Source organism: Primulina tabacum, chromosome 4, assembly GCF_025594145.1.
Source record: "Primulina tabacum isolate GXHZ01 chromosome 4, ASM2559414v2, whole genome shotgun sequence".
Lineage (NCBI taxonomy): Eukaryota > Viridiplantae > Streptophyta > Magnoliopsida > Lamiales > Gesneriaceae > Primulina > Primulina tabacum.
This window is the reverse complement of record NC_134553.1, coordinates 48,093,809-48,237,987: the sequence shown is the minus strand read 5'-3', so window position 1 is coordinate 48,237,987 and position 144,179 is coordinate 48,093,809. Positions and strand designations below refer to the sequence as shown.

At 36.4% G+C, this 144,179-nt stretch overlaps 11 protein-coding genes, 2 long non-coding RNA genes and 3 pseudogenes across 16 annotated transcripts; 8 read left to right on the top strand and 8 right to left on the bottom strand.

The window, feature by feature from the left end:
• Positions 1-705: 705 nt before the first annotated feature.
• Positions 706-8,612, top strand: LOC142543605 (uncharacterized protein At4g17910-like). The gene is given in 17 exon segments (XM_075650962.1): positions 706-861; positions 950-1,013; positions 1,096-1,144; positions 1,499-1,614; positions 3,219-3,292; positions 3,397-3,466; positions 3,554-3,643; positions 3,934-4,007; positions 4,663-4,750; positions 5,780-5,906; positions 5,979-6,056; positions 6,059-6,082; positions 7,014-7,140; positions 7,230-7,281; positions 7,409-7,453; positions 7,948-8,046; positions 8,256-8,612. Coding segments are annotated over 17 exon segments (1,368 nt in total). The 5' UTR covers positions 706-823; the 3' UTR covers positions 8,409-8,612.
• Positions 8,613-19,872: 11,260 nt separating this feature from the next.
• Positions 19,873-20,715, top strand: LOC142542084 (protein PAL OF QUIRKY-like). Its single transcript, XM_075648525.1, has one exon. It carries the CDS (start codon positions 19,873-19,875, stop codon positions 20,713-20,715), a length of 843 nt encoding a protein of 280 aa, XP_075504640.1.
• Positions 20,715-22,242, top strand: LOC142543604 (uncharacterized). Its single transcript, XM_075650961.1, has 2 exons — positions 20,715-21,067; positions 21,192-22,242. The coding sequence occupies exons 1-2, from the start codon at positions 20,787-20,789 to the stop codon at positions 21,943-21,945; spliced, it is 1,035 nt and encodes a 344-aa protein (XP_075507076.1). The 5' UTR covers positions 20,715-20,786; the 3' UTR covers positions 21,946-22,242.
• A 10,183-nt stretch (positions 22,243-32,425) lies between these two features.
• Positions 32,426-41,524, bottom strand: LOC142543603 (elongator complex protein 2). The gene is made up of 10 exons (XM_075650960.1): positions 41,264-41,524; positions 41,075-41,162; positions 39,950-40,035; positions 38,389-38,542; positions 36,315-36,475; positions 35,561-36,220; positions 35,018-35,339; positions 33,808-34,025; positions 33,109-33,286; positions 32,426-32,993 (listed from the first exon to the last, which is right to left on the bottom strand). Exons 1-10 carry the CDS (start codon positions 41,411-41,413, stop codon positions 32,497-32,499), a joined length of 2,514 nt encoding a protein of 837 aa, XP_075507075.1. The 5' UTR covers positions 41,414-41,524; the 3' UTR covers positions 32,426-32,496.
• Positions 41,525-43,931: 2,407 nt separating this feature from the next.
• On the top strand, positions 43,932-49,103 carry LOC142543602 (uncharacterized). Its single transcript, XM_075650959.1, has 10 exons — positions 43,932-44,326; positions 44,554-44,631; positions 45,149-45,811; positions 45,951-46,053; positions 47,159-47,259; positions 47,359-47,533; positions 47,991-48,161; positions 48,247-48,347; positions 48,437-48,648; positions 48,754-49,103. Exons 1-9 carry the CDS (start codon positions 44,006-44,008, stop codon positions 48,509-48,511), a joined length of 1,788 nt encoding a protein of 595 aa, XP_075507074.1. The 5' UTR covers positions 43,932-44,005; the 3' UTR covers positions 48,512-48,648; positions 48,754-49,103.
• Positions 49,104-51,656: 2,553 nt separating this feature from the next.
• Positions 51,657-78,564, top strand: LOC142542083 (auxin-responsive protein IAA32-like; annotated as a pseudogene).
• On the bottom strand, positions 61,906-63,547 carry LOC142543601 (uncharacterized). Its single transcript, XR_012819801.1, has 3 exons — positions 63,100-63,547; positions 62,246-62,790; positions 61,906-62,174 (listed from the first exon to the last, which is right to left on the bottom strand). It is a non-coding gene; the product is annotated as an uncharacterized LOC142543601 (long non-coding RNA).
• Positions 78,565-81,910: 3,346 nt separating the features above from the next.
• LOC142543599 (receptor protein kinase-like protein ZAR1) lies at positions 81,911-84,655 on the bottom strand. The gene is made up of 2 exons (XM_075650953.1): positions 82,732-84,655; positions 81,911-82,616 (listed from the first exon to the last, which is right to left on the bottom strand). The coding sequence occupies exons 1-2, from the start codon at positions 84,203-84,205 to the stop codon at positions 81,943-81,945; spliced, it is 2,148 nt and encodes a 715-aa protein (XP_075507068.1). The 5' UTR covers positions 84,206-84,655; the 3' UTR covers positions 81,911-81,942.
• Positions 84,656-88,177: 3,522 nt separating this feature from the next.
• Positions 88,178-94,886, top strand: LOC142543600 (uncharacterized). Of its 4 annotated transcripts, XM_075650954.1 has the most exons (12): positions 88,178-88,417; positions 88,501-88,599; positions 88,739-88,823; positions 89,405-89,474; positions 90,916-90,976; positions 91,067-91,120; positions 91,770-91,926; positions 92,007-92,097; positions 92,556-92,665; positions 93,243-93,349; positions 94,337-94,447; positions 94,538-94,886. In XM_075650954.1, the coding sequence occupies exons 1-12, from the start codon at positions 88,328-88,330 to the stop codon at positions 94,655-94,657; spliced, it is 1,155 nt and encodes a 384-aa protein (XP_075507069.1). In that variant the 5' UTR covers positions 88,178-88,327; the 3' UTR covers positions 94,658-94,886. The 4 variants fall into 4 exon arrangements, with proteins under 4 accessions (XP_075507069.1, XP_075507070.1, XP_075507072.1 ...); XM_075650955.1 differs by lacking the exons at positions 94,337-94,447; positions 94,538-94,886 and adding an exon at positions 94,107-94,319; XM_075650957.1 differs by lacking the exon at positions 88,178-88,417 and having other exon boundaries at positions 88,746-88,823.
• A 7,546-nt stretch (positions 94,887-102,432) lies between these two features.
• On the bottom strand, positions 102,433-105,969 carry LOC142542082 (reticulon-like protein B14; annotated as a pseudogene).
• On the bottom strand, positions 105,461-107,732 carry LOC142543598 (pentatricopeptide repeat-containing protein At2g21090-like). Its single transcript, XM_075650952.1, has one exon. The coding sequence runs from the start codon at positions 107,670-107,672 to the stop codon at positions 106,125-106,127; it is 1,548 nt and encodes a 515-aa protein (XP_075507067.1). The 5' UTR covers positions 107,673-107,732; the 3' UTR covers positions 105,461-106,124.
• A 1,071-nt stretch (positions 107,733-108,803) lies between these two features.
• LOC142543595 (uncharacterized) lies at positions 108,804-112,210 on the bottom strand. Its single transcript, XM_075650951.1, has 3 exons — positions 112,004-112,210; positions 111,676-111,881; positions 108,804-109,276 (listed from the first exon to the last, which is right to left on the bottom strand). The coding sequence occupies exons 1-3, from the start codon at positions 112,094-112,096 to the stop codon at positions 108,970-108,972; spliced, it is 606 nt and encodes a 201-aa protein (XP_075507066.1). The 5' UTR covers positions 112,097-112,210; the 3' UTR covers positions 108,804-108,969.
• On the top strand, positions 110,153-111,116 carry LOC142543596 (uncharacterized). The gene is made up of 2 exons (XR_012819800.1): positions 110,153-110,258; positions 110,290-111,116. It is a non-coding gene; the product is annotated as an uncharacterized LOC142543596 (long non-coding RNA).
• A 5,106-nt stretch (positions 112,211-117,316) lies between the features above and the next one.
• Positions 117,317-121,641, bottom strand: LOC142543594 (uncharacterized). The gene is made up of 6 exons (XM_075650950.1): positions 121,032-121,641; positions 120,109-120,320; positions 118,877-119,171; positions 118,715-118,800; positions 118,539-118,630; positions 117,317-117,985 (listed from the first exon to the last, which is right to left on the bottom strand). The coding sequence occupies exons 1-6, from the start codon at positions 121,296-121,298 to the stop codon at positions 117,753-117,755; spliced, it is 1,185 nt and encodes a 394-aa protein (XP_075507065.1). The 5' UTR covers positions 121,299-121,641; the 3' UTR covers positions 117,317-117,752.
• A 4,427-nt stretch (positions 121,642-126,068) lies between these two features.
• On the bottom strand, positions 126,069-131,234 carry LOC142543593 (nicotinamide adenine dinucleotide transporter 1, chloroplastic-like). The gene is made up of 9 exons (XM_075650949.1): positions 130,779-131,234; positions 130,612-130,707; positions 129,140-129,246; positions 128,221-128,269; positions 127,947-128,059; positions 127,419-127,513; positions 127,126-127,214; positions 126,947-127,041; positions 126,069-126,785 (listed from the first exon to the last, which is right to left on the bottom strand). The coding sequence occupies exons 1-9, from the start codon at positions 130,843-130,845 to the stop codon at positions 126,384-126,386; spliced, it is 1,113 nt and encodes a 370-aa protein (XP_075507064.1). The 5' UTR covers positions 130,846-131,234; the 3' UTR covers positions 126,069-126,383.
• A 1,440-nt stretch (positions 131,235-132,674) lies between these two features.
• On the top strand, positions 132,675-138,499 carry LOC142542081 (pollen receptor-like kinase 4; annotated as a pseudogene).
• Positions 138,500-144,179: the final 5,680 nt, after the last annotated feature.

The window sequence follows — 144,179 nt, the reverse complement described above, 5'->3', positions numbered from 1 at the left end:
TGAACTTTTTTGGGACTGTTATTAATGTATACATATATTATTTAAATCAATTAGTCACGATTATCAATAAAGAATAAACTCAAAATAATAATATTAATAATAATGTATAATAAATTAATAATATTATTGTAATAAATATTTAAAAATAATAAAATAAATAAAATAAATTTAATAATTAGGGTTGAGTACATGTATGATCATACATAAACAATCGATCGAACTGATTTGATTCGAAAATTCGGTTCACTTTTATTTTTCCAAAAAAATTTGGTTCGTTTATTCAGTTTGATTTCAATGATTTTTCTATAAGAAATCAATCAAACCAAATAAATTGAGTTTCTCTATACAATTTTTTTTAAAAAAATCGATATTATATTATATTTTAAAATAAATATTATAATTTTTATTTATTTTTACACACTTTGGTTATTTCAGATACTAATGAAACAACGATTTTAATTTCGTTCTGTTAATTTAGTTTTTGACAAAAAAATTGATTGGTTAGTATGTTATTATTATTATTATTATTTTATATTCATTTTTTTTATCATTGTTAATTTATTATTGAATATGTATTTCTTATTATTTTTATTAGTAATAATAACATAGTTTTAAGACAATTTTTTTATATTAATTATTATTATTATTCATTTTTTATTTAAATTATTAAAAAGTTAAAAATAACAAAATGTATTTCTACCAACTAAGAATGATGAAAATTACATATGAAAGTTTCACAAATTCAAAGCATATTTAATTGGCTTCTTCAGAATTTTAGATATCGATACGGTTTTGTTGAAAATCCAGAGCTCAATTCGAATGAATGGAGTCCTTCAATCCGAACAAACTTCTCAAGGAGCAGTAAGCACCATCAAATTCTATTAGATTTTACTCAAATTTTTTAAGAAATGTGTACTCTAACATGGTTGAAATGGGAGTTCTGTTTCAGATTTGTTAGTTACCAAACTGGATCCTCCATGCTCGAGATATTCTTCCTCATTACAGCTCTTTCGGTGAGTTGAGTATTACCGCGTAGCCCCTTTTGTTGCCTTCTTTGTTATAATGCATTGATTTATAATCTTATGATTGTGACAGGTTTTGATTCTCATCAGACGCTGCATCGGATTCAATTGCCCGGATTCTGGTTACTAAAACATTTTAGAGAGTCGAGTTATTTGTCTAGTTTGGTTGGAATGCCTATGCTAATGTTAGTGGCAAACCCAGAAATTTTGTTGGGTGGGGTGGGACTGGAGGACAGTGGGATGTTGTATGTGTTTTGGGAGCAAAACATGTAATTAGGAAAAATATTGATAAAATTTGATTTTTCCTATTCGAGATTGTCAGCCCGTGCCCAGTTAATTGTGATTTTAATCACGATAAAATCAACTTCTACCAGACAAGATCAAGAAGTTTTGTGTTGTATTAGTATTATAATCGAATAAGTTTCTGTCGTTTCGGTTAATATTATTTAGTTGATTATGGTGTATTATCTCTTCAGGCTCTGTTAAGAAAGATGATGATGGTGGAGCTAATGGCAAGAATTTGAAAGCTTACATTATGGCCTTGATTGTTGATTATATCTGCATTGTTGTTCCTTACATTTTATTATCGACTGTGAGTATCCTTAATTCTCAGAATTCAGATTCTGTTTTTATTCAGTATAGTGATTAGTCTTATTTTGGTGAATGATCGGGTGTGTTTGTAGTGTGTGTGTGGGGTGGCGGCGGCATTTGTGGTTCATTTGTACTCTTTTTATTTCTATATTTATTCAAACAGTTGTTTCTCGAATGCTGATCTTAGATTCGTTATCACTAGTAAACAATTTGTTATCTAAAAGTACAGAAATAAATAAACTCAACCTAAAGTTTTCTTTGCTCAGAATTTGGCCAGAAATTCTAAATCTGAAGTTTTAGTTATCTATATGCTAGGAAAGCCAAACCAAGTCCATAATTATGAACTCTTGTGCTTTTGTATTCAATGAAGAGAAGTATTTTACTAGAACTATTACCTTATTCCAGTTTTGCACTTTTGCCACACAAGCCCTTGTGTTACTCAAATTTTAGCTTTTCAAGCACACGGGAATTATTTATTGTGTATGATTGAGGTTCCCTTCAGTTGCTATCTGTTCGAAAACAATTGCCTCTGTCTCAAAGGTGCTTAATGGGGCCCTTGCATTGTGATGCAGTATGTCATCAAATCAGTCAATCTAAAACATAGGCCAACACAATTTGAATACCGATATTAGGGATCCTGTTAATTTTTGTTTTTAGTTCATTTGAACTTGACTAAGCTTCTAAACTAGGGATGTGAATTAGACCTCGGAAGTCTGGTAATTCTGGGAGCAACTTCTCGATCGATTAAAAAATATTGTACTATACAGTCCTACAAATTTGTACTCTTATTTATCTGACAATATACATATATTGAAACTTTATCTCGTGAATACATTTTTTAGTCAATCACGTAAACAAGTCACAGAATTTCAAGTTGAATTTCCATTAGTGAGTTATTTTTAGGTGATATATTTTTAAAAAAGTTCTCTCTCAGTCAACTAGGACATGGTTCAATTTGACCCGATTTTGAACTGGACGAGTTTATGAAAGGGGAACCAGGCATACTGAATCAGGCTGCAATTTTACAAGTTTATTTCTTGCTCACCTCGTCCATTTGCACCCTTGGAATCTAAAATTTCATCTTCACAAGTTCTCCTACTAAAGTAACTTTACTTATTGGCTGTGAAGAGAATGTCTTTTATTCAAGGCACTCAGTTGAGCTGCATAACTATATGAATGGGCAGGAATTCAGCATATAATTATTAAAGGTGCAATTGTGCAAACTGCAAAGTGCATTAAGATGTTTAGTTGCCGGGTAGCCTAGGTGCTAGGCGAGGTTCACACTCTCGAATCTATGAAGTATGAATTAAAATTTATTATATAGTATATAATATATAAAATAGAAGTTATTTGGCTCTAATAAAATAAATCAATATACAAATAAGTTTTAATTGGTCGCATGTTCTGGGACTTGAGGCTGGGCACACACATTTACAGTTTCATGGTTCACCGTAATTAGTATGACGTCTAGTGTGTTTTTTGAATTATGTGGTATGAATGGTGTTTATAAAAGAAGTAGAATAAGAGTTCAATGGCATTTTTCTCCATAAAACCATGTAATTTTTGTGCTAATTCTAGTTGATCAATATTATTAGCCTCTGACAGGTTTTGGCACAGTGGATTTATGGAAACACTTTCTTAATATTTTTTCTTCTGCTTTTCATGATAGCACATAAGAGGTAAACAAATAAGATACAAAGATTTTTATATTTTTTTTTCAGCTTTCAGTTGAGAAGCTTGAAAGACTCCAGTCTGCAAATTGTAGTTTTAACTTTGAAAATAGATCTTCATTCTTGCAGGTAGCTGACATGGACTCAATTAGGTTTAATATCTCATCCTATAGGGTTTCTGTGGTATGTGTTTGGATGGACAGACTACCGATTTTTCTTGTCTGAAATAGATTTCATTGAAACTTTGTGATTTAAGCACTCTTGATGCAGATGATCATTACTTGCCTCTGTATTCTGGCTGTTGATTTCAAAATATTTCCCAGAAGATATGCTAAAGCAGAATTTTATGGCACTAGCTTGGTAAGATTTAAAGAGAATATGAATCTATTTGTTATATTCACTCATATGCCTTTTGCTCTATGTGCTACCTGCTATCGTTTTGATATGTTTTTTAAACTAGACTTTTCTCTTTGATGGACACTCTGGAGCAATCTAATAAATTCTAAACTGATCAAGTTCGATTTGAAAATTAAAATTAATTAGGTTAATTAAGGAGTCTTATCTAGCAACAGTTGGAAATCCAATTATCATGTGTTAATTTTTTGTGATATAGCAAGTGAACTAATTATTCATCTCCGTTCCCATACCAGATGGATCTTGGTGTAGGCTCGTTTGTAGTGGCAAATTCCTTGGTCTCACGGCATGCACGTGGCATCTCTAATGTGTATGCCTTCATTTTCTGTATTCATTTTTTCAGTTGTCTACTTATAGAGCTTTCTCATTCTATAGCATATAGCTTTGGTCTTTTGATATGTTTTCTCCATTTCCTAAAATAGTCGTAATCATAACTTTGTGTTTGAGTTATTTTGCCTTGTTGTTTTTGGCAATTATTATTTTTACATTGAGATTATAATACATTAAGTTATGTCAAATCACTTTTCACAAAAAAAAAAACAAACGCATTGGGCACACACAGTGTGCCTTCAATGTTTTTAGCAATAATACTAGTGCATGAGATTCGTGTATGTCCGGGTCTGGGAAGTGATGCTCCAGAATCTTTCCTTGATCTACAAGTATTGTTTTGGAAAGATATAATATTTGTCTTTGGTGGAAATGAATAGCATAGTGACCTTTATCTGTTCTTGGAGCTGCCACAACATTGCAAGTTACCATAACAAATGGGCAAAATAAGTTACTCCTGTTCAATCCATCCTGCCTATGATTCAGAACAACCTGGCCCCTGTTCTCGGTCATGAATTATTTTAACTTATTTTCTGGCCTTTCTTCAACTCCTGATTTGAGTTACTGGTTACTTATTCTGAGTGTTTGATGTCATGAATTGGGTAATCCTGATTTCTTTCTTGTCCATGTAAATCCAGAGCAATGAAGGCTGCATTTCGTTCAACAAGTCCACTAATTATTTTAGGGTTCGCTCGTCTTTTATCCACATCAAGCGTCAATTATCAGGTGGGATAACAGTCTTCAGCGTCTCTGCTATTATTGATTGTTTGTAAGTTAGCATTTATGCGCGAGCAACCGTGACAGTTGTTTCACGTGCAGACATTGATAATTTAATTTTTTTAAGCTACCATTTGATAGGAAAAAAGCACTCAAGTAATATCCACAAACTGTTGATTTATTTTGATGAATAATGCAAGGTTTTATGCGAAACTAAGGCTCTTAAAATTTTATCCTGACATTGTCAGTATTATGTGAAAATCTTAGTGTGAAACACAAGACATATTAAATAAATATTGTTGGATTGTTAATTTACAGAGATCTTTATACTCACAGAATTAAATTTTTAGTGCTCAAGCTTTCTCGGTTTTTTTTCCCTTCAAGATAAATTTTTATTTGCAGTCTTGCACTGTCCTGCAGCTTGAATTTTTATGTACAAAGAATTCTTATTTCATTTTTGGTTTGAGGAGAAAAGGTGAAATACAAGGACACCGTGCCTCCTTTTGGACAAGAAAGAAAGGGGAAAGTAATAATGGATATTTGTTTGATTGAAACAGGCAGGTTCAAGTCAATTTTGTAATGGTGTTACAAATTTAGGCTTAGTTCCTGAATGAAGTTACGACAGTCTGTTTCGTCACATTATTGTTTTGTGCTCATGATTGCACAGTTCGAATTCATCAATTGAATTGTAATATCTACCTTGTAGATGACAGAGTGCTTGCACTTGTTGTAAGTCTCACATTTTCTATTTTTCTTGCTAATGTCAAACTCTATGTAAACGTGGGGACATCAAATGCTCCTTCAGTAAATGACTTGAATTTACATGTTGCTGGTTCAAAATTGTAACTTAACTAAGATAAATTGCACAATTATTGGAGTGTATCCCTTTCAGCTTAAAAATAGGACATGAAACCTGAAAAATTGTCTTCCTAGTTCTTATTTTATCTAGTCTTTTCTCTTCATATCATGTTTTTTTAATCCCAAGCATGCTTTTGTGTCATTTTCCTATTATTTAGGACGTTGTTCTTCTCCTTCCAGGTACATGTGGGGGAGTATGGCGTCCACTGGAATTTCTTTTTCACCCTAGCTGCTGTGGCTATCCTCTCTTCGGTTGTTAATGTTTCAACAAGTTATTGTGGGATTCTAGGTTCCTTTATCCTTATTGGTGTGTGAGTTTTATTTTGTTACTTGTTATGAATTGTTTATCTATTATGGCTGAACTTTTGTGATATATCAGGTTACCAAACTTTACTGTCGTTTGGGTTGAATGAATATATGCTTTCTGAGGGAAGGGGAGCAGACATCATTAGCCAAAATAAGAAGGAATATTTAGCATATTTGGTGAGAACTCTGTATTTAATTTAAAAATCAAAGTAGATGCCCGATATCTGATGTTCATTGAAGGCACTATATTTCGTGTTTCCTGATATCTTACAATATGAATTTGAGAACGATCTATGTTTAACCATATTAAATTTCTCACTCATTTGGGAATGATGTAAAAAGAGTAGTTATCTAAATCTCTGTAAAGAACATTATAATGTTACTTCTTGTGGGGTCTGTAAAGTGAGTTGCATGCAGACTCTGTTGATATCAACTAACCTGATAGTTTATTTGCTAGCTCGGAAGATGGATGGGACACCAGTTATTTTATCTATGTGGTTTTTAAGTGAAAGTAGTTTATCAAAGTGATTTCATTTAGATTTAGTAGATTCTCTCTATGTTGATCTCATCGGCAGCTTGGCACTTCAGATGGACATATTTAAGGATAGGATAAATTAAGATGGCAACTGATACTTGGACATTACCTTAGAGTTAATAAGTCTTATAAGATTCTGCAGTGACTGTCTAATCATCCACTAAGTCTTAGTGATCTTAGAGACCAAAGTGTAATTTTGTTATGGTCTGTGTCCGTGTTTCTGTTTACCAAGTGTGAAAAGAAAGCTTATTTGGTAATCAAAGAAATGTACTTGGAGAAATGAAGATAATCCAGCTCTGACACCGGGATATAAAACTCTAGGTTTGTCTCATTCATTAAATTATATGAAGAAGTGAAAATATGATCCAGCTATAGCAGCGGGTTGTAAAACTCTAGCTATGTGTAATACCGTAATTCATCACGATTATATGATTGAAGAAGTGGAAATAATTCAGCTGTAAAATTGGAATATTGAACTTAGGTTACCCCTAAAGACACTACTTTGAACATATTTGTGATTTACATGGAATCTTTTGATTCTTGTATTTATTTACATATGCATATTTGCTTCAGGTTATTGGGGCATGTATCTTGTTGGTGTCCAACTAGGAAGTTATCTCTTCTTTGGAGGCAATGCCGGTACTTTAAGATCTATGAAATGGACAAGGGCTAGAGTTTGGGCCCTTTGCCTTTTATTTTGGTATGGAGAATGGGTTGTGGTTTCAGCAAGTGCTTCATTTTTTTATCTTATTCCTTTGGTGGGCTCGGTATTTAATTATGTTCATGCAGGTTACTCAGTTTGCTTCTGGACAAGCATGTTGAAAGAGTTTCTCGTCGGACGGTAAGATACCCCATTCTGGCTTTCTGATACACATACCTCCACAGTAAGAGTCTTTGTTCAAATCAATTCCTATCTTGAAGGGTTTTAAATGTTTCTGACTGGAAAATCTTTTTAAATTTATGCGCAGTGCAACTTAGCATATGTATCTCTTGTGCTGGCTACCAACCTTCAGGTAACCAAATCCATATTTGCTGCAAGAGAGCATGAATTATCTTCTCTGCAAATTAAGACCAAGAACTTTAGCCCTGTTTGCAATGATACCTCATACAAAGAAGATCAACAATTATTATGGTAGTGATCATAACTCAAGAAGTTATGTGTACACAGTTAAACTTCCCGAGGATGTCTTTCTAACGTTGAAACTTTCCAATGTTTCTTTTAGGTATTTGTACTATATTATTATTCTATTCTGGCACTAGAGTCGATTTATGATAGATTTTATCTGTTGTTAGCTTGCACTCTCAATCACGCCATTTCATTTTTGTTCCTGTTTTAAAGTATGACTGTGCAACGTGTTTCCTATTTGATTTAATCCCTGCCAATTTTTGTGATGGCAGTTAGTTGTTTTTAATTGGGAAGAGAGGGTGTCTTTTCAATTTGGCACTCCAAGACTCCTCTATTTTATTTATTTTTTTGGCAATTTTGCTATAAAAATGTAACGTTCAGGTATTAGCCATTCTGATGCTATCAGACTATGTACCTGGAAGTAAAAGTTCAGTTCTTGAAGAAGCATTTAACAAGAATCTACTCGCAACTTTTCTTCTGGTTAGTTGATTACTTTTGTATACTCTGTACAATTTGTTGTTTTGTTTTGCCTCTTATCTCATGATAATTAACATATTCCAGTAGAACTTTTAGGTTATGAGACGTTGGTAACTAGTATAGCAGAAGATGTCACGTCAAGTTTTGCAAAGCATTTGAAACGGTTTTGGTAACTTCGGAGTCTTACATGTGATTTATCTTGGTACGTGCAGGCCAATGTTCTTACCGGGTTGGTGAATTTGTCTATTGATACATTGTCTGTGTCCCCGATCTCAGCTCTGGTAATCTTGTTCGCCTACGCTTTTGTTTTATCTTTTGCTGTTGGATTTGCCGATTTTCTTGGCATAAAGTTCAAGTTTTGGTAGTGAATCATGTGCTAAGTTTGTTGTCGAGAAAAATGTTCCGCCTTGCAATTTTTTCAATCCCATCTCTCAAAAATCTTGTGATCTCGTGTCTCATCTTTGCTAGTTTCAAAATTAGTGTAACCTCCATCATTTATTCATGTATAAACCGAAAACAACTTCAATCGCGATCGAAAAAGGGAAATAATTATACGGGATTCCACTCTATTAGTATTTGATTTTCTCTAGCGATGTTCTTTTCTTCATAACACGAAGTATATTGTAAAATTGAATGTGTTAAAATTTTGTTAAAAATTTGAAATTCAAGTGATAAAATGTATGTCTATGTCTAGATTTATTTATGTTGTTTTAGTATGTTTGTTTTTGAAAATTAGTATTTTTAAAAAATGTTGAGTATAGTAGATTGTTTGATTTAATTTGTTTTCAGGAGAATAAAATATTATTACAAACGAATTTTCAAAATATAAAACATTAATAATAGAGTAGGTCACGGTTTCAATGATCTTTATCTTGAGACGGATCAACTCTACCGATATTCATAATAAAAAGTAATACTATTAGCATAAAAAATAATAATTTTTCATGAATGACACAAATAAGAGATCTGTCTCATAAAATATTACCCATAAAATCGTCTCACAAAAATTTTTGCTTTAATGATATATCAGGGTTCTTTTGGCTGTTAAAAAAGGAAATCACACTACCTACACTTTTCAAGTTTTTAAAATTTCTTTCGAAATATTTTTTTCCATCATCTATGATTTTTTTCGTTCTTATCAAGAGACCCCCCATTTAAAAAAAAAATTAAATTGTGTGAATGGGTCCCAAAGATGAATCATCACTAATTAATATTATTCGTACAAATTTTTTATTTTTTCATTTCACGCTTAATATGTCACAAAGATCTGTCACGATTTATTAGTTTATATGACATTAAAATCGTGATTTGATATGAAATCTCGTACTCGAGATTATGACAGACAAACCTCTGCCCAACAAAAAAGTCATTATTTTGAAAAATGACGTTAATTACTCCAACATATAAAGGTAATCCACCCAAATAATTAGATGATTGAATTTAAGAAATGTATCATGCTGAAATTGGATGATAATTAATTAAGTCTAAAATATATATAAATTTTTTTTATAAAAAAATTTAGTTTAACTAAAATATTCAGGAATCAAATTTGAATGAAATTTGAAAATACGCAAACCCACTTGTTTTCATAAGTAAGACCTCTTCATAATATGACAAATAACTTTATGTCAGCATCGTCTGAGCCACGTTTGGATTTCAAAAACAACATTATCATTTATTAATCTTATCCTAGGAAAAGAACAATTTAGAAAATAAGGCAAAGAAGATGATATTATTTTTAATTATTTTATACTTCATTTGCCTTTTCACATTAGATTCCGTAGGCCATGACGGCAGTCACCATGTCACACTAAACTTCAAACTTTGTATAAATTAAATCCAAGGAAAATAATTAAAAATTTTCAAAATTAATTTTGGTTTATTAAAAAAATTTACTATAAAGTATCTTACAATAATGCAAACAAAAGTAGTTTAAAGTTTGAACTTGAAAATTGTTTGTCATATTCGAGCTTAAAATCGAGTTTCATTAATTAATGAGAAAATATCTTGTAAAACGGTCTCATGGGTCTATAATCGTGAGACAGATAGACATGATTCATAACTATCATGACTAGTAATAGTTTAGACATTAAAAATTAATATTTTTTCATGAGTTGAGTCGGATCGGAGATTTATTTCACAAAATTGATCGGTGAGATTGTCTCATATGAATTTCTGTTTTAATTAATCTTAAAAATTTTGATAGACTTTGTGAGTTGCTAAAGATTGCCTTAGTGTGTTAAATTCTATTCAAACTCAATCAAAATCAACCTCCATTAGAATCAGGACTTTTGAACCCCAATTAAGTTTATTTTAATCAATTAATAGTTGACAAAAACTTGTGTGAGACGGTCTCATAGGTCGTATTTTGTGAGACAGATATCTTATTTGGGTCATCCATGAAAAAGTATTACTTTTTATGCTAAGAGTATTACTTTTTATTGTGAATATCGGTAGAGTTGACACGTCTCACAGATAAAGATTCGTGAGACCGTCTTACAAGATGACTTACTCTTATTAGTTTCAATAAAATGTTCAAACTCCAATTTTATAATATCTTGGAAATAAGACTATTTCAAATATATATAAACTAGTATATCATATAAATAGTCACAAGAAACCCTTAAATATACTAGATTAAATTTAAATAATCAATATTAACAATTTTGGTGTTTTTGTGAAGTCTACTATAAATATCTCTATAATTTCAAATTTTCAGCACTTTCATTCTCTTTAATTTTCTCTTTTCAATTTTTCCTTCTGTACAAATTATTAAATACTTAATATAAATATATATTTCTATATCTATATCATTTCCTTTTATTTAAAATTAAATTAATTATTTTCCACTAAATATTATTTTATACACACAATTATTATCTTTACACAACGCGTGTACATTTTATTAAGCACATACTCATGCATGCCCATTAGTGGATCTCTCATTTTGGGCAATTCATTGAGATAATCATTTATTTGTCAACCACTCGAATTGTTCAATAATCCCACTTGGCGACTTAAAATAAGATATAATGCTTATTATATGTATTAAATTGGCTTAGTAGATGCACATTTCGTGGCGATATCGACAAGAAAATTTGACGAAAATATGTGAGATAATTTATAATTTATTAGGATTCTATTTATATAATATAAATCTAGCAAACGCCAAGTAAAATTTTGACCACGTAGACTTTGTTTTCTAGATCGATTATAATTATTACAACAACAATAAATCGAGAGTAAGTTCTTGTGAGACAGTCTCACGATTTTTTATCTGTGAGACGGGTAAATCTTACCGATATTCACAATAAAAAGTAATACTTTTAGCATAAAAAGTAATATTTTTTCATGGATGACCCAAATAAGATATCCGTCTCACAAAATACGACCTGTGAGACCGTCTCACACAAGGTTTTATCATAAATTGATGGGATGTGAATTTGGAAATCATGAAACCAAGATCATCAAACAACTAAATATATTTGACAATTAATTATTCTAAACGAGCGAACTCAAACATATTTTGGTGCTATCTCAATGGTTTTGTATCGGTGAAATATTTTATGGTTATGTTTGAATTGATTGGATTTGATATGATGAGTTTTAGATCAATTGATTTCAAATTTGTGATGGTTTGAGTGAAAGAGTGGGAGTGTATTTATGAAGGAAAGATGAAGAAAGGCTTCTCATTTCTGTCACTCAAACCATCACAAATATGTTAAAATACTTCCTCAAATTAAAATTTTCCTTTCAAATCAAATTCATCATCCAATCGTAAATATTTCAAAATACACAAAAACTCTCGTGAGACGATTTCACGAGATAATTTTGTGAGACAACAAAAATATTATTTTTTATTGTAAATATGAGTAGAGTTGACTCGGATCGTGTGACAATCTCAAAAAGATCTAATCTTCAAAAATTAAAAATATATTATAAGAATATAAGAAGACTCTAGATATTTTGTTTTATAAGATTAAATTGGATTTGAATAAATAAATTAACCCAAAAAAATTCTCTATCGAATAAATAAGATTTGCTAATTTTACTCCAACCAGAAACCAGTGGGTGAATACTCCATATTTCTGCCTAATTAGCCGCCTGACGGCAATTGACCAAATGCAGCGCACACATTCCCTGTCGGTAATGTATTTGCTAAACCAATTTCCACTATTTCCAATATATTGTTTATTCAATTTCTTTTTCGTATTTTATTTTATCTCAGTATATAATATTCACATGTATAATGTAAAATGTATTTTTTTTTCAAAAAATATTTATTAAATTTAGAATAAATTGATGGCTTGGATTGATTCCAGCCGCACCAATTATGAACCAGATATGATAGCCATAGGAATCCAATTAGATTCACCCCATCGAACAAACCTGTGATCTAAAGACATGAAATTATTTGTCATGTGAGCTATAATTACTCAATTCATTATATGCCGTAATTTATGCGAAAGGAACGATTCAAATATATATAGCATTTTTTAGTGTATGTATTATTTAAGAAACTAGAGTTGCATTATTATCTATGATATAATTTTATATAATAATAATATCTAGTCGATTGAGTAATTTTTATAATTAATGAGATGTTATATACTAAAAATCCATTGACCATCTGTCGGTCCCACATAAAAAAACAGGCATGACATTTGTATCTAGACCTGGCCATGGACCGGTTTTAGGGTGGGTTTGCGCGTGGCGGGTTATGGTCAAGAAAATCTTGACCCTTAACGTAAAATCGTCCTACGGTCTAGGTTCTGAACTCGATGATCCGGGTTGAGGTTCGGATTGGGGTTCGAATCTCGGTTAATCGCTGGATCCGTGTCAGTCCTTATGTTTTTTTAAAAAATATTATTAATTGTTAATTTAAATTTTAAAGAATAACAAAAATATGTTAGAATTTGTAAAGTTAATAAATGAAAAATAACCAAGAAAGTTAAGGAAAACTTGAAATGATAGAACCGAGGTTCGAAATTCGAACCTTGGACTCAAAGCACGAAAAGGAGCTACCTGAAAAATCCACGCAACGTGGTCCAGGCAAGTGCTGGGGAGGCTAAATTGCCCGACGCACTATTTCACAAACCAGTATTCAAGATATCAAATACAACAAAAAATATATATAAACAAATGCTTGCACTTACATAGTATAACTGTATAGCCAGGGGCGGAGGTACAGTCTCCTGGCCCGGGTGGTCCAAATTTTTTTAAAAAAATTTATATGTAAATTTTTGTATAATTTTGAATAAATTTGATATTAGCCCGGGTAGATTAATTTAAAATATTAAAGAATGTTAGAGTTTAATATTCTAGCCCGGGTAACGCCAGAATCCTAGCTCCGCCACGGTGTATAGCTATATAGTATAACTATATAAGTTGCCAACATATTTTCTTTTATCAAAACCTAGTTCTCTTACATTTACATACTTACCTTTAGGAACGGTGTTGCTCATCAATCATGTTTTCTCCCATCGTTGTTTTGGATGTTTCTTGAGTTTCGTCTTGGGATTCTTCGTCACTTTTAACATCTTGTATCCAGGTAGCGACTTTTGACCAATCATTGAGAAAACATCGAGCTTCCAAATTTTTCGAGTAGAAAATGTGTACTCGAAATACCCGATCGAGTACGCGAAAACCCGATTTGTTTTTTTAATGCAAAAATAGCTGTGAGATCATTTGGAATATCCCAAATTTTGTCATTTTGAAATTTGAAGACTCTTACAACACTCGACATGAATGTTGAAGACTTGAAATCTTTTCTCTCTCTCTCTGGTCAAGCGGGCGGTCGACATACAACTTCTTTGTCATCGGGTTTATCTAACATGAGCTGGACTCACTTATCTGGTTCAAGTCTCATGAAAATGTTTTGATTAATGCTGTTAAAAAAAAAATATAAGTTTATTATTATTATTTTTTTTTGAAAAAAGGACTCCTCGAACCCGATCTTATCGGGTACCCGAGTAGTCGGGTAGTCACAATGACCATCGTTGGTCCCACATAAAAAGGCATGACATTTGTATCTAGACTTGGCCACGGACCGGTTTCGGTCTGGGTTCGCGTCGGACCTGGCGAGTTACGGTCGGGATAATCTTGACCCTCAACGTAGAATCATCCTACGGTCTAGGTTCTGAACCCGATGGTTCGGGTCGGGGTTGGGGTTGGGGTTCGAATCTTGGTTATTCGCTGGATTCGTGTCAGTCCTTATGTTTTTTTTAATTTTTTTTATTAATTATTAATTAAATTTTAAAGAATAACAAAAAATGTTGAAATTTGTAGGATTGATAATTGAAAAATAAGAAAGAAAGTTAAGGAAAACTCGAAATGATAAAACCGAGGTTCGAAGTTCGAACCTGGACTCAGAGCGCGAAAAGGAGCTGCCTGAAAAATCCAAGCAACGTGGTCCAGGCAATTGCTGGGGAGGCTAAATTGCCCGACACACTATTTCATGAACCAGTATTCAAGGTATCAAATACAACAAAAAATATTTATTAAAAATGCTTGCACTTACATAGCATAATTGTATAGCTATATAATATAAATGTATAACTATATAAGTTGCATACGTATTCTCTTTTATCAAAACCCTTATAGTTCTCTTAAATTTACATACTTACCTTTAGGAGCGGTGTTGCTTATCACTCATATCTTCTCCCGTCGTTGTTTTGGATGTTTCTTGAGTTTCTTCTTAGTCATCTTCATCACTTTTAACATCTTGTATCGGAGAACTGGAAGATCACGTCAAATGAATCCCATGAAAAGAACCAGATCGATTGATTCTTGGACTAGAGTTTCTCGAGGAACTCTAACCTTATAAACAACTTGAAAATTGAATGAAATTCATGGAACAAAATTGAATATGGAAGATCCAATTACAACGAGCTCATTCTCGATATATATCCCAGTAGAGATATTATGAACAATATAAAACGTAATATTGTGCTGCTTATATTGATTTAGAGGCTCAAATTTGTACAAAAAAAATATGAGTCTTTACAAAAGAGTTGGAAGAATAATTACCTCAAATTGATGAACGAGATTTCTTTGAACGAATCTTAATCTTATGTAAATGTATTAAGATGACAAAAATATTTATCGCATGTGCTGGACAAACACCTTGATATAAAATAGAAAAACCACCGATTTATTTCCATGATACAAGAGCTGAAATACTTTTAGGAAACAAATTTTTACAAATATTTAAATCATGTATACAATAAAATTAGACTAGAAGATTAGTATTGACAACACCATGTGATCACAAAGTCATAGTCTAGAGACTGAGAGATGCATTTTATAGAAAATTGTCAATCCAATTTCGCAGCAAACGTGGTGATGAAGGAAAATTCTGAACTAAAAGATGAAGGATTCTAGACGATTTGGAGAAACAGTGCTCCAATTGATAGCAGATAAGTACCTCCGACCAGAAGAAATAGAATTCCTCAAGATAACTCTACACCAAAATGAGATAGAGTTTAGATAGAAAGTATCCCTAGAAGATGTCAAGAAAAAATATAAAAGAAAATTAAAATGAAAATCATTTGGCATTGTGAGATAAAAATTCAACCCAAAGTCAGCATTAAAATCAAGGAAGACAAATAGTATGAATGTTTCAGATGTGAGCCTATCCCAATGAACATAATTGATAAAAAAAAAGATATGCAAATTGTTATCAAGGAACATCTGGACCTTGGTTTAATCAAAGCAGTAATTTCACCATATAGCAGTCAATGCTTTCTTATAAGAAATCATGATAAGATAAAAAGAAACAAACCCATATTGATTATTAATTATAAAAAAAATAATAAAATCTTGGAGTTTGATGGATATTTTATATCTAGTAGAGAACATTTGATTAGTTATATGCGCAACGCCAAAATATTATATAAATTTGATTGTAATTCTAGATTTTACCAAATGCAGATGAAAGAAGAAAGTAAGAAATTCACTGATTTCTTCAGTACCACAATGTCATTATAGTTGAGAAGTCTTACCAATGAGATTGGCTAATTAATGCCAGGTATTTCAAAGAAAAATAGATATTATATTTAAAGATTATTTTAAATTTATGTTTGTCTATATTGACGATGTTTTAATATCATCTAAAAATATGGAAGAACATATCAAACACTTAGATATTTTATCTAAACTTTGTAAGAAATAATGACTGGTTTTATCTGAAAATAAAGCAGTCATTGTTACAAGAAAAATTAAATTATTTAAAATATAAATCGATGAGTCGGGAATAATTTTGTAAGAACACATAGTAGAAAATATGCAAAAATTTCCAAACGTGTGAGTAGAAAAGAAATAACTTCAAATATTTTTAGAATTTGTTAATTTTGATGGGATGTTTATTAAGAACCTAGCAAAAGACATAAAAATATTTAGTTCATTATTGAAAAAATATAAAAAATTTATACGGACATAAGTACATACAAAGTGGCTTAGCCAACTAAAAGAAATTTGTAAAAAACTTCAAAAAATAACTATTCCTCTAGATGAAAATGATTTGATATTATACACATATGTCAATGATCATTGATATGTAACAGTTTTAACAAAGCTCACACCAGAAGGAGAACAATTATGCATGTATTGCAGTGGTCTATTCTCAGAAGCAGAAGTCATACGATTTTACATATCAACGAAAAAGAATTTTATATAGTAAAAAAAAGCTTTCGAAAAATGGTCGTTATTTTTACTAGCAAAAAAATTTGCTTTAAAGGTTGATAATAAACAAGTAAAAGCTTTCTTGAAAAATACAATAAAATCTAAACCCAAAATGATAGATTATTAAGGTCGTGAGCTTTATTTCAAAATTATATTTTTGATATTGTGATTATTAAATCTCGTAAAAATATTTTTGAAGATTTTTTTAACAAGAGATGAACATCGGTGATATCAATGTCATCATAAAAATACAGAAACATTTGATGAAACACCTTGAAATGCTTCAAAACGAGTTTAACAAAATTGCCCTAAATGCAGAAGTTGCAGGTAGGCTACAATAAACTGATAAAATAATTGTCTCTGATCGAATTACAGAATGTTTATAGGCTTATACGCAGTTATGGTCGGTAATGCAAATATGTATCCTCCAAGGCATTGAGAAGCCGCTGGTTTCCAAATTGAGAGTTTTCGAGTATATGACTTTATGCATTTAGCAGGGGATTCAAGTACCCCTAGCACAAGCCTTAAGTCGATATCATCTCCAAATGAGTCGGCCAAAACAAAAATTGAGACTCCAGTTCCTTATCTCGAGTTTTTAAGTCAATCTTTCACCTTGAGGATCGACGATGAAGATATCAACCTTAGACCTCATACAGACAAAGGTAAATCTAAGGTTGGTACTCATAAATCTACAATTTCTCCATTTCAGGTATAATAATTGAACTGAAAGAAATTAAAAAAAAGAATAGGAATTAACCCAGCCACAATCCGGGTTGATGTAGCAGAAAAATATCTCAGGGTATGGATGAAACAAAATTCATATCCAAAGAAGGTCGAGATATGATATGAATTCGAGGCTTTTGCCTCAGTTTATACTATATTACCTAGCTTCGAGGAAAATTTTAGGATTATCTAGAGGAGACATTTTGGAGCTATACTTTTTTAGTACAACACCAGAACCAGCCGGAAAAAGCTCACACGAAGCTTTTCATTTATCAAGCCAAGGAGGCCAAATACAAATATTCAAAAATTTATCAAAGATTCTCCAATAGAAGAAATATCCCATGTTACTTCATTAACTAAAGATGACATTTCTATCAGAAGAGCACGAGTCTATGCGTATATCTAACCTGAGATGGACAAAGTAAAGTTTTCATATTTTCATAATTCTGTAAATAGAAATTTCCAATTAAACACAATGACAGAAAAATAACAAGTTTTGCTGAAGACTTATTTGAAAAGAAAAGAAATCTTCTGTGGAATAGCAAGCTGTTGAGGAACATAAAAACTCGACGGAAATTTTGTGACATGGCTCATGTGGGAAGATGATCAGAAAACATCTGCTTAGAATGTTCGAACAAAAAGATTCAGAATTTGGGAAAGGTTTTCGGCCAAGATATGACTAAAAGCATAATACAGAGACAAGTTCAAATGGTAAATGACCACGCAAAAAAATTTCATCTGGGATCATATAAAAGCATAAGATTATCCGACAAAGATAAACAGACATGTGATCCAACACTCCATTAGTGGAGGATGAACCACACTAAAACCACTAACTAGTGGAAGATGGACCACTGTAGCACCTATAAAGATAAGCCACTAACTAGTGGTTAAAGGGACCACCACACAAGATGACGTCGGTCACAACTGGAAAAATAAGTCACTAGATTTGAAGTTCGGGTTTCAAATCCACCAATATTTCTATAAATGCCAAGGGAGAAAGAAGATGAATGCACCATTCAACCTATTCATTTTCTTTCAAATAAACTATAATATTTCACTTTCTAAATTTATGCGTTATATTCCGACTACTATAAGTAGCTAAACAAGTTCACCATCTTCTACAAGAGGTTACTATATAATAATAATTGTCATGTTTGAAAAAAGAACAATACTTATTGTCCATTTGACGTATTTTTTTCAAATTGAACTACTTTACTATACACATTAAGGTAAGAAACGAAACATAGTTGTATTAGGTATTGTTGAAGGAATCTACGTTAGGAACCATATGTTGCGACTATGTGGTTGGACTGTGAAGAACAATCTATAAAATCCAATGGATACAACCCGACGACACTCCGGTCAAAAATGTAAACTGTTCAATTTATTCTACTGGAAGTATGACGAGCATTTATAAAAAAAATATCGATAATATGAAACATGATATATAAGCTAAAAATCTTGTTTAGTTACGTGTTTTTGGGATATATGTCTTTTTAAAAGAGACTCAATGTGTATAACAATATTACGTACCATAACAAATATTCGAAAGAACAGATAGTGAGAATAAAGTTACATTTGGAGATTATGAGTTATTAATAGTCTGTCCTCTATCTAATAAATTATGTTAAATATTAATACAATCTATTATTTAATATTTAATTTTTATATTATTGTAAAATTAATATCTAGGTTTGTATATCATTGGCTGGCATTTGACAAGTATAGAGACACGTCACTGTAGGCACGTATGCATGGTCTTCATTTAATAAAAAATATACATTTTTAAAACATTTGTTATTAAAAAGTTTTATGACACACGTAATGTATAATTAAAAAATAATTTCCTGGATATAAAAGATTCAGTTAATTCAATTTTCTTCGTCAAATTAACTTGAGTAGTACTTGTAATCATTAAAAAAATATTATTATTTTCTTATTTAAAACAAATTCTTACTTCGTTTTCGCTGAATTTAATTGAAATCCAGAAGCTTTTAAAATATTATTCTGTTAAAAAAATGATTACAATAATAAGTTAATGTTAGAATCAATTGTTCATCGATCTTTATAATTTTTAATTTTAGTTTTTTTTTTCAAACACTATTTATAATTCATAAATTTAATTACTTCTTTAAAAGTAAAATCTATTGCAAACAAAAGACCTATTTTAAAAAATTTTGTTTCAAGGAAGAAAAAAATAAACTAAATAAAAAGATTATTATTATATACAAAAGAATATTAGAATTGTCAATTGAGTCATATTTAAATATTATATAATTATTTTGATAAATAGTAAGATGGATTTATAATGAGAAAATTTCCATTAATTTAATAAAATGGGGGAAAAGGTGGAGTACTAAACAAGTATGAATACAAGCCAAAGTCCAACCATTTCTCCCTCAATTCTCCTCTTCCTCTCCCATGGAGGCCACACCACCACTCTCTGCTGCTCCGCCAATCTCAAACCTTACCGGGGCGGCGTTCTATACAGAATCCATCGAATCCTCCCCCCGTTCCCGACATACAGATTCCTGGGAGGCTGAACCTTCGCCAAGTTTGCTACAAAAGCTTCGATTCATGTGTAGCTATGGCGGACACATAATCCCCCGTCCACACGACAAGGTGCTCTGCTACATCGGCGGAGACACCCGGATCATTGTCGTAGACCGTCATACCTCTCTGTCGGACTTTCACCAACGAATATCTAAAACCCTCCTGAAGAACCAGCCGTTTTTGCTCAAGTATCAGCTCCCCAACGAGGACTTGGATGCTTTGATTTCTGTTGCTTCGGATGAAGATTTTGAAATCTTGGTTGAAGAGTATGACCGGCTTAATAACGCCCTTGGTGGTGTGCGATCGAAACCAGATCGCCTTCGCCTTTTCTTGTTTCCGAAATCGGCTTCGAATATCGAACAGCTTCTTGTTGAAAGTGCGTCGGCCAAATCGGAAGATTGGTTTCTTAATGCGCTGAACGGGAAGGCTGCTACTTTATCCGCGGTTGCTTGTGATCGTGGGTTTTCTGAATCTTCTTCTGTGAATTGTCTGCTCGGGCTGGATGATGATTTTGTTGGAAAGAAGGCGGCATCAGGGAAAAGAGCTGAAGCGCAGGTTGAATTTGGTTATATTAATGGTGGAAATGGTAACGGCAACATTGTTAATACCCACGAAGAGCACTCGATTCCAGACTCTCCGATGTTGGAAACGACGTCGTCCTTCGGGTCTGCTTCTGGTTCCCCTTCGGCTAATCTACAGCCGGTAAGGTGATCGGGGAGGAGAATCCGAAAGCGGGAGGGTCGGGAATTGAGGAACAATTCCAGCGTACTGGTGTCGGAGTTATGGCAAGTGTCGGAGTTATGGCAAATGTTAATTTGCCGACGCCGCCCCAAAAGCAGGAAGATGTTGGGGTTTTTGCGGCGGGGACAGCGGTTTCTGGTTTGCCGGCGGCGGCCGGTGTAGAGTATGGAAACAGGGCTGTTTCTGATGATGAGAGATCAGATCACGGTGGATATCGAAAGGCGCGGCAAATTCAGCCGCTGGTACAACCACATCAGATTACTCAATTGCAGCAGAAACAAGGTGGTGCTAGCGACTTTCCTTCTCCAGATTCAATCTCAAGGTACACTCTTGAAATTTTTGATTTAATTTTTTAAAAGATTCTTTGTTTTTTTGTTTGTATTTTTCGATTCATTGTCGTTATTTTGATGTGTGGAAATAACCTGAATTTAATATTAATGTTTAAGTTTGTCTAGTGAGGGAAGTGTCACAATTCCATTGTCTAGGCAGAGGCAAGCTATTTGTCAAGAACCCATTACACAGATTCTACCTTCAAACTATAGGGCTATTGCTATTGCTACACCGATTGATCCGAAAACGGAGCATCAAAGTAACAGCGGGGTTCAGACGCAACCCCAAGTTCAAGACTCTGTTTACTTATCGCCGAACCAACGCGACCAAAACCTTCCTCAGTTGCATCAACCACAACAATATATTCATGGCGGAACTCAACATTTTCCTGCTAATGCTGTGCCAATTGCTTCTTATTACCCTATGTATCCTCCGCAGCAACAACTTCATCCGCACCAAGCTGAGGTCGACCAGCAGTATCCCATTTACTTCATGACTGCTAGGCCACCCCAAGCTTATAACTTACCACTCCAGCAAACAAATTATAGTGAAATGGCGCCTAATCCCGCTTCTAGCCATTCCCAGGCGCCAAGAAATGCTCCTACCACCCAATTGGTCCAGGTTTCTTCTGCTCAGCATCAACCACTGTATGTTGGCTATACTCAAATCCATCATCCATCTCAGTCTAGGGTGGCCGCTCCAGCAGCCAATGCTAATTATACATATGAATTTGCTGATCCGACACGTGCTCAGATATATTATACTCAACCTTTGCCACCTCAGTTGGCTGCTCAATATCAAACCATGGCATCAGGCCCTGCAGCGCTGATGCCTGAATCTTCTGCTCAGTTGGAGAACATAAAGTATTAAGTTACGACTAATGACTTGGCTGCCATGATAGGTGAGCTGAGCTTGATGATATACACAATTTTGAAGCAGTGGGTTTGGTTTGTCTTTGAAGTTATATTACAATGTATCGGTCTGTGTTGGCTTGTGATATGTTATTCTATCAAGTAATAAGAAACTCTGCCCTTTTCTCCTGTCTGTGTTGGCTTGTGATATGTTATTCTATCAAGTAATAAGAAACTCTGCCCTTTTCTCCTGTCTGTGTTGGCTTGTGATATGTTATTCTATCAAGTAATAAGAAACTCTGCCCCTTTTCTCTTCTTCTGCTTGTGTACTTCATATTGGTGTTAAGTGAATATGAGCAATGTTTCATTGACTGTATAAATCCATTTCCGAATTAATATGAAACTATTGGAAAATAATATTTAAAATGTGTGTATTGAATATTTGAATGTTGAATATTTGAATGTTGAAAATAAGAGTTGTAAATATTGAAAATTAGTGTGTGATGATGTAGGTAATGATGTATTTTATTTTTGGATTATTTGTAAAGATTTCCTATAAATAGATCTCTCATTTGTGAAGAAAATCACAATTGAGTAGAGAGAAAAATATTATAAAGTGTGTAGTTTGGTAAACTTTGAGAATTTGAGATTTTTACTTTTTACCATAAATTTTTACTTTTTCACAACACGTTATCAGCACGAAGCTCTAAAAGTCCTACATACTTTTCCAAGCTCCAAACAGAAGAAAAAGGTAACAAAAATAATTATATTTATTTTACTGTTATTTATTTATTGTGTATTTATTTAATATACAATATAATGTTATTATTAGAAATAATAAAAATAAATTTTTCATAAACTTGTTATAAATCCTGGGAGGATGTTAAGACGACATCCCACACTCCCGGTAAGGGATACGACAAGTATAAAAGCCTATAAGATTTTTAAACAAAATAAATTATGACACTCATTATAATATTATGATATGATATACATAATTATTTAAACATGTCTAATATTATATATATCATATTATTACCATAAAATTATACAAATACATACCTTTATTTTTTTGTACCCCAACGGTCATAAATGGTAAAAAACGGCTAGTTTTTGCCCTATAAATATGATCTCACAAACACATTCCATCACTCCAACTTTATCTTCTTCTCTAAAAATTATTCATCATCAAATTTTTCGAAGAAAAAAGAAGATGGCTTTCTCAAGAATATTTTTAATTATTTTGGTTGTCATACTCACGAGTCTTGTATTTATCGGAGAATATCCTCCTCGTGCGTTTTCTTTATTTTTACAAATACTTGTACTTGTTGTTTATCCGTTACTTTGTATTGCAATAATTATTAACTAATAAAATGCATCGTAATTTTTTTTAGTACCACCATGTCAAATTTAACAAAGCTCGAATTTGTTGCGCTCGACATCACGGGAAAGAATTATATGCCATGAACTCTAGATGTAGAAATGCATCTTGAGTCATTGGGTCTAAGCGAGACCATTAAAGAAAATGGTATATGCACGTCACAAGAAAAGGCAAGAGCCATGATATTTTTGCGTCGACATCTCGACGATGGATTGAAATGTGAATATCTGACTGAAAAAAATCTCATGGCTTTGTGGAAGGGATTAAAGAAAGATTCGAACATATAAGAGAAGTTATACTCCCGACCGCCCGGGATGAATGGAATACATTGAGATTCCAAGACTTTAAAAAAGTCAGTGATTACAATTCGGCGATGTATAGAATAATCTCGCAATTAAAATTTTGTGTACATGAGGTCACAGAATCTGAGATGCTTGAAAATACATTTTTCACGTTTCATGCATCAAATATTACTCTACAGCAACAATATAGAGTACGTGGATTCGCGAGATATTCTGAACTCATCGCCTGTCTTCTTGTGGCGGAAAAAAACAACGAGCTATTAATGAGAAATCATCAGTCCCGACCCACTGGATCAACAGCATTTCCAGAAGTAAATGCTGTAAGTAAAAATAAATTTAAACCTGAAAACCAAAATCAAATTCAAAGACAAGGTTTTGGTCGAGGTCGAGGTCGTGGACGTGGACGTGGACGTGGACGTGGAATTGGCCGTGGTCGTGGTCAAGGCCGTGGTTTTGAAAATAATCGAGATAGTTATTTTTATAACTCATCTCAAAAGAACGTCCCAAACCATCCACAGAAAAGGCATCATGAGAATACAAATGTTAATGAGAAACACTCAAAAAGATATGAAAGTTCTTGTTACAGATGTGGTACTCCAGGAAATTGGTCCAAAGTTTGTCGAGCCCCTGAGCACCTTTGTAAACTTTATAAAGAATCATTAAAGGGGAAAGAAAAGGAGACCAACTTCACTGAATGCAGTGACCGTTTGAGTGATTCAACTCATTTTGATGCTGGTGATTTTATGAATGATTTCTCTGGAAATGATCAATATGTTGGTGAGATAGAAATGAACAATATTGATGCTGCAGATTTTCTCAACGATTTCTCTGAAAATGAACAATATAATGGTAGAATATAAATGTACAATAATCTATTTTTCATGTATTCATAGAATAATGTTTTATTGTATAATTATGATTTGTGTTATATTTAAATATATATTGCAAGTAATTTATTTCATTGCATATTTTTTTGAAGTTCAAATATGGAAAATGCTATGAGCAAAGCTGAAGTTTGCATACCCGATAGTGGTACAACGCACACTATCTTCCGAGATAAAAGATATTTCTTGGAACTAAAACCAACAAAAACAACGGTGAATACAATATCAGGTCCTGTAGACTTGATTAAAGGATGTGGTAAAGCACAATTTTTGTTACCTAATGGTACAAAATTTTTGATCAATGATGCTTTATATTCACCACAATCGAAAAGAAATTTGTTGAGTTTTAATGATATATATTCCCATGGGTATGATACTCAAACAATGAATGAAGGGAATGAGAAATATATGTGTCTTATCACATATAAATCAGGAAAGAAATATGTGATTGAAAAACTACCAATGCTCCCTACTGGATTGCATTATACACATATAAGTCCCATTGAATCAAACATGGTAGTTGATAATTCTTCGATATTAACCAATTGGCATGATCGATTGGGACATCCTGGTTCAACAATGATGCGAAGAATTATAGAAAATACACATGGTCATCCACTGAAAGACCAGAAGATCTTTCAGAATAATAAGTTTCAATGTAAAGCATGTTCTCTTGGAAAACTTATTATAAGACCATCACCAGTCAAAATCCAAACTGAATCACCAATGTTTCTTGAACGTATTCAGGGTGATATTTGTGGACCAATCCATCCACCATGTGGACCATTCAGATACTTTATGGTATTGATTGATGCCTCCAGCAGATGGTCACATGTATGTTTATTATCAACTCGAAATGTTGCATTTGCAAGATTACTTGCTCAAATAATAAAATTGAGGAATCAATTTCTCGATTATACAATCAAGAAAATTAGACTTGATAATGCTGGTGAATTTATTTCCCAAACTTTCAATGATTATTGTATGTCTATGGGAATCATTGTTGAGCATCCTGTTGCTCATGTACATACACAGAATGGATTGGCTGAATCATTGATTAAACTCCTGCAAATGATTGCTAGACCAATGATTATGAAAACAAAGCTCCCTATTTCTATATGGGGACATGCAATTTTACACGCTGCTTCATTAATTCGCATCAGACCAAGTGCATATCATAAATACTCCCCATTGCAGCTTGCATTTAGTAAAGAACCAGACATTTCTCATCTGAGAATTTTTGGATGTATGGTGTATGTGCCTATTGCACCACCGCAACGAAAGAAAATGGGACCTCAAAGAAAGGTTGGAATTTATATCGGTTATGATAGTCCATCAATCATTCGATATCTTGAACATCAGACAGGCGACGTGTTCACAGCACGTTTTGCTGATTGTCATTTTAATGAGGAAATCTTCCCAATGTTAGGGGGAGAACAGAAACATACCGAAAAGGAAATTACATGGTATGTATCATCATTGTTACATCTGGATCCAAGAACAAAACAATGTGAAAAAGATGTACAACAAATTGTACACTTGCAAAGAATAGCAAATCAAATACCAGATGCATTTGCAGACACAAAAGGGGTAACTAAATCATATATACATGCTGCAAATGCCCCTGCTCGAATTGAAATTCCAAAGAAACAAATGGAAGATACTCATGATGTCATTAAACGCCTGAAGTGTGGAAGGCCAGTCGGTTCCAAGGATAAAAATCCTCGAAAAAGAAAATTCATAGAGAAACACGATGATCACAAAATAAAGAATGACGTTTCTGAAGAAACACATGATAATCACAAAATAGAGAATGGTGTTCCTGAAAAAACACATGATGATGAAAATGTTCTGTCAGAACCACAAACTGACGAGAATCATGAAATCTCTATCAATTATATTAATACTGGAAAAATATGGAACCGAAAAGATATAGATGAAATTGATGATATATTTTCTTATAATGTGGCAATCGACATCATAAATGATAACGAAGATCATGAACCAAAATCTTTTGGTGAATGTAAAAATCGGCAGGATTGGATAAAATGGAAAGATGTCATCCAGGTTGAATTAAATTCGCTAAATAAACGTAATGTTTTTGGACCTATAGTCCTTACACCTGAAGGTGTAAAACCTGTTGGATACAAATGGGTTTTTATTCGAAAGCGAAATGAGAAAAATGAAATAGTAAGATATAAAGCTCGACTTGTTGCACAAGGTTTTTCTCAAAGGCCTGGAATTGATTATGAAGAAACGTATTCTCCTGTGATGGATGCAATTACGTTTCGGTATTTGATTAGCTTGGCGGTATCTGAAAATTTAGAAATGCGTCTTATGGATGTTGTTACAGCTTACTTATATGGATCACTTGATAGTAATATATATATGAAAATCCCTGAAGGATTTAAGATGCCTGAAGCACAAAGTTCAAAACCCAGGGAATGTTATTCTGTGAAATTACAAAGATCATTATATGGGTTAAAGCAATCAGGTCGAATGTGGTATAATCGACTAAGTGATCACTTGATGAAAAAGGGATATGTAAATAATTCAATATGTCCTTGTGTTTTCATTAAGAAAACAACATCCGGATGCGTAATTATTGCTGTATATGTTGATGATTTAAACATCATTGGAACGAATAAAGAAATTCAAGAAGTTGTGTCATACTTGAAGGAAGAATTTGAAATGAAGGATCTTGGAAAAACTAAGTATTGTCTGGGTTTACAAATTGAACAAAAAGAATGTGGAATGTTTGTTCACCAGACAAATTATACAGAAAAGATCCTTAAACGTTTTAATATGGATAAAGCAAATCCTTTAAGTACTCCAATGGTTGTTAGATCATTAAACATAGAAAAGGATCCATTCCGTCCATGTGAAGATGATGAAGATATTCTTGGTCCAGAAGTACCATATCTAAGTGCCATCGGTGCCCTTATGTACCTTACAAATTGTACAAGGCCTTATATATCTTTTGCCGTGAATCTGTTGGCAAGATTTAGCACATATCCAACAAAGAGACACTGGAACGGAATTAAACATATATTCCGTTATCTACGAGGAACGACAGACTTGGGACTTTTGTATTCAAAAGATGCTAATCCAAGTATAATTGGTTATGCTGATGCTGGATATTTATCTGATCCACACAAGGCACGTTCCCAAACTGGATATGTATTTACTCGTGGAGGCACTGCAATATCTTGGCGTTCTCAGAAACAAACGCTCGTAACAACTTCATCAAATCATGCCGAGATTATTGCACTACATGAAGCAAGTCGTGAATGTGTGTGGTTAAAATCAATGACCCAACATATCCAAATTTCATGTGGATTATCATCTGATGAGAAGCCTGTGATACTATATGAAGATAATGCTGCATGTGTTGCTCAAATGAAAGAAGGATACATAAAAAGCGACAGAACTAAACATATTCCTCCTAAGTTCTTCGCATTCACCAAGGAGCTTGAGAAGAATAGATGTATTGATGTTCGTCACATTCAATCAAGTGAAAACTCATCAGATCTCTTCACAAAGGCACTTCCTACGTCAATATTCAGAAAACACATATATAATATTGGGATGCGCAATCTACGAAATTTGTGAAGAATTGTTCATGTCAACATCAGGGAGAGTTTACGTGACTGCACTCTTTTTCCCTTACTATGGTTTTTATCCCAATGAGTTTTTCCAAGTAAGGTTTTTAACGAGGCAGTATAAAAACACGTAATGAAGACATCATCGTATCATGATCATCATCACAAGGGGGAGTATTGAAAAATAATATTTAAAATATGTGTATTGAATATTTGAATGTTGAATATTTGAATGTTGAAAATAAGAGTTGTAAATATTGAAAATTAGTGTGTGATGATGTAGGTAATGATGTATTTTATTTTTGGATTATTTGTAAAGATTTCCTATAAATAGATCTCTCATTTGTGAAGAAAATCACAATTGAGTAGAGAGAAAAATATTATAAAATGTGTAGTTTGGTAAATTTTGAGAGTTTGAGATTTTTACTTTTTATCATAAATTTTTACTTTTTCACAACAGAAACAGCAAATATTTATATATTTGGAGTAAAATCTTTCTCTGCTGCGCTGTTACTTATATCTTGGTTTTGTTAAATATTTTGGAGAGACCCCGTGGCATTTCATGCATCATGATCCCTTTTGGTTCCGCATTGTTTAAAGATTCTCTCATCAGACGATTAAATTTGAATGATTTATGGACGAAGACAGAACCCCCAGCTGTATTTCGCGATTCGATTCATAAAGCTCCCTTTATATTTACTGAGATCTTTATACCAATCTTCAACTTTTTTCACAAAGGTACATGTCTTCCCTTGTGGACTTTATGTTCTTATCATATTGCACTCATATTTCTCAGTGAAACCACGGATGAATTCGATTCCCTATCGTTTCTCCACAGATTCTTAAATGGAATTCAACTCCTCCAGAAGTAAACTTTATCTACTTTACTCATATTCCAGTATATTAAAGGATTTGATGGCTTTTCGGGATTCATTGTTGACCTCTCTCTCCCTCACTCTTTATGCTACCGCACATTGCATATTCCATCTTGTAATAATTGGTGGTTCGAAAGAAAGCTCAACCTTTATCTTTACACTGCATCTAAAGTTATCGTTACTTTCTTACTTGTCTTCCAATACTTTCTCTATGTTATATTACTCGCCTCGGGTGAAGCAATACACCAGGCGAAATGCACACAATTCATTCCTACTTAATGGAATAGGTTCACTTCCCTTGACTTTTCTCGTCATTTGCAAGGTTTACCTATATATCATAAATCTCTTTAACATGCCACCAAAATTATTTAGATTCTTCTTGTTACACATTAATTAATTTTGGGACGACCCTCTCAGAGTGTCTGAATAGGTGAACATTTGATCAATAGTCTTATCACCATTTTCTCGAATAAGTGTCGCACAGGGTTTGTCTAATATGATTTAAGTTACTAGCGTAGTTTGCAAGTTACTCCGTTAGTCTGAATGTTTACTTAGTGCACACTGAAAATTAGTGATTGCGGATTTCATAGTCTTTAAAAAAATATTTTTTGGCAAATAATATGCATGTTTTAAAATGTGAAGAGTAAATTATTTAATATTTATGTATGACAATAATAAACAACAGCGTAAATCAGTATTATATCTAAAATGTTAATATAAATTAATTTTTTAAATTTGGATTCGTACAAAAATATTGGGATTTATTACAATAATATTGTTTGTCACGAAATTTGCGGGCGTGCCAGGCACGTGTTCGTGCCAAATTTGGCCGAACTTTGGGCTTCATTAATATCAGGCACAACAAATATATTATTATGAATATATTTATATGACAAAAACTTGTGTGAGACGGTCTCACGGATCGTATTTTGTGATACAGATATCTTATTTGGGTCATCCATGAAAAAATATTATTTTTATGCTGAGAATATTATTTTTTATTGTGAATATTGTTAGAGTTAACCCGTATCACAGATAAAGATTTGTGAGATCGTCTCACAAGAGATCTACTTTTGTTATATATATATATATATATATATATAAATCCAATCAATCATGGGAAAAAATAAGGTACACATCATTTCACTAATACTATATTATGCAGCTTTTGTTGGAGAGCTTTTCTCGTATATTTGTCCAAATCTAGTTTGAAAAGAGGGTTAACGGTCACGGTGATGCTGCATTACGCGGGTATTACTTTCTATTAAATTAATCACTGATTCTCATGTGATTCCCAGCGATGTTGCTTTGTTAATTGTTAATTTATGTCCTTGTTTACTTAAATTGACGAGTTAAATATGTATATTTTTTAAAAAAATAATTACTATCGTTAGTATAAGATTATTGAGACATATTTTTTAAGGAGAATAGCTTCTCTAATCAAAATGGGACCAAAATTTTTATTGCTATAGGAATTTTATCATAGCAATTGATTAATCATGGGACTTGAAATTTGTAATTGGGAAAATGGATAGACATAATTGTAAGAACGAATGTTTGTCGTTTTATCAAAAATTATAACTGACGATAACAATGCAATTCTGATATTTTAAATCGTACATCAACTCAAACACCATGTTTCAATTCAGCTGCCCCGACATAGATAATTATTGCATCATAACAATCTCCCTTCCAATATTTTGAACCCTACAACATCTCAAATATTACGCTTCGATTTCTCAAACCAGCATGGACAATTATTGCACTATAACAATAATTCTCTCAATTATTATACTCCTTACAATATATGACAATCAAATATGTGAACTTGATAGTTGTACCAATCGTATGACGAATGCTTGTCAATTTATTTAAAAAAAAAACCATGTCTAATGATAACAATGAAACTATAATATTTTAAACTGTACAACAGTTCAACGATTGTTCTATCCAACATATTATTCTTTTGAAATTGTATTTTAACCATGATTTCCAAGTTATAAAAAAACTAGACCTCTCGCCACCAAGGCTATACTATATAGTATCTGACCATATGAATTATGATGACATACATATGAACAAGCAAAGAAAATACCATTTGCTCAAATACTGCGTGCTGGATTAATGTTGTCATTATACAATTATTATTGTAATAATAAAAAAAATAATTTCATATTATTTAGTGGGCTTGTGCGTACGAGGAATATAGGTACTATTTTTGTGGAAAATGTTTTTTTTATTAATTTATTAGATTTGTTTGTTCTGACAACGAAATTGGTAATCTCTGACTCAGTATTTAAATTGCTGACTCTACCACACCTCACCCCATCTGCCAACGGAGGATCATGTGTATCAAGACTTTGCATTATAAATGATATTGTTTGACATTTTTGATAGAATATATTGTCTCACAAAATTGATCTGTAAAATCGTCTCACGAGAGTTTTCGTGATTTGAAAATAAGTGTGGCTATTATCATTGCACAAGTTTAAGAGAAATTAATATATTTCTTTTTTCTTCAATTTTAAAGTTATGATTAAGGCATGTGCTTATTATTTTTTTTTTTTTGAAATGAAGGCATGTGCTTATTTGTACATATGGACTTTGCTAAGGTAACATTATGGTGATGAGTCATTGCTTACTCAGGTAGTTGCAATTTGGTTTACCGATTTTTAAAATAACGTACTTTCCTGAATCAGAATGTGTGTCATTGTGCTAAATGATATATTTTATACTCGTGCACATGCATAGAATATAAACATTATTTGGAAATAAAAGTTATGTTCGTAAATCAGACATTGTTTGGTGTGCATAATAAAGGGTGATTTATTTTTAATCATTCACTTTATCATGTGTTTGGTGTGTATGATTAAGATTGTGATAGGCTCGTTCAGCCCGCACCTGACCCCCACTGTATGTATTATTATCCTCTTGTTGGTGATTATATAATCATTTTGGGGAGAGAAAGGATGATGTTTGATTAATTTAAATTTTTATTTAATATCTTAAAGTTTAAAATAATTATAAATTCAAAAAATTTAATAATATTTAAAAATAATTTTTATTTAGAGTAATATTATAAATAATTTAATTATTATTGATCATATTTTTATTATTATATTATTTTTAACCATAATATTACAATTGTTATTAACCATTATTTAATATTCAAATTTGTATTAATATTTTAATTATCACAATAAATGCATATTTATGTTATTATCAAAATTTAATTACTTTCTATAATATTAATCGATTTTTTAGTTTTTCCGAAAATTGGAATTAATGAAAATTTAATAATTAATATAATATTTTAATTTTTTTAAATCGATTAATTCTAGAAATTTTATTTATTTATTCAATCATTTTTTAAGAATATATTATTAATTAATATATGATGAGAACATTTTAGTAAATAATTAACAAAAATAATCAAGCAAGTTAAAATCATATAATTTATCCTAGGTATAATTTATCATTCATTATATTCAACTTGACATCTACTTCCTGTAAACGAACACCTCTCCTAAGACTGAACAACATCGATTTGAAATATCCTCACACTATGATCATCTCCACAAGATGCAAGCTGCGAGCTCCTTGGATCGCCACTTTTCTCACCCATTTTCCACCTTAACCGACGAACTGCAGAAACGTGACATATATATGGATCGAACCGAACAAAGACAGCAACATTTGGCACTTCTATGCTTGCATTTTCAATCCTGGTGTTTGAGTAACTCCACAATTCTATGAGGCCATTTTCCATTCCCACAGCAAGAAGGCTGTAATTCCTTTGCCTGTCAACGCCCAGCCACGATAAGGCGGTGACACTACTCTTGAACATTGGAAGAGTCGTGAGTAGCTTCACAGATGACTCTTCCTCCACTTGCCAGATCTTTACGGTCTTATCCCTTGAACCAGTGGCAAATTCATGACAACATGGGTTCCAAGAGCACGCCCATATAATTCTTTTATGAGCTTCTTGATTGACTATAAGTTGATGTCTAATTTCATCAACTCCTGCATCATAAAAAAAATCTCAATGCTTTCATTACCTTCATTAAAATAGGTACAATTCACTCTTTATAACTGAACTATATTAAGAAAATAGCAAATGAACGCAAATATAACATACCTGTGTGCTTTATTGAAAAAACAGAGAAATGACGATCCCTTGAGACAGCCAAGAGAAAATTGTCATCATGAGAGAACTCCAGCTGTGTCACTGTTAAACTGTGAGAATGCAAGCGACCAACAGACTTCCAGGCGCCAACTTGCCATAGCCATATTTCTGCCGCAGATGCAGATTGTGCCTGCAAGATTAAGAACTTGTTTACTCGTTGAACAATTATATGATTTGCATTTGTCAGGAATGCAAAATAGTTCCGTGAGCAATAAATTTTACTGCCAACAATTATAATGGCAGAATACAGAGGTTACTGTTACAGAAATATGTGTGTTCCTAAATGTATGGTATGACAATATTTTGTGGTTTTGCACCTCTCATGTTGTCATATAAAATTGGGATAAAATGGTATAAAGCGACTCTCTCTCAGAAGTTCCATGAACCAAAAAAAATTCATTGTTAATTTCACGGTTTTTGCTTTTGACAAAATATACTTGGCCAAAAGGGCATCAATTATTGAAAAGCCTAGGGAATTTTGCTCAAATTAATTGCAGTTCTTTAAAAAATTTATAGCTTCATAGTTCATACATCACACATCATTTTTGCCTTATCAGGGTGAAACAGAAAATGAACAAACTCCTAAAGACCGAACATTTATGCACCATGTAAAACATTAAACACCATATAAATGGGAAAAACACAATATACCTTACAGGATGAAGCAACTAGCTTCCCCTCGTGGTCACAACATAAAGAAAATAGTTCATTCCCATGACCATATAGCTTGTGTGATTCCGGCCATAGTGTGTGCCATGCAAGCTGCTCCTCAATTGGTGGTTCTGTCAATTCCATTGGAACTGCTTCTGGAATAGTTTCAAGGGTATCAATGTCTTCAGTTCTATTTCTTTCTGTTGAATCAGGTGATGCTGTAGAAGGAGAAAGGTTTAATTGTGGGTGATTAAAAGTGATAAAAAGATTTTCTACGTACTTTTTTCAATGTATTTTCATTTGTGTAAAAAGGTGATGATTCTATTCTAAACTAGGACTAGGAGAGACTAATAAAGTTTTAGTCTTCTCGGCACTTTATTTCTACCATTCAGAATTGATCAGACAACACCAAGAAAAATTATTGAAAACAGAAATTATGTTCATAAATACTTTATTGGTTACATCGGATAAGTAGCCACAGGAGACAACATAAATTCCAGATGTTATTTACACTCAATTTACCAGGTGATGTTGATCATGCACAGTCGCAAAGGAAATGGAAAAACCTAACAGGACATATAATAACATGCTACTATGCTTTTCTTAAGAAAAGCAGTTTAGAAATAAATCGTTAACATGTTATTATTGACCTGTACTGCTATTTCTAAATGACATAAAACTATTAATTGTTTCACGTCAATTTATGAAGATTTTATTCTTTTGGTGTGATGAACATTAGTTGAACAAATTTTTCTTTGCAATAACTCTTAAGGCATATAGTGTGTGTTACTTTGGTCCAGAACTTATGCAAAATTCCATTGAAGGCGTGAAGCTAACTGAAAGAATCATATCAGATGGGTAGCTGATAGAGAAAGGACAAGCAAAGTTGTCACAATAACAATCATAATAGAAAAAAATTATCAGAAATTTAACCTGGTCAATAAAATGGCCTAGATACCAATTTCAAAAAGTATATAATAAAACAAAAAGGTATGGAGTTAAATTTCTATTCTAAGCACCAAGGAACAAATTTTTTTAAGGACAAATATCAGAACCCAACTGACCAACACATGGAAAGATGGCTTCAATGGAGTAAAACTAGAGTCATCAAGACAATCAGTTTCAACTAATTTAACCTCGTGTTTTTGAATGAATGAATGCCTATAGTATCTTAGTGACAAAATCAAAATACTTTAGACAGCCAACTCACCTTGGACATATATAGGCTTCTGAGAGAGCCCTAGAGCAGACATATTTGCACCTAGAATTTGCATATTTACAGGAACATCTTCATTGAAACTCGATTGTTGTGGATTTGAGTGATTCAATGTCTTCAGAAAAGACAGAGGAGCTTCAAACACTCTGGAAACTTTCTCATCAGCTCCACTCACAAACCGATGGTTCCCCTTTCCTCTAATTAATGTGACACAATTAATATCATGACCATGAACTTGAGGTCTTCCAATTTCATGCCAAGTCTCTCTATCTTCTAGAGAAGATTCCTTGCACCATGGAGAAAATATTCGAGTAGTCTGCAAAACATGGAAGAGCAATTAATTACTTCAAATTATAAATGTAAGGACATTAGAATTAAGCATGCGAGATTTTATTCATAATATCTTTCAAATCACAAACACAGAGTTAGTGTAATATTAATCTACTAGTTCCATATTCTTGTCAAGAAACCAGAACAGAGAAAAATTCTTCCTGAGGCAATACTCCTTATAAGAATGGAATTTCATTAGTTTCTTACCTGATCGTGACTAACAGACAGCAGATATTCCTCACCTCTAGCCCATGAAAGGTCTGAAACTGCTGAAAAGTGTCCAGAAGGAACTTTTTGTGGTTTCCAATCGTCAAAACTAGTTCCAATATTTTTCCAGAGATGAAAAGATCCGCCATAACCATTAGCTAAAATCGAGTCCCCTGTTGGGCTCCAATGACCACCATAAAAACCCAAAGCAGAATGACTTAACTCCCCCACAGTAACCACATTCATCCATATACATGTAGTCTTTTCAGGTTGCCATACCATCATTGTCTTGTCCATGGACGCAGACAAAATGCTAAGAGGTTGATAACATTCAACGCCATCAACAGATGAGCTTTGAGGAGGCTGCCATTCCACAGAATACACCCAGTCCTCATGTCCAATAAGGAGGGATTCAAGAGATATTTGGTAGGAGGATGAACCTGCTGAAAATATCGGACCCTTAATATAAGAAGCCAAGCTGCTGATTTCTTTATTGCCAAGAGAGTCACGTAAAGTCATCTTCCATATGCGTATCCCTTTGTCCTGAGATGAACTAGCTAGAAGAAGACTAGATGTTTCACCGCTAGCATAGAGAGGTAGAGAGAAATCCAAACTACGGATCCAATCAGTGTGCCCTTTCAGTTCACAAGAATGAATGAACTGCATCAAATGACCATAGACAAGTTCATTTTGGTAGATAAAAAAAAAATTAATTGTAATAGAACAGAAACGAAGAATGGGTTCAACCACACACTTTTCCTGTCCTTTCACCACTATAGATATGAATCTTGTTATCCAACCCGCCCATTGCTAGGGCTAGATAATGACTGTTTCCAGGAAACTCCATGAGCGAAAGAGCGACCATAGGTTTTTGACCAACAGTTATGGAATCTAAACAAGATAATCTGCAGTCACCTGAGAAATTTCGGATGAACAGCTATTAGAATCACTGAATTTAGGACGTTAGGTCCAAATTACATCTAATAAACTGAATACATGTATTAATGAGGTAAACTATGGTACATTTACCATCGTCTATAATACATGAATTTGTGAGAGACAAACTGAAAACCTATTGTGGAACGCCAAATATTACAGTTGTAAACAATGAATAGCAAGTAATATAAATTGATTCAATCAGCAACTACACCAAGATAAAGAACGAGGATATAAGGTATCAATATTTCAAATGAAATACGGTATGATAGTTAGGATACGCCTTTCATTATTCTATATCTGACAGCAACTCATTATTCTATATCTGACAGCATATACTTTTTGCAAACACTCCAATTTCTTCATTACGCACTACCATCCTAAAACGAGTCAAACATATCATGATGCCCTTTAGGCTTTTACATGATGTTCATTATTTAAGCAACAATGTGAGAGGCCATCGCTGCATAGTTATGGTGATTCAGAATTTACATGGAAAAATAACTTGACAGTTAAAACATTTAAAGACAGAAAATAAAAATATTTAGAAAGTAATAAAGAGTGAATGGACCATAGTTGTCAAAGACGAGCGCCTCTCACCTGCGCGGATTGGAAGGGCTCTCGGGCGCACCTTAGGCGCGCCTGAGATTGCTTTTTTTTTTTTTAAATTCTGTAACAGAGAAGTTGCATTTTAAAATATTAACTTAAAAGGTAAAAGGCCCAGCCCAATCCCAAACCCTAGCAGCCCAGGTAAGAAATTAAATAAGCGACAAGAGCTGTGAAGACTGCCACAGAAATACAGCCAACAACGTGACGAGTGACGACAGCATGAATACGACCCCACAATTGCAAGATTTTGCTGTGAGAATTCTCAGCCTTACGTGCAGTGCTTCTGGTCGTGAGCGGAACTTGAGTGTGTTTCAGCATGTAAGTATTTAAATTTTAACATTGAATAGATACTCTTGAGTCTTGACATATTAATTGTAGTTATTATTTTGAACAATTCATGAAGGATGAATGTATTTTAAAATTTTTGCAGCTTCATTCGAAAAGAAGAACCAGGTTGGCGCAGAAGCGTTTGAATGATCTAGTCTTCATTAAATATAACAGGGCATTGAAACGTCGATATGATTTGCGCGACAAAATTGATCCTATTTCATTGGATGATATCGATGATAGCAATGAATGGTTGATGGGAGGATTGGACAATGAAGAAAATAATCTAGTCTTTGGGGATGAAGATTTGACACGGGGTTATGTAGGCCGAGCGTCTAGGGTTGGGGAACCGATTTATGGTTTTAGATCTCGTGCTTCATCTTCTTCAAACGAGGTAAGGGCATCTACATCCAAAACAACCAGAAAAAGGCCAATTTCACTTCTTTTGGATGAAGAGGAAGAAGAAATTGATGTTGATCAAGAAAGTGGTGAAGATCAAGAAGAATACAAGTTCGAAAGTTCTAGGGACTCTGATGATTCGATGAAAGAAGATGAACTTGATTTGGATGATTGAAGAATTTTAATTGTGTTACTTATTATTATGAACTTATTAATTATTTGTTGTTTTGCGTGACATTGTGACTTAATTATTTCATATTTTAATATATTATTCTAAGATAAATATATTTTTTAAAATAATTAAAAACGTGCGCCTTGCTTCGGTAAGGCGCGCGCCTCGCCTTGCGCCTCAAGCTCCAGAGCCCTCGGTGCGCCTCGGTGCGCCTTGTGCCCTTGACAACTATGGAATGGACTGTAAAAAGAAATAGATATTTGACAATTTGAACCATCAAGAGCAAAATATTAACTCACGATACGAAAGTAGAATTTAATATCAATGACCAAATAAAGAAAACTGAAAGAGCGTAATTAGACTTAATATAATACAAGTAACTCACCTGCTGAGCTAGATGGAAAGATTATTTCCCACACCTTCACTGTACCATCAGAAGATGTGGATGCAAATAGAGCATCTGAATGAGACAACATAATTGCTGAAAAGCATGTAACACCATTTTTATGTGCTTCTGGTACTTGGAAGACATTCCTCCACTACAAACGAAGTTGGCTACAGGCTTAGAGGATATAACAGGAGCAAAGTATGGTAATGATCATTTATGCCCCCAAATATAAATGAAAATATGAATAATAAGCAAAATGAGGTAAGAAAGTAGATTAATCGAAAGAAATAGACATTTTATAGACTTTGGGGTTTGCAAGCATGTTGAGGGGTGTCATTGGCTTACATATGTTGAGAATTACCCCAAAATCAAAATACAGAAGGTACTGTATGAAAGTAACAAGCATAAAACAATGTATCCCATTGAAGTAGATGTTGAATGACTTGATTGCTGAACTTCACGATTTAAAGTTCAATGCTGGACACATATTCAGTCCATACAAATATCATCAGCCAAGATAAAGCTGGTTCTTAATCTCATATAATTCCAATTAAGATGGTCACCCTGCCTGTTTCGTTAAATGTACATTATTTTAGACTTTTAGTCCATTGCTCTCTATACTACCTTCCAAGTAAAATATATAAATTAAACCTTAAAAAAAGGTCATCTCACCCCATTTTGTTCCCTTTTTCCTTGAACTATGAATTATAAATCTGAGGAACTGATCCTGTATAGCCTGAATACTCATTCTAGTCCTGACATCACTTCTTCAGAAGCTGTGAAGGGTAGAAAGTTGAACACCCTCCAATTGGAAGCCATATTCTAAGTGAACATTCCAAGAGTCCACCTAGAAAGTAACTTCATGCAAATAAGAAATATCTCTCAACTTTGAGCTACCGATCTATAGCACAATATTGCATCATCCATTAGAATGCCCAACAAACTTAAGCAACATAGTCTCTAGACATAAAAGGCCCCTCTTTAGATGCTAGACTGCTAATTCCAGGCATTTGTGCATTCATGAATGACTGTCACCTCCTTCATCAGGTTCATCTACATTGGAGAATACTTTAATTAATGGAGAAGAAATCCATATGAATACCTTCCTACTAACGCCTTAATGGAAGAAAGGAAATTTCATCTTCTACCACCACTCAGTAGTACATTCTCTCAGTCTTTCTTCCTTCTAAGAAAGTTCCCATAATCTGGAATATCTATCCTTCAGGAGACATGAATCAACATGAGAACTTCTTTGGCAACACTATCCATAAAACCCTAGATAGCAACCAACACATTCTAGACTCTGGAATCTGTTAAATACAAATGCAATCCCTCTCACGAAGAACCACTGATCAGTCTGCAAGTTTATACCAAAACCGTCCATGATATACAGCAAATCGTAAAAAGCCATAAATCATGAAATCGAAAAAAATTTAGCACAAGATTGACAAAAGAATTTTCAAATACAATCCAACTTAAATAAGCACTTCATTTTCTCTTAGCACACTAGCATGATATACTGTCACAGAAACAAAAAGGAGAACGATTTAAAAATTACCTTCTTATCTACAAGAGAAAGCTCCCACAAAATAATAACTCCATCCACATCTCCCGATAGCAGATAATGCCTTTCCAAATGCTTAGCTGCAAACCGACACATTCACCACATAAACCATATAACCATGAGTAACAAAAAATTTGTATCACTCAAAATCTTATAAATATTACAGCATGACGTTAAGCCTGGAATGAAGGCATGTAATAGCAATAAGCATAGTTAATAAAAGTTTCCAAAATTTCCAATTTTCATTTACAACTTTCCATTCTTAGGTTTAGGAATAAACTTTAGATTGTTTTTCATTTTGGTCAATGTCTATCTGGATTTGTCCACTGTCCAGTGTTCATTTAGTCGTACAAGTTTTTTCCGATTAGTTTCAGTGGAAATGTGCAACAAATTGTTCATTTATGAACAGGCAGCGTTAGGAGTGGTAAAAGGAGATAAGTTTGCTGCCACTAATTTCCAGCTTCCTCTTTATTTCTTCCTCGGGAGCATTCTATTATAGTGTCATTGTCCATCTTGATGCACTGTTGTTTTTCCACTTTGCTTTGAGCCATTATTGTTCATTCTATTCTTCCGATTGTATATTTGTCTGTGAAAAGCACCACTAGGAGTAATGAAAGAGATGAGTGTGAGCAAAATCGCAGCTTTCTTCTGTGTTTCTTCCACTGAGCTCTACTTTTCAGGAGGTCAAGTTCCTCTATCATCTACTTCTATGTGAAATCTGAGTAGGTATGAACTCAGCATTAACACATGAGCAACCACGAAGCAGTTGCCACAGAAAGTTCAAAACTTTAACATATGAAACAATTTTCAACTATAAACCATTTGCATCCGGCATCCCACTTCATTAAAATCTTAAGACATATGATCGTTAAAAAGAAAAAGATATCGCCAGCAAAACAATATTTAAAACTGTTAACATATTGACCAATAAATACTAAACCCGCATACTGAAACAGAACAAGAACCTGCATCATAGACACAAATAAAGTTCGATTCTTTAACAGATTACACAAAATAATGAACAAATTTCTGAATCCCAATATATTCCACGAAAATACTACAAAAGCACACGACCAATCAAAAGAAGTATATCAAGAGAAATAAGGTTAAATATGGCACCTTTGAATGAAAACTTGTTGCTAGGCAGCCAGTGGGTACAGTTTACAAATGCCGTGTGGCCCGGAAGAGTGGCCAAAATTTGAGCACTCTATAAAAAAAAAAAAAAAAAACCCCCAACACAAATTAAACAAACCAGCATTCGGTAATGGGTATTCAATAATATTCACATATCAAAACAAAAGTTTAAACCTTGGGACAAAAAATGGCAACAGCGTTTTGAGCACCAAAAGAGACCAAATCACAGGCACCCCACGAGACGTTGTTAACTATTCTGTTACAACCAGCTCCAATAAATACTTTGTTCACTCCAACTTGTCTTGATTCACCGTTGGAAGCCATCTGCGATGCTTCTTGTGGATTTCCGACGACGGAGGGAGAGGCTTAGGGAAGAGGGTGGCGGGGTTTTAGAGTGGGCTTGTTTTTGCAACTTCTTTGAAATGGGCCGGTAGTTTTCCATCACGTTTAAGACAAATAAGATTTTTACGAGTATCTATTTTACTGAAATATCAAAAATAAAACTCAAATTTGCAATCTCTGATTATTAATAAAAAATAATACGCAAATTTACAAAACATTCTTATTTTTTTTAATAAAAAAACATCTTATTATCTACCATATTTTAATAAAATAGTTTTTTTATTTTATCTATATTTTAAACTTTTAAATTTAATAATCATATTACTCATTATATAAAAAATTATCACAAAATTTTAAATTTTAATGTAATCTATATTAAATTTTTTAAATATATATACACACAACGTGAAAATGACATTAGTTAAAGTTAAAACTTGTATAGTCACTAACTTTTGGTATGTTTATAAACTTTTGTATAATTTCAATATATACTTATTATTATATTATTAAGTTTGAAACACATAAAGTAACTAATTTTAGTGTCATAAATTTTTTTTTTTATAAACCTAAACTTTTTTTCCTCAAATTACAAAACATTCTATTTTTTTATTTAATAAAAATGTAATTAAACCTATTTTAAAAAATATGTACATCTTGTATATCTATCATATTCAAATAAAAAAAAATTATTCGTGTCTTTATTTTGAAATTTTAAATCGTAAAGCCCGCAAATTTTCAAACTCTGTATTACTCGAAAGTGACTGGCCACATTTTCAAGTTTGTATGAGATTTGGTCCAAGAAATTTGAAATTTCAACCAAATAAATACAAGAATTTTGAAATTTGTGTACATGTATCAAAATATATATTTCAGATAAAATATGTGCAAGATAAGTCTATTGTAATCATCATCTATCTACAACCCATAATAAAATTTAAATATTCGGATCACGATATTTTGAAATTTGAAGATAAGTATCTATCGCGATATCCTCTGCAACTATAAATAGAACCTATTGTCATTCAAAAAATAAACATCTTTCACCTCATATTTTCGAAAATTAGGACTATAGCAGTAGGCAAAACGCTATAGAATTTTCTGTTCAAGAAGCACAAGATTTCGAGATTGAGATAAGAAGAATTTTCGAGAAATCCCCTTTGCACTCTATGTTTTTTTAGAATTATCGTAAGTGAGCTTATGTTTTAAAATATATGTGTATGTATTTTGAAAATTTGGTCAGCTTGTCATATTCCTTAGTTTGATACATGAATTGATTAGTTTGGTTCATTTTTATATAATAATTTGAAAGTGTGTTTGAAAAAATGTGAATACACATTGCATTTGAAATGGTAAAAAATCTCCGATCTTTTGATAAGTCTTGGTATGACCCCTAAACGATGTGATTATTGTTATTTCACGGCCTCACCTTAGATGATTAAAAATTAAGGAACTGAAGAATATTAAGTTAATTCTCGCTTGATTGTCATTTGTCATGTTCTCTTTCGATTTGTATTTGGCATGCTTATACTTCAAATAATATAAATTTTGGCATGCTTATACTTCAAATAATATAAATGTATATGTATTTATTATTCGTTATGATCGATCGGTTCCATTTGCCGAGTGTTTTTCTAAATACTGACATCTTACTCATCCCAACTGATCAGTTAGAAGAAGATGAACAAAATATGTTTTAAGATCGATGAAGAAGATTTGAAATCTATAATCTTATTTTATTCATGTTACATCGTTTTTTATTAAAGTTGTGAAAACGTTTCTCTGATGTTTTTATTTTTCTTTTTGGGAATTTCATTATACAAGTTTATTTTGATCTAATTATAAAATAGATTGGTTTGAGTTCATATTCTACTACGAGACTTATTGTTTTTCGATTGTGTGATTATTAAACAACATCAAATGTCTCACGCTTCGTTCTCAGGATGTGACGGTAACGAACTTTTGGTATGTTTATAAAACTTATGTGTAATTTCAAAAGTATCATTTGACCACTTAATTTCATATTTCACTTATAATTTTTCTCCTATCATTTACCATGTCTAAATTTTACTCATACTCTAATCTTTACAGCAAATTGTAATTTAACTCGTTTAAGTTTTCTCTTTCAGCTCAAATCCAAAAATGATCCGATCCATTTCCAAGATAGCATCGTTATTGTATCTTGAATAAGAAAATATTCAACGTATGAACTCATAAAATCTTCTTTTGTATAATAAGAATTCAGCACTCTCTCGAGTAGACTAATAAAATGTCAAATCGAGTGACTTTGAAGTTGAAGCTTGCCGAGTAAACAGTCGGATGTAACCGTGATCATGCTCACATTATGTGTCACGGCCCGCTGTTTTATATGAAAACAGTTGTGGTGTATATATTTCAAACATATCCAATAATCCAACACAGTACACCACGTGGCGTTCAGTGCTGTGGTGATGTGAATGGACTTTAATCCATTACATGCGTAAAAAAATTCCATTACAATTCAAAGAGAGAACCAAAAAATCAAATCCATATATATTCTTTTTAAAAACAAAAAAACAGAGTGAGAATTTATCAAATATGGTAATCATTCAATCTAGTATTAACCCGGTGATTCACATCGCTGCGGCCACTCTCCGCCGTGACCATCGCCTCCACTTCCACTTCTCACAGAGTCACCGTATCCTCTTCCTCCGTCCCGCCACCTTTCGCCATCTGGTCGTCGACGATTTCAAAATCAGAGCTTTCTCAACAGATGAGACAGAACCTCACATAGCTGCGGAAGCAGCGAAGAAGCTTCCTGATAAGCCACCGATATGCACCGCCGACGAGCTCCACTACGTCTCGGTTGACAATTCCGAATGGAGCCTTGCGCTCTGGCGCTACAACCCCTCGCCAGAGGTATTGTTTGAGTTTCCCACCTCTTTTTATGTGTAGACGCGCAAAATGTATGCTTGTACAATTTTGCATCTGGTTATCCTCCTAATTAAATATATATTGGTCTTTCGTGCTACAAATTTCAAATCTTGCTAAGTTACATCCATAGTTCAGATTTGTATGGACGCCATTCTTGTAAAACTACAATGAATTGGTTGATGTGTGTTTTTTATTTTTGTTTCTGAGGATAGGCTCCACGAAGAAAACATCCCCTAATGCTGCTGTCTGGCGTAGGAACAAATGCCATTGGATATGATCTCTCTAATGGAGTTAGTTTACTTCTCTCTCTCTCTCTCCCCGGGCTGCCTAGTATGCTTGTCATCTCTGGAACAATGTGGATTCTCTTGCTTGATAAACGTGACCTATAATATGTGGGCATAATTTCGTACTAGTCATGCCATTATTTGTAGGACGATGTTGATTTAGTAAGAAGTTTCTTGAAATGCTAGGAGCTCCTCGATGGAAAAAGTTTCTTGATATAGTAAGAAGTTTCTTGATATAGTAAGAAGTTTCTTGAAATGCTAGGAGCTCCTCGATGGAAAAAGTTTCCATCTGTACAAAATGCTAAAACTCAAATGTTGCTCCATTGGTCGTGTAATACATTGGAACCTAGTTGATTAGTCGATGCAACCTAGCATCAGAACGAGTACCAATTTTGTAATTCTTATTGACTAGTGGGATAGGATTCATGGTTACCTGCTATACTTTTCAATCATGAAAAAAGGGAAATAAGTAATATGCAAAATTAATTATTTTTGTTTTTTGTCACGATGAATTGCTCTGCAGTCTTCGTTTGCCCGTTATATGTGTGGGTACGGATTTGATACCTGGATTCTAGAAGTTCGAGGAGCTGGGCTGAGTGCGCAACAGTCGGGTATCAAGGATGTTGAGAAGTCAGCTGATGAGGTATCTGAAAAAATGGAAATTGCTGTAGAGAATGCAACCAATGGGGTTCCCCCTATGGAGCAGCAGTCTGCCTTGGAGAAATCTGAGATAGCTGTGGTCGATAATGAACTGCCAGGGAATGCAACGGTAGTGGATGAATCTAGATTGGTGACAGAATTGACGGAAACTTTTATGCGACTATCAGAAAGACTTTCCGGTTTTCTCAGTGAAACTCAGTCGAACATTATGTTTGCTAAATTGTTTGATCAGATATCAAAGCTATTAGAGGATTCCTTTATCTTTGAACGTTTTATAGAAATAAGGGGAAAGTTTTTAAGTTTGCTAGAAACGAGGCAAAACTCTGGTATAACAGGCCACATTAGGGACCTAAGTCAGAGACTAGTAGATATCGTGGAAGAAGGTCAGCGCTCTCTCTCACCTCAACTTTTTGATCTTCAAGGACGCCTAATGACTACTGTAGATGATTTCCAGAAACAGTTAGACCTGATTGTCAAATATGACTGGGACTTTGATCATTATCTGGAAGAAGATATTCCTTCCGCGGTGAGGTGACATTCTCTGTGGAGTAGCCATACTTATTGTTAACTTTTGTAGTTCTGTTGAAAACAGAAATTAATTCCTTCTTACCTCGTATATTTTATATTATATAGTCCCAATCATTTACCTTTACCGTGTCTTCTAGATGGAATACATAAGGTCTCAGAGCAAACCGGAGGATGGTCGAATACTTACTATCGGGCACTCCATGGGGGGTATCTTGTTATATGCCTTGTTATCACGATACAGTGAGTCGATTCCTATTAGACTCCGTAACTGCTTTATTGATTATTCTTCTTGTCACCACATAAATTATTAATCATTTTGCTGAGAGAGAGTAATTTTTTGCTGACTTGTTGCTTGAAGTAGGATATTTAATGGGAAGTTTCTTTGCTTTGTTTTATTTTTCAAATCTGCTGAATCCTAACGTATACGGGTTAGGCCTAAATGTTTGTGCTCCGGATTGGTGGGCTATTGTTATCTATGTATTAGTACTATGGTCAGTCTTCAGATATTTTCTTTGTTATTCTTTTTTTTTCTTTTTGTGTTTTTTTTTATCTCACACTAACCCACTGTGACTTGAATCCAAGACCCATATCTTGGAACACCATCAGCTCTACCATCGAGCTGTTGGTTGGTCATGGATTGTTGCCTTTGGTTCGAGTGGTGAGCTACTTGCTTCTTTACCATTCAAAGAAATTAGAGAAGATCCTGAAACGAAGGATTCACAGAGGAATTAGTTGACCGTTTTTTGAGGAAATTTTGACATAGTTTTTTTATATTTGTATGCAATCTGAATATCTCAAATAAACCTTGCAAAACTGCAAGAGAAACGAATAGTCAAGGTCATTTCTGGATTGTAAATGGCTTTTAGTGTCTCCCTTATCTGTTCCAAGCTAACCGTGTTCTGCAAATCATTCTCTAATCACATGTTTATGGCCCTTCCTGTGAAACTGCTCAAAGTCTTTCTCTCCGTCACGGAGTACTTTCTGGATTTATGGTCATTTTATTTTCTTTCTTATCCTTTAGCTCCTCAATATTCCTGCTTCTCTAGTTGTAGATTTTTTTGTTTCATTCCATCAGAAAATGACTGGTACATAATTGTTTCTTTTTCTTTTAGCATGTTGCTGATGTATTTTTTGTTACCATAATTCCATTTCATCAATATATGTCTTATGCTGTTTTGATGTGGCTAGAATTGTAGTTCGATGTTTGACTGTCAAAGTATATATCTTTGTAATATCTGTTATAGAAGTTTCATATTTGTCTTTTTTTATCATATGTTTTGATTGACACATGAAGTCTCTCTGTTCTCAAGCAGTTTTTTTCCTTCTTCTATGTACTCTCTTAAAGGTTCTCGAGGAAGAGATCCTGGAGTGGCAGCTGTTGTTACATTGGGATCATCACTTGACTACACATCATCTAAATCATCACTCAAACTGCTCTTACCCCTTGTAAGTAGCATTTCTTACCTTTTGGTTTCCTAGAGGTCAATGGAAATTTTTTTATTTTCGTATGCTACGTTCTATGTAATTTAAGTTTCTTTCCTTCAGGCTGATCCCGCACAAGCTCTCAATGTGCCGATTGTTCCCTTAGGAGCATTGCTATCTGCAGCTTACCCTCTTTCTTCCCAGCCACCTTATGTCTTATCATGGCTGAATGACTTGATATCAGCACAGGATATGATGCACCCAGACCTTTTGAAGAAACTTGTTTTAAACAACTTTTGTAAGTTGAGACTTGTTCCCCTTTAGGGTATCTACTTGTCCTTAACTACAGATGCGTAACTCATGAATATTTACGATAAGCTTCAGTAAATGCCATGGCAATCTGGTATTGTTGTTTTAGAGAGTCTTAGTTTATGTCAAGCTAACAAGTTATATGATAAGCGATAGCATGTCTCACCATTCCTGTAATTTCCCAGCTGCAATCTGATTATTTTGTGAGCAATATCTATTAACTAGTTCGTTTAGAGTGTTTTAATGAAAAGAAAAGCTATGGGTATTAGTCCATTCTTGATACAGTAGTCATCTTTGTTTAACGCATCTTGTGAAGTGCTAGAAATGTCTATGCATTTTCTAGCTTCAAATTTCTTTAGTTTATCACATTATCAGCAGGTATGCATTGATATCTCTTATATGTTATGCATTCATTCGCTGATTAATGGAAACTTTACTTTTGGTAGGTACCATTCCTGGTAAAGTGTTATTGCAGCTGGCTACAGCTTTACGAGAGGGGGGACTCCGGGACAGAAGTGGTAAATTTTTCTACAAGGATCATCTTCATGAAAGCAATGTCCCTGTCTTAGCTCTTGCGGGAGATCATGACCTGATTTGTCCACCAGAAGCTGTACATGGTTTGCTTTCTATTGCAGCTCAAAATAGTATCCGTAAGACAAACTTCCACAAATTTTTTATTCTTCTTCCAATTATGTCAATCAGAAACTGTGAAGCTCATTCCCGAACATTTGGTCACCTATAAAGTATTTGGAGAGCCTGGCGGTCCACATTATGCCCATTACGACTTGGTGGGAGGACGGCTGGTATGAAAATTTCATCTGTTGCCTTTTGAAATTTACTTATCTATTTTATAATTCTCATCCTTGGTTTTGAATGCTCACTGATATCGCAGGCTGCAGAACAATTGTACCCTTGTATAATCGAATTTCTAACCCGTCATGACTCGGTTCAAGAACGTGAGGCATAATCTTGAGTTTAGCTTCAAGCGGCAAGGTTACATCCATGGGATTATTTACCCCTAATTTTCTTATTATTTCCCTTTATCTTTGGGGGCTATCTTTGGGGGCAATAATTGATTATCGCATGACCAAGGTGAAAGTACTGGTAAGATATTCTAATTTCTAGCACTCCATTTCGTTTATTAGTTATACAAAATATTGTCAGAATCATTTGATTGTGTTCCTTCTAACAATTTCTTTTTTAATTTAGGGTGCCTATGGATGTTGTTTCTGCCCAAGGGATCCTTGAACGACCAGACTTGAAAGTAACACACAAAAACTCATGTATTCATTTACGTATCGTACCAGATTCGGCCGTAAACTCTTACGTGTGTCTAGGCCCTTTTAACTGGCAGTTGTATTGAGCTCTGAGAAGACCGCGTAAACCATAAGTTTTGGTATATATGTTTTCTGACATTTGAATATAAAACATTTGGTATCCATGTAAGTGTAATTTTTTGAGGTGGTTGTTATGTTAAAAGCTATGTTATGAGTGGAAGAACTAATGAGGCAACTTGTTCACCAAGCTTGAGAAAAGGAGTATACCTCTTGTTGTGCAAATCTCTTTTCTTGTCCTTTTTCTTTGCCTTTCAACTGTATTGAACATATTTGTTGTTGCCTGAGATTTTTGTTTTCCAAACGGTGAATGCCATGTGCTTTAACTGTGTTAACGCAAGCTCAACAGCACATTTTTAGTTGAGCCAACTAAAATTGTTAATGCTGTGAGCTTACTCTCAGTTACAAATCACATACAAGTGACGGCGAATTCGAAAAGCAACTATAATGGTCGTGCTATTCTTCTCTACATATGAGAAATTTTAAACTATCCTGAAATAATACAGAGCAGTTTGAGAGGTCGCTGTTCTCAACAGTTGTGCTTGTTACTTGTCATTTTTCCAAAAGTTCGAATTCTCAAGGAGTGGAAGTATGTTGGTTGAGTACTATTAATGTGATGACAAATAAAGAGGTTCATGCTGTTAGAGTAAATGCTCTATAAGCCAAAGGTTGGCTAGGGAATTTATTGACTCAAGTGTAATAAACAATCTTTATTTTAATATAATTTAACTTTTTATGGTCTTGTTTTACTTTATCTGTATACCCATGCAATCAGCATAGATAAAGTCCTTGATTATACTTTAATACAAATGAATCGTAATTCGATATTGAAACTCATTTGTAAACACTGTATAATCTAAATTCGTTCCTAGTCGATTCAGCCGCCTAAAACATGGATAAATGTTGCTTGAGCTCGAGACTAGCAACTGTGATGTTGTGTACATCGTTTCTTGGTAAGGACTTAGAAATGTCCAAACATGCAGATGGATAGTCATATGATGATTATACCGAACTATCCTCCCTCGGACTTTCCAAGTGGTTATCATTAATCGAGAGGATAAATCCGTGGTTATGATTGTACACCATTAGTCCTTACAACCCGGGACAACACTGGGGCTCTATATGCTAGGGCTGTGCTTTGACTCGTTTATCGACTCCAGGAGAGTCATCAGGTGGCGAGATTGGGTACAGTTGCGACAAATGTAGGAGCCAGTGCATTGTAGTCGGGAATTCACCGCTCACCTACGGGTGTAGATATCCTATGTGATCTGATGAAATAGTAGTGCATGAAATCTCTGGCCATGAGTATGAGATGTACATTAGAGAAGGGGTTCTCTAGTTGTACATGTGATGCCACTATTCATTCTCAAAGATGTGTCAGATAGTGATCAAATTATTATGTAACCCTCGATGAACCAATGGTTGCAGATTCGATTGGGATATATGAGATGAAGGGACCGTACTGTACGTTAATCATAATCTACTGGTTCTTGCAGGCATTATCAGTGATACCTAGGGAATCATGGGGCGATGTTACTAGACGCTCTTACCATGATTCGATGGGTTTAATAAGAAATATGATTTCTGACATTCTCATGATCAATGGTTGATACATAGAATGTGGCAAATTATGGTAAATCCGAACAAAAGAATTATGTCCTGAATCACAAAGAGTTGTGAATTCACGGCTAACTGTATCCCTGAACCATTGAGGGTCACACAAGTACTGGTTTACTTGTTCCTGTTGAGATAATAAGTTTGATATGATCAATCGATAAGCTTATAAATACAGTTTATAAAAGCTTATAGTAATTTTGAGAGCATGACTGCTAAAATAGTCAAAGGGAGTGCACTTGTCTTATTTGGACATTGGTGATCTCGAAATTAAAGTGTGCATCATCATAACAATAAGTTGAAATTATCACATCGATGCTAATTTATTAAAGTTCAAATGAGCTTTAATAATTAAATTATATTTTAATTAAGTTAAAATATAGTACATTAAGTTTTTATAAAATATGGTATTGATTTATGTAATATGAAAATATTCATCATACCATAATTTAAAACTTGCACACAAATAAAAATCACTGCATGATATTCTCTTAAAATTATGCACAAAAATCGAGTCACCTTAATTTGGCATAAAAATATTTTTAGAATCTTTAATTGCTTAATTAATTAAATTCGTTAAGTAAATTAAAGATTAGAAATAACAAAAAGATTTTCATTTGTTTTATGAAAAGGTGAACCGAAAGATTGGAATGAGATTTCATTGGTTTTCGGCTCTTCCCAAAATTCCAAAAAGGAGGCTCTCGAAAATCTCCTTTCAAAAAACAAGAAAAACTTGGTTACTCCAAGTCTGAGAGTTGTGCCGGTTTTTAGTGTTCCATCTCAACGAAAAATATCTTCTATATTTCTAGTGTAATTTAGAAGAGGAACAAATATTCCAGTCGTGAACCTGATTCGGAGATCGAAGAACGTTCGTAGGGATTTACAATAAGAGCTACGTCCGCTAATACCGGTGTAGTTGGAGCCAAGTGAAAATTTCACTAAGGTATATTCTTTAACATCTTATGAATGTTTATTATTTTTAAAACCATACGAGTGCTCAAAAATATCTTGAATGTCAAGATCTAAAATTTTTAAAACTTCTGCTGTGTTTTGAGCACGAGAAAACCGAGATCTAACACATGCATCGACCGACATTGTCTTTATATGAAAACATTTCTCATGTGCACAACAAACACCAGAGTCTAAAGAATGTCAGATTTCGAGCTGTAAAATAAGGATATTTGTGGCAACACATGGTTGCATGAATCCGAAACCCACTTTTGGTGCAATCACTAGAGCCCATACGTTGTCCTTGTGTTCCTTTGCCGCCCCATGTTAAAATATATCTCTTCACATGTTAAAAATGGCTGAATTCATAATCGCCATTCAAAATTTCCAATGAATGATAATGGGATAAAGTCATTCTTGTCTCCTTTGTCCCCTCGTCTTCTCACCATTTCTGATCCAAACTTCAATTCTGCCGCATGGGTTTCAAATATTGGACTCAGAATATGCGTGTATATATAGTTGTATGGACTATGAATGTAGTACGTATATTTCGTAACAAAGTTGATATATTTGCTTGCTTGTTATTGCAGTTTAAATGGATTCAAATGTGTCAAGCTATATTCTTCCCACAGCATATTGTGTAAGCAAAGAGGATTCTAAGCTCATTGATTTGGGGCTCAGTCTTAGAGCATTGCAGCCAGACGCTGGTTATCCTTGTGCTCATGGTAACACCATTCATTTTCTTCAGCATAATCATCTTCATACAGTTTATGTAACGGGTGATGCATGAATCTATTAGATGTGATAATTGCTTAAAACTTTGCTGGTATGATCAGAATCCACCTGTATCAACTCCTGAAAGATAGATACTCACGAGTATATAACTTGTTCAATTTTACATCTCACACTAAGAACTTTGAGTTATCATCATAATGTGATATGTCGAAGTACTATCTCCAAAAACCAAATACATATCTTATGGGAATTTACACTCTGATAGTATCATCTGGGTTAAAATACTAGTTGTCTCGGTATTCTTGAAATTCAGCTCTCGGTTACCAAAATCAGACATACAATGTCTGTGCACATGAATTACTTGCTCTAATCTTATACATGCATTGCCATCATTTTTTAACATTCGACGTGAGATAGGGACCTACTTTATGTTTCTGGCCCGTATACATCAACTCTTACATTGATATTGCAGTAGAAGTAGCTGCATGGCAACATCCAGGAATTATTTTTTGGAGGGACTCGTGCAATTCAATAGATTGATAGACTTATTTTATTTAACAAATCATTATGTGGGTTTTACTTAAATCTACTTGTGCTAAAATAACGATTCAATGCCACTTCCCTCGTGTTTTTAATTGCAGAAAACTATGATCAAATCTTGGTAGAATAGCACCAGCTCCGCCCACATATGAAATGGGCCAACGATTTGAACACACACATGATCATTAAAGAAAATCTCACGAAGAATCATCGGAGAGAACTCAAAACAAACAATGTTGGACTTCTTATGTGAAAGTCAGCATGGATGGTGTCATTGTAGGAAGAAAAGTGTGCGTTATTGATCATATGGATTATTTGAGTCTTGCACTTCAACTAGAAGACATGTTTGGTATGTTACAAAAATTTATGGCAATAGTAATTGATGGGTATAAGACCAATTATTTGTTAGGGTTAATAAAATCAATTTGGTTTAGCACTATTGAGATCCAAAATATTGATTATGCTTGCAAAAGCACAAACTCATTAGACGCTCTTAAAAATCTTCCGGACAATTCAAGGTATGCTATCATTTTTATAAAAGTTATCTAGTTCTCTGAGTTTTATTTAAACTGCTTATTGATTTGAGCATCGGATTGTCTACGCCGGAAACCTTTCCGCCGCCCACTTAATGAGTAATACTGACGCAGGTGATGCCCCACAAATTAACTGTATATTTCCTGCGTGGATTTGTTTATCAGCCAGGTGAGCTCATTTACAGGCCAAGTGGACCAGTTTACTAACCAGTCGGATCTCGCGTCTGCAGTCTACGCGACTCATTAATTTTAGTTGCATCAGCTTGGCGCCATCCGTGGGAACGCAGTCACTTCGTCACTCGAGGATGCACACTCGTTCACACACCTCTCGCAACGTTAGGTGTGAGGGACACCCGCCTACTAATCATTCGTAGTCAAAGATGTTCATCACCCAAGAAGCGCTGAAAGCCATGATGGAAGAGACAGCCACTCGCGTAGTAGCTGAAGCTGTGGCCCAGATGGAAGAAAGAGAGCATAAACATGTGTATTATGTCAGTCGGACCTTATATAGAGCCGAGCTCCGATATACTAACATTGAGGAATTAGCACTTGCCTTAATAAATGCCACAAGAAAATTACGCCCAAATTTGCTATGTCACCAAGTGGTGGCGCTCACCAATCACCCTCTAAAGCAAGTGCTATCTAGTCCAGAGGCGTCAGACCAAATGGTTAAGTGGGCCGTTGAGCTGAAGCGAATTCGGACTTGAGTTTAAACCTCGCCCATCTATTAAAGCACAAGTTCTTACAGATTTTCGTGTTGAAATGACCATTAATGAGGCAGAATGCTCCGTCCCGACTTGGGTGGTCCATGTCGATGGATCCTCAACTTCGCACGGGAGCGGAGCCGGGGTGTTGCTAGAAAGCCCTCAAGGTGATAAATTGATGTGTTCTATCAAATTTCAATTCCCCACGTCAAATAATGAGGCCGAATATGAAGCATTTGTAGCAGGAATTAAGTTGGCTCTGTCGGCAGGAGCAAGAAGTTTGGTAGTGTATAGTGATTCACAGCTAGTCGTTAACCAACTCAATGGAACTTACGAAGCTAAAGAGGAAAAAATGAACCAATATGTGACTCGAGTTAACGAGTTACTCGCTCTACTGGAAAGCTACGAGATAAAACAAGTTCCCAGGGCAAATAATGAAGTGGCAGACCGTCTGGCAAAGATAGCCAGTTCCTGGACTAACATAGACAACAGAACGATAACTTTCCTAACAATTCAGTAAGGAGGAGGCAAAGAAGGCCGGCTGCAACATATTTTGCGTAGAAGGAGAAGAACCAAGCTGGAAAGAAGAGATGTTAACTATTTAATATGTGACGATCTCCCCTGAGATCCCGTCGCTGTACGTAAGCTAAGGATAAGAGCTGCGCGATTTACAATTACAGATGAAGAGCTTTATAAACGAGGTTACTCTCAGCCGTTCTTGAAGTGTCTCACTCCAAGCAAGGCAGACTACGTTCTCCCGTGAGATCCACTAAGAAATCTGTGGAAACCACTTGGGAGGGAAAGCATTGGCTGTCAAAACCTTACGACAAGGTTACTTTTGGCCAACCATGAGGAAATATGCCATGGAATTGGTTAAGCAGTGTCGATCTTGCCAAGAGCACGCCAATCTCCATCACCAACCCGCGACGTTGTTACAACCATTTGGGAGCCCCCTACCCTGGGGAATAGACTTGGTGGGACCTTTCTCCCCAGCTACGGGGCAGAGAAAATTTCTCATTGTTGCCATAGATTATTTCTCAAAGTGGGTCGAGGCAGAGCCATTAGCAAAAATTTCGGAGAAAGATGTCATAGGTTTCATACGGAAAAACATAATGTGCAGGTTTGTGATTCCCCGGGCACTGATCTCGAACAACGGCACCCAGTTCTCTGGAGAAAAAATTAAAGGAGTGGTGTCAGAGTCTCTCTATCAAACAACTATTTACGTCGGTTGGCAACCCACAAGCCAATGGGCAAACAGAGGTAACTAACCGAACTATCTTGCAGCATCTGAAGACTTGTCTCGCAACGCTAAAGGAAACTGGGTGGAAGAATTGTCGAGCGCATTGTGGGCGTACTAAACTACACCGTGCACGTCGACAGGGGAATCACCTTTCAATCTAGCTTACGGAGTTGAAGCTATAGACCCTGCTGAGATAGGAGAAACTTCATTGAGAGTGAAACAGTACAAGCAGCTTGAGAACGATCAAGGCCCTTCGAGCCTCCTTGGATTAAATCGACGAACTGCGAGAGGAAACATCCATCCGGGTAGAAAGGTATAGGGCATGCATGGCTAAGGTTTACAATGACCGAGTAAATCCCAGATCCTTCCAAGTAGGAGACCTTGTGATGAGAAAAGCTGATGTCTTGCACTTCGTCGGAAAACTTGACCCAAAGTGGGAAGGCCATTATAAAGTGGTAGAGATAATCAAGATGGGAACTTATCGCCCCCAACACCAAAATGGGAAGTACTACATCGGCCATGGATTTTGCCCATGTATCTCCACCATTACAGTATTCAATAAGATTGTCAGTTATTCTCCAATGTTAGCAAGGACTTTTTTCATGTGAAATACTCCGAATACGTATGCTTATATCGTCATCTACTCATGTAGTCGTCGAAGACTCCAAAAAAAAAAAGAGGTTTGGCCAACCTCATGGGATTGCCGACATGACGGCTCTGGAGAAGGTCAACGATGAAACAAGTCCTGGGATACCTCATCACCCTTAACGGGGGTTTAAGACTTCCCCTTGAGATAAAATCTTGGGAGATTGAACCCCTCCCAAGTACTCATGAAAACAAGCATTACGTCATCACAAACAAAGCTACCACACGTCACACAATATGAGAGAAATCATACATGAAGTCAGCAAATATGAAAGTACCGCGGCCTTAGGGCTCAAATGAAACGATTATCTAATCCATGCGAAAGCACAATAAAAGATATTACGATAAATAACAAATGAAGTAAACAACTCTAAGGAGTAGTAATAAATGCAACTTAACGCCATGTTTTCTCCTCAGCAGGGTGGAGCTCCAAGGCTTCAATTGTCACGCCCCGAGACCGGGGTTAGTCGACACCGACGTTGTTTTACAACCACACAATTGAAAACAACAAGCCTCGTAGCACAGTATAAACCAAAACCAGTCTATTATTCATAAAACCATAAAATCATCGTCTTTACAACTTAAATAAAAATATTCGGAAGCGATAAACATAAACTAAGCTTTAAAACTTCTGGAATAACTCGGGATCTTCTATCATCCCCAAAATTTCTCTTGTTCATCTTCATCCATTTGTTCTTCGTTCTTATCTGGGTAGGGAGGAAGTAAGGGGTGAGTATTTTGGGAAATACTCAGCAAGTGGGTGGCCGTTCGAGACATGAAGCAACATATACATATACTTGAATTGAAATTTACATAGCATATCGTAACTTGAATAATAACGAATATTCATACTTCAAAATCATAACATCATACTTGCTTAGCATACTCATATAGCACTGAAAGTCATCTCATTTCCATGGTTTTCTGATATCAGTCTCCTATATGTTAATCCTCTAAGGAGTGAGGCCATGTCCAATATGTTAATCCTCTATGGAGTGAGGCCGTACAACGGTTACCACCCCACCGTATAAGGGTCATAGTTCGGAAATCTTTTCCCATATCCAATCGAATCCTAACAGTGCTTTGAACATATAACTTGACAAATTTTGAAGGAAATATATATGAACAAAGAATTATGCTCGAACGAACTTTAAAAAACGAAATAATTCATATGCAACATATTTGAAAACAAGCCCACTTATGAAGAACAAGTGGCAAACAAAAATTCACTTACGAAAGAATATATACATAACAAAAACGCACTTACGAAGGACAAGTGTGCAAATTATAATATAGCGAAAATCCACTTACCTCAGATTTGGATGAAAGAACGTGAAGGGTTTATGTACTGGGAGTTCGAAATTCCTTCTGGGTTTGGACTGTAGCAGAGCTTCGCTACTCGGCAGAAATTGGAGAGGAGAGTTTCGAAAATTCAATAGAGAAATTTCGAATTTGAGGTGTGAAAATTTTTAATGGAATGGGTTGGTATTTATAGGGGTGGGGTGAAAATCTTTCCATAATTCGGTTGATATTCTTTCCAAAATTTGGAGATGCTCCTTCCATAAATATCGAGATATTCCTTTCATAAATATTGATATGATTCCTTGTTGAGAAAAACTGCATTGTACGTAATATTTCTTTCCAATTATGTTGATATCCATCCTTAATTTCGAATTTAATACATGATTTGCACTGGATTTGAAATTCATGTATTTATTGGCTTGGAATCTCAAACAACATGTATTATTTAATATTTTCGAATTTATTATAACTCAAAAATAAATTCTCATACATATCTATTAAATAATTATGAACCTAAAAATTTGGGGTCTCACATCCCTCCCTTTTTATTGGAAGTTTCGTCCTCGAAACTTGAGTTAACTCGATGTAGATATGAAATGATTGATAAATTCAAAATTTAAATCCATGTTGAATGATCCATGGTTTGAGTTCAATGGATTCAAGGAAAAATTTAAACTTGAATCTTATCATACGAATACGATAGATTTCAAAGCACAAGTAGTGAGATGTAAAAATAATTAATATGGACGAGAGTGTCCTTATTCCAAAAGACTTATGAGAGCTTAATCTAATCAGTAACGTTTCCATCTCCTAACTCCTCGTTAGCGTCTTCTCCTTGTGCATTTAGTGGTTGTTGCTCATGCTCGAGTGCAATTTGTTGGTTGGCGATTTCTGCACTCAAGTTTTGGTTGTTGAGTTCAAGTTGTTGCACATAGTTTTCTATTTCATGACGATAGGCATTGAACTTCTGTTCAAGTTGGTCACAATACCATTTCTTAGCGTGATAGTGGTTGCACCAAGTTTCGGAGGCGGCAAACATTTGTTGACCATACTTTTGCGACTCTTGCAACTCTTTTTTGTAATCTTTGAGTTGTTTTTCCGCAAATTTCTTGTCGAAAGTGAGTTGTCCCACTTCTACTTGAAGGCGATCCCTAGCTTTCTTCAACTCCTCTTTGTCATGAAGTAAACTCGTAATGGTACTCCTAAGTTGCTCGATTTCGAGCTCGAGTTCCCTAACGGTCTTGGCTTGCGTCGTCATTTGCGAACACGAAATTGAGAAGTTTTGGTTTGTTCGAGATTTGTTTGAATGGTGCCACGAAAATATGAGAGGATTGTGAATTTTTTTTTCCTTTTTTTTTTCGTGAGCGGCTTTCTTCATCTATGATGAGATATTTATATAGCTACTTTGGAGAAGATGTAAGGTAACATTTTTAGGCCATTAATTCATTTTAATTAGTACTTAATTGAGTGCTAAATTTTGAGTTAATGAATGTTTCTAAATTTAAAGAAGCCTTAAATCACATGTCGATTATAGGATGCAGTTTTCGAAAATAAGGCTAAAAATTTATTATTATTTTGTTTTATTTTTTTATTTTAAGTATAGGTGAATGTGAAGGCTAAATTATAACGTTTAAGGTAGCTTTCAAAATTTATAGATTGATAATGATGTTGCAAAAATTGGAAATATGATGATGCTTAATTAAAAGAAGCGTCATTCGATGAAGAATTTTCGAACAAAATATGAAAATTCTAAAATATGGGTAGGATTGGATAGGAACAAGTAGATGAATAAATAAGATTCTAGAAAAGAGACACGATATATAATCCACCCAAGAAATGTATTATAGATTTATTCCTTAATAAATACTTGGCAGTTTAAAAATGAGGACATAAAAATTGAGATGTGAATCGTTCCTTTGTTCAAGAAGAATTTATATAAATTAAATTAGGAATTTAAGACACAAAGATTAAACGGTCCAATCAATTGCATTAATATTTATGTTGTTATTAATTTTATCAAACAAGAATTTAATAATAGTTTAGGACCATTTTTAAACATTAAATAGAATTGGGAATGATATTCAAATCAAGAACATATATTTTCAAGTCAAGAACATAGATTTATATGTGTACATATATTTGCTTAAAATCCTAAATATAATTTGTTAACTCTATTAAAAATTTAGTCATGAGTATCACCTTCTCACTTAAATGTCAATCTAACTTAAACTCGAAAAATCATGACTTAAAACTTTCTATCGATTATTTAATAAAGATATTAGTCCCAAAAGTAATCTAACTTAAATCCGAAAAATAAAAATCTCAATTTTTTATTGACCGTTTAATATAAAGGCTATTCTTAAAATCGATTTCATATAAACCCCAAAAATCATATCCATGTGATGTAAACATTAGTTGTCAATCATTACTATTTTGTATTCGGACACTTGCATTAATATAAATTTCTTAAAAGTCAAACTACGACCTAATACTGTCAAATTAACTTAAATCTCAATAATAATATCCTAGAAGGTTGAAATTCCAATCGTCCGATTCACATAAACACTATTTCCCAATTTTTTTTTAAACATGTCTATGCACATGGATAAAAATTTTCGGTGCATAATCAATGGAATATTCAAAAAGAAAAATCAGAATATTTCATATGATTTAAAAATAATTCATGAGGATCAAGGAACAATTGGCAGAATTGGACTTCGATTTTTCCTATGCGGAGTTATAAGTTCTACGAGAATTTCCAAAAATGGCAAAAACTTAGCATGGTTACGAGAGCGTATGAAGCCATTTCCTAGATAACAATGGAAGGCTTACAAAATGATAAGGTCGTGAATAAAAATCAAACGATAAATTTCATAGTCATCTCTTTCGAGATTTGATTCAGAAAGGGTTCAAAGATGAAAAATTCGAGAATTGACGTATTGTTTCAAGATTATACGTCGAGAGCAATTCAGAATAATTAATGAAATCAAATTCTTGAGTTTCCTATGAGAAGTCATAATTTTCAAATCTAAGATTGGGGTGGATATGAGTGACTAAGTTTTTGCCTAAAATTTAACTTCGTCAAATTTTGTCTATCGAAATCCCTAGCCGGATTATTAATCTGGCGGCTCTGATACTACTTAAATGTCACGTCCCGAGACCGGGGTTAGTCGACACCGGCGTTGTTTTACAACCACATAATTGAAAACAACAAGCCTCGTAGCACAGTATAAACCAAAACAAGTCTATTATTCATAAAATCATCGTCTTTACAACTTAAATAAAAATATGCGGAAACGATAAACATAAACTAAGCTTTAAAACTTCTGGAATAACTCGGGATCTTCTACCATCCCCAAAATTTCTCTTGCTCATATTCATCCATTTGTTCTTATTTCTTATCTGGGTAGGGAGGAAGTAAGGGGTGAGTATTTTGGGAAATACTCAGCAAGTGGGTGGCCGTTCGAGACATGAAGCAACATATACATATACTTGAATTGAAATTTACATAGCATATCGTAACTTGAATAATAACGAATATTCATACTTCAAAATCATAACATGTCGTCACATATCATACTCGTATATCATACTTGCTTAGCATACTCATATAGCACTGAAAGTCATCTCATTTCCATGGTTTCCTGATATCAGTCTCCTATATGTTAATCCTCTAAGGAGTGAGGCCATGTCCAATATGTTAATCCTATATGGAGTGAGGCCGTACAACGGTTACCACCCTACCGTATAAGGGTCATAGTTCGGAAATCCTTTCCCATATCAAATCGAATCCTAACAGTGTTTTGAACATATAACTTGATAAATCTTGAAGGAAATATATATGAACAAAGAATTATGCTCGAACGAACTTTCAAAAACGAAATAATTCATACGCAACATGTTTTAAAACAAGCTCACTTATGAAGAACAAGTGGGAAACAAAAATTCACTTACGAAAGAATATATACATAACAAAAACGCACTTACGAAAGACAAGTGTGCAAATTATAATTTAGCGAAAATCCACTTACCTCAGATTTGGATGAAAGAACGTGAAGGGTTTATGTACTGGGAGTTCGAAATTCCTTCTGGGTTTGGACTGCAGCAGAGCTTCGCTACTCGGCAGAAATTGAAGAGGAGAGTTTTGAAAATTCAAGAGAGAAATTTCGAATTTGAGGTGTGAAAATTTTGAATGGAATGGGTTGGTATTTATAGGGGTGGGGTGAAAATATTTCCATAATTCGGTTGATATTCTTTCCAAAATTTGGAGATGTTCCTTTCATAAATATCGAGATACTCTTTCCATAAATATTGATATGATTCCTTGTTTATATGTAATATTTCTTTCCAATTATGTTGATATTCATCCTTAATTTCAAATTTAATACATGATTTGCACTGGATTTGAAATTCATGTATTTATTGGCTTGGAATCTCAAACATCATGTATTATTTAATATTTTCGAATTTGTTATAACTCGAAAATAAATTCTCATACATATCTATTAATTAATTATGAACCTAAAAATTTGGGTTCTCACATCAATCATCTCAGCATTGTCCGAATGGACATGAAACACGGAGCTTCTTCCCACCTACAAAACGCTAGGCTCAATAATCATCACTATCTCTTCAGGCACAAGTTTCTTCCTCAGTTGGTTTCAACAGTCTAGCACTACCTCATCATATATGATCATGGCACGATCAAGTACCTCATCTCAAAATGCAGAGGATGCTTTGAAATTCTGAGCCCCTTTCTCCTCAGTATTTTCAAAAGATTATTGCCCACCTCAGACTCAAGAAATTGACCACCAGTCTTCACCTCAATAGAATATTTCTCTTCAATGATCGTAAATTATTTTATCTTGTCCGCAAGCTCTCCCTGTACTTGCGAAAGCTCCAATTTGGCCTTTTATTTCTCATGAGTAAGACGAAGCTTCTCTTCTTTCAGCCGAGCAACCTCTTCTCTCAGCTTATCTTGATAATTGCGCAATTTTTCCTCCCGAACTCGCACATCACTAGCTAACGACAAACTCTACAAAGAGAAGACCAAACGATCAAAAAGCACACAAAACCTGCAAGATGCTAACATAATAAGCACAATACCTGACATGAATTTCAGACAAGTGAATAAGCAAATGAATCCGTAGACAATGACACCAGACGGACCATGTCATATTCTCCCACAATGCCCCGTCCTTTCTTTCATCCTATCTTCGGATCATCCGAATACCAGAAAGAGTCAGCCTTCTCGTTATGGTTTACCCCCGTCAACATATATATGCTTAACACGCTGAGTCTTGGAAGCTGTTCCTTGGTCATCCGCATGGGTCTTCTTATGATTTTTTTGTGCTTCCTCATCCATTTTCTTTTCCACCCCTTTATATCCTCGTTTTTTTGCCTCTCTTCCTCCCCTACTCAGGGGCCTAATCTCCAAAGATTTGTTTGATGGCGAAGAGTTGCTTTTATTTTGTGAGTTAGAGCCCGACCCACGGATATGCTCAGAGCGTGCCTGTGGAGTCCCCTACGCATAGTGTCACGAAAATTATGAGCTACACGATCCGTAGGCGCTCTATTATTCCCAGTAAGCGGGGATTGCCTCCCCAAAGTGGTCTTGCGAGCCTGGATCGTGGCCAAGTCAAATCTATCACCTGCAAATGAATAGTCACCGAAAAATCATAAAAATAAGAGATAAACAACAAATAATGCGAAATTAAAAAGGAGCAAAAACGAATTACAAACACAAAGATACCAGGAGTAATAAATTCCTAGGATTAAGAAGTTCTTCAAAAAGACCTAAATCACGACATTGAAGTTGAAGTGCATGGTAAGGCCTTCTCATCGCAATCACTCGAAGTCCCGAACTCCAAGCCACGGGTATGCCCCACCTGTAGTCCTTAACATAGAAAAAATGAGACTTCCAAGAACTTCTAGGAGACGGAATTCGGGACAAAATTTACATTTGGCCCGAGGTTGGAAGTAAACGTGAGAATCCGGTTTGCTTCTACGCGCCAAGAAAATTGAGTGGAATAATTCTACAGAAAAAGGCATGTGAATTTCCTTCATCTTATGACAAAAGGCCGAATAAACTATAACGACATTTGGATTCAATTGACTAAAGCTCATACCGAGGCTTTTAACCAACTCCACTAATAGAGGTTGCGGAGGAAACATAAGTCCACCAGTAAAGTATTCAAGTAAAAGTGTGAAATAACCCGGCGACAGGGTTATGACAATCATCTCGAGGTCTCGGAACCTTAATGTCACACTTGGGTGGTATTCCAAGCACTTCGCGCAAACCCCCGACATTTTAGCCAGACATAGCATGCTTATCGTCACCACCTAAAGGTTCGGTCCATTCAGGATCATCACCCAACAAGGGATTCTCTAATGGCGTATATCCCTTAGAGAATCCACGAGAGGATCGAGTCTTGGAGTCAATAAAAAAACATGAACGACCTGAGAAGTCGGCGGCATTATATTTTGAAGAGTCACTATCCGAATCATCACTCTCGTTAGAGCTGCTTATTAAAGTTTGGCTAATCCGGCGGTTGGCCATTAGCAAGGAATACTCCTTCCCTCGAGGAACACAACGTGCACATATTTTTCAATTTTTTTTTTCAAAATAATACCTACAAGAAATACCTAGTCGAGCAAATCCAAATTATATCAAAAAATTTAAATCATCAAGAAGACATGTTCCTTGATGGTGGGGATGGTGATGTTCCTTGGAATCAATACAATAAATACAATCATGATACCGCCGGCAGTTCCAAGACCAAGAGACATCCATAAGCAAAAGATCATGCACCTTCTTGTTACGTTCCGTACATTTTCTGAACAAATCCATGTTGAGTTCTGCGGATCAGTCACGTCTAATGGTGGAGTAGAAATCAATACCCTCATGGAGTGAGTCAATCTCAATAGTGGTTTGGGCAATAGATGAAAGGGTTATCTTTCCTCTCCCCAAGCAGTCCCCAATCTCCTCAAAGCTCTAGGGTCGTCACTGATGTCTTTCTTGTTCTTCTCCTTAAACGCATGAACAAAGTGATTCACCATTCTGTTGTCAAAGCCTTCACTTCCAAGGTGAGTATCAATAGTAGTAGCCATCACATCAAAGATGCCCTCCCCAATGGCCAGGACAGAAACATCAAACGTACCATTCCAAGGTAAGAAAATCAAGACATTTTTCTCACCAACACTGATCTCCTTCTTGTCAAGATCGTAAGCAATAGCAGCAGATGTAGGCTCATTGATGATACGCAACTTTGTTATGGTTCACACCCATCCACGTTTAAATACACCGCATGCGGAGGCCACCGGAAATTCCACCGCCATGTTCCAGAGAAGCCGCCTAATGCTGTCCCGACGCTTGAATTCTGCCACCACCACCTGCTCGCTAATAGCGGTGAGAGCCCGGATTATTCGCCTTCGCTTTCACCCTCGCCGATCTCTTCCTCGTACTTTCCCTCGACGCCGCACATGCTGCTCGCCCGCAGCCACGTCCCGATCATCACTCCGGACAGCAGTATCGCTCAAAACTCAAACAACGAAATTAAAAAAAACATAGAGGAGGAGCCTTCGAATTTTATTCCAACCGTGAGTAAAGACAAATGATTATTAATAGTACAATAAAACAAATACGAACAGAAAAATAAAAGACACAGTAATAACGAGACAAAAAAGACAGTGCAAGCGTGAAAGTCATAGAATGATCCAAAAGTAATGAAAAGAAGGAAAAAACAATGCATACCCATGCCGAGATTGCTATCAAAATATCGAAGGAAACTTGAATTGGACATTTGACTTGAATTGTGACTTCTCGAGAGATTTGAGGGATCTGTGAACAAGAAAGTAACCACGTGAATATGGGCGCCGGTGGGGTGTCCGGCGTGATCACTCCGATGCTTAAGTCAGCAGGGTACTCAAGCAATAAAACCAATGTAGCCAAGTGATGGCTGTGAAATTGGTGTGGAACAATAAATGAGAGTATTTAATGTGTATTTCGATTTCTGAATAGAGAGTAAATGCAAGTAAAGAGCCTGATATTTATAGTAGAGGATGCAATGATGACCTCATTTTTCGTGTTTGAGCATTAATTATAATAGGACGGCTGATTATACCATATTGTTCTGACATGTCAAATCTTTTACTAGTCACATCCAGCCCCCCTGATTTTATCAACCATTAATGTTATTGTCAGAGATAAGTCGGCTGTACATGCTCTATTAGGTCGGTGCCATTAAATGCTTCACTTATATCGAGGTGGCCAGGGTAAAATACTTCTCGGGATTTCTTATAAGAGCCCATGTGTATAACGTCTCGGGGAGGTTATGTTCCGGGTGCTCATATGGCCCGGCCTCTGACTGACCGGCTCCTCCATGGATTCTTCCAGCCATCCTCTCTTTATCCTGGGCAATTCCATGACTCAGGTGCTGATCCATCTGGTCGCTTTATTGGCTCGGTTAGAATATTTTATTCTCCTGACCCGGGCACCATCCATGGATATGCTTCATATCCCGGGACGTCCCGGGAACATCCATGATCCGGGCATCCCGGGATATCATCACTCCCTCCTTACTTAGTCGGGCTAGAGTCATACTCGCTGTCCCGATTAGTCTTGTGTGCCCGGTCAGGAAAATCGCCTTGCCACTTGGTCTTTTTCAGGATAGTTGTAGCGTGTTGACACGTGGGTATTGCTGACGTAGGCCATAAGATTTGTCAGAGACTTTGTTTCCCAAGAAAATAAATTATTATGACGCATTGATTCCTGGACCTGTCTTTTCAAATATCTTTGCGCAATTTCCTATGTAAATCTGAGCCGTTTGATTCATTATGGATCAATGATGTGGATTGGCTTCCCTCTCCTATATATAGTAACCCACCTTTTGTTCAACGACATCAGCAAACTTATTATTCAAGGAATACAATGGCAGGTGCAAGCGGCTCAAAGTCCCCGGATATGGCTGTAGCTTTCAAGAAGTCTGTCTTGGAAACTCGAAAGGCTGCTATAGAAGATGAAGTTTTCCACAAAATTATCCACTACTGGGAAGTGCTTCAGAGATTGAAGTTTCTTTACGAGACTGGGGAAGCTAATGCTTCTAGACTGGTGGTAAAGCTGAAGAAGTACCGGGAACGCCTGCACGTTTCCGAGACAGCGGATCTCTTTGAGGATGATTATGTCTATGAGCTGATGCTCTACAAGGAAAGGAAGATTCTGACGGACATCGCCAACTCCGATAGCTTCCTCAAGACGTCCACTGGAGAAATAAAGGGCTGGATGACCCTGTGGATGACTTTTGTAGAGGAGGAATATTATGATGTAATCCGCAAGAATTTCTTCAGATAAATAAAAACTATTTTTGTTTTATATCTCTGTTATTTTCCTAGCATATTTGATTTTTATCAGTTGATATATATATATATATATATATATATCATGTATAGAATAACCGACAAAACTGAGCGACCTTAGTCGAAGATAAATAACGGATAATCGACAAACCGAAATGCCGGGACCTCATATATCTCGGTTTTAGAATAAGGTGCCGGGCCCTCATATTCCCGGGCTCAAAATAAAATGCCGGGCTCTTAATATTGATACCGTCGAAAATCGTTTCATATTCCGATGATCTGATAATTATAAGACATTGATATTCGTGCTCGTCTTTTCGTCTGTCCAGCTCCATTTCCAAAACTCATCTTGAACGTTTATGTATTCATTCAACGGTTGTGATTAACTCTCCTTCTGAATAAATGGGAAGGCGTTTCGACTGCCTTGAGCCTCTCCAAATTCTTCAATATTAAATGCCACTTGTCTATAAATAAGACGATGTGGATGAAATGTGAGTATCAGTTTAATATGTCGAGCTCAAGTGATTCCAGTGCTTGCAGCAGCACGGTCTCTTCCACTGGTGCACACAGTCAATTACCAGTCGAGCTACGTCCTTATGTGGAGAATCTGAAAAGGACTGTCGAAGAGTATATCGGGGTAAATGTTATGTCTACTTGGTACAAGATCCAAGATATTAATAACGCGCACCAAAATTGCTTGACTCTTACTCGTGCACAGAGAGCAGTGGCGAAGAAATATAGGCGGGAGCTTGAAGTAGCTCGAGCTGCAGATCTAGCCACCAACCAAACTCTGTTGCACGCAATGCTGTGAAAGGAATGTCATCATCTGAACAAGATCTCAACCGCTGAGTCCTTCACCAATCTTCACCTTCAGGAATTGACTGATTGGATAACTGAATGGCAAGATTATGTAGCTTCTAGAATAGCTGTAATACGACACCGACCATTTTCTTAATAAAATTTTTTAATTATCGTATCTTATGTTCCTTGATATCTTATGCAAACAAATCAGTATAAATTAAGAACGGATAAGCGATAAACGATAATATCCCGGGCTTAAAATTGAATGCCGGGTCCTCATACCACCCGGGCTTAAAATAATATGCCCGTGTTTGAACTAATACGCCAAGGCCTCGTATCACCCGGTCTTAACAGAATATGCCAGGGGCCTCGTACCACCCGGGCTTAAAAGAATATGACGGGGCCTCGTACCACCCGGGCTTGACAGAATATGTCGGGGCCTCGTACCACCCGGGCTCGACAGAATATGCCGGGGCCTCGTACCACCCGGGCTTAAAAGAATATGCCGGGGGCCTCGTACCACCCGTGCTTAAAAGAATATGCCGGGGCCTCATACCACCCGGGCTTAAAATAATATCGTTGTTTAGTTTTCCCCGAGCATTTAATGTGATGCCATAATAACACGTTCCTTCTGAAAAGTTGTCAGAGTCTAGTACATATTCCGAGCAGATGAATAATCATGGCGCCTCGGTTTACGCGCCTGTCTTTTCAATTATCCCGCCTAATCATGCCGCTCAATTTCCGAGGCTGATCATGTCCGTCCAATTCATTTTAGATCAACAGTGTAGATCACTTACCTCCTCTATATATAGCAGGACCGATTTTCCAAAAATCACTTGCCAATTCAAACTTGTAACGAAGCTCTGCCAAATTCCTCTCTCGAGTTTTTCCGTTACGTAGATCTCACTCCGGCGACCTTTTTCGTTCATCGACTACGGGTCATCATCTTCGTTTCTTCCTAGTAAGTCTCTTCTCCCTTCTCACATTTACCCTTTACGTCATGTCAAACTCCACCTCCTCCACCTCCAGTAAAAATGTCAGGGGTCGGTCATAAGATAATTCCCCAACTCCTTCCGAGCAATCTGCTCATATTCCCATAGGTATTCCCGTTACTTCCTCCCGACCCATTCCTAAAAAACAAGCCAAAGTGTCTTCCTCATGTCCTGCCGGGAACCCTAGCAAGGGAAAAGAACAAGTAGCAGGGCCCTTGTGGTTTTCTACCGTAACTTCTACCCTTCGCCCGGGTAGTATAGAAGAGATTAGGTCTCTAGGTTCTAGCCCATCCACTTATAAAATCAAAATCCCTGAGCAAAACGACCACCCGGACACCCCTCCTCCCGGCTTCCATACCTTCTTCCTAGAACAACTTAGGAGCGGGCTCCGTTTCCCGATTCACCATTTTTTTGAAAGCATTGCTCGGTTTTTTGATCTTCCCATCAATCAACTCCACCCTAATGCTTTTAGGATAATGGCAGCTACTTTTGTTTTGTTCCGCATGAAATCCCTTCTGATCAACTCTTCGATTTTTCATTATTTTTATTCTTGCCGGTTTAATGACGGGGTCTTTTCTTTCATGGCCCGAATGCATTACCGATTTTTAACTGATATCCCTTCCTCTTTGAAGGGGTGGAAGACAAAATTTTTCTTTCTTCAATTCCCGACTCTCCCCACTTGTGTTTTGGGTTTTCTATCTTCTATGCCCACACAGCCTGAGCTTCCCCGGGACTACAAACTCCTCCCCCCTTTACCCAAGCCTGGGGTGCTCTAAAGAAACAATCTTATCTATCCTCAGTATTGATTGGGGGGGGGCAACTTAATTCATTACGGGATCGGGTCCCGGCCTGAAGACCTCGTGGACCAGATGATAGATGAGTTCGATCATCCTGGGTCGCAGGCTGGTAAACTATTTTTCTTTAATTACGTATTCTCTACATGCTTAGCCATCTGACACGCAGATTTGTAACGCAGCCGAGGAAATGATCAGGGCGAGTTTTCAAGAGGCCGCTGCCAAGAGAAAAGCTGAGCAGAAGAAGGCCCGGGAAGCCCAGGAACAGGAGGAAAGACGGGCTCGGGCTGAGGCAGAAGTCAAGGAAGCCGAGGAGCGCCATGTTGAGACCGAGGAGACTGCTGGGGAGGAAGCCACTTCCCAAGCTGCTGAGGAGGATCCGGTTCCTCTGAATCATAGAAAGAGGAAAGCCGCAAAGGAACCGGTCGTGGAGACGGTGGTTTTGGTGGATATACCCGAGGAGATCGTCCGATCTCCTCCATTCACCGGATCATCTGCTGGTCCCTCCTGTGGAAGGCCCTGGAATCTTCCCAATATTTTTGGGGATGACGTCAGTTCGGATCTCGTGAAGATGATTCGGGGCCTTCTGCGCCCTGATGAGGTGGGGCACCTACAAGGGCTCCACCCTAATGAAATGCTATGCGAAGGGGTAGCTCGGTCCTTCTCTGTAAGTATCTCTACTTGTCACCATTTGATTTTATTATATCAATTTTTCTTTTCTAATCTTTCCATGTTTACAGGGTTTGCAAATGCTCATGGCCTCCTTTGAGCGAGTGGCTCAAGCTGCTAAAAGGGCCCACACACAGGCCACCTCTGCCAGGGAACTGCACGATAAGCTTCAGGAGGAGACGAACCGACTGAAGGACCTTCATGAGCATGTCTTGGCTCGGGAAAAGTCCTGCTGGCAACAGCAAATGGACTTGGCTCAAGTGGAGCTTGCTGAGGCCCGGGCGGAGGCGAAAGCAACAAGGGCAAAGGCAGAGTCCTCTCGCGTCCGGGCTGAGGATTTTCAGACCGCAATAAGCCTCCTGAAGATTGCCCAAGAGGAACAAATGACCAATTTTCTGAAGTCCCCAGAGTTCAAGAAGATGTTGGCTGATAAAGCCTTCCCCTACTTCAAACAGGGCTTTAACAAATGTCTGGAGCAGTTTGAAGAGGCGGGTCTTGTCCCCACAGACCGGGAGGACTTTCCAGACTTGGAGAAGGCCGTTGCATCCCTCCCGGACGAGGAAGAGGAGCAGGATCAGGGTCAAGGCCCCAAAATAGATTAGGACTCAGGTTTTTTTTTTTTTCGGGCTTCCGGGCCATTGTAAATTTTCTACCGTTTAATGAAAGAATCCTATATTCCTTGCGTCTGGTAATTTTGAACGAATACTTTGCTTTCAGTGTCCTTGTAGGTTTTAATCAATATTCCCCAAACACCTTTAAATCGGGATGTAATCCTTGATCTTTGAAGAATGATCAGGGTGCGAGTCCCTGGGCCAAAATACGAGTCTTTAGATTTTAGGAAATAGTCAGGGTGGGGGTCCCTGGGCTAGGGTATGGGTCCCTGGTCTTAGTAGATGACCAGGGTGCGAGTCCTCCGGGCCGGGTCCCTGGACTTAGGATATAACCGGGGTGTGGGTCCTCCGGGCCAGGGTACGGGTCCCTGGACTTAGGATATAACCGGGGTACGGGTCCTCCGGGCCAGGGTACGGGTCCTCCGGGCCAGGGTACGGGTCCCTGGACTTAGGATATAACCGGGGTACGGGTCCTCCGGGCCAGGGTACGGGTCCCTGGGCTTTGTAGATAACCAGGGTGCGGGTCCCTGGGCCAGGGTGCGGGGTCCCTGGGCTTTGTAGACATTTCCCTGAATCATTTCTTTATTTGATGAAGAAATAATAGATACACGTGCTTTTAAACATAATATTTCTTTAAATGAAAAGCATTCCATGGCCTCTTGAGAGTGTGTCCCTGAGAATCTTCGAGATAATAAGCTGCACCTGAGCTGACTCTTCGAATTACTTTGAAGGGTCCTTCCCAACGGGCTTCCAATTTTCACACATCACCTACGGGCTTTATCTTCTTCATAACCAAGTCCCCAACCTGAAAATTTCGTGGCCAGACATGCTTGTTGTAGGACTTCATCACCCGGCTGCGATAAGCTTCCATTCGAATGGCTGCTCGATCTCTTCTTTCTTCAACTAAATCAAGTTCAATGGCCCGAGATTGATCATTGTTACTCGGATAAGATTCTATGCGAGTAGAAGATTGTCCAATCTCCACTGGCAGGACTGCTTCTGAACCGTAAACAAGGCTGTAGGGTGTTTCCCGAGTAGATGATCGAGGTATGGTTCGGTATGCCCATAAGACACTTGGTAATTCTTCCACCCAATCTTTTCCTTTCCCGTGGAGTCGGGCTTTCAATGCTTGCACAATGATTCTGTTAGTCACTTCAGTCTGGCCATTAGCCTGAGGGTAAGCTACTGAGGTGAAGGATTGAATAATCTCCATTTCTTGACACTAGGAGGTGATCTTTTTTCCCTGGAATTGCCTTCCATTATCTGAAATTAATTTCCTCGGGATTCCATATCTGCAAACAATGTTCTTCCAAAGAAATTTCATGACTTCATCCTCGGTAATCTTGGCTAATGGCTCGGCCTCTACCCATTTGGAGAAATAATCCACAGCCACAAGAAGGAATTTTTTCTGTGCTCGGGCTATGGGGAAAGAGCCCACAATATCCAAACCCCATTGGTCAAAAGGGCATGATGCGGAGATCGATTGCATACTTGCAGCTGGGCGGTGGTGAAAATTAGAATGATGTTGACAACCTTGACATTTTTGAACAAGTAATGCAGCATCTTGATTCATCCGAGGCCACCAAAACCCGGCCAATATGGTTTTCCGAGACAGAGCTGTTCCACCGAGGTGTTCACCACAGCATCCCTCGTGTATTTCCTGGAGGACGTACACTATCTCGTCTTCTGATAAGCATTTGAGTAATGGGCCCTGTTAGGATCGCCTGTACAAAACATTATTCAAGAAGACGAACCTGGGCGCTTGTTTTTTGATTTTTGCCGCCTGGGCTCGATCTTCTGGGAGCTTTTCATGTACCATGTATTCAACGATAGGAGTCATCCATGAGCTTTTCTGGATCGGGGGTACTTCTTCCTCGATAGATAACACCAACCGGGTAAAGCAGAGAATCTCCCGGGTATTTATATCTGTCATGGAAGCAGCCAATTTGGCTAAGGTATCGGCCTCTGCATTTTCCTCCCAGGGAATTTGCTCGATACTCCAGTCTATCAGAGACGATGCCCGGGCAGTGATGAGCCCTAAATATTTGAGCATCTTTTCGTTCTTGGCCTTATACGTCCCTTTGATATGCTGTGTAACCAACTGGGAGTCAGAATAAATAATGACTCGGGAAGCACCAACTTCCCGGGCAGCCTGTAACCCTGCCAAAACTGCTTCGTACTCTGCTTCGTTATTTGTGACCCTAGAATCAATCCTCAAAGCCAGTTTGATTTTCTCTTCTGATGGGGCAATTAGGACCACCCCCAGTCCACACCCTGATAAGTTTGACGCGCCATCGACAAACACCCTCTATACTTCTTCTTCGACTGGTTGGATCATTTCTGTTAAGAAGTCCGTTAATGCCTGGGCTTTTATAGCAGCTCGGGGTTTGTATTCAATGTCATACTCCCCGAGCGCCACAGTCCATTTGACCATTCTTCCGGAGACTTCGGCGTGAGTCATGATCCTTCCAAGGGGAGAATTGGTGAGGACCACAATGGGATGTGAGAGAAAATATTGTTTCAACTTCCGAGCAGTCATTATCAGGGCCAATGCTATTTTTTCCAACTCACTATACTTTAATTCTGCTCCTCGAAGGGCGTGACTGACATAGTATATCGGTTTCTGATCGGCTTCTTCTTCCCTGACAAGTACAGAGCTAACAGCAAATTCAGTGGCGGAGAGGTAGACCCATAATTTTTCCCCGGGCTCGGGCTTGGCCAGAATAGGCAATTCAGCCAGATGTTTCTTCGAGTCCTGAAAAGCTTGTTCACATTTGTCGTCCCAACCAAATCTCTGCGCTTTCCTTAGGACTTGGAAGAATGGATAACTCCGATGGACAGATCGGGAAATGAAGCGCGACAGGACAGCGATTCTCCCGGTTAATTTCTGCACATCTCGGACAGACTGAGGAGAAGGCATGTCCATTATTGCTCTGATTTTCTCAGGGCTAACTTCGATTCCCCTGTCAGTTACCAAGAAACCCAAAAATTTACCACTCCTGACCCCGAACACACACTTGCCCGGGTGAGCTTTATTCCATATTGTTTTAAAGTGATGAAAGTTTCAGCTAAATCATCAATGAAGTGGGAGACTTCCCGAGTTTTGATTAGAATGTCGTCCACATACACCTCAATATTCCGACCTATTTGCTTTTGGAAGACAAGATTCATCAAGCGTTGGTACGTAGCCCCCGCATTTTTCAATCCAAAAGGCATAACGACATAGCAAAAGGTGCCCCCGGAGGTAATAAAACTGGCTTTATCCTGATCTTCCAGAGCTAATGGGATTTGGTGATACCCCTGATATGCATCCAGAAAGCTTAATAACTCGCATCCAGAAGTGGAATCTACCAACTGGTCAATCCGGGGAAGTGGATAACAATCTTTTGGGCATGCTTTATTCAAGTCCCTGAAATCCACACACATTCTCCATTTCCCAGTGGATTTTGGGACGAGAACCACATTTGATAGCCAGGTAGAGAATTGGACTTCCCTGATATGCCCGGCCCTTAACAACTATCCTACTTGCTCTTCAATTACTTTATCTTTTTCAGGGCCAAAATGCCTCTTCTTTTGCTTCACGGGCCGGGATCCCGGGAGGATATTCAATTTATGTTCGGCCACTTGGGGTGAGATCCCGGCCAATTCCTGTTGAGACCAGGCAAAAACACTGATGTTAGTTTTTAAACATTGCAAGAGATTTACCCGGGTGGATGTGCTGATGTCTCGGACCACCCGGACGTTCTTTCCTGGCTCAATTTCCACCACTTCTTGTTCTTCCTCAGCGACAAAGTGCACCTCTCTCTCCTTGACCCCCTCTTGACACTCTTTCTCCTTCCCTTCCTTCCTTGCCTTCTTTTGATATACCCGAACTGTCTCCCCATAACACCTCCGAGAAGAGGGTTGATCTCCTTTAGTTTCCCTAACCTGTCCTCGCCCTGGGAATTTGATTTTCTGGTGATAAATGGAGGCCACGACTCTCATCTCATTCATAGTCCGGCCTTCCCAATATGATATTGTACGAGGACGGGGCATCCACCACTGTAAAAGTAGTCATCACAGTCTTCCTCAGGTTTCCAGTGTCCAGGGTCAAGGGTAGAGTGATTTCCCCCTCAGGATACACAGCATGTCCAGCAAAACCAAACAAGACAGTCTCAACCGCCTCTAACTGATACTCATGCAGATCCATTTGGACCAAGGCTTCCTTAAATATGACATTGACAGAGCTGCCATTGTCAACAAATACCCTCAACACATCGTAGTTAGCCACTCGGGCCTGAATGACAAGAGCGTCATTGTGGGGTAGACTAACTCTCTGAGATCCTCTAGTCCAAAGCTTATGATTGGCTCGTCTCTCCCCCTCCCATCGACCTCTAAGCATTCCCTCCTGCTTTTGGCTTTTCGGGCCTGGTTGGAATTGCCATCAGTGGACCCCCCCCCTGAAATCATTTTGATTACTCCTCGGCTTGGGGAAGGGTCCTTCCTCTCTACTGGTCTGCCCCTTTCTTCCCGAGAACTTGCTTCTCCTCTTCTTCCGCTCGAGATATTTGTTGATTTTGGAGGAACATTCGGTCCGGGATGTCTAGACAACCAAGGTGGCTGTCTAGACTTATCTCGAGGAGGATGGGATGCTGGCATAGAGTGCCTAATGGATTTCCTCCCCAGGATCCGGCATTCATTGGTGTTATGGGAACAATCTTTATGGAGGGTGCAGTACCCTTTTTGCTCTGGCCTTGACGCTCTTCCCGCTGGACTGAGAAGCGGGGCTATATCTGAAATACATTCCTGGATCTCTCGGTCCCGGGCAATTCTTAAAGGTACATGAGAGAAATGTCCCGGGCCATTTTTCTTGGGAGCTCTTTCTTCGAGTTTGACAGTCTGGTCTCCTCTTGATCTCTTCAAGGCCTCTCTTTTCTGATTTTGTGCTTCTTCCATATTAATGTATTTCTCTGCTCGGGATAAGAGATCTTCGAAGTTCCTGAGCAATTTCTTAGTTAAGGATCGGAAAAAATCCCCTTCCCACAACCCTTGCATGAACGCTGTAGTCTTCGTCTCGGGTGCACAGGTCGGCACATCCAGGGCCACTCGGTTGAATTTTTTGAGATACGCCCTTAGAGTTTCATCTTGCCTCTGCTTTACCTCAAATAAACTGAAATCAGTCTTCTTGTACTTCTTGCTGCTGCTAAATTGATGCAAGAATACCTTTTGGAAATCTTCAAAGCGATTGATGCTTTGTGGCGTCAACTCTTCAAACCATCTTTGTGCGGAGTCCACTAAGGTGGTGAGGAACACTTTACATTTAATTTGGTCTCCATAACAATACAACATGGCCATGTTTTCGAAACGAGCGAGGTGCTCCTCGGGATCGGAACTCCCATCATAGTCCTTGATTTTGGCTGACTTGAAATGCCCGAGTAGTGGTTCTCGGACAATGATATCTGAGAACGGGCAACTTTTTACAACTGGAGCACTGCCCTTAGAACCAACCTGTCCCTCCAATATCTTGACTTTCTTCCTCAATTCCCCTAATTCTTCCGCAACGGTGGGGGACTTAGAACCCGCGCTCGATTCCCTCTCCTCCTCCCTTCTCTCTTCCTCTTGCGGCTGCTCACGTTGCTGCTCAGGATGACTGGAATGACGAGTGGTGGCCTTCTTTGCCGTAGCCATCTTAACATCATCAGTTATAATCTTTTTTAACTCCTCGGGAGTTAAATGAATGGTGGGTTGAGGGACCATTAGGGGGAGGGCCACCTGCACCAGAAAGACGAGTATTGTTCTCCTCCTGGACTCGAGAAGTGTCTTGGTTTGGTCTTCTAGTAGGGGCCATATCAACGCCTTAGAACTCAGAATTTCCCACAGACGGCGCCAATGATGCAACCCGGGCAAAATGGACGAGTCGGGTCGAGAACTCTGCCGAGATTGCTATCAAAATATCGAAGGAAACTTGAATTGGACGTTTGACTTGAATTGTGACTTCTCGAGCGATTTGAGGGATCTGTGAACAAGAAAGTAACCACGTGAATGGGCACCGGAGGGGTGTCCGGCGTGACCACTCCGATGCTTAAGTCAGCAGGTTACTAAAGCAATAAAATCAATGTAGCCAAGTGATGGCTGTGAAATTTGTGTGGAACAATAAATGAGAGTATTTAATGTGTATTTCGATTTCTGAATAGAGAGTAAATGCAAGTAAAGAACCTGGTATTTATAGTAGATGATGCAATGATGACCTCATTTTTCGTGTTTGAGCATTAATTATAATAGGGTGGCTGATTATACCCTATTGTTCTGACATGTCAAATCTTGTACTAGTCACATCCAGCCCCCATGATTTTATCAACCATTAATGTTATTGTCAGAGATAAGTCGGCTGTACATGCTCTATCAGGTCGGCGCCATTAAATGCTTCACTTATATCGAGGTGGCCAAGGTAAAATACTTCTCAGGGATTTTTTTATAAGAGCCCAGGTGTATAACGTCTCGGGGAGGTTATGTTCCGGGTGATCATATGGCCCGGCCTCTGACTGACCGGCTCGTCCATGGATTCTTCCAGCCATCCTCTCTTTATCCCGGGCAATTCCATGACTCAGGTGCTGATCCATCTGGTCGCTTTATTGGCCCGGTTAGAATATTTTATTCTCCTGACCCGGACACCATCCATAGATATGCTTCATATCCCGGGACGTCCCGGGAACATCCATGATCCGGACATCCCGGGATATCAACCCATTTCTTCAATTACGGAAGTCGACTCATAGCCTTTTTGTTATTGTTTTGCCCTATTTTATCTTATTTCATACCAACTCCTATTTATTAGTACACAGATAAGTTCTGTTTCCATCTCAATTCCAGGAAAAGGTAATCATTCCATATATATACACACACATATATACATATATATACATATATATATATATATGATTACGTATTTACTATTTTGAAATACTATGCAATATTGATTTCAAAAACAAAGAAAACGTAGAATTAATTAAAAAAGAAGAAGAAAGACCGAAAACGAAGAAATACCAAATACGTGGTTAGTATTTTCAACTGAAAATTAATATAAATATGATACATAATAATAATACTAATATTTAATTTGCAAGGGAGAAAAAGTAAAATATAAGACAAAAATCCTGCAATATATTTCTAAAAATCTTCAAATCAAAGACACTTTTGTATCAAAGTCTTGATATTTGATTGCGTGATTTCCTTATGAATTTTATACTCTCCATCACCTTCATCTATTTGTTGGGTTAATAAAATCAATTGGGTTTAGCACTATTGAGGTCCAAATATTGATTATACTTACAGAAACTCAAGCCCATGAGATTCTCTTAAAATCTTTATCGAGTGTTCGTGACGCAGGTGACGTCCCCGCAAATTAACTGTATATTGCCTACGTGGATTCGTTTACCAGCCAAGTGAGCTCATTTGCTAGCCAAGTGGAGAAGTTTACTAACTAGTCAGATCTCACGTCCGCGGTCTACGCGACTCATTAATTTTAGCTACATCACTAATAATTACTTCCACTAAACTAATGAAAGGGTTGTAATGTGAATGTTTGTTATGAAAATATACGATATGTGGTTTGAGATTGTTCGAAGTTGGGTCACAATTCTCCTTATTTTACAAGGATATTGACGAGCAATGGAGGACTATTGCATATGTTTCTTGGGAGTACGTTCTATTTTTACTGTTTTATGCTTTTTTATTATTAAAATTCGTTTTTTGGTTCAATTTAACCTTTTTCGGTAGATTAGGCATCTTCTGTGACGATCTCACGAATCTATATCTGTTTCATTGGTCGACTGGTCCATACCTGCCGTGAAATAATATTTTTCACTTAAATCATCATATATTACTAAAAAAAATTTAACATAACTAACAAAAATTTATACTATTGTAGTGAAAATGATAATTTGAACATAAAAATCAATATATTTAATGGGTCGGGTGAGATATATATCTCACAAAGTTGTTCAATGAAACGATCTCACATGAGTTTTTGTGTTTAATATTCAAAGTTGATCAATTTTTAGCAAGAATAAATCAGTCGATCATCTCTTACGTGGAAATCTGGTAACTATTTATCTTTGTTTATGGTCATGGAGTTTGTGGATCGCGTTCGAAGGCTGAGAATCGCGTGCCATAATAGAGAAGTTCATCGCGTTCTTTATTCTTCGGGGTTGGTTAATTTAATTTAACAACTCATTTTGTGAGCAAGAAACTCGAACGAAAGCAATCCAAGATGTATGATTTTTTTGTTTTGATATGATAGCGTATCAATTCACACTCTAGCTGTGACCCAAGATTCCGTGTACATCCACACACACAAAGCTTTGTACAAGCTTTTTATTTTCTTGCAATTTTCAATTTAAACATCTTGACTTCATATTTCTTTTTAAATTTGAAAAGTCAGGTTAAATGCTCATTTGACCAATTGTTACAACCTTTCGAATCAAAATTGCAACAGCTCATTCATGGCTGATTTAGGATCAATATTTATAATGTACTTAAGTTCGTTACTCACGTGACACTAGTAGCATAGCACGGGCGTTACACATGGGTAATGAATTTAAGTACATTATAAATATCGATCCTAAATTTGCAAATGAATGTATACACATAATTTTTTCACAAATTATTCAATAACAAATATTATTCACAGCTTATCTATCATTTTAAATAACCATGATTTAGTTTATTCAATCCTTTCTTATATGATTTTCGAATCTTTCAGTATCTTTTTCATCTTTTTATTTTATTTTTCCTGCTTTTTCCTTCAATTAAATTCAGCAATCATATCATCATATCTAATTTTCATGTTTCTTTTTAGTCGTTGAAATTGATTTTGATTAATCTCTTTGATGTTTGCATGTTTTTTTCATATGGTCTTTTTTTTTGAGTCGTTCACGCTTTGGGTCTAACTCTATTTTCTTTATTTATTTATTTTTAAGTCTCACTCGGTTTCTTCACATCTTATATTATATCTATTTTGCATTATGAACATAATTAAGTGTATGAATTAATTGTTAATAAGAAAGAATGAAGTATAATGAATAGAAAAAACTGGAATAAATGTAGTGATTAAATAGATGTGATGTATATATTTATTTTAAAATTATTGATATAATTACTTGATATAAAAATTAGGAGAAAATATATGAAAATTCAAGTGCATATAATATATTAGGAAAAAAATTCTCTGGAGGTAAGGGATGATTAGGAAGCCAAAAGAAATTCAATATAATTCATCGGAAAAATCCAAACATAACTGTATTTTCTTCCTTTAAAAAAACTAATGAGACATATCATAATCTTTAGGTAGAAATAATAATATTTCAAAAGTTACTAAATCGTTTTTTTAGATTTAAGTCATAACATCATAAAAATATGAAAAAATATATGCATGTATTCACATAATTCAAAAACTATTTTAGAATACATATATATACACACAAAATATATGTAATCATTAAAAAATAATATATAATAAAACAATATTTTAAATAATATCAAATATTACAAAAAAAAATTAAATTAATGTCACTACAATGTTGATGCATGACGCATCTCGGGTTCGGAACGTGACACTAGCTCAAATGGTGTGTCCTCGTTGATTGTTGGTTCTATGTTGAACCTAATTATGCCATTCTACAAGAAAATGAATTTAGATACCTCCTTTGATGTATAACATTAATATCTAATTTTTAATCTTCCGAGTCACGACCTAATTGTAACGAACGTTTCTTCAAACACAAACCAATTTACAATTGAAATAAAATAATCTCAAATTTGGCCACTTAAACAAATTACAAAATTTTAATATCATTCTATATAAGCAGAATTTGACGTTATAGCCGAAATTTGAAGTCCACGATCAATTTTTGTTCCCTTGAAACTTCCTCTAATCTCTCCACCTCAACTTGCCTGATTGACGGGACCAAAGACTCCAAATCAAAGACACAAATGTTGAAAAATAATGTGTTTGAATGGTTTCCAAACGAAATTATTGACAAACTAAATCAGACAAGTTCTGTTACTAATTTGTAGCGTGATCTTAGTGAAATGGATGAGTCGGGTAAGGGGCTCCACCGGATCAAATCAATAATTTAGTGTTTAGGAATTTGAGTCGAGATAATGACTTCGAAAACACCTGCAAATAAGAAAGTAACTCGTGAATGAGCGTCGGAGGAGTGTCCCACGTAGCCACTCCGATGCTTAAGTCAGCAGGTTGAAGATAAACACAAACGAATATATGAGAGAATATATGTAAATGCTTTAGAGTTCAAAGTTTTTTAGAATCCGTAAATTACATTAATATCTGCTATTTATAGTAGAAAATGGGGTAGGTACCTCGTTTCAAGTGTCACCTACTAAGTATGTCAAGTCTACTATAGCTTCTGATGATCTCTAGAATACCCTAAGCCCAAGTAGCTCTGACAGATTAGACAGCTTGTATCAATCACACTCGAGTGTGGCACAATTCTCGAGGTGGCCCGGGTGGTGAGGTACCCGGGTGCTTGTGATGAGGGCCTGGGCTATTGATTACCCGGGAAGAGGAGAAATGCTCGGCTAATGAGGAAAGTACCCGGCGTACTGACTCTGATTTGGGCTATCCAATTAATATCTCGGGTCATATATGACCCGGATACTTATGAGATATCACCAACCAAATATGAAGAATCATTTGGCACAAAAAATTGGCCCCCGAGTCCAAAGTCTTGCAGGGTGCGGGTGCTGGCCTACTGCCATAAATCTCAAACTACCTTCCTGTATTCTTCCACACATTTCTCCAATTGCGACTAGTCTTCGGCTAAAGTGGCATGTTGGTGGAGCCGAACTCGAGACTTACATCCCACCGCACCCCACTTGTGATATCTGGCTTTTATCCCGTTATTGACAATTTAATGCTAGGAATTTAATGTGTTCTTATCCAAGAATATCTGGCATTGAAGAGGGAACAATCTCGATGTTGAAACTTGAAAGCTTGCAAATTAGTCTACCCTTGAAATACATGTTTCCTTCATCTTCAGAATTATCATTGCAAATATTGAACTGTCCTCTTCCCTTCAATTGTCCTTTTTTTATGAATGAATTGTTCCATATATTTTATGAAAAATATTCCAAAATATAATTTTAAAAAAATAAGATTATTGTAACTAAAATGCTTTAAATTACACGCAAATATATCAACTAAGATTAGAGATAAACAAGGGAACAAGTAGCAGAAAACACAAATGGGAAACTGTCAAACAAAAGCACCAAAAAACAAGGAGGAGTCCAATGGTAACAATAAGATGACAAAGCTTCTGCATGTACACACATCAACAAACAAGTCGCTCCCTATCAAACACGCTTTTAAAGAAAAACCCCACCTTTCACTAGGTTTTTTTGGCATGAAGAGAAGGGAATTCATATGTTCATTCAGTTCAAGTCAACATTGGTCCAGAGTTCCACTCTTGCACGTAGTCTCCTTTCTCGTTTGAGAAAGAACACTTCAACGTCAATGTCGATCCAACATGACACTCAAAAAATTCTTGGAGTGGAGTGTTTCTTTTTTTTTTTTTTCTTTTTTTTTTTCAATCCGAGGAAATGGGAATTCTTTCCATTGCATCCGAAACGTGCCTCGTCGAAGGTCTCTTTTCGGGGCTGCCCTGCGTGCATGCCATTGCGATTTTCAAAACGGAAATCATCTCTTCCTCTTTATCAACATCATGAGCCAAGTGTGGATCCAAGACATCGCCTAATGGTTTCTTCTCTTCAATAGATTGTTGCATCCAATGAACAAGATCCATTTCAGTGTCTCCAACTTGGACCAGTGGCCCTATCCCGGTGATCATCTCAAGTAAAATCACCCCATACGAGTAGATATCCCATTTTTGAGATGGTTTTACCATTTTCACAGCCTCAGGAGCTTGATAGTACAAGCCGAAAGAAGAAGCCGAGACAAAGGTTGTAGTATCTGAAGCTGTGCTACTGGTTTGTTGCCTTTGCTGTGGTTTCTCAGAGGCCATTCGTCTCGATTGCATTGTTGGGGATGCACCAGCTATGTTGGCGAGTTGTCCAAGGCCAAAATCGGAGATTTTGGGTTCCATATTGGGTCCGAGCAATATATTTGATGGCTTCAAATCGCCGTGAACGTATTTCCTGGGACTATATTCATGTAGATAAACCATGCCTTTTGCAACTCCTTTCATTATTTTCAATCGTGTAGACCATGAGATAGGCGTAAATGTCACCAGCCCAGGCTTTCCTGAGGAAAATTGTACACAAAATATTTCAGGTTATTTCCGAATGATATAAGAAAGATTTCCCAATTTTGTGACTATATAAACAAGATATATATAGCTACCACTCCTAAAACTAACCATGTATAGCAGTAGCAAGGTTCCCATTCGGTATGAAATCGTATACCAACAGCTTTTCGTCCACCGACCAATAATAAGCTCGAAGATTTACGACATTTGGATGTCTCAACTTTCCAATTGCTTCAACTTCAGTCTGAAATTCTTTGAATCTTTGCGAACCTCCTTCACCCAATCTTCTCACAGCCAGGGTAAGTCCATCCTCCAGCACAACCTTGTATAGGATTCCAATACCGCTTTTGCCGAGGACAAAAGCAGATGCCTTCAGAAGCTCATCAAGATCAAATGCCACTTGTGCATCTAATGGCACTAGATCATACTGCTCTATATTTTCTGATAAAGTCTCTGATTCATCTTTCTTGAAGCATAAACATTCCTTTCTCGCCTTACGTCCCTTCTCAAAACCATATGCATTTTCATTGTTTCTTTCGCGACGAGGCCTTAGCCTCGAATAACAATATGAGAAAAGCAAACCAATAGCGCAAATTCCAATCACATCACCCACAATTATAGCGATCATAGAGGCTTTACTCAGCCCCCGTCCCTTTCCAACATTTTCTCCACCTTGAGTAGGATCATTACTAGGTAAGTAAGGAATCGAGGAAGACGATCCCGCCTCACTATCTGAAGAACAGAGATTTTTCAATGGAGGACCACAAAGACCAGGATTTCCAATGAAGGCAGTTGGTCCTCTGTTGATTAGAGCACCATTTTGTGGAATCGGGCCACTTAATTTGTTATATGTGAGATCAATATAAACTTTCTCAGGAAGATTGCCAAGACTGGATGGGATTGAACCATTGAACATATTATGAGACAAATCCAGAGTTCCTTGTAAATTAGACAGATAGCCCAAGTCACCAGGAATTGACTCATTGAATTCATTGAATGAAAGATCAAGCTTTTCCAACAAAACCAAGTTTTTCCCGAATCCATTCGGCAAAGAACCACTAAAATTATTCTGACTAACGTCAAGATTTCTCAATCTTTTACACTGAATTAATGAAGTGGGAAGGGACCCATTAAAGAAATTTTGTGATAAATCTAAAGTCAGAAGATATTGAAGATTTCCAATCTCAAATGGTAAATTCCCAGAGAAGGAATTACCATAAAGCACCAAACTTTGCAGTCCCTGGGCTTTGAGAAGCTCAGAACTTAAGCCCCCAAAAAACCTATTACTCCTTAAGTTAACATGCCTAAGCTCGGATAAAGATCCAAGTGACGCAGAAAGAAATCCAGAGAGTTTCTTATTCGGAATGCTAACAGAGACAACCCTCTGATCTCTACACGTGATACCATTCCAAGAACAAGGGTTTTCATCAGAATTATTCCAATTATTGAGTGAACCCTCGGGATCTTCTTTAATGGACCGCTTAAATGACAACAGAGCTATGCCTTCGTCATTTAAAGAACTCAAAACAAAAACATTACCATAGTTGCCAAGCATTAAGATCAAGAAAGTTACTAAAGCTAACATTTCCAAGAAAATCTCACTATCTGACCGTTGGAAATGCGGCCACCAAAAAGGCAAAAAAAAAAAGAAGAAAGAAAGATGGGTTCTCTAGAACTTACCTTTCTTCAGCTGAAAACCAAATAGAAAAAGAAAGGGAAAAAAAGTTTTTTAGATTGAACTGGTGCCTTCTTTACATTGAACACACACACACACACACATACGAGGAGGTAGAGAGATGGAGAGAGATTCTGTGTGAGTGTATGAAAGAAAGCTTCGACAGTGGGGATGCGAGCATGGAGAAGAGGGGAAAAATGGTCGTTATGGGGAAAAGGTAAAGTAGTTCTCAGCTCCGCAAAGCAAGGCAAATAAAGCTTTGAGACAATAGATTACATTTTGGGAGAAACGAAAAGGAAACAGTATTTTACTGTAGAATAGTAGTAGTAGGATTGTTGCGTCAGTCGCATTCTTGGACCGGAGTGGCGTTGGGATGCCTTGTCAAATTCAATATCACGGACCAACGGACGATGTGGATCAAAATTCCTTGAATATGAATGATTCATCAAACATTAGATGGGTAATTTGGATCATCCATTGTGCCATTCTTGAATAACGTAAGCCACATAGTACGGTACAGTGTTTTGCAAGTCACCAAATACATTCCAAATGGAGTGTGTACTACATATTCGTGATTTGCTTGGAATACTTCCTTGAGATATATTTACTGTGAATAGTTTTTCTTGTGAGACTGTCTCACGAATTTGTATCTGTGAGACGGGTCAACTCTATCGATATTCACAATAAAAAATAGCAATCTTAGCATAAAAAGTAATACTTTTTCATAGATGACCCAAACAAGATATCTGTCTCACAAAATACGACCCGTAAGATCGTCTCACACATATTTTTGCTATTTCCTAGAGCTTTAAATAAAATGTTTCGTCAAAAAATTACAGATATTCTATTTTGTATGATTGATGACAGTGTCCTATTTGGTAACTCTAGTGTGACATCAAGATTTCAAAAAATATAAATTTTGTATTAAGATGACCGATTATAATATATATGAGCAAATTAAATCAACATTTCCGTGAAAAATTTTAAAAAACGAAAAACAATATATGTAAAATCAATTGTATTTAAAAACTATGTTTTGTAAAAAAAAATTAGGTGTAAGATACTATTTTCCTCGACATATATCGAAGGTAAATGTATAATCGTGTTCTTCTCTTATTGTATCTTGATATTTTTGGAGAATCGTTATATTTTATATTTACTGCATATTTAAAAATCATAAAATGTATTTTATGGGCTCACCTTATTTATATTTAATTTCGTTTATAAAAAATTGTTTGGCATTGGGTCCTTATTCTCCAATTATTTCATATAATTATTGTCACCACTTCTTGATAGGGGAAGTTCATGATTGCATGCAATAGGTAACAAAACATTCGACGGTAAGAACTAAATGCTTGTTTTGTTATCCTGTGTTCACTTGTACTTTCAATTTTAATTGCAACATTAGAGGCATATGCAGTCGTTTGGTGTATATATTTGATGATATCCTCAGGATAGCCCTAGTTGTGCCCGAATCATGGACGATTCTTGTGTCTAGGACATGGACGACCCAGAATACTGGATGGATAGCCAGAATCAGGACAAGTCGGCAGGAAGGGTTCATTAGGAGCCGGGCGGGTGAATGCCCGGGACGTCTCCTCCTCGGGCCACCGGACGCTCGGGCTCTCGTTCAAGCTCCCGGGAACTTTCTACCTAGGCCACCTCAATATGAGCACCGCATTCGAGTATACTAGCAGAATTAGGATGTGGGCGACTGTCCCATCTCTGACACCAGGCCGATGGGTTGACAAAATCAGATGGGCTGGATGTGACCAGTATGAGATTTGACATGTCAGAATATAGGGTGTGCTCAGTCGTCCTACTATAATTAGTAGGTAACACGGAGAACGAGGTCATCATTACTTCTCCTACTATAAATACCAGGTTCTCCTTTTACATTTACATTCATTCATTCACACCAATATCACAACCATCACTTGGTTACATTGGTTCTTGGCTTGAATCATTCACTGACATAAGCATTGGAGTGGCCATGCCGGACACCCCTCCGGCGCCCATTTACGTGGTTACCTTCTTGAATGCAGGAAATCCTCTCCGTCTGGGAAAGAAGCTTCTGGTTCAGATATCTACATTGCTCTTATTTCCTTCATCATTTTGATAGCAGATTCGGTGGAGCACCCGACCCTGCTCACTCATTTCACCAGGATCACATCAATATTATATCAGAAAATCACATTTATTCTTATATGTGTACGAGAAATCCTATGCTCTAAAGCCATATCCAACTAATCCAATTCGATATTTGTCAGCTTCGTGTTCCACTATTATGTGTTAGATTGTTTATAGTTGGGCCACATGTTCTGTTTATAGTTGGTGTGATACTATTGTCCCACATCTTAAAAATTAAAAGATTTAAAATGAGTTTATAATGAGCTTACAGTCTATAGCAACTTGGGTTAATTATTTTCGTAAAGCGGGGACAAATACAAAATAGTTGTTATAGGAGCTCATTGTGCAGTCACGCAATCGCGGGCCCGGGCTCGAGGCGTGATAGTTGGGTCATTTGTAAATTTCACGCTCCAAATGTTCATTCCTGAGCAGTGAAGAGGATATGTTAGTTGTCTCATATCAGTTATATAAAATCCATGAAAGTTGCATATATAGACTTGAACTAGCTTTCGGGGTTGAGTTAAATTCAAATATCAATCCTAACAATATTGTAAGGAAAAATTTACAAATCCATGTATATCACTTTTAAAAACTTATTTTTTTATCTTAAAGAAATACAAAATAAAGAAAATGGAAATTAAGTACATTTTATTTTACAAAATGGTGTGGAGCACAACATCCTAATGCTTGTATGGAACCCCAAAAGCTGAAGCATGACAACTTAGATTAAGTAAAATTATTATAGATATGTTTGCAAGTGAAAAGCAAGTGCATTTGGACACTCTGCATTGTCTTAAAAGAAGCACATGTCTGTCTTTACCAACGATATAATGTGAAAAAAGGTAGGATAATATCAACACTTTAATTGCTCTGTGGTGCTTAATTAATGAGTAAAACTTGAGTTCGAGTTTGACACGAAAGATTCGAACACATACGTGAACTATTCGAATTATTGCTAGAAAAAAGTATTTAAAATGCTTTACGAGTCTCTGGTGTTCCTGCTGTGACTGTCTCTGATACCATTCCGTCCAGCCCCCATGCTCGAGCCCGCACGATTGTACAATAACCAACTGTAAAAACTACTTCGTATTTGTCCTCATTTTGCAAAAACTATTAACTCAAATAGCTATACGAATCTATTGTATCCCCTTATAAAGTGTTTTGAACTTTAATTTTCAATCAATGTGAGGCCAGTGTATCACATTTTCAAATCAGATCGAAAAGCTCGCTAATTGACTCGATTTGTTTGCATCACTAATTTGCTTTCATTTTCACAATATACCATCAAACCATATCTTTTACAAAATTACAACAAGGATAAAAAAATTTTTGGTTAATTTTAAAAAAAATTCTTACATTTCACTTTTATTTTTAAACACTATTCTCTTGATTTTTTCTCAATTTTTCACGATCTATAAATTTAATATTTTTTCTAAAAATTGCACACACTCTTTTCGTATATAGTATTTTGTGTGCTCGACTTTGAGTATATTTTATCTATTCATCTTCCCATTTTAATATTGATATAAAATTTTAAATCTATAATATCACACATCATTTAATTTTTCTTATCCTGAAATATTAATATCGTTAATGATGATGATGATGATGATATATATATATATATATATATATATTAAATTCTTGTGTTTAAAATATTCGACATTTTAACATGATTAATTTCCCACGTGTATAACACATAAGATATTACTGGTATCATATTAAACTAAATATTTTAAAAAACAATTTGGGCCAATTCACGATGGAATAGAATGGGCCTAAAGAGGGCCTTATTTCAACCCGGAAGTTCGAATAGAACCCGACAACGACATCGTATTCAGCGACCAGTTACCCCACGGCAGACGGCAGAGACAGCCAGTCCGCAAATCTATTGGCGGGAAGATGACGGACGTTTGCATACGAGGGGTGGTGGAAGCAATACACTCCAGCCCAACTCAGGCCGTTCTGTATCTCTCCGGCGGTGCCTCCCAGGTTCGTTGGTTGCTTGTATACGTAACAGTTTGCATGTGGCGTGTAACTGTTTGATCAAATCTCCTAATAACATTCATGGGCAGGCACTTGGGTGGTTAGTGTCAGTGCCTGGAGCCACAAATACTGTATTAGAAGCTGTGGTGCCTTATTCTAGGATGTCCATGATCCAGTTGTTAGGCAAGGTTCGGTTTTTTTATTTTTCACTCTACATTTGCTTTCTTGTAAGGATTGTTTATACTTTTTTGAGGTAGGATTACGTAGTTTATCCTTTTCCGTATCTTCTAACGGGCTTGTGTTTTCCTTTTTTGGTTCAATTTTAAGGTTCCAGCGCAATTTGCTAGTCAGAAAACTGCGGAGGACATGGCATTAATGGCGTACAATCGAGCTCTAAGGCTTTCTCATCCAGGTTTATGTTTTTTTTTTTTTTTTTAATCTTTTGAGCTTCTTAGTTAATCCTACTCTCATTTTGAGGGGGGCATGCCTTGTTTTCTTTAACTTCATCTGTTTTGAAATCACATAATCTATATCTACAATTTCCAAATTACGGAGTGGTCCACACCCTCGGTGGTTTGGGAAAACCAGCAGTTCTGTCGATCTGGTATTTGGTTGACCATGAAATCAGCAAGCATGATTTGTGACAATGAATGGATAAAAAAGCTAAAGATGGTAATCATCGAGTTGCTTACTGTACATAACAAATATTTTTTGTTAAATATCAAAATACTTCATAATGCATACGTTGAGTTTTCATTCTGGTGTTTTTGGCATCCTATATATGAAGCTTATGCTCTGCAGTTGTTTTGGATGTTATATAATTTTTGCTGTCCTTCCTTTCCGAGTTCTGTTGTATTTAAAAATGTTTCAATTTGCCTTTTGTGTCTGCTTTTGGAATGGAAGAATGTGGTCGGTGGTAATGATGCTTGTTCCTTGATCAGTGAACTCTTGGGTTAAGACTCATCCCCGATATTGCTTTGTTGACACATTCAGGCTCACCAGTTCTTGGTGTGGGTTTTACTGGTTCTCTGGCCAGCACACATCCCAAGCGTGGGGATCACAGGTATTGATTGATCTGTTGACCTTTGCAAGTTGTTATGGTTGCCATAATTCTACGGGATTCTTTTGAATTGTGTATGTTCTTAAATGAATGAATGTAAACTGAAATATCTTCCATTTTCTAATACAAGGAGTCATTGGGGTAAAATTTTCATTATTGTCGTTACTAATCTACAATCTAAAGATTATGGGTCTAGTTACGTGAGCTTTCTCTTTTTCAGCCAGTAGATGCATGATACCATCTCCAACCACTCACATTTTTCTTTGCAGCATTTTATATGTGCATTTTTTAGATTGTCTTTAATCTCTCAAGAGGCAAAAATGGTTTGTGGCTGGAAAAAGATATTTTTGTGTGGCTAAAAGGGCTTTGTCGCTTGTAGTTAGTTCACTTTCCGTTCTTCGACTCTTTTCATCTTACTTTAATTTTTCCGCTCAATGTCTGGTTTCTCATGACAACAGTACGGTTTCTTTTGGTTTTATGTCTAGTCTACAACGTGGAAAATTATTATAGAATATGTTTAAAACTGTGGATTTTATTTTATCTTTGAAAGAGACCAAGACAACCTCAAGTGTCAGAATTTATTGTGGGATGTGACCAGTGCTTGCTAGGGTTTGGAGAATTGTAGTGTTCTATAATTGTGGGCTCTTGGAATTGGCTTAGTCAGATAAAATTCAAGAAGGAAAATTAAAAGTGGTTTATAATGCTGAATACTGATAATTCAGAAGATCGATAAATGAAAGCTGAAAGGAATGATTTCTGGGAGTTGTTTGTTGAATCTTTAGATGTCAAAACCATTACATGCAACTGAACTTGAATTCCGTAAATTATCATACTGCTTGATGTTGTTTTATGTAATAAGTAAGGACTAATCATCATAGCATTGATCTCATGTTGTCACTTATATGATTGTACTATTAAAATGAAACCAAACAATCTCAACGAAACAGATTTTCAACAATGAAATCCTGCAAATCTAGTTGAACCTCAAGGCCTATGGTCTTATGGAATGAACAGATTTCCTGAAATCGATATTATTGAAATTGAATTAGAGTTTGAGCCTAATCTCTACGATACCTTAGTGTGCTTTGCGCCTTTATAAAATGTGATATACTGCTACATATCTTTTGTTGGTGAATCACCCACTCCCCCTCATGTACTGCGATATAAAAATTAGCCGTAAAAGTTTGTAATACTGATAAAAACAAAAATGTGTCACCTGGTGCAGTGAAATTAATTTACCTGGTGCAGTGAAATTAATTGATTTCTTGTGCTCTGATAATCCTTCCATAAATTCCTTTTATTTTTTTATCAGTTTCTATTCGTTTGCTAAAGTTTTAGGGAAAATAAGAGCATCTTTTGTTTGTCTTGTGGCTGCATTATTTTACATTTACATATTTGAGTTCCTTGATCTTAAATTTTTTATCCTTGTGACTTTATTCATAAGGTTTCATGTATCGACAAGGACATCTAATCAGCTTTTGATATCTACTGTTACTTTGTCAAAGGTATTCACATGACTTGCCCAGGAATTATTGGTGCACCCTTGTAGCCATGAAGCGAAGTGTCTAACTTATTCTATATATGAATTTTTTCAGGGCTTGAGAAATCGTGAACAAGAAGACTGGGTTTCCAGCCAGTTCTTACTGAAGGTGCTACACATCTATTTGCCTTCAGTTTTTCCCTTTGTGTTTGATGTATAGTCCACATGAGGTATTTAAGGTATTTAATCATTAAAGTGCATATAGTCAGGATCCTGCTCGATCCTGCTGCTTGGACAGTTATCATCTTAGTGTTTTGAATATATTATTTTGTCAACTCTCGTAAATTTCCTGGAATTTTTGCGTATGGGTATTTAAGTCAAATGCAGCACATCAAAATTGTGTTTTTTAAAAGTAAGTTCTAGGCTGGTGCACACCCTTTGCATAGGGAGGTGCACGTGAGATCAAGAAGTTGGACAGCCTGGTGCATTGTGTATTGCCCTGTGCTGTTCTATAAATAACATTCCACGTGTAAACTATAGGGTTTAAAGGGCGTTCTCGTTCAAGCTTCTGTGCCCATAAAGGGTTAAAAGATTAGAGTTCAAACTACATTTCTTCTTGCAGCATTTTCTGTCTTTCATGTTCCTTATTTCTTTGCTTTTCCTTTATTCATTGACTCTACGCCGTTTATGCTTTGCTCCCCTCTATCACATAAGATTCTTGTTCTGTTCATCGAAATTTTGGGCAATTGATTGTATTTCGTAAAATACTCCTTTTCAATGCTTCAGATGTTCAAAACTTTACCATGATTTGTTTTCAGGCAATAGCATATGCTTGCAAAGTTCCCGCAAACTTTAATTCAGAGTTAACAGATTCAGAAGTTCTCAATCAATCCGAATTACAATTTGATGAAGACCAAGAATTAGAGCAACTTATCAATGGTCAAATATGCTTTAAGGTTTATCCCTTTTTAAATGGTATGGTTTGAGCTATATACAGATTCTCAATCACACAATTTATAGTCTCTTTATTGTTTATTGTGAGGACTGTTGTGCAGATATTTCAAAGTCAGAAAGGAAGATAATTCTTTCTGGTTCGTTTAATCCATTGCATGATGGACACATAAAGCTTTTAGAAGTAGCTATGAGGTACCTTCAACTATTCCTGGAACTGCCGTTATGACAATTTGACTCAAAATTGAACAATTATTCAAACCGCACGTATGAATAAAATATGCCATCAATATGTGGACTCAATTTTTATCTCTAATATGCAATAGGTAGCTAAAAGCTCATTTTTCCTGCACTGTAGACGGTAAGATTATGATGTAATTCCATATTTAAGGTGTAACACTGAAAGATTGTTATTTACTTACATATTTATGGTTTACGGCTCTCTCTTTAAAACCTTCTTGAGCTAGTTTTTGTAACCTCCTCTATTACCTTGTAAAGAAATTATACCTGTAGATAGCATCCTCTAGTGGAATTCTGAGAGAAGCTTCTTGTGAGTTTATTTAGAGCATGGGCGTGAATGTTGAATCTAAGTGAGTCTGTGACCGCATTAAATACTTTGTTTACGGAGAATTGATACAAATATTCTTATGCAGTGTTCTAGGTGATGGATATCCATGCTTTGAGTTATCTGCTGTGAATGCAGACAAACCCCCACTTACAGTATCTCAAATCAAAGAACGTGTTAGGCAATTTGAAAAGGCTGGTGAGACTAAATTTATAATCTTTAGAACTTGCATAGATCACAAAATCTTGTATTGCAACTTTGCCAGGCTCAGTATTTGCGTGCTGTCTATTTTCATCATCAGTGCATACAATTCTAATGTTACAATTAATTTCGTTGATTTTTTTGTCCTTCAGAACTGAAGAAACTCGTCATTTGTTGATTGGATTTTTCGATAGACATGAAAGAAAAGTTGTATTTAGATTAACTTTGTTTTTAAATTTTGAAAGAGTAATGTAAGGCCTACCAGTACAACGAAACTTATCTGTCTCTGGTATTCGATATGACAAAAGTTCACATTGTTTTTTTTATCTTGTTAACTTAGTTTTACAGACCCATATCAGCTAAACTCTAATATTTCCAATTTTACACTGTATTATCAGTTTTTCTCTCATTCCTCCAGGTGGTTTTGGAGTGAACCTTTTGCTTTTGGACGAACATTTGTTCCATTTCGTAATTCTTGATCTGGCTAATGCACGTGGACTTCTGAATTTGATTCTTTGATCTCATTCAGTTTGAAGCTGATCGATAGTTAACGATTTCACTATTTCAAGTGCAGGGAAGACAGTCATAATTTCTAATCAGCCATACTTCTACAAGAAAGCTGAACTTTTTCCTGGCAGCGCTTTTGTTATTGGTGCAGACACTGCAGCAAGGCTTATAAATGTAAGGGAGTCACATGTTGAAAACTCTTATTCTCATGTGCAACTAAATGTGGTGCAGTTATGTTTGAATTTCCTTTTCTTCAATTCTTGATGTGAGCTCTCTAATGCTTTGGCATTGGCCTTGGTTGCACTGGTGTTGACTCACCTAGCTTTCTGCAAATGGTCCATGAAACAAACACAATTGAAGGAGACATGTTATTCAGATGTTTGTCTCCTTAGATTGCAAGTTTGTGACTAGTTTAAGAAAGCTTTATTATATATGTGCATATATAAAGGAAGGAATATGTTTTGCACTATTATTGGTTGAGTTCTTAGAATAAGCATTCAAGAATAAACCAAGTATTGGAAGAGACCTATATCAATTAAAGTGTTAGACATTCTTTCTTTCAATCTCAAACCTATGACTACCTAGATTCCTTTTGAAATATATTCTTGATGGCTAAAGTCTTCAAAGTCAAGTTATTACCTGTGAAGCCGTCAATGTTTAATGCAACATGCCAAAAATTTCATCACACTTCCAAACCTTTTCATAGTTATGAAATTGACCGTTGTAGCCTTTATGGAATCATTTGACTTGTGATAAGTTGTTCGCTAATTAAATACAATTTGGTCTCACTTCTCAAGAGATGAACTTACACCTTCCTCTTAAGTTAGCTCATTTCTCTTTGTTGTTGAGGCAAATATTTCTGCCACCTATATAGGAGTAGGTTAAGGCAGTGATCTTACATATTTTATTCTCGCATTCTGCCAAAATGTAGGTAACAGACTCAAGGCAAAGAAGCTCCTTGATTCCCTCCTGATCTTCCACTTGTCGATGGGCTTATTTTTTAACTGAGAAAATCTCCAGCTTGTATCATAATTCGATTCAGATGATTTAGATGAGGATAAATATCTACTGGAAATCAATCAATTTCTGATCAGTGGAATTTTTCTCCATTTGAAAACTAGTTCCTAACTGATTTTGGACTTTACCTTTTTATTTGTTCAGCCAAAGTACTATGGTGAGGACTATGGAAGAATGCAAGATATTCTTTCTGGATGCAAAAACACGGGCTGCCTTTTCCTCGTTGCTGGCCGAAATGTGGATGGGGTTTTTAAGGTTTGATCCCAAATCTTTGAATTTCGGATGCACTTGATATCCTCATGTTTGAATTGTTTAAAGTAACACGCCGTCATGTGATTCACGTAGGTTCTAGATGATTTTGACATTCCAGAGCAGCTAAAAGACATGTTTATATCAATACCAGCAGAGAAATTCCGCATGGACATATCATCTACCGAAATCAGGAAGAACTTAGGAATGCTATAATCCAGTCGTCTGTCATATACGTTCAACCAATTGAATGTGCATAATTTCTAAAAGAAGTTGAATTCTTTTTATTAAACTTTTGAAAAAAGAAGATGGGGAAATGTACCAGAGATTGAAGAAAGAAAAAGTATCGATCAACGGATGAATGTTAGCTTGTTTCATGTGTATTTTAAGTTGTGAAACAAATTTGTATGAATAAATAAATGCTATTATAAGATCACACTTGACTAGTGGTTTCCATACAATTCCATATGAACAAAGATTTACCTCCTAATGCCATCAAATAGTCATCTTGTTATTTGTTCACCTTTCAGCCACATCAACAGCCATTTCGCTTTAATTTCAACATGGAGTTTAATCTAATATAGTTTGTTTAGTTGGCTTGAGTGTAGAACTACTTTTAGTGGTCGGGATACGCATCAGCTCTTTTGCGGCAAAAACTCATCGTGACATCGAACGTTAAACGTCATCGTGCTAGCCGTCGCCGTCGGCGTACTTATAAAATAACAATATTAGCATCTTTTTTCTTCATTCTATTTTCATAAAGCCAAATTTCATTTTTCTAAACATATTGATCAATTTTAATTCAAATGTTATCGTCCGCTCAACATAAACCCAATCGAACAAAGTCAGATGCATGTACCCATAGTGTGCAATAGCGTATCAGACGTTTAAATAATGGTCTAGTTGAAATAAAGTCAAATGTCCCCGCAATATAAAAGAACCAATCAAACAATTGTATAATGCGAAGAATCCACTAAGAGTGAGCGACATTTTGATTTTAGCAAAAGGAATCTGCATGTGGGTTATCTTCTTTTACCAAAATAAAATTAATATCCTTTAAATAGAATAGTCAACCATATCGTTTAGCTCTCGTCTTGAATTTTGATCCCTTTTTTTTCCCAAAAAAAAAAAAAGATGAACTTTTTAAAGAATTCAAGAATTGAAATATATAAACATGGAAAATTCTACAGCTTAAATGATCCTTGCACTCGAATCTTGAATTTAGCTTTAGCATACTGATAAAAAAAATTGGACAACCTTTCGAACTGCTGCTGAATTCATAGACAGACAAGAGACAACCTGATGAATTGAAATATTTGAGTAGCCAGAGGAATGTAAATGTCGCCAAATATGTCAATGATACAAATAAAGATTTAAGGCAGATATTTTCCTCTAAACAAGGGAAAATTGTATTGGATATATGCGAATTACAACACTTGTGTAAAATTAAAGATTGATTACACAAACTGCACCTTGCTCGATCCAAACATTAAATAAACCATGAAAATGGATATGCCCGCCGTAGAAAAAGAGTCATCAGCCGCCGCAGCCGCCGCAGGCGGCGGCGCACGCTGGACCGCCGTAAGTATCATTGTTCGACCCCTTGTCTTGGGACCCTCCTCCTGCACATGAAAATAGGACGGCTATGACAAGAAAGAGGCTGAGCAAAGTTCCCCATAGCACCACCACCTCTCCGGCGGCACCTCCGTGCCAGCTGCTAGAATCTCTCAATTGCCGCATCTTAATGATATAAACCACCGAGGAAATATTGTTTGTTCTGTATGTGAGAATACGTGACTGTTTTACATTGGTATCCTACGTATATATAGAGAGAGTTAGGCATGCCGACATGGATAAAGATGTGGATAATAATATTTGGATAATATACATCTGATACTTTGATCATATATATATATATATATATGTATATATAATGCAGTAATATATTTGAGATCGGCTAGTGAAAGTAATTTTTTTCAGAGATATTTTAATAGTTTTTACTCGTCTACAACTACCACATTCTAATAAAAAAATTATTTTATTTTAATCCTTATTTATACTTTTAATTAAATTATTATCTCATCCATAATATAAAAAATTACAACTGAATTAAAAATGGAATGTAACCATTAATATATATATATCGAGAGTCTGACGCGTGTAAGTTAATTGTCTAATTTGTTTCCACATAATAACGTAGACGACGTCAAACCAAAATTTAAAGAACCGGAGATATTTTCACATACTTTTAAGTATTCTTGTTTGGTCGGTTCATTTTCGTTCAGATATACTGCACTACCCTCTCCAACTACCAACAGAAAAAACAGAACATTAGATTTCTACACATTTTATATAATAAAATATTTGTTTCCCTCCCATTATCTCCTCACCTCCTGCTTTGCTATTTTTATAAAATCATCGAGCAGACAATATTATCTAAATATACGATATCGGCACATATCGATTTGTGCACGTTTTGGATTTGCGATAGGAATAGGTCTCTTGTAAGATGGTCTCACGAATCTTTATCTGTGAGACGAGTCAACCTTATCGATATTCACAATAAAAAGTATCTCTTAGCATAAAAAGTAATATTTTTTTCATTAATGACCCAAATAAAATATCAGTCTCACAAAATACGACATGTGAGACCGTCTCACACAATTTTTCAAAATGTTAATCGCCCAATCATTTTTAATTAGTATTTTTGCATTGTGCTCAATGAATAATTTTGGCAAAAAAAAAAAAAAATAAACAGGTACGAGAATCATTAGAACATATTGTAGGAGAATAATTAAATAAAGATTTGATAATCACATAATTATCTTTATTATTTTTTTAAAATAAAAGCATCTGACATAAAATATATATCAATCCCAAAATAAAAATGCATGTGTCGCCATTTCGCCGGGACACAGAAAATCAATCGCCGCGAGCTGCACCGCTGTCGTAGTATTCATCATTGATGTCTCGTGATGCTCCGCCTGCACATGATAATACGACGGCAACAAAAGCAAACAGGCTGAGCAGAGCCGCCCAAATCCAGAGCCGGAACGTGTTACACGGGGTTTGAGGTGATTTTCGAAAAATTTGGAACACGGGTGATAGATATATATTGCGGTAACCGACTAGAAGCCAAGCAAAACTAGTGAATTTCACAAAATTGATATGAGGTTTGAAATTTTGATCGCGTAGATATCATCGATCAAAGTAATATCGGTTTCATCATAAAATTTTGAGAAATACTTTAATATGGTGCCAACACATAGCATATGTCGAGAAATTTCTGAAAATATTGTTATTTTTAATTTTTGACAATCAGTGACGACGATAACATCAATCAAAGTTGTCCAAAATGGTTGAAGAAGAAAATCGAAAAAATAAGAAGACAAGTGAAAAGTTTTTTAAATTGACAAGTGACAACCTATAAACAGAAAAAAAATGATGGCTTTTTTTTTATCTTGTCTTTTTCAATTTAGCAAATGTACCTTCTAACATTTTTTAATTAATAACCATTAATTTTAAAAAAATGGGGCCCTTGTAGGCCGGGCCGTGAGACCACTTCTCTAATATCTCATGACAGATCTGGCTTGCCCACATCCACAACGCCACTCCACCGCGGTAGTCTCCGCCCCCCCGCCATTGGGAACTCCCACTTGACTTGCATCGACGTCGATATTTTTAACGACGTACAGTGAACGAGTGCAAGTGTGATATTTTTTAACTATTCAGGGACAAACTTTGTGTGGTTGTACTTAATTTTTTTAAGTAACAGATTTTAGATCCAAACACTTGATCTCTTGTTCCAAGTGTCGTGATTGTTTGGAGTTTATCAAATTAATATAACTACACAAAAATATGTCTGATACATCTAAAGACACTTCTCCATGCACTTCCCTGATTCTGTGTTCATTTAATTATACATTAAAAAAAGAAAGATTAAAGTGGCATGAATCTACCGAGAAGATATATCAACCAACTATCGATTGAAAAAATGTGAATCTTTCCAGTGTAAATGTTTCAAATACATATTTTGTAATTTTAAAAGTGAAAACTGCAAATTTAGTAATATATGTGCAGGTTTCTGTAATATTGGTTCTCGCTTTATGTGTACAAATTTTATTTTTAGTCTGTTATTTTATTATTATTATTTTTTTTTGCAATTTTGGTATTTGTTCATGAAGTGACGTTGATGTGATGTTGACATGAAGTTAATGTGATATTCACGTGTGCAGTGACTGCACATCGATATTTCTAATGCAAAATGACTATAATTATAAAAAAAAAAATCGAATGATACATGACCAAAATTCAAGCTTTTCAGAAAGACAAAAATAAATTAAAAAAAATTGCAATTTTCAAAACGACTTCTGATTTCATTGATATGCAGTCCGATTCATCCTTTGTTGCAAAAAATCGCATACACTAGGTCCACCCCTTCATGGCATGAAATTAAAAGAAAAAAGAGGTTGGTAAAATGGGGCGGTGGTTATTGGAGAGGGGGGAACACATCATTATGCACATCTGGTGCAATATTATTCTCATAATAAATTTTAATAATTTTCTATATTTTTTTATAATATATATTTATCTGTAACGATGGTATGAACTAATATTATTTTCCACGAATTATTTTAAAAATATATATACATATATGTAATATGTTACATATCCTGATGTCTTAAAACAAATCAAGGCACACCAATATCATCTATGAGCAAAGGTTCTACTTTGCGTTGCTGATCCATAAAGTGATTTGTATTGGGTTCTCATTGCCTTTTGCTACTACTATCCTTGCTATTTACTTTAGTTGATGTATATTCTGATGTGCATGATGCTCTGTCGGGATTACGGTCGAGTCGCGGTTGCATACATGACATTGCATTTCATATCATCAAGCATATTACTTATGCATGGCTAGCTATTCAATCTTGCTTTGGTTATCTCATGTTAGGTATGTAGCTCATCCTTCGAGGGTGAACATCTCATTTCCATTCGTTTTGGAATTTTATAGCAGGTGAATATAGAGGGTGGAGCTTAAAGTTAGAAGCTACATTTACTGTGTAATCCATGTATATTGCAAGGTATTGTTCTTGGAATGGCATTATTTTTTGTTATATTTTGTACTGTGTACTTACTATAGGTGGAGAATATTATCCAAAACATTTTAAAAATCTGTGGTATTTGGACATGTCTATTATAAGGAAAATAACCTCTTTTTTTGTCTAACTTATCCTATTTTAGATTTGGTCCATTAAATTTTCAAATTTTGATTTTTGTTGGCTTTCAGTCATATTTCGCTTGGTGCTAACATGACACCGCATCGAAAAATGCTGACGTGACATTGAAAATTATTTTTATATATATTATGTCACGTTAGTAATTGGACCAGAATAAGTAAAAATTTAAGTTAGTGTAACAAAATCAAATTTTTTGAAAATTTAATGAACCAACACCCAAAATTAGCCAATTTGGTGGCCATATTCCTTGGGAATTGATAATGTCCATTTCATCGTTGGATGAATAACACTAATTTGTGCCGTTGACCATTTCTCATCATGTTTTTCTTTTTTCGGGTCAAAAGACTAAAATTATATCGAATTAATTAAAGAAAATTTAATGTATAGGAAATGTCGATTTTTTTATATTAACCTTTTGAAATATTTGTTTTTTTCTTCACTGAAACGTTGATGCTTACAATAATAAAAGTAATAATTATATATAACGATTAGAAGAAGAAGAGAGCATAGATTTAGAACAATAATTTCAATTTTATGACGCTGAAATAATGATTTTTTAGCTAATAGTGACTAAAAAAATTAATCCAACAACATTATTAATCAAATATTACCTGAGTAGGTTTCTTGTGAGACGGTCTCACGAATCTTTATCTGTGAGACGGGTCAACCCCATCAATATTCACAATAAAAGTAATAATTTTATCATAAAAGTGATATTTTTTCATGGATGACCCACATAAGATATCCGTCTCACAAAATATGACTCGTGAAACCGTCTCACACAAGTTTTTGCCATATTACCTTGTTTGAACAATCTATACACACACATAAATTTTGAACCATCTATATACATGTGAGATCCCGAAAATAAAATAGCATTGATAGTATTTTTGTAAATAAGTCGAAAAATATTCAATTTATTTTGATGGCATTTGGTAAATAAGTTGAAAAATAATGAATTAATTTTTAAGAATAAAATATGACATATCTTGGTCATATGAGATCCAAATGATTTGAGATTTGGATATATCGTAGAAAACTCAAAAATATAGAAATTTCATGTTTTGAGTTTTAGAAAATTTGATCGTTTGATTGGTCCAAAGGGATATGCTGGTGTTAAGATGTTAAATAATATATATTATATTATATTATTTTATTTTATTTTATTAATATCATATAATAAAATATATATAAAATAAAAAAAATGATATAAATTTTGAAAGTTCTCGACAGTGAAGAACAAATGAGAGGAAGAAAAAGAGAAAAGAAGATTTTCGATTTTTTTTTTATCGTGCGACTTATCGGTTTATTCAATCAACAAACCGACTTCAGTTCTGGGATCATTGACACGAGATCTTCGATTTGAGGTATAAATTTTATATTTTTGGTGATGTTTGAAATTCGTCGATTTTTGGAATAAATCCGATAAATTGTTAAATCATACTAGAATTGAAGATTGTTGAATAGTGTATGATTTTAACGAGCAAGAGATGATTATAGTGATGTTATTTTGAATTATTCTCAATTTATTATAATTAGAGAATTTTAATCATTTAATTGAGATTGAAGAATTATTTGTCAGTTATTATTAATTCTGATAAATATATGTGGTAGAATAACCGACAAGAAACCAAGTTTTGAAGTCGGAATTGAATTATGCTATGATTTGAATTTGATATGAATTTTTGAAGTTTCAAAAGATATTTGAAACTTATATTGATGAATTTGAATGATGTTATTGATGTAGATAGCTTATTATACTGATATTTAAAGCTACATCAATTGGAAACGAAGAATTGAGGTATGTTGCGATCGGGTAACATACGACAGGTATCTGTATTATATGATATATGTCGGATTGATTGAAATGAGAATACATGTCTGAAATGAGAATACATGTCTATATGCCTTATTTGTTGATTGATGTGGCATACATGACATTGAGATTGATATATATCGATGTATAAAATAAATGTTTTGTTAACACACATCGTTTGATGCATACATCGATACATAACATGCACGTTGAGCTATGATCCTTGGATATCCTGATATGATTTGATTGGATTCTCGTGTTTGTAAACACAATTGCTATGTTGGTATTATATGACCCGTAAAGCATAGACAATTGTGGCCCCGATGATTGGATATGAGATTTGGGATTTGATGGCGCTTTGTCGACGCTATCATACGAGTATCCCTTATTGAGGCTGGTGTGCCAGCTCGAGCATTGATTTGATAGCGATTCGTTTGATTCTGACATGTGCTCAGTGGATGGGCATTTGACCTGATACCTCCACGACATACATGCATTGCATACCATATATCATTGTTTAGATACTTGTGGTATATATGATGGTTGTTCCACACGGAGCTTTGCTCACCCCCAAGGGGGGCTGTTGTTGTCTTTGTGTGTGGACAATGGCAGGTACTCCAGGATATCAGGAGGCCGGAGAGGGTACTTCTGGAGGGAGTCACAGTTTGGGCTGAGGTTTTATGTTTTGTTCCCAGTATATATATATGTATCTATATACCGGGGCATGTCCCGAGGATTTGAGATGTTTGTATATGATTGGTTTTGATTATGTGTGGGCGGATTTTATGATATGAGATAAAATACTATTTTTAGTATTCAAATTATAGAAGAAATATTTTGGGCTCATTGTAAAGAAAATTTAAACTCGTTTTCCGTTGTAATTAATTAACCCTAATCAGATTGTGTTGTAATCCCACAATACACAGACACTCTCTTCAGAATCTCTTATTTTCTTTGAGAGGTCCTCTTGGAATCTTGTTTAGAACTTTGGCATCAAATTTCTTGTACAATTTCTTCATATCCTTATTTCCCTTACTTGCTCGATAATCCACCTCATGTTGGTATCTTTCGTACAATGCCGGCAGCGTTACCAAGCAAACAAATCCTTTAAATTTTAAAAAAATAATGAAAATAGACGAGGTGAAAATATGGTAAAATTAATTTCCGCGAGCAAATAGCAGTTTAAGCGACATATTTCGGGTTGCGACTGAATCATATTACCAGTATATATAAGATTTAAGGAGCTGAAGTAGTTTCCGATTCCTGACAGTATCCATAGGAATGTGATTGCCTGATAGGACAAACCATCGCATTAGTCAAATATTCATGTTTTTGTTTCACTATATATAAATTGAAAGTTAAAGATTACATTGCTCAATTTTTAACTTTAATTAACGTAAAATCTGAGTCAAACGTAAGATGATACAGATGAAAATGAAAATTAAAAGTTAATAATTTTTCAAACTACGTTAGGTCCAGGGAGTATTCTACTATTAAAAATGTCTTCAAATCTTTCCCCGACGAAACATCGTACAGTTTTAATATCGTCGCGTTGATTTTGGCGTATGACCATCGGAATGCGGATTCTGGTATTGTAATTACTCGTAGCTCCGGAGGATTCCTGGATTTTATAGATGATATTGGGAAAAAAACATGGAAATATAATTCATATTGTAGGTTTTTGATCATGTGAAATTAATCTTATATGATTAAGAAATTATTTGTATATTACTTGTGAACTAGTCGAGCTCCAGAAGACCAGATGAAGACGAGTATCATCAAAATCATGGAGATCTAACATAAAAGTGTTACAAAATTATATTCCAGCACTTCAAATAGAAACCATATAGCTGTGCATCCCATTAGTATTGCTGCTGATAAATTCTTGTTTCTCCACAGTAGTATGTCTCCAACTGCAGAAAATTAATAATAATAATATATAATACAAATTTTTTAGTTTCTATATTCTAATTAACAGATATAATCTAATACTTTCTATCTCTATTTTCTATTTTCATAGGAAAAGCCAAAGAGATTAGGGAAATGATTTATGACAAAAACTTGTGTGAGACGGTCTCACGAATCATATTTTGTGAGACAGATATTTTTTTGGGTCATCCATAAAAAATATTATTTTTTATTCTAAGAGTATTTCTTTTTATTGTGAACATCAATAGGATTGACTCGTCTCACAGATAAAGATTCGTGAGACCATCTTCCAAGAGATCTACTTAATAATAGTTGCAGTTGAGCTCCGAAGTGCTTCCATCCAAACGAAAAAGTTAAGTTGGACATTTGACCAATTACTCGTCCAGATTCTACGGGCATTGTCCCCATGATAGGATGAATGGCCAAGATTTGTCCATGTATATATAGGACCCACTTTTTTTTTTTGAAATTGTATGTGTGACAAGATCTTAACCATTGAAATTGAAGTGAGGGTAGTGCCCACATAGGTAGGATCTCATTAACCCTACGGTTGAACTCGAAAAGTACTTACAGTTTCTTGATGTTTAATATATTAGTAAATGTTTTAGAACTGAGGGATTAATTAAATCGTATTTAAGCACATATTTTCCTACGACACCTTTTGATTTCCTTTAATTTTTTTGGAGAAATAAAAAATTAAAATTAACCATAATGTTTCTTACAGAAAATTAAGATTTAGTTCAGTCTTGAGATTTTGTGTTCGAGTAGGATCACTACATGTGTCAAAAAATGATTATTGTAGGATCGAACAAATACATATTAAATTCATATTTAAGAATGGATTCCCATATTTTTTTTTGATATGATATTTAAGTATTATCTGACCGGCCCTGTCAGTATAATTAACAACGATGTTAGCTCCCTCTATAAATTGAGATGCAAAACCACACAAGCCCTCCGACACACACATAAAAGAGAAATGAATTCAAAATTAGCATATGCCTCTCGATACTTGTTGCAACGTTTCTTGCGGAAGTTGAGCTCGCAAGTGCTGCCGTGACATGAAAATGGCTGCAGCTGAGACCATGCCCAGCCGTTATCACATCATCCAGTAACCCGAGCACGACGTGCTGCGCCAAGTTGAAAAGAACAGAAGCCTTGCCTGCGTCAATACATGAGCAATCCCAATCTTCAGAAGTTCATTAATTCCCCTGGTGCCAAGAAAGTTGCCAGCTTCTGTGACGCCCCTTTTTCCCACTTGCTAATATATATATACACACATATATGATTAAGTATTAGTAAATTTCACAATCAGTACAAAGAATTGCTGTCATAACTTGATGATTTAATATGAGGTTGAAGTAGTGAAATTTGTGTGTGTTTACTTTCCATGCAAAGCATTGACAACATATTCTTTTCGGCATGGCAGAACCAAAATCAAGAAGTAAAAATTCCTTGACTAGGTTAGGCTGCCATTGTATCATGAAGGCTTATATTCTACTTGAGCATATAATATTCCAGGGAGGGCAATCAGGGCCGGAACGAACAAGAGGCGATCGTGCCCCTAAAGTTAGAAAGCTCCGAAATTTTATATTTTTCCAGAAATTCATCTTTCGCCGTCCCAAATATATTAAGATCACTTTCTCCCTCTATTTAATTTAATAAGTTTCCCCTAAGATTAACATGGAAGAAACAAATATAGTAACAATTATACATGGTGTGCCGCCAAAATAGCATCCAATCGATAAGCTCTTGATACAAATCATTAACTCAAACTCAATTTATACTTTCTTATTGTCTTAAAATTTATTAAGATAAATATACACACATTTTAATTATCAAACTACTCCCAGCTCATATTCGGGCATGATGTTCTAAAAATGAGTCAATACTGAGTAGCATTCAATTCAATACGGGATCGAGCTCAAAGTGGAATGATGACAAAAAAAAAAGTTAAGCTCGAGCTTGCTGAAGACATTCCAAGAATATGAAATTGGATTAACCATATCTGATGCCAAGAATCCCGCAATGCCGAAAAAAAGAGAGATGAAAACCATGAAAAACTTAATATTAGGTTTTGTTACAGTCGTACACACCCAATATGACACAAATCTATAATTTCAAATGTGAAACCGAGAACTCGATTGCTGAGCTGAAAGGGTGAAATTTTAATTTGAGTTCATATTATACAAAAACATTCCCAAAATTTTTAGCAGCAATCCAATTACGCAAAATCAGACCTTTTCGAAATCACTAGCCTTCTGTTGATGCTGATTTGCTGCAAAATGTGAAGAGGTCATCCCGAGTCCTTCGTTTTGGTGCTTTTCCCATCCAACATTGTCAGCTTTGGGATAAGCCCAGTGATACAAGGTGGAAGCGATCGTCGACAATAATATTAGAGAAGCACCAGCAGCAAATACACCCTTCCTAAGATTGGTACAGGATAAGTGCTCAACATGAAAGGTTGCACAGTAGTTAGTGCGGTAAGCATTTCTAGCTGATCCAGCCAACAGGCATGCCTCTGCCGCCAGAAAGCTCACCATGTTTGTTTCAATCACCACGTGTTTAGAATGAAAGATTCAACTCTGTCACATCGATTAAGTGCAACGTAGATAAAGAGATCAAAATTATTCAAAAGCAGTGAATCAAAGAGAAGCATAACATAATCGATCCCTTCTATGATAAGATGGGAAAGAGATTAAATCCAACTTCCAGCCTTCTGTTTTCTAGCACGCCATTTTTGCATGATCTTCTTTTCGGAAATGACACCACCATAAATCCCATTTTCCTGGCGTATCTTGGACAGCATTGAATACACAGCAGGATGATCCTGTTCCAGCTCAAAAATTCTGTCCGCTGCAGCCTCACCTAGCTCCGCACAGGAATGTAGGCCACAGGCCCCAAGCAATGCGCCCCAAACTATGACATCGGGCTCAAAGGGCATCCCTTTTATCAACTTCTCAGCCTTTTCTAACTCACCTGCCCTACCATATAAGTCCACCATGCACGCATAATGTTCCATCTCTGCTTCCATGCCATACACTGCTCCCATGGAGTTGAAAAGCTCTTCACCTTCTTTAACCAGTCCTCCATGAACACACGCTGACAGGACATTGACAAATGTAATTTCATCAGGCGTCACTCCACTCTTCAACATCTCCTCAAACTCCACCAACGCCATCTCTGCAAGCCCATGCCTAGCACACCCTCCAATGATTGAATTCCACGACACCAAATTTTTTATTGACATCGACCGAAATACACAAAATGCTGCACGGACATCCCCACATTTCCCGTACATGTCGACAAGGGAGGTAGACAGAACCACATCAAGAGGAATACCAAACTTCAAGATACATGCATGAACTTGATTGCCCAAAACAAGAGAAGAACAACCTGCACAAGCATCGAGCGTACATGAAAACGTAAAATGATTGGGACGAACTCCTGATTTCATCATCAAATAGAAGAAATCCAGAGCGTCTGAAAACTTCTTGGACTGGACACACCCCCTCACCATTGTAGTCCATGAGACCACATCCTTATCTCTCTGGCTCTCAAACATTGCCTTCGCTTCATCAAATTGTTTGTTCTTCATATACCCATTAATCAAAATACTCCAAGAGTAAGCATTTTTAGAGGGCATCGAGTCAAAAGCGCAACGAGCAGCATTTGTCATTCCAAATTCCATATAACCCAAAATTAATACGTTCCATGGTGCCACATCTTTCAGCAAAATCTCATCAAACACTCTAGCAAAACCGTCAAGGTCGCCTAAACCAATGTATCCCCTCATCAAGGCAGACCCAAGGTAAACATTAAGATTAAGTCCGAAACAGATTACAAGACAATGTAACTGAGGGATTAGAATGTCAAATTCAGTTCCCAAGAATGCGCTAAAAAGTACAGCGAGAGTGAGCTCATTGGGGGTATTACGTTGTCTAATCATCTGGAGAAAATAGCGATATGCATTCCATGGATTTCTCGAATCACGAAATCCAGTAAGCATGGTGTTCCATGAGACAATATCTCTTTGGGGCATTTCATCGAACAAATGAGCTGCTTCTGTGACCCGACGGACTTGGATATAGCCACTGATTAATGAGTTCCATGAGACGGTATTTGTCCAGTGAGAATATTGGTCAAACAACTTGCGCGCATCATTTACTTTTCTGTTGCGGACGTGCTCATTGATTTTATGGTTAATGATATAAGTTGACGTGTAAATTGCAGGCCGCGTCCCCATGGGGTTTAGAACAATACGGTACCTATTTTATCCATACGACAATGCTCTAAAGTTTAGTTTAATAAAAGATCGAACAAGTGAAATTTTTTATGCTTACTTGAGGTGGAAAAAATATCGAATTTTCGGTATATCGAAGTTATCATATCGAAAAATATCGAATTTATCGAAATTTCGGTATGGTATGGTACTGATACCGAAATTTTCGGTATAGTAACAGTATGAAATTTTAAATTTTCTGTGTATACCGAAATACCAAAATAATATATATATATTTTTTGTATAAAACGATATATATCGATACCGTACCAAAATTAAAAATTTAACTTCTTTTTGGACTCATCATCTTGGAATAATCCAAATCAAAGTTCAGTGAAGCAACTCCACTCATAGTTGAGAATTTAAATGGTTGAGAAGTCTTATCTCTATATCCTAACCTTACAGCTAGCTAGAGGACTGGATGCTGGGGCCTCGACTTGTTGAAAAGCTGACATGCTTCAGAAATCATAGGACCTCGGACATTGTTGCAAAGATAGTGGATGAAGAAATCACACATGTTGCGGTTGAAGTTTATTGGTGTTTATTGATGTCTTGGATCTCCAGACATATGTTGCGATTGATATTTATTGTCTTTATGGATTTATTTTGTATACATCTTTCTTGGTCTTTTTGACTATTTTGAGAGATTTGTTAAATATTGGTAATCATTGGTCTTGAAATTACAAGAAAATGAATTTTTTTATATATATTTTCGGTATGACGATATTTTGCCGATATCATACCGAATTTTTGGTATGCTGACTTTCGATATACCGAAAAGTCGATAAAATAACAGTATCATTTTTCACATACCGATATTTTCGATACGATATACGAAATTTCGATACGCCATACCGTACTGACCATCTCTAGGCTTACTTGTAGTTAGACAATTGGATCATTTAAAGGTCCAAAACATGAATACACGATGATCGATGACAAAAAAAAATTCGATGACAAAAAAAAAATTCGAGTTAAGCTTGAGCATGCTGAAGACATTCCAAGAAAAATATGAAATTGGATTAACCATATCCGATGCCAAGGATTCCTCCATGCCGAAAAAAATATACGAAAACCATGAAAAAAGAGACTCGCTACAATAACCTTGTCACCAACTTTGCTTTATGCAAGAACTCGTTTGATATCAAGACATAGACACCGGACAACTTAATATTACGTTTTTTTTACAGTCGTACACACCCAACATGACACAAATCTATAATTTCAACTGTGAAACCAAGAACTCAATTGCTTACGCAAATCAGACCTTTTCGAAATCACTAGCCTTCTGTTGATGCTGATTTTCCGCAAAATGTGAAGAGGTCATCCCGAGTCCTTCGTTTTGGTGCTTTTCCCATCCACCAGTGTCAGCTTTGGAATGAGCCCAGTAATACAAGGTGGAAGCGAGCATCAACAATAATATCAGAGAAGCACCAGCAGCAAATACACCCTTCCTAAGAGTGGTACAGGACAAGTGCTCAACATGAAAGGTTGCACGGTATTTAGTGTGGTAAGCATTTCTAGCTGATCCAGCCAACAGGCATGCCTCTGCCGCCAGAAAGCTCACCCTGTTTGTTTCAATCACCACGTGTTTAGAATGAAAGATTCAACTCTGTCACATCGATTAAGTGCAACATAGATAAAGAGATCAAGATTATTCAAAAGCAGTGAATCAAAGAGAAGGATAACATACAAACTTACTTTTGGTTCCAGTATGTGATATCCTACCGCACTTGGGCCAATATTAATGGTTTATAAGGGTGTGTGATGCACTGTTCTATCAATTTGGGTAAATCATCGCAAAACAAGATCGGATATGAAGTGTTTAGTAGAATGTAGTATCTCACTTACACAGACCCCATCATTGGGACCCAGGGCCTGACACAGGCTTTATGTACCAAACATCGAAGTTCTTATATTGAATTTGTTGTGCCTCGTCTATGAGAAATGCACCCACCCAAATTTTAATGTATGACCATTCTCGTCCATAATAGACGAAAGATCTGTGTGAGGTACCCTTTGTGCTCAGTAAATAAGCTTTTACTTTTAATATAGTTCCTCCTTTTGCCCTGGAGAACTGGCTCCTACTTTTATACAGTTGCTTCCTTAAAAATCAATCAAGAGTTAAATTCTCCTGATTCCATATATTTTTTGCATGCGGTCTTAAGGCCCTCCTCTTTCTGTTCTATGATCTGTTGATGAAGCTCGTCGAACCAATGAACTAGAGTATCTGATAGTAATTGTTTATGAAAGCAGGTCAATGTCATTTTATACATGAAGTTGAAGTGTAGAATGAAAGAGATAACTGAAAAAGTTCTCATGCTACTGTCATAACACGGTTTTGTATGTAGTTTAACATTTTCATACTTGCAATGGTAATATAATTTTCGGGTGAAATCCAAATGCTACAAGTCGAATTTTCAAGAAACATACACCATCACAAATGTGTGCAAATCCAAGAACACGGTCTCACAAGTAAAATTGCAGAAGAAGAGCTCAACTGAATAAGAATCTTGGAAAATGCAACTCTTTGTAGCATCATGTTTCTGTGTACTCACAGAATTGGGATCAACGTCAATAGGCTAATTGACAGTGGTCGCACGTACCACTCATTACTCAATTTACAGCAGTTGAAGGAACTCTACGAGATGTGAAAGGGAAAGGCTAAGGTCAAAACTTCAATGGGCGTCAAAATTAGAGTATTCAGTTGAGCTAAGAAAATACATCATCATTAACTGTCAGAGCTGAGTTATTGTGCATTAAGGGTGGAGCTCTGTTGCTGACGACACATTAACGCGTTACCAATGAAAGAAACCACAAATTGTTTGCATGAAAGACCAAAGCTTGAATAAAACTCTCGAGAGGTAAAATTCAATGATAAAAATTGGTGTACGTCATGAAAATGTCATGGCAAATGTTGAAAATACTGGCACCATTTTCAACCAGGATTTGATGTTTTTTCACTTAAAGACCTACTTTTCTACACGCAGACCAACAACTTTTAGTTCACTTCAAGCACCTAAGTACACTGTCTCCCTAGGTTTTTACATAAGAAAATTTTCCTCAAGAACCGTGCGAACCACCCTTAATTCATGTCCACACATAAATGACGCACTACTCAACTTTAAAGTATATAGTATTCCTCTAATCATAAACTTCAAACAACTTATCATTAGGGGTACAAATGAGCCAAACCAAAGACTAAGTCATGTTGTCATATTCGAACCTCAGTGTTAATACACAGAGCAGGCTAGAGCTCAATATGAACTAGAGATCAGGTTTCTCTACCTTGAATATTCACTATGTCCATATTGTACAAGATTCTGAAGGAATTCGAGTTTCTACTGGTTCGGCCTTAAAAGTAACAAGTGTTATACAAGTGAAAGAAGAAGAAAAAACTACAAAATATTGGAAGATAGTGAAACCAGCAAAGTACCTAGGAATTGAAGAAGAAACAAACAGATTTTTTAAGGAATATAAGGCATTAATTGTGAAAGAATATCAAACATTTGGGTTGCTTTCTAGGCATGACTGGACACACATGGCAAAGAAATTACATTTCAGTTCTTAATTAATATGATGGCAACCTATATTACCTTAAAATCAATCTCTGTTTAACCTATCCATCTCGTCAGTTAGGCATACATTTGGTGTTAATTTGTTTTCAACGTTAATAAATTTTGTTTCTTGGTAAAATAAAGACACAAGTGAGCTCCCGAGCTCATTAAAATTTCCAAGAATTTACAAAGTATTAATGAAATAATTAAAGTTTCCGAATAGCTCCCAGATCCAATAAAATCACTTTCACTCGATTTCGAGTTGAGATATGTGCAATATTATCTTACCCATCAATCACCAATAAATATCAAGGTCAGCTAGCTCTAAATTATCAGCAGCTACAAGTATCAGAGGAAATGGAAGCGACCGAACTTAACAAGGAGAAAAACAGTAGTAAGGTCACCATTACCATGAGAGAACGAAGAAGAAAACAGTACAGGTAGTAGACCTCCCACCCATCATCCCTCTCCCAAAGCACAGGCACTTGGTGACGCCGTTAACCAAAGACTGACTGATCAAAAGCAGCCCAAACGCCGTCAATCCGTACACCGTCGACGCATCGGTCCCGTACACACAGTAGCTCTCTTCATCGTACTTATCCGGCAGCACCCGGGCCTGCACAAAATTGAAACACCCAGAAAATAAAAAACGAAGAGAAAAATTCACACTTGCCGCGAAAAGAAATGAATAAAAAAACCCAATAGAGCACGAGACAGCTTGGAAAGGCAGATAATCACCGTGCTGCGGCGTCGTTCGGCACCGACAGCGAACACAAAGGCAATGAGGTGAAGAGAGATGGCGAGTACAAGAATGGGAATCGAAAATCCCATTGCTTAACTGATTTTCTTCACTCGCTCGATGGGATTTTCTTGGAATGATTGAGGTTGTACTGTGTAATCAAGCTTTTTGTTGGCTCCTGTGAATGAAGAAACAGGAAAGTAAAGCGGGTATTATGGCTTTTTATCACTTTGTACTGTTGGATTTATTACTATTTTTTTAGTATATAGTTTTGGATTTTAGTACAACAAAAAAATTCAATACGTTGAAAATTAATATTTAAAACATGTGTGTTGAATATTTGAATGTTGAATATTTGAATGTTGAAAATAAGAGTTGTAAATATTGAAAATTAGTGTTGATGATGTAGGTAATGATGAATTTATTTTTGGATTATTTGTAAAGAAATTCTATAAATAGCCTCACAATTTGTGATGAAATTCACAAGTGAGTAGAGAGAAAAATTTTATAAAGTGTGTAGTTTGATAAATTTTGAGAGTTTGAGATTTTACTTTTTACCATAAATTTTTACTTTTTCATCACGTTATCAGCACAAAGCTCTAAAGGTCCTCCATATTTTTCCAAGCTCCAAAACAGAAGAAAAAGCTAACAAAAGTAATAATATTTATTTTACTGTTTATTTATTGTGTATATATTTAATATATAATATAATGTTATAAATTTTTCAAAAACTTGTTATAAATCCTGGGAGAATGTTAAGACGACATCCCACACTCCCGGTAAGGGATACGACAAGTATAAAAGCCTATAAGGTTTTTAAACAAAATAACTTATGACACATCATTATAATAATGTGATATGATATACATAATTATTTAAACATGACTAATATTAGATACATCATATTATTACCATAAAATTATACAAATATATACATTTATTTTTTTGTACACCAACGGTCATAAACGGTAACAAAACGGCTAGTTTTTGCCCTATAAATATGATCTCACAAACACATTCAATCACTCCAATTTTCTATTCTTCTCTAAACAATTATTCTTCATCAAATTTTCGAAGAAAAAAGAAGATGGCTTTCTCAAGGTTATTTTTAATTATTTTGGTTATCATACTCACGAGTCTTGTATTTATCGGAGAATATCATCCTCGTGTGTTTTCTTTATTTTTACGAATGCTTGTACTTGTTGTTTATCCATTACTTTGTATTGCAATATTCATTAACTAATAAAATGCATCGTAATTTTTTTTTGTACCACCATGTCAAACTTGACAAAACTCGAATTCATTGCTCTTGATATTACGGGGAAAAATTATATGCCATGGACTCTCGATGTAGAAATGCATTTTGACTCATTGGGTCTAAGTGAGACCATAAAAGAAAATAGCATATCGACATCACAAGAAAAGGCAAAAGTCATGATATTTTTGCGTCGACATCTCGACGATGGATTGAAATGTGAATATCTAATTGAAAAAGATCTCATGGCTTTGTGGAAGGGATTAAAAGAAAGATTCGAACATATAAAGGAAGTTATACTTCCGACCGCCCGAGATGAATGAAATACGCTGAGATTCCAAGATTTTAAAAAAGTCAGTGATTACAACTCGGCGATGTATAGAATAATCTCGCAATTGAAATTTTGTGAGCACGAGATTACTGAATTGGAAATGCTTGAAAAAACATTTTTCACTTTTCACGCATCGAATATAACTCTACAACAACAATATAGAGTGCGTGGATTTTTGAGATATTCTGAACTTATCGCCTGTCTCCTTGTGGCGGAAAAGAATAATGAGTTGTTAATGAGAAATCATCAGGCACGACCCACTGGTTCAACGGCATTTCCTGAAGTAAATGTCGTAAACAAAAATGAATTTAAATCTGAAAACCAAAATCAAAGTTATAGACAAGATTTTGGTCGAGGATGAAATCGTGGTCGTGGACGTGGACGTGGACGTGGAAGTGGTCGTGGTCGTGGACGCGACCGTGGTTTTGAAAATAATCGAGATAGTTACTTCCATAACTCATCTCAAAAGAGTGTCCAAAACCATCCACGGAAAAGGCATCATGAAAATATGAGTGTTAATGAGAATCACTCAAAAAGATTTGAAAGTTCTTGTTTCAGATGTGGTACTCCAGGACATTGGTCCCGTATTTGTCGAGCCCCTGAGCACCTTTGTAAATTTTATAAAGAATCAATAAAGGGGAAAGAAAATGAGACCAACTTCACTGAACAGATTGAACCTTTGAGTGATTCAACTCATTTTGATGCCGGAGATTTTCTGATTGATTTCTCAGACAATGATAAATTTGCTGGTAGAATAAATATGTAAAATATTTTATGTACCCGTATGATAATGTTTTATCGTGTGCTATATTTTTTTACATATGTATTGTATTGTATTTTATTTTTATAAATGTATTGTCAGTAATTTTATTTCATTGCATATTTTTTTGAAGTTCAAACATGGAAAATGCTATGAACAAAGCTGAAGTTTGCATACCCGATAGTGGTACAACGCACACTATCCTCAGAGATAAAAGATATTTATTGGAACTAAAACAACAAAAACAATGGTGAATACAATATCAGGTCCTGTAGACTTGATTAAAGGATGTTGTTACAGCTTACTTATATGGATCACTTGATAGTAATATATATATGAAAATTCCTGAAGGATTTAAGATGCCTGAAGCACAAAGTTCAAAACCCAGAGAATTTTATTCTGTGAAATTACAAAGATCATTATATGGGTTAAAGCAATCCGGCCGAATGTGATATAATCGGCTAAGTGATCACTTGATGAAAAAGGGATATGTAAATAATTCAATATGCCCTTGTGTTTTCATTAAGAAAACAACATCCGGATACGTAATTATTGCTGTATAAGTTGATGATTTAAATATCATTGGAACGAATAAGGAAATTCAAGAAGTTGTGTCATACTTGAAGGAAGAATTTGAAATGAAGAATCTTGGAAAAACCAAGTATTGTCTGGGTTTACAAATTGAACAAAAAGAATGTGGAATGTTTGTTCACCAGACAAATTATACAGAAAAGATCCTTAAACGTTTTAATATAGATAAATCAAATCCTTTAAGTACTCCAATGGTTGTTAGATCATTAAACATAGAAAAGTATCCATTCCGTCCATGTGAAGATGATGATGATATTCTTGGTCCAGAAGTACCATATCTAAGTGCTATCGGTGCCCTTATGTATCTTACAAATTGTACAAGGCCTGATATATCTTTTGCCGTAAATTTATTGGCAAGATTTAGCACATATCCAACAAAGAGACACTGGAACGGAATTAAACATATATTCCGTTATCTACGAGGAACGACAGACTTGGGACTTTTGTATTCAAAAGATGCTAATCCAAGTATAATTGGTTATGCCGATGCTGGATACTTATCTGATCCGCACAAGGCACGTTCCCAAACTGGATATGTATTTACTCGTGGAGGCACTGCAATTTCTTGGCGTTCACAGAAACAAACGCTTGTAACAACTTCATCAAATCATGCCGAGATTATTGCACTACATGAAGCAAGTCGTGAATGTGTGTGGTTAAAATCAATGACCCAACATATCCAAATCTCATGCGGATTATCATTTGACGAGAAGCCTGTGATACTATATGAAGATAATGCTGCATGTGTTGCTCAAATGAAAGAAGGATACATAAAAAGCGACAGAACTAAACATATTCATCCTAAGTTCTTCGCATTCACCAAGGAGCTTGAGAAGAATAAATGTATTGATGTTCGTCACATTCAATCAAGTGAAAACTCATCAGATCTCTTCACAAAATCACTTCTTACGACAATATTCAGAAAGCACATATATAATATTGGGATGCGCAATCTACGAAATTTGGGAAGAATTGTTCGTGTCAACATGAGGGGGAGTTTACGTGACTGCACTCTTTTTTCCTTACTATGGTTTTTATCCCAATGAGTTTTTCCTAGTAAGGTTTTTAACGAGGCAGTATAAAAACACGTAATGAAGACAATCATTATGATCATCATCACAAGGGGGAGTGTTGAAAATTAATATTTAAACATGTGTGTAGATTATTTGAATGTTGAATATTTGAATGTTGAAAATAAGAGTTGTAAATATTGAAAATTAGTGTTGATGATGTAGGTAATGATGAATTTATTTTTAGATTATTTGTAAAGAAATTCTATAAATAGCCTCACCATATGTGATGAAATTCACAAGTGAGTAGAGAGAAAAATTTTATAAAGTGTGTAGTTTGGTAAATTTTGAGAGAGTGAGATTTTTACTTTTTACCATAAATTTTTACTTTTTCACAACAGAATCTTCTGTTATGACTAAAAATATAGTATCTGTCGTTTTTTATTTTTTATACGAAATTATCAGTTGATCATTTGATAGACTTCAAATAATGTCAAATAAATCATCTTGTGAAAAAAAACATAGCACCCACATAAGTGTTATGTTTTCAACCAAAACATGTATCTAAATAAAAAAAAAGTGTGATATTATACATTATAATTTATCAACTTGATACGTGAACTATAGCAAATTAATATATGTTTTTTAAGAATATACATTAAATACTTGATGAGCTCCAGACTTGAAGAAAAATTATCAACGATTCCAAGTTACACAAGAACTTTCGAGCCTTTTATAGGTCCACCGAAATTGGATTGATCTATAAAATTCTTTTAATAACATTGTACAACAGAAGAAAAAATAGTATTTCAATTCCATAATAATCCTTGCACTTGTTGATACGAGGTGTTTTGCCGTCATAGAAAAAGAGTAGATCTCTTGTGAGACGATCTCACGAATTTTTATCTGTGAAACAGATCAACCATATCGATATTCACAATAAAAAGTAATATTCTTAACATAAAAAGTAATACTTTTTTCATGAATAATCCAAATAAGAGATCTGTCTCACAAAATACGAACCGTAAGATCATCTCACACAAATTTTTACTCGTAGAAAGATGCTGGTCAGATCTAGATGAGAGCAAGAAAACCTCACTTTCATAATTTTTTTTTTAAAAAGTCGTAGTTTGTGGGGCATGAACTCGGTCTCTCTTTTCTATAATTTTATAAATAACCATAACGGGGCTATAGCATCAAAGTATGCAACACGAAAAGATATCACTGCACAAGACCAAGCATCATCTCCTTCCTAACTTAGGACATAACATTCACAATCTTAATGCAACCTATCCCCTATATAAAAGCTTCAGATAAGTGGAAATGGTGGTGAAACCCCGTTTGATTTGGAAATGAGACGAACAATACGGTGGAATAAAGCAACTACAATTAATAATCAGGACAGAGTCCAGAAAGGAAAAAAAGACCTACAAATATCATACAAGACAAACAGAACAAATAATTTGAAGAAAGACTAGTATACAATATGAAGTTAGAACCAGTAAAAACGTCGCTTGTACAGTTCAGCTCAGCTTTGATCAGTGAATTCAAATTGTTTACATCTCTTTCCACAACCACCTCCCCAAAAATAATATAAAAGATCAATTTCTTCCCCAGCGAGCATATTTCTTAGGGTGGTATTGTTTCGGATTTTGGCTGATGATGACTACGACTTCGACATAAAAGGCAAAAACAAAATGCACTTCCCCTTCCTCACGGTCCTCATACCCTCAGCATAAAATTGGGTAGAGATCCTCCTTTACAACAATAGGAGGCAAGAAAGGGAAGCTATCTCAAGAATTTACCCACGGCAGAAGAAAGCAAAGTCTGGGTGCTTGACCTGGAGCCAATTTAGCCAATTATCGGCATCTTGCAAAAGAGAATTGGCCAACTGCTGCTGATGAGCTGCATCTGGCGTCCACAATGATGCCCTATATCTGTATGAGGCAAGACCAAATACCGGAAGTAATATCTGCGGAACACCATCGGTTTCAGTTGGATATGTTACAGTTGGAGGTTTCACAGTTTCACTTCCTGCAGATGCAAAAGCCATAAGACCAAGAAATTAGGTAGGATGCTTAGAAGCACTAAGATACACAGATATTCCGGAGACTAGGCACATAACACTGAATACACCTTATCTATGCAAGTACCATGGAAAAATAAGTTAGAATCTAGAAGGACGAAGATAACTGTCACAATGAATCCAATTTCTACTGGCAAACAACAACGCATATATTCATTAGTGCAAAAGCATGTATGTGAATAATTGTACATTATATTTCACTTTGGATTCACGATCATGTTATCTAAGGCGTATTTATGCATACGTCAACCCTTTAACTCACGTCACACGTCAACTTTAATTGATCTACTGTGCAATTAAACAGCATTTAAGGCACACCTTAATCCTTTAAGGGCGAGTTCTTTATTAAAAAATCACGTCTTCAAATTAGGTGTTCGCCTTGTCCACCTCTAATAACTATGCTTCAATAATTAGGAAAAGCCATTGGGTTCCATATGCTCGCATTTTTTGAAGGCAGACACAAAATACACACAAAAACAAATAGAGGTAAAGTATATCCACCTGTCAATCGTGTATGAAGAGAATGGAAGGTTAAGAAGCAAGCATCCAGATCCTTAAGAGTTTGTCCAGTAGGTATTTTGTAAATGGGATACCTGCAAAGCAGTTATTTACCATTAGGTAAGTAACATATAACCACATAAATCAGTAACAAAGATCAGACCCTTGACAAATTATACCAGGCCACAGAGATCCAACTCGATTGAAGTAGATCACAACTTCTAAGTGTCTTCAGTTCCGGGAAGCGGCGAGAAAGATCAAGAATCTGTCAAAGTTTCAGGTCAATATAGAGTAAGGAATGAAAGAGTAATAACGCGTAATGTATGTTAGATAAAAGAGACCTTATCTGCCAAAGGTTCACGGAAATAAGGCGGGTCCCGCTCAAGATACTCAAACAACAAGCAACCCTGTGAGCTTCCAGATTCACATTCATCACTAGAAAAGCCTTCTTGAAACGCCATGTGTTGTGCTCTCAAAGACAACAATTCTACATTGGGAGGAATATCACATATTTGAAAATGATAGTTATGTGGCTCCTTTGGACAACTCGAGTAACCTCTATCTTGTTCACTATCACTACTTCCATCACTACTAGAATCCCTAAAATATTCACCATCACTTTCTTCACCAGGTCGCCTACCATATGAGAGAAAAAACAATCAATCGAGTAAAAGGGCCATTAATGAATTTAGATGAGTGTTAATCAGAAACAAATCAGTGTCAAACAGTTTACACAATGACTTAAAAAATCAAGAAAATGTGATTAGATTGATACTTCCTAGTGGGTTCATTTACACTCTGGAGCAGTTACATATGTTTTTTCACCATTATATAAGAGGAAGCTTACAACAAAGGAGACCCGTAAGCGAAGAAAACAAGGTTTCAGTCAGTAAATGAGCAAGCTACAATCGCTATGAGTTAGAGAAACAGTAACACCAGGTGAACAATGCTCAACCATTCCTAATTTTTAAAAGGTAAAAACTTCATCAGAAGCAACAACCACCAAACTAAAGAAAAATTTAAATAACCATCCCAACTAAACAAAGTTGACAGTCACCAACACAAGCGGACATTTGATAAAGAACAGAAATATTTTGAATAATGGATCCTCAAACTACTAAAATGTGCAAATAAGTGGCTTATTGTGTTCACCAAAAACAGGAAAAAAAGTCTTATTGTGAGACACAAAGTGTGGTCATGGTACTTTATTTTTTTCACCAATATAAACAAGAATTGGAAGTCCGCCAAGTTTACAGGTACAATTCACAAGCACATACACGTATCATTAGTATAAAACTATCCAGATTACGGTTAATAAATTCCAAAATTATTAGTGTTAAATTAAAAATGATAAAAGAGTATAACTAGAATAGAGAGAACAAATATGACCCAATGTGGACAAGAATCCTCAATTTTTCATACACATAATCAGGATTACAAAACAGCGAAACACGGGAACAAGAACCCTCGAATCAGTTTTCATTCCACATTTCTTTTCTTCTTTTCTACATAACAATTAGCGTCTCAATCAAATATAAATTCTTAAATCAGTGTATTTCAGGAAGACGGATACCTTGATTTTTCCGTGCTCTTTGAAAGGTCACCATATAATTGAATGCCAGATAAATAAGGCACATAATACTGAACCACGCAATCGGAATCATTCAATACCAAAGGCACTCCAGCACCATACGCACTCCATTCCTTAAATGACTCCCATAAATCACTCAAAAAAAAGAATGGCTGAAATTCTGCATCACTCGTTCTCCAACTCTGTCCAGCCATCTGTCATCGAAAATGAATAACAAATTCAGAAGTACATTCAAAAATTGATCAGAACTCATTGATTTAGAATGATAACCATAGTAGAGCAATAGAGAGAAAAAAGTAATTTATGTAATGCAATCAAGTATTTAGCAACGGTTTAAGGCTTAGGTCTTGTCGGGAATGGAATAGTTTTTCAAATCGTGCTACAAAAATAGTAGAGTAAAAAATTTAACTTTTTTGGCTTTACATGCTGGTCCAACAATATCCGACTTGGTATAAATAAAAACATGCATACACTAAATAAATGCATAGGTCCAATAAAACATTATAACAATTTAACATGCTGCGCAGCAACACCCAATGCTCCAAGATCATAAAATTTTGACATAATACAACGACCCAAATGTTTACTAAACAAACATGAAAACAACACTATTGGAATCACAATCCAACTCTTTCATCTCTCTTTAAGATTTATTCACTAGATTTTAATAAATGTCAAACAAGCAGTTAAAGAAGATAAACCGAGAGTGGAAAAATAACACCTTTTTAGAACTTGAGACAAAGTCGTTTCACTGTCATAAAACAAAACAAGGTCTTCATCTATCCCAGTTAGAAGCACTATGTGACATGATACTTCAAAACCACTATAGCATGCCAAATGGTAAAAGCACTAACAAATCCATGAAATAAACTTCAATCAACTCATTATTAAAAAAAAAAGCTTACCTTGGATAAACTTTGCCCCGGAACAGAAGGAGTGACAGATTCCAAGAACATCTCCAGATTACACAAATGGGAGGACTCCAGCACCGGCGCAGCAGCTGGCTTAGACCTTTCCTCCCGCGGCTCATCGCTTTGGCTCCATGAGTGGTTAGAGGCGACATCACTCTGCTCCCTCCCCAGATAATCCCGACTCCAATGAGATCTTGACGCACTATAACACCCATCGTCGCTATTTCTACTCCTATTAAACTGCAATCCTGGTCCCCACATATCTCCTCCCCAAAACCCTGATCTTATCAAGTAATTATCTATCAATTTCTATGTACCAACAAGCCCTAAACCCTCGATTTGGAAACACCTTTCTCTGCTATGCAAACCAATCTATTTACAATGATGATGCAAACTATTCAATAAATCACGCAGTTTGACGGGAAAAATATTCGTCGTTTTCAACAAAGGAACTCGAATCGACAGACAGTTTTCGATTAATTTGGGGTTTTTAGGATGGAGTTACCAACTCCGATCACAGTTCTACCACGGGCGCTGCAAATGTGTAGAGAGAGAGAGAGAGAACATGTATAGTCAGTCTATCTCATAAGTTTCTTTTGCTGATAATTTGAATAAATCCCAACAATATAGAAAACAAAATAATTTAATAAAGAGTGGTTATTTTTGAGACCATTTCATCCAATTTTTTGTCTTTAATAAACTCATTTACGAGATGGCGAATAAATTTTTTTTGTGCAAGTATCAATATTTTATAGATTAATAAGTCTTTTTAAGACGATATTATTTGTGATACATATTAATTTTATTTATATTTATAATTAAAAAATAATATTTTTTAATTATATCATGAGATCGCCTCACAAAAAAATTTATATTCTTAATTTTTTTTATCTTATAATCATTTTTTGACTTAAAAACGTGTGAGATCGTAGTACTTTATTAAATCACTTTGTTTTCTACATTGTTAGTCAATCAAATTACGCTGATACATTTTCTTATTTGGTCAAATGAAAGTTTTATATTTAATATAATGGTACGGTAAGAAAATGACTTCCTAAAAAAACGCAAAATACACGTTAATACATAAATTATGTGAGATAGTTTGGTTATGATTTAAAATAATACATTTTTTAGTATAATATGATATAGTAAAAGAGTATGAAATGGTAAACATTTAACTAAAAACAAAGATTACTTTTTTTTTGAAGCTAAAAACAAAGATTACTTAGAAAAAGAAAAAGAGTGAAAATTAGTTTAAGAGAATAAAAATAAGGTTATTTTCGGATGGAAAGATTTGAGTTTCAAGAAAGATTTGAGACGATTATTTAAAATAATTTTTTGTAGATTTATCTAAACAAACCAATAAATTTGAAATCTCCTACTTAAAATTTATTCATCCAAAAGTGACGGTGTTTATTAACATTATATTAATTTTTGATCAAGATGGACACTCTTTGATGTAATTTATAAGGAGTACGTCTCTTTGTAAGACGGTCTCACGAATTTTTGTCTATGAGATGGGTCAACCTTACTGATATTCACAATAAAAAGTAATACTCTTAGCATGAAAAATAATATTTTTTAATGGCTGATCCAAATAAAAGCTCTATCTCACAAAATACGATACACAAGATCGTCTCACCCAAAATTTAGGTTGAATCTACCTATCAAACTTCATGCATTTGTCGTACATGAATGACGTATATGTATCCATATTTCCAGATTTGTGATTGGATTGCAATTGGATTAGGTGTCCCATACCTATGGATTATGGGATGATGACTAAGCACACATGTTATTGGTTGGTGAAGGATTATTAGTCACTAAAATGGAGGGACACGTGTATGGTTGGATGATAAGAGATGTGTCTATTTCTTATCCCCATGCTTATCCGACTCCTTTGAATTCAGGCACTTGTCACCAATATATAATTTATTCTTTATTTTTAATAAATAAATACACAAATTTTAAAATATTATACATGTTTTTCTTTTTAAATATAAAATGTAATGTTGGTCTCATATATCAACAAATTTCGAATATGTCGTGTACATCTGGCACACAAACAACTCGACGTTGTGTGGCTAATTTTTGTTATAAACTGAGGAGGATAGGCGATAATGATAGCAACTGGTCCTTCAAACAAGATAAATGTTTTATTTAAGTAGTATGAGGCATATTTAAGATGCAACAAATTTTCATAAGATATGTAACTATGTTAGGAAGAATGGGTTGAAATCAGATATGGGAAAAAATATCGAATTTTCGATATATTGAGTTTAGCGTATCAAATTTACTGAAATTTTCGGTACCGTATTGATATTCACTGAAAATTTAGGGTCCGATTCAAGTAGACGATGTTAGTCGCAGCTCAGGCTTCGACTTGGCTATAAGCCTGCAATCACGAAAAAGACCGTTAGAAGGGGGTCGAGAAGGTGTCCCAGAGTACCCCCTCAGATGCTCAAGTTAGAGACATGGGATATAAGAGGGAACAGTTAAGGGTGCTGCTGAAAAGTAATATAGTGAATATTAATGAGTTTGACACTCAAACTTGGTATTTATATGAGAATACATGGGTTTGTCATGGACCTTTTACTTTGGCTATAGATGGGTCGGGACCCATAATCCCATGTGGGCTCGATTTGGATGGGCTCATCTCTAGGATATCAAGTATAGTATCAATACCGAAATATTCAGTACGTTCTGAGCTCTAATATCATGTTAATATCGGGACTTGAACATAACGCAACCCTAAGAATTAACTTAAAGATGATGATTGTCCAAAAACATTTATACAACTATTGGACTATATTTGAAGAAAACAAAATATGATATTTAGTGATTTTACAATCTTTTTAATAATTAATTATAAATGAGATAATATATATTTTATGTGATAAAATTTATTGATTTATCAGCTATGAATTTGTGAAGTCTATAGCATATTTTAGTGATCATACTTTTTTGTTTTAAAGTGTGAATAGTTTTTTCCAATAATGTTATAATTTTATTATAGTGGTTACGACCATGCGAGGGACACAAACAAGTTGTAAAGGAATAGTGTCTCGCCCATGGTTTCAACATGTAATGTGGCCACTTTGATTTGTTTTTTTAATTTTATTTCACCCTCGTGACTTAAATTATTGATCAAAATTCATTTCAGAATTCAATAATTGTTCATATTTGATATAACAATCGAAACGTAACGTTTGATATACTGTACAATTTAAAAGATTTGAGTTACATAATTATCATAAACTATAACTTCTGATTTAATGATAAACATTTAATCTTATCACTTTTTTTCCGTGTCACATCAACAAATTGTAAAGTTATTAGAGTAAGAAATGAACGGTGTGTGTTGTCGTGTAAAGTAGATTTTCTATTTTAATCTTATTTAATACTTGCACGATTCTTCCGAAATAAAATACAACATATATTATATCATACCGAATTATTTACACCCGACATTACCATATCTTTGTATTCACTTTATAAATTATCCTTGAAAGCAACCGAAAGCTAATTATTTTATTTGAGGGAAGAACCACTTAAGTAAAATCAACGCGAAAATGAAAAGATAAGAGGTCGAGGGTGCTAAACAATTCCATCAACTTGGCAATAATTTGTTTTACGGCTTCTCATCAAGTCGATTTAAGAATCGTTAATGGCGTGCCGATGAGTCGAGTTGAATTGAAACCATTACGTGTTCCACAAAAAAAAAAATAGTTGATCATCTATGAAATGGAAAAATCTTATTTGAAATGAATGCTTTAAGTGGTCGCAAGCTAATTAGTTAGTGGGGAAAAATAGGGTCGGAATTCAAAAAAATTAGGCGATATATAATATTCGAGCTTAGTAGATTAACTATTTTCTGTGTAGTTTGATTTGATGTATTAGTCGAAGTGCCGTGATTTATATCTCAATTTTCTGGACTTGAGCGTATCAGACCAAATTAAAGATCACGATTAGACAAAAGATGTTAAATATTTGGAATAAAATAATACAAATAGTGAAATATTGGGTGGTGACTATGAATCTGACAAAGGCTATTAATTTCTTCCATTAGCATAAATGCGCGATGATTTTGTTATTAATTATTACAAAAATGTGGATTTAACCCTATCAAAAGAAATCAGAACAGTTTATATTAGAGTTAGTAAGCAAAATAGATTGGAAGTTAGATAGTTGGAGTTAGTTAGAAACGGTTAGCACATGCATGTAAAAGATAAAACAAAGAAACGCTTGTAAAACACTCAATTTTTCAACACAGAAAGTATTTTTTCTCTTCATTCATCAGCTGCAATAGTTTAATTATTTAGGATTTTTGTAATAAAATTTATTCAAGTTAATTGAACATAAAATTCTCAAGTGGAGAGTGATAAATGTAGCTGATCTATGTGAGTCTACATAAGAAAAATGATTAAATAAATACATTGTTGAGTGCAATAATTGTCCCTGCTTGGTAGAGTGATCAAACAGTGATGCTTGAGCTGCTGTGCGGTTTAAAAAATTTGAGTTGCATCATTACCACTAGCTATAGCTTTTGGTAAAGCGATAAACACTCGGTCCTACAATTGGTATTAGAGCCAAAGTCACGGGTTCGATTCTCATTTATTGCAAAGAGTGCAATTATTGGGTGAGAGATTGTTGGGTGCAATAATTGTCCCTGCTTGATAGAGCGATCGAATCGTGGTGCTTGAGTTGCTGTGTGATTTAAAAGATTTGAGTTGCACCATTAACACTAGCTATAGCTTTTGGTAAAACGATAATCACTATGTGCTACATACATATTTGTTTAACACATTAATCTTGACTAAATTGTAAGCTAACCCACTGTAAAAACAAAATCAACTTGACTAAACAGGATATTAAACATAAGAGGTTGGATTGAAATTAAGCCGTGCAGACAAGTATACTCCATTGAATTTAAATTTTTTATTTTTACATTTATTATTATTATCATCATTTCCCGCAATTATCATATATGTTCCAATTTGATTCATTATTATTTTTTAATTATATCAAACATAAGCAAAAACTATTACGGCATTCGAGTAAATACTAAGTTGACGTAAAAAAAAAATTTTCAGCATTGGGAGATACTCAAGAGAAGAGACGGCTGGCTACATGTATTATGTATAACAAAAAGAGTTCCTTTGCAGAACAGCAAATATGACTGCAGCTAACAATGGCGAAATCTTCGGAACAAGAAAGAAGCAAACAAAATACAACACATTAATCAATGGGGCCAAAAATAATTTAATTAACTCATTCAAGCTGTTGCTTATTGAAGTCTATTCTAAGAACAATTCCAAGCAATCGTGTGGAAGTAGATAACTCAACTCAATGCTTAGCAGTTAGATTATCCGGTTTAGCCTGTTTATGTAGAGGAATATACGGGGTTCTATGATTAGAAGATGGGTTTAGGGATCGGTGTAATGTCTTGTTCTCTCCTGGACTTTGGGATCCTATTTGGGACTTGGTTTGAGTATCTGGATTAGAATTCGGTTTTGAATGCATTTCATCAGGAGGCGATAAATGTAACAAGAATCTATGTATCATCTCGTAACTGGTAAATGTTATCACAGCAGAAGGAGTTGTTCTAATCAGATTCGTAGCACAACCTCGATAAAAACCAGGCATGCCTTCTTTTCTTGATATCATTTTAATGTTATCAATGACGCCTGCATAGTGCAATTCAGGATTCCGAACTTGACCTTGTTCTTGTAACCTTGAACGAACAACCTGGTGAAGAGTTGGGAGTGTTAAAAAAAGGACAAAACTGGAGGTCACATGACACCATTAAATATAGAAAGAAACAGACCTTCCAGAGAATAGATCATTATGAAAACAAAATTGTGATGACAATTGAGATCTATAGATCGACAGGCAAAAAGGGGTCATACCTCGTGAGGGTAAGTCAATAAAGAAGCAACTACTTTTGAGAATGACGAAGCAATTGCCACCTCCCCAGGGTTGAGCTCGTCGCTGCTCTTATTTTCTTCAAATTTGGGGAAAATATATAAAAAAAAATTGTTAGCAATGACAGCAGTAGGTGCAGCAAAATAAATATTCATAATCTTACCTCGTTTTGCCAAGTATAATTTTATTTTTTCGTATGTAGGGAACTGGATAGCAACGTGACTGATCCCAGCAAGAGAAGGAAGAAGGCCACTGCGAAAGAAATGGAAGAAAAAGATTCATATACACAACTGACTGCCCATCTGGACTAACATTTCTTGCTTCATTAAGACAATCGAAATTATTTTGTGTCAAGGAGTTTAACCAATAAAGCTGAACACGACAACAAATTGTTCAGTGACTTCTGAAAGAAATAATGTTTTGACAAATATCTTGGTCACTGAGGTAAAAACTAACCTATACCATCCACGAAATCCTTCTTCATGTACAATTCGTCTCAAAGCAGAAAATATATTCTTATAGGGAACCACACCTTGCCTCATTCCCTGTGTCTGAACAAACAGATGAAGTTTAAATCAATTCAACCAAACCCAGAGATAAATAATTATTTATGATATCTGAAAAAAACAGTGTAAGTTAACAGTCACTACCTAACGCAGATAGCAGTATATGCATGAAATATTAAATCAGACGTCCACAGAGATGGTATACCAAAAGTTCTAAGCTTGAAAAAGGGTATTGTACCAAAAATTACCAAATATTGTCGGATATTTTGGTGAGTTGCATAAATCATAAGGTGATCTAGGCTAAAGCATAACTAGTTTTCAAAAATTTAAAAACAACAATCTTTAAAGTTACCATTAAGCATGGAATGATCCAAATACCACAGAGATTGTCAAAATTTCTTGTGCCATTCAGGTTAGAAGGACATGTCAACCGCAAAATTTCTCACGCCATTTAGGTTAGAAGGACATGCCAACCTACCTGAAGTCTTGTCTTGACCACCCATAAAGGATTTGTTGCAATAGATGTTGCCGCACCCGCTCCCGAGGCGGCTACCATGTTTGATGTAAATGAAAGCTGGTCACTGCTACCCTCTGTATGAATGAAAGTTTGACAAGTATATGTCTAAAGGTTAACAGGAAAAAAAAGTTTCCAGTCCGTTAAAAGCTTACACAATCAACAGTAAGGACAGTTTATACATGTTAACAAAAAATACAACATAAATATTTCCCAGATATGCAAGTGGGAAACCTACCATATGAATGGAGCAGCTCTTTGAGATGTCCATAAACTGTGAAGTAAACCTAAAAAATATTTATATTTCATCATTCCGGAGGAAAAAAAGGATACGTGATGAATTTTTCATGTGTTTATTCAACTGAAACACTGAAGCACTAGTATGAATTAAAACCAAAATTTGTAATGCATTTTTAGTATACATTTAAAAACAGTAGTTTGCTCATTTTGTCAATTGTAAAATCATGCAGAAAAGAAGTCTGCGGGATAAAACACAAAAACCGTCAGAAGTACGGCCACTTATAAACTTAACCATTCCAGTCATCATGAGGTTTACATTGAAAGACAAGACAACTTTTTAAAAGGCAGGTCAACACATGCAACTGTTAACATCTTATTCATTCACAGTAAAGAACTGTAAGCACAAGCTTTAAGATACACAAATCACCTATATATTGCAGGATTAATCACGTAAAATGTTTATGCTCACGGGGCTTATATTTATAAATGAATCCTGATAGGATATCAATATTAAAAAGTTGAGGTGCTATTGCCTCATGAAGTTATGTCACGTAATAATTATCTGAAACAGTAACTATATATATAAATATTTGAAAATAGCAGAGAGAAAAGATACGGTTCTGACTTTCCAAATATAATTTGTATTATGAATAATCCATTTGTTATATAAAATGTTGTGTTGTTTGATATTTTTTAAAAATAAAGTACGAGAGAAAAAATGATGGGTTTTGATGGGAGAAAGCTCCACCGAAAAGCCTAAGCGACCCAAGTTATAACTTCTTGACTGCGAAATAAATCAGAATGTTGTCTAGATCATTTGGAACCATTACAATCACCTGACAGGAATAATTTGAAAGCATACAAAGTAAAATGCAGAAGAATAACCCATAGGTAAATGTGTTTAATGTAGTACTCACAGCCCAATTTGGAAGTAAAGCTGCCAGGGTCGGTGTAAGGCCACGGTAAAGTCCCCTGAAACCTTCATTTCGGACAATGTTTTGCAGGCTTGTCAAAATAACACTTCCTGATTTTTACGTGGGAAACGACATACATCAGACACTTCCCTGGTACTGATGTAGAGTGAAAAAACATGTGTAATCTAATCTAACAGAGCTTCATCCTTTTAGATGAAGTGTCGATTGTCAAATGCAACACAGGCAGATGAAAATAGGATGCAGAATAATATGATTTGAATAAAGTACTTCAATTGACATACGTAAGCGATTGAATTCTTTGCCCATTTCAATCTGATCTCAATACCACATGTCGGTGAGTCCAAATATGTTCATGCAACAAAAGGATTCAATGCATATTTTTATAAAGTTTAATCATGGCCCAGAGGTTATATTTATAAAATGTGTATGCTTCAAATTTGATATGAACCACAACTTATTATGCTTCACTTCACCTATCTTACATTTAAACTCGCTTATTTACAAAAGGGAGATTACATCGATTCTACTTTTCCTAAAGTATCGACAAATAGTAGCTGAGCATTGGTACATGCATTATGCAGACAGTGGAGGAAACCAAATAAAGCCCCCACCGCTATGCTGTTCAATTTCGTGATGAAATAATATTGTTAAGATTGGAATTTGGACCTAACTCAACCTCAAAAAGCTAGCTCAAGGGGAGAGGATTGTCCAAGACCATATATACAACTCTCAGGTAGTTTATCCAACCACACCCCCTCACGTCCAGGAATGAACATCTGGAGCGAGAAGTTTACAAATGACCCAATTATGGGCATAACGGGTGACCTAACTATGGACAGTCCAACACATAACGGTAGAACCTGAGCTCTGATACCATGTTAAGATTGGAACTTGGACCTAACTCTATCCAAAAGCTAGCTCAAGGGGGGAGGATTGTCCAAGATCATATATACAACTCCCAGGTAGTTTATCCAATCGATGTAGAACAACTAACAAATATAATGAGACGCTGCCTTTCACCTGCGTCTAATTTATGCATTAGGTTATGCTCAGATAATTAATTTCAATGGAGAAAGAATGCTAAAAGTTGTTTTAAAAACCATTTATTTCTTCATTCAAGCAAGTTAAAAATCAACACAAACAAGAAAATATGCTAAACCTCAAGAATAGTTGCACACATTCCCCAAACTACTTGTACCATACTCAAGAGATCCTGCATTTTCTAATTAGATAGATAGTTTAAGATGCTTTAATATTAATACGCAAGCGGGCGATAACATTAACACGTGGCACACAATATAAAACCACTAAGCTTCCAAATCCAAACATGAAAGTATTGATTCTCAAAACACAAGAGCACAAATCAGGAAAAATTTGATAGAAAATTCAGTTCCATCAATCTACTTAAGCAAAAGCTAAAAAGAAGAGATTTTGATCGCCATCAGCACACAAACCTCTATGGCCAGAAGTACGAATTTCAGGCAGGCCAAGGACTTGAAGCCTCGTTTTAATCACGTCCAACGGGCACACGAAAGTTGCCGCGATAGCACCTGAACCTCAAAACAAAAACACAAATCACAAAACCCCCAATGTGAAATTTGGCAAAATCGAAGTAAATTACCAGCAGCGGCGCCGGCGGAGGCGTCGTATAAGATGTCTCTGCAGCTCCGGCAGCCGCCCGCGGCCATATCAACAGTTACTTGATTTTACAAATAATTCCAAGGATCTGACTGGAGAAAATTATATAGTTTACATGCGCGGTGATTGAAAAATGTGAGTTTGGGATTGAATTGAACCTGGAACAGCTGCCAAAAATTTTTATTCTTGAAAAATATTACTAGCTAATAGCTTTTTGGGAACTTTAAATCACCAAAAAATATTTATAACAAATAAAAAATGTTTATTTCAAAGGAAAATACAAACTGGATTCTGAAAAAAAAAATTATGGGTGAGCTAAACGGTTATAACGTAAGGCTTTGAACATAGTGACCACATCGCCATTAATAGATCACTCTTCAGGCGGCCGACGACCTATTCATAGAGAGGTGTAATATTCAAAACGTGATGGGTTTGAGAATTTTTCAAATATTTATGGCAAAGAAGACGTGAATGTTATCCCATCTTCAAACTCGTTCTAAAATCCTGATAATAATAATAATAATGAATAATTAACAAAAAAAACTCAGTTTTATGACATTCAAATCTCGTGCGCGATCCAACTCGTCACCTCGTGATATTACGCGGTTTCATCTTTTTTTTATTAAAATCATGAATTACAAAATTTTGTATTGTTTAAATAATATTAGTATTTATATATGTAATTGAATTATTGTATCAATATTTTTAAGTTAATATGATTTTTTTATTAATTCAATCGATATTTGAAGCGATGATAAAGATATTGATTTAATTCATATCAGATCAGACATTACGATGGCGAATACGGTCCTCACCTCTTCATTGTTTCTAAATCATTTGAAGTAGGGGATGATGATTATGATGGAGATTTGATGTCCGTGGAGTTGAGATGACAATTTTCAATCCAATTACATAAAATTGGTTACGAGAACATAATGTGGACTTAATCCTCAGAGGATCCTCGATTAGAAAATATGAGGATTAGGGCAAGGATGGAGAAGACATCCCCGCCCGTCTCATCTCATTGTCAACCCTACCGACTATTTAAATTTCATGTTTAAGAGATGCCCTCGTCTTTATATTTCTTTAAATTTCATAGATAATTTTCAGAAATTATGATTAATGAGATAATACTTTTAGGATAATATCATTTAACTGTAGAAATATATCAATTAACACGAGGTTCGTTGATTGATTTTTTTTTTTTAATAGCTATTATTAAATGAGTCATCACGACCCCAAGTGAGGTGTTCTGTGGCAAAATGGAATAGACAAGTTTAGAGTTTGTTTTGTGTTGTGTATAGCTGATCCGATTTGGGCTGGACCCAACAATTTCGACCATTATCAAGCCCATATACAAATATTGGGGCCCGAACACGAGAAGGATCCATTTGTTATATGTCACTGGGGTGGAATCCAATTTCCTCAAAAAGCAACAGTTTATATGATATTATTCTTAATAATTTTTAGATTATATTATATCAACAAAAAATAACTTTCTTATTTTAATAACTGATATATACAATAACAAAATAATTCAACTAAAACTAAATTTTTTTCCCCTAAGAAGTATATTTCTTGAACTTAGGCTCCCGACTCGAATATATTTTTGACCAAAAAAAGTACAATGATTTGAAATAGAACGACATTAACTAAATAATCATAAATCTTAAATTAGATAGCTAATCTTAATTTTGTCTCTTTTGTCGATTGACCAAATGATTGCCCCACGCTTATAATTCCTTATCCTCCTCGTTGACTGCGCCGCCACAGTGGGAAATCCTGACATCCAACTCCTTCTTCTCTTTAAGTCAATTGCTGACCCCAACGGCGCCGTTCTGACATCCTGGAACTCCTCATCCGACCCATGTTCAAGGTCATGGGTTGGGATTTCATGCCTTCGCAACCAGGTTACATGTTTGGTTCTTGAGAATTTCGACTTCAACGGCTCCTCTCCGGGTTCCCTCACTTTTTTGCCTCAGCTCCGGGTTCTAAGCTTGAAGGAAAACGGGTTCTCGGGTCCCATTCCGGATCTCTCAAACCTCACCAGTGTGAAACTGCTCTTTGTTTCTCACAACAAGTTCTCTGGCAGGTTCCCGGTTTCAGTTGCCTCGCTCACGAAACTGTATCCCCTCGATCTGTCTTAGAACAATTTTTGGGGCAGTGTTCCTTTGGTTTTAAACCAGTTGACGCATTTGCTGACATTGAAGCTGGAAGAAAACTCCTTCACGGGTCCTATTTCGGGTTTGAGCCTGCCGAATCTGCAGGATTTTAACGTTTCCGGTAATAGGCTAACGGGGAAGATTCCCGTTTATGTGGCCGGTTTTTCTGCATCATCGTTTTCTATAACCCCGTTCTTTGCGGGCCTCCGTTGGAGAAATGTAAAGTGGTCTCCAGCGACCCAAGCCGCCCCGACGGGGCAATGGCGTCGCCGCTGATCCCAAGGACGACGGTAGCGTCATCTCCAACAGCAATGCTGATGCAAACTAGGCCACCGACTAAATCTAAGAATAATCTTCTGACAAGATCAGCTCGTTGGCCATAACAGCCATAATAGTCGGCGATGTTTTGGTTCTGGGATTGGTTTCCTTGCTTCTGTACTGCTATTTCTGGCGAAATTATTCCCAAAAACTATTATCTGGAAATAATAGTGGGTCGCGGGCGGAGGAAATATTGTACTCCTCGAGTCCATACCCAAATCCCGCACATCAGGGGAACGAGAGGGGCAAAATGGTATTCTTTGCCGAAGAAAGGAGGTTTGAACTGGAGGATTTACTGCGGGCTTCAACCGAAATGCTAGGAAAAGGCGGATTCGGGGAAACATATAAGGCTAATTGGATGATGGGAACGTGGTGGCAGTGACGAGATTGAAAGTTTTGAATGTGAATGGGAAGAAGGAATTTGAGCCGCGAATGGAGATTCTGGGGAGACTTAGGCATTCAAATATGGTGAGCTTGAAGGCCTACTATTTTGCTAGGGATGAGAAGTTGCTTGTTTATGAATACATGCCCAATGGAAACTTGTTTTGGCTTCTCCATGGTAAATTTTGTCAACCTCTCATACAATTTTGAATATGCTGGCTTATAATAAATTTTGGTGAAAAATTTGTATGAATATTATGATGTAACTTGCCTGAGTTGGTGAAAATGCAATTTAGCTATGTTGGTTGGATTTAAACCCGCTTTGCTTTCAGTCAATTAGAGGAAGATGATGATTATCTCTTCAAACTTGTTGGAGACTGAAGAAAATATTTTTGTACCTTGCGAGTTGATCATACTATGTTAATTGTCCCACATCGGTTGGATAAATAATCTGAGAGTAGTATATATGGGCTTGGACAATCCTCCCCTCTTGAGCTAGCTTTTGGGGTTGAGTTAGGTCCAAGTTCCATTCTTGACATGGTATCAGAGCCCGGGTTCCACCGTTATGTGTTGGACTGCCTATAATTATGCCACCCGTTCTGCACATAATTGGGTCATTTGTAAACTCCACACTCCAAATATTCATTCTTGGGAGTGAGAGGAGTGTGTTAATTGTCCCACATCGATTGGATAAATAACCTGAGAGTAGTATATATGGGCTTGGACAATCTCCCCCTTGCGCTAGCTTTTGGGGTTGAGTTAGGTCCAAGTTCCATTCTTAACATACTAGTTAGGCTATTAGTACTATAAAATCATGATCTTGATACCTACGGGTGATAACGCTGTTTGATATTATATATTTTTCATTCGCTCTCGCGTTCTTGAAATTGGCTGTACAAGATAACTGATAATTGCTACACTGTTACGTTTCAGTCTCTATATGCTTTGTACTCAAAATGTTTCCAAATTATCCTATTGTTAGCCTGAACAGTAGGCATTTTTCTGTAGGAAAATATTAAAAAAATTGATTTGAGGGGTTAGTTGTCTTGGTTTATGTTGTTTAGCTATTTTTGTTCTTTCTTCATGGCATATTCTAAGGTTGGTGTTCCACGCTATTGGGCATTGTGGCCTTGTCTGGTACCCTTGATAGCTGAATCTTGCCTTGTTCTTGAAAACGACTGCTGTTTAATTTGGCCCCGGATGGAACATGATACTCACGAGAAATTTAGGGTCCGATTCCAGCAAGCGTCACTAGTACAGATGCAGGGTTTTGAAATTGTCCTGAGCCAGAAATCACGAAGAAGACCGTTAGAAAAGGGCCAGGAGGGTGTCCTGGCATAGCCCCTCCGACGCTCAAGTCAGTGACTGAGGATATATAGGGGGAGCAGCTAAGGGCGCTGCTGAAAACAATATAGTGAATAATCAACTGAACGTTCAAACCTGATATTTATAGGAGAATACCTGGGCCCTTGGTGGGTCTGTCTTCCATTTGGGCTGGGGATGGTGGGCCTGTCTTCCATTTGGGCTGGAGATGGGCCAAGGGTAGTGGGCCCATCCATGGGGTATCACCAGCCTCCCCCTCCGAGTCGAACTGAATCGTAGGTTCAAAGTTCGATTAATTGGGTTGTCCTCGATTTATCAGCAATGAAGGCATACCGTGTTTCGCCACTATAAATAGCAGTCGCCTTCTTATTTCAATCCTGCTCTGAAAGGAAAGATATCGAATCAAATCGCAATCTTGTCCTGAATGGTAAGATTTGGTCTGATCTCCCCTATAAATAGCAGTCGCCTTCTTATTTCAATTTCACTTATCCCCTACATAATTTTTTCTCTGCAATTCATTCATTGATTAACTCTCCCATACTCCACCCTAGTTTCGCCCCTGCCGTGCGCACCCACTTGCCCAGACGAACCGTAGCCATGCGCGCCTACTCGCTCAGCCGAGCCCTCACCGCGCGCACCTACTCGTCCAACCGAGCCTTCGCCTCGCCATCTCCTGCTCGCCTCGCCCCTACACGCCTGCTAGACGCTCGCCCGGCGCGCCCTCGCCCCGCACGAGCGCTCGCCCCCGCCGTGCGCGCCTCGCCCCCGTACGCCTGCCAGACGCCGAGCACCCACACTCGCCCAGTGCCCCACCGCCCGCTCGCCCAAGCGCCACTCCAGGCTCGCCCGACGCCGAGCGCACACGCTCGCCCAGCGCCCACCCCGCCCAAGTGCCTGCTCTCCCGAGCGCCACTCCAGGCTCGCCTGACGCCGAGCGCCCACGCTTGCCCAGCCCCAGCTCGCCCAGCGCCCCCCCCACCCGAGCGCCATTTCAGGCTCGCCCGACGCCGAGCGCCCACGCTCGCCCAGCGCCGTGCCACGCTCGCCTGAGCGCCCCGACAGCCACGCTCGCCCGGCGCGCCCCCGCCCCGCACGAGCGTGCATCACACTTGTGCTCATCACCGGCTCATCCTTGCGGTTTTTTGAGTATTCTTTCACGTCTCTTCCGGGTCAGTTCTCTCCTTTTGCTGTTTGATTATCCATAACACTTATGTCTTCTTCCGATTCCGAGTCTAGTTCCTCGAGTGGTTCCGAGAGGTCTAGTGTGTCTAGTGAATCTAGTGAGTCTAGCCAGAGTAGGATTTCCCTAGTTGATCCTAACTTCACTCTTGATTCTCATGAGGAGGAAGTCGTCACCCACAATCGTCCTGGTAAGGAAGTTCGTCACGTGACCCAACAAATGAACATATCTGAAGCAGACAACTTATGGTACGGTCATTTGTCATCCCACATCCCTCCTGGTAGCGAGTCAAAACTTAGAACTTTGTGGTACATTCCTCCCTCCCACCAAATCATCATTCCTACCTCTAAGGACCGACCTTACTTAGCCCCTAAGGGCTGCTACACCTTCTTTCAGCACCACCTTGATGCTGGTCTTCGTTTTCCCTTGTGCGATTTCTTCCAAGAATTGAGCAAGTACTATCAGGTGCATCTAGGTCTGCTCACTCCCAATGCTCTTCGCTTGATAAGCTGTTTCGCTGTGCTATTCCAGGTCCTAGACCTCCCTTTGAATTGCACCACTTTCTCCTACTTTTTAGTTCTGTCCAGATCAAAAGAAATACCATTTTATGTGACTTCTCGGTCTAACCATAAGCTTTTCGAGGGGGCTCCCAGTCATGTCAAGGACTGGAAAAAATACTTCTTCTTCATCCAGCCACCCGAAGAATTGACTTGTTATACCGATTGGTATCCCACTTTTTCCAAGCCTGAACTTTCCAAGGGTTATAAGAAGGATAAGGAGTATCTGGAAATAATGAGTGTGCTAGGAGATCGATGCTTTAGCATTCCCCAACTTCTATCTGAAGATCTCCCGTGCCATGCCGGGTTAAGTCCCGCGAAAATTAAACTGAAGGAGGACGCGAGTAGATATTCTCATCTTTTCACCCTTTCTGTCTCTCTTTCGCTTATTGTTCTTTTTGACGATATTCTCATTCGGTTCATTGTTTTTATTTGCAGGTGCTAGAATCATGAATGCCGCATTACTTCGCGAGATTGCGAAAAAGAAAGCTGGGAGTTCATCTTCTGCCCCCCAGAAGTCAGTCGTTCCAGCAGTCACGACGGGCACAAAGGGAGATTTTAATGCTGCTGAGAAGAAGGAAACAGGTTCTTGCTTCACCACTGCGAAGAGACCTGCTATATCCTCTACTACTGCGAAGAAGAAGGCATGCTCTTCCTCCTCCGCCCCAAAGCGAGCCTCCTCTCCACCTCCTCCGCCTGGTAAGAAGAAGGCGTCCACTGATCCTAGCCCGTCAGTCCCACCGCACGGTAAGCGCAAGATTTCTGAGATCTCAGTCGTATCGGTCTCTTCTCCAGAAGGGTTCGGGTCAGATGAGGGTCCCCCCCTGAATCGGAGGTACATCCTTTATACACCTCGGATTCGGCCATCGTGGGGCGGGGTCCGACTCACCTGGCTCACAAGATAATGTATCAGATTCCTTCTGATGCGGATGCAGCGTTCATGAATTCACTGGGGTGGTCTGAACTCACTCGCCGGACATGCAGCAGCATCACTGAGGTATATTTCTCCTTCTAGTCTCTAGATTGATGTCCAATACATGTATGATATTTTTTGTCATCTTTTCACTCTTGTCTATTTATTCAGGGAATGATGTACATAGGGGAGTTGGTTGAGCGTGCTAACGCCACTCGATCTACTGCCTGCCAAGACTTACGCGAGGGCAAGGCTCTTCGCGAACAGCTTCAAGTTACTATTGACGAGATGAAGGTGATACATGCTAAGGAGCTCCAAGCTCGAGATGATGAGCTTCTGAAAGAGAAACAGGAGCACCAGCGACGGACAGAGGACCACGCGAAGGAGAGCCAGAGGCTGAAAGGAGAGTTAAAGAATGCTCGAGTTGAAACAGCACAAATCCGTAGAACCTCAAGGACGCTAAGGCTCAACACGCTTCCGAAGCCTCTGCATTCAAGGAATAATTTCTCGAGTCTGAGGAGTTCAATGATATCTGCGTTCCTAAAGCTTGACATTTTCTGGAGGTGGGTTTCGAGGGTGCACTCGGCCTCTTCAAGGCTCAGGGCGATCCTCCGCCTGGCGCCCCTATTGACTTCAACGACATTGAGACTTTCGTAGCGAGTCTCCCCCCCGATTCTTAGACCGAGCTCCTTTACTTTTGTTATTTTTTATTTCTGCAGACATTGTATGCCTACGGGCCATATTCTGTTATTTTGTGCCCTGCCTTACTTTCCGTAGTATTATGCAACTTTTGTGATGTTTACATTTGGTTATTTCCTTTTGCGCACTTTTGGCATGTACGAACTAGCTTTCTGTCGTATTGAGTATTTTGCGTTTTCATTCACTGCTTCTTTTGAATTTATCTTTGATGCCTTTAAACCACTAGGGTGAATAAAATCGACGGGGTACGAACTCCTCTGCTAGGTGATACTTTAGCAGGAAATTGAAAATTTAACACCCTCACCCTCTAACTCCTCTGCTAGGTGATGCCTCAGCAGGAAAGTAAATTTTTTTTCTCTTCTTCTCAACTCTGCTCCTCTGCTAGGTGATGTCTCAGCAGGAAAATAAAAATTTTTTCTCTTCTTCTCAACTCTGCTCCTCTACTAGGCACAGCCTTAGTAGGAAGATTTAAGTTTTCTCCTGCACTCTGCTCATCTACTAAGGGATGCCTTAGTAGAAAATTTTAATTTTTCTCCTGCACTCTGCTCCTCTACCAGGCATAGCCTTAGTAGGAAAATTAAATTTCTCTCCGCCCCAACTCTGCTCCTCTACTAGGCACAGCCTAAGTAGGAAAATAAAAATTTCTCTCCGCCCTAACTCTGCTCCTCTACTAGGCACAGCCTAAGTAGGAAAATAAATTTTTTTCTCTTCTTCCAAACTCTGTTCCTCTACTAGGCGATGCCTTAGTAGGAAAATAAAAATTTCTCCCCGCCCTAACTCTGCTCCTTTACTAGGCACAGCCTAAGTAGGAAAATAAATTTTTTTCTCTTATTCCAAAGTCTGTTCCTCTACTAGGCGATGCCTTAGTAGGAAAATAAATTTTTTTCTCTTCTTCTTAACTCTGCTCCTCTACTAGGCACAGCCTTAGTAGGAAGATTTAATTTTTCTCCTACACTCTGCTCCTCTACTAGGCGATGCCTTAGCAGAAAAATTTAAATCATATCATCCTCATAATACAACAACATCCACGAACTTAATATAAGAATTTGGCTTTATTGAATAACAACCGATTACACAGGACAAATTCAGAAATGAAATACAGCAAAATTCAAGTCAAGATTAATATTATCTAAGGTGGTAAGCGTTCCCGAGCCTCTTTAGAGCCTTGCCCGGCGCATTCTCCAACTTTTATCTCTGCTCCTCCTGTACCTCCACATGACAAAGTTACCAACTTCTTCCTTTCCTAATCATGTTAAGCTCCACACGCGCTCTTTTTCCCTCCTCCCTCACTACCCCTTCATAACACCGACGTGCGACTTTTTGGTCCCCGTACAAGACTCCAACTCCTTTTCCCACAGGAAACTTAAGCTTCTGATGATAAATGGAAGCTACGGCTCTGAAATCCTTCAGAGCTGGCCGTCCTAGAATTCCATTATACGCTGAAAGGGTATCCACCACGGTGAACGCTATCATTTTTGTTACCCGCCGAGGATCAGTCCCTAAGGATAGGGGAAGCACAATCTTACCCAAAGACGGGATGGCGTGTCCTGCAAGCCCATATAGCGGGGTGGAGACCGGCTCAAACTCAAATCCTTCCACCTTCATTTGATCCAACGTGCTCTTGAACAAGACGTTCATGGAGCTTCCATTATCAATAAATATCCTTGCCACATCATAATTTGCAATGGTTGCCGTCACCATCAATGCATCGTTATGTGGAGTCACAACGCCTCGGAGTCTTCCGGCCCAAAGCTGATGACGGGGTCTTGTGGTAAGTCTGCACCCCTAGATATCTCAAAGTTCTCCAACCTTCTCCCATGTGCTTTCCGAGCTCGCCCAGAGTCTCCATCAGTAGCACCGCCCGAGATCATATGAATCATTCCTCTCGTAGAGTGGTTATCATCATTCGTTCTCCTCTTCGGTTCGACGGGCTCCTGAAGGACATCTTGACCTCGACCTTCCCCTCTCTGCTTGTAAGGACCGTGTATCGTATTATTGTAAATCCTGTGTGATTATCGATAATTTATGAAATTGTCATGTGATTATGTATTTGATGTATATCGTGACAATGGAATTGAGAGAATGAATATTGAATATGAATTGACGTTGTAAGAGCTCGAGTGGAGAAGCCGGACGCCAATATAGTACAAAAACCAATATGTTGTACAGAACATGTGGCGCCCGAGCGGTAGAAAATTATCGCCCGAGCGCCAGTGCATGTAGAAGTGATGTTCGGGCAGAATGTGCCGCGCCCGAGCGGTAATTTGCTACCGCCCGAGCGCGGTGTAATTGTTAGCCGGGGGCAGAATGTCTCGCGCTCGGGCACGAGAATTCTACCGCCCGAGCGCGAGAGGCGGTGGGATAAGCATACATTCTTCTTTTCTTTCCTCCGTCAGTTGATTTCAGTAAATTCGAGAGTTAAGTTCGAGATTTCGATTTCTTCCGTCCGAATCGACTTCGAAACGCTGTCTACACGCGAAACAAATTATATACTTGTGATCGTCGCGTTGAGGGCTTCTGACTAAGGTAATTTTCTTCTAGTTCCAGCAGCTCTAAATATCAAAGTGCTGGAATAGAATGTATTTGAAGTTGAATTTATGATATGTGATAGAATAACCGACAAGAAACTCATATTCGAAGTCGGAATTGAATTATGATATGAATTTTTGAAGTTTCAAATGATATTTGAAACTCATATTAATGATTTTGGAGTATGTTATTGATTGGAATGAGTATGTTATTGATGTAGATAAAATGTAATATCAATATCTTCAGGCTACATCAACTGGAAACGAAGAAGTGAGGTATGTTGCGACCGGGTAACATACGACATGTATCTGTATTATATGATATATGTCAGATTGATTTGATTGATTGGAATGAGATTATGTGTCTATATGCCTTATTTGTTGATTGATGTGGCATACATGACATTGAGATTGAGATATCGATGTATAAAATAAATGTTTTGTTAACACACATCATTTTATGCATACATCGATACATGACATGCACATTGAGCTATGATCCTTGGATACCCTGATATGATTTGATTGGATTCCGGGGTTTGTGAACACAATCGCTATGCCGGTATTATATGACCCGTAAAGCATAGACAATTGTGGCCCCATATGATTGGATATGAGATTTGGGACTTGATGGCGCTTTGCCGACGCTATCATACGAGTATCCCATATTGGCCGGTGTGCCAGCTCGAGCATTGATTTGATAGCGATTCGATTGATTCTGACATGTGCTCAGTGGATGGGCATTTGACCCGATACCTCCACGACATACATGCATTGCATACCATATATCATTGTTTAGATATCTGTGGTATATATGATTGGTTGTTCCATACGGAGCTTTGCTCACCCCCAAGGGGGGCTGTTGTTGTCTTTGTGTGTGGACAATGGCAGGTACTCCAGGATATCAGGAGACCGGAGAGGGTACTTCTGGAGGGAGCCACAGTTTGGGCTGAGGTTTTATGTTTTGTCTTGTTCCCAGTAGATATGTATATGTATCTATGTACATGGACATGTCCCGAGAATGTGAGTTGTTTGTATATGATAGATTTTGATTTCGTGTGGGCATGTTTATGACGTGAGATTAAATACTATTTTTAGTATTCAAATAAAATGATTTGGGCTCATTGTAAAGAAAATTTAAATTCGTTTTCCGCTGTAATTAATTAACCCTAATCAGATTGCATTGTAATAACGATTAGGAGCTAAGGGCCCCACACAGAGTGGTATCAGAGCATAGCTGGGAATGCTCGATTGAGTTTTGTGTACACTTGAATAGGCACAAACGAATTGTGCGCTTGTGTTTGAATTATTTGTATTACTTGCTCCTACTTGATTTGATTCGAGTAAGTATCTGATGAGATTGATGATATGAGATGATGAGATTATGAAATTGTGATATTCATCTTTTGATTTGTAGATGGATCCCACAAATGAAACTGCGAGTAGCAGTACTGAGAGGATTGTTGGGCAATTTGAAGGATTGTCCATGGATGTAGTGATGGCTCGATTCCAGGATCCGAAACCACCGAGGTTCTTTGGCACTGAGAGTGCTGAAAGAGCTGAGGCCTGGCTAAAGGATATCGAGCACCTGTTTAATATTGTTGAGTATTCTAAGGCTCGGAGACTGAAACTTGCTTTGTATCAGCTGAAAGACCGAGCTAAATCTTGGTGGGAAGCCGCTGAGATTGGACTGAAGGAAGCCGGGATTGAAGTCACATGGGATGTCTTCAAGGCCCAGTTTTTGGAGCAGTATTCTCCTCCATCTTATTATACTGCACAGGAGAATGAATTTAATAATCTGCAGCAGGGAACGATGTCTGTTGCAGAGTATGCTTCGAAGTTTTCTACTTTACTGAAGTATGCACCTCACGTAGCTGGGAATGCGAGGGCAAAATATAACAGGTTTGTAAATGGATTACATCCTGCTTTATATACTTATGTTGTTTCTGGATTGCCTACCAGCTACGCAGAGGCAGTTGAACGAGCCAAGGCAGCCGAGGCTGGACTTAGGAGAGGAGGTCCACAGTATACTCCTCCACCTCCGGTGTCAGCTCAGCAGCCTACTTTGCGGACGAGAGGTAAGAAGTTCAAGAAGACTGGTTCTGTTTCTTCGTCTTCTTCGAGCTCTAGTGGATCACAGCGAGGGAGTCCTGTGATTGCACCCTATTGTAGCCATTGTGGGGGTAAACATACTATCGAGCAGTGTCGAGGTATGTTTGGTACTTGTTATCAATGTGGGCAGGAAGGCCATTTCTCTCGAGTATGTCCGAACAGGGGTATGACTTCTGCTCAACCCCAGCCAGGATTTAGAGGTGGCCCTGGTATGACGAGACCTACTGTTCCTGTTCCATCATTTCAGCAGTCGAGTGTCCCACGATATCGAGGACCGGGTGGTCAGAGTACCCAAGTTCCTCCTCAAGTGAGAGTGTATGCCATGACTGAGGATCAGGCGAGAGAAGCTCCTGGAGGCGTGATTGCAGGTATTTGCACGCTTTGCGATTATCCTGCACGTGTTTTATTTGATACAAGAGCATCTCATTCATTCATATCTCATGCATTTGTTGCATCTCACGATATTGAGTGTACCCCGTTGTATGACACTTTGTCGATAGCCACGCCAGCAGGGAAGATTATTTTGTCTGAAAAAGTTGTGCATAATTGTGTATTAATATATGAGGATAATGTGATGTTATTGAATTTGATTGTCCTCCCAATGCACGACTTTGATTGTATTGTTGGCATGGATATCCTGATGACGAATCGAGCTACTGTTGATTGTTGTCATGGAGTGGTTCGATTTCGACCGATTGATGGACCCAAGTGGAATTTTTATGGCAAGGGTTCCCAAGCCAAAATTCCATTGGTATCTTCCTTGGAAATATCCCGAGTGTTGACTAGCGGAGATGAAGGTTATCTTATCTACGCTATTGATATTTCGAAGAAGGAGTCTTCTTTATCTGAGATTCCTGTTGCGAAAGAATTCCCAGATGTATTTCCCGATGAGATTCCTGATTTTCCTCCTCATCGAGAAGTTGAGTTTAGTATTGATCTTGTGCCGGGGATTGCGCCTATTTCGAAAGCTCCTTATCGCATGGCACCATTGGAATTGAAATAATTGAAAGAACAATTACAGGATCTTCTCGATAAGGGATATATTCGACCGAGTGTATCACCTTGGGGAGCTCCAGTTTTATTTGTTCGAAAGAAAGATGGTACGATGCGAATGTGTATTGATTATAGGCAATTGAATCGGGCTACTGTGAAAAACAAGTACCCACTTCCTCGTATTGATGATTTGTTTGATCAGCTTCAAGATACTTCTG

Excerpts from the sequence above, each read along its gene's own strand:
- LOC142543600 (XM_075650954.1), top strand. The coding sequence starts at position 88,328 with ATGACGGACGTTTGCATACGAGGGGTGGTGGAAGCAATACACTCCAGC. Across the intron at positions 88,600-88,738 it reads TGATCCAGTTGTTAGGCAAG|GTTCCAGCGCAATTTGCTAG; the intron begins GTTCGGTTTTTT and ends TTCAATTTTAAG. Across the intron at positions 89,475-90,915 it reads CCCAAGCGTGGGGATCACAG|GTTTCATGTATCGACAAGGA; the intron begins GTATTGATTGAT and ends TTTATTCATAAG.
- LOC142543598 (XM_075650952.1), bottom strand. The coding sequence starts at position 107,672 with ATGGGGACGCGGCCTGCAATTTACACGTCAACTTATATCATTAACCAT.
- LOC142543603 (XM_075650960.1), bottom strand. The coding sequence starts at position 41,413 with ATGGCTTCCAACGGTGAATCAAGACAAGTTGGAGTGAACAAAGTATTT. Across the intron at positions 40,036-41,074 it reads CAACAAGTTTTCATTCAAAG|CTAAGCATTTGGAAAGGCAT; the intron begins GTGCCATATTTA and ends GTCGGTTTGCAG. Across the intron at positions 32,994-33,108 it reads TTTTTCAATAAAGCACACAG|GAGTTGATGAAATTAGACAT; the intron begins GTATGTTATATT and ends TTTATGATGCAG.
- LOC142543594 (XM_075650950.1), bottom strand. The coding sequence starts at position 121,298 with ATGTGGGGACCAGGATTGCAGTTTAATAGGAGTAGAAATAGCGACGAT. Across the intron at positions 120,321-121,031 it reads CGGGGCAAAGTTTATCCAAG|ATGGCTGGACAGAGTTGGAG; the intron begins GTAAGCTTTTTT and ends TTTCGATGACAG. Across the intron at positions 118,631-118,714 it reads AGTTGGATCTCTGTGGCCTG|GTATCCCATTTACAAAATAC; the intron begins GTATAATTTGTC and ends ACTGCTTTGCAG.
- LOC142543599 (XM_075650953.1), bottom strand. The coding sequence starts at position 84,205 with ATGTTAGCTTTAGTAACTTTCTTGATCTTAATGCTTGGCAACTATGGT. Across the intron at positions 82,617-82,731 it reads CCTTGCTACTGCTATACATG|GAAAGCCTGGGCTGGTGACA; the intron begins GTTAGTTTTAGG and ends AATTTTCCTCAG.
- LOC142543602 (XM_075650959.1), top strand. The coding sequence starts at position 44,006 with ATGGTAATCATTCAATCTAGTATTAACCCGGTGATTCACATCGCTGCG. Across the intron at positions 47,260-47,358 it reads TCAAACTGCTCTTACCCCTT|GCTGATCCCGCACAAGCTCT; the intron begins GTAAGTAGCATT and ends TCTTTCCTTCAG. Across the intron at positions 47,534-47,990 it reads ACTTGTTTTAAACAACTTTT|GTACCATTCCTGGTAAAGTG; the intron begins GTAAGTTGAGAC and ends TACTTTTGGTAG.
- LOC142543604 (XM_075650961.1), top strand. The coding sequence starts at position 20,787 with ATGGCAAGTGTCGGAGTTATGGCAAATGTTAATTTGCCGACGCCGCCC. Across the intron at positions 21,068-21,191 it reads TCTCCAGATTCAATCTCAAG|TTTGTCTAGTGAGGGAAGTG; the intron begins GTACACTCTTGA and ends TTAATGTTTAAG.
- LOC142543593 (XM_075650949.1), bottom strand. The coding sequence starts at position 130,845 with ATGGCCGCGGGCGGCTGCCGGAGCTGCAGAGACATCTTATACGACGCC. Across the intron at positions 127,514-127,946 it reads TGGTCAAGACAAGACTTCAG|ACACAGGGAATGAGGCAAGG; the intron begins GTAGGTTGGCAT and ends CTGTTTGTTCAG. Across the intron at positions 126,786-126,946 it reads TATTGACTTACCCTCACGAG|GTTGTTCGTTCAAGGTTACA; the intron begins GTATGACCCCTT and ends ACTCTTCACCAG.
- LOC142542084 (XM_075648525.1), top strand. The coding sequence starts at position 19,873 with ATGGAGGCCACACCACCACTCTCTGCTGCTCCGCCAATCTCAAACCTT.
- LOC142543595 (XM_075650951.1), bottom strand. The coding sequence starts at position 112,096 with ATGGGATTTTCGATTCCCATTCTTGTACTCGCCATCTCTCTTCACCTC. Across the intron at positions 111,882-112,003 it reads CCGAACGACGCCGCAGCACG|GCCCGGGTGCTGCCGGATAA; the intron begins GTGATTATCTGC and ends AATTTTGTGCAG. Across the intron at positions 109,277-111,675 it reads TTCTTCTTCGTTCTCTCATG|GGTGAGCTTTCTGGCGGCAG; the intron begins GTAATGGTGACC and ends TGAAACAAACAG.